Here is a 121,896-nt window from a genome sequence, read left to right as displayed (position 1 = left end):
TACTTATTTACAAGCATGTGCGTGAGGCTTTTTCACAATTATTTCAGCACTGCGCTGCTGTTATAGTTTGTTCCATCCGGCACCTCGTTCCTTCCAAAGATTTACAGAGTCCGCCTTCACTTTTTCATCTGGGACCTCAAAGTTTACAAATTGAGCACTGATGGTCAACAACACATAAATAGCAAACAGACATGAGCTCAACAGGCAACATAACCAACCTGTCCTGTCTCATAACTCATCTGGATAAAAATCCTCCCCGAAAAGGACGAGAGTTGGAATGAACATGGGTGAAGGCAGTAGTGAATCAACAACACCCTGTAGTCTCAGTTCACGAATCCTTCTCTCCAACGGTTTTCACAGCTACACTATTTTCTATTGATTACAATGTTTAGGAAAATACATTTTGCAGGAACATTGCAACAAAACAGCCTCCTTTTTTTATATCTAATTTCCTGCCGTCTTTGTATTTATCTCAATCTCGTTTTTTTTTTTTTTTGGTCTCAGGAGATCAGAGTAGATTCAAGTAATTAAGTGCTTCTGGGGACTAGTCTGGGAGGAGGTCAGAGTAGGGACGAAGCAGGTGTTGACACTGTGCTTGGAGACGTTCTCCTCTGGTCCTACTTCCCACCATACATTCTCTCGATGTCATCCTGGTACTTGCTCTTCAGCTGCTGCCGTTTTAGCTTGAAGGCGTCTGTCACCAGGCCCGTCTCGGGGGTCCAGGGGTCAGGACTCAGACGGATCTTACGGGGAATCTCAAAGCGCTCCAATTGGGCTATGTGGACAGACAGAAATAGGAAACGCATCACAACTCCAGTCAGAGACCAAAACCAAAACAACTACCAATAGTAAGTGATAAAGACTTCTACAGTCTACTAACATTTATCTACACTGATCAGCCATAACATTATGACCACTTACAGGTGAAGTGAATAACGCTGATAATCTCGTTATCCATGATATTATTAGGGAGCAAGTGAACATTCTATCCTCAAAGTAGATGTGTTAGAAGCAGGAAGAATGGGCAAGCGTAAGGATCTGAGCGACTTTGACAAGGGCCAAATTGTGATGGCTAGATGACTGGGTCTGAGCATCTCAAAAACCGCGGCCCTTGTGGGGTATTTCTGGTCTGCAGTGGTCAGTACCTATCATAAGTGGTCCAAGGAAGGAAAAGGGGTTGAACCAGCGATAGGGCTCATTGATGCACGTGGGGAGCGAAGGCTGGCCCTTGTGTTCCAATCCAACAAACAAGCTACTATAGCTCAAACCGCTGAAAAAGTTAATGCTGGTACTGATAAAAAGGTGTCAGAATACAGTGCATCACAGTTTGTTGTGTATGCGGCTGTGATGCTTTGGGCAATGTTCTGGTGGGAAACCTTGGGTCCTGTCATTCATGTGGATTTTACTTTGACACGTTCCACCTACCTAAACATTGTTGCAGACCATGTGCACCCATTTATAGCAATTGAATTCCCTGATGGCACTGGACTTTGTTTCAGCAGGATTATGAACCCTGCCACAAAGCAAAAGTGGTTGATGAATGGTTTGAGGAGCACTACAATGAGTTCAGGGTGTTAACTTGGCCTCCAAATTCCCCTGATCTCAATCAAATCGAGCATCTGTGGGATGTGCTGGACAAACAAGTCTGATCCATGGAGGCCCCACCCCGCAACTTACAGGATTTAAAGGATCTGCTGATAACGTCTTGGTGCCAGATACCACAGCACACATTCAGGGGTCTAGTGGATTCAATGCCTTGATGGGTCAGGGCTGTTTTGGCGGCAAAAGGGGGACCTACACAATATTAGGCAGGTGGTCATAATGTTATGGATGATCGGTATATGTCCGAATTCCAAATCCAACCCTAAGTCCTACACCCTAAGTCCTACACCCTAAGTCCTACACCCTAAGCCCTACACCCTAAGCCCTAAACCCTAAGTCCTACACCCTAAGCCCTACACCCTAAGCCCTACACCCTAAGCCCTACACCCTAAGCCCTACACCCTAAGTCCTACACCCTAAGCCCTACACCCTAAGCTCTACACCTGAGATCTGACAGGATGTCACCGGTGTTAGCAATATAATAAGAGCAGGTAATCACAAGGAAATATTTTCCTCTAATAGGGTAAGTGTAATATTCACCATAATACCAATACAATCCTGCCAGATATTTACACGTGCATATTGTATACCATTTGAAATTGTTCGTACTGTATAAAACCCAACACCTCTGGATAAAAGTGCTGATCTCCCACCTGACAGGGCGGCCTCTGTGATTACTTGAAGGACCACCTCCTCCATAGCGCTGTTGTTGCACAGCTCCTCCAATGAACCCCGGATGCAGTACTGCTCTGCCAGCAACAGCAGGTTCTTCTGATTGGGCACCACAAAGCCAATCACGTATGTCTCATCGCTGCAGGAGAGGGCCGGGGAGTGATTATGTTCAGGAGGTTTATTTTCAGTATACAGGTCAGAGAACAGTAGCAGGAAATAAGGAGAACCTTGTGGGTGACTAGGGGCACATTGGTGAGGAGGTTAGTGATGGTAAACACACACACAAACTCTTCTACACACAAACACACACATGCACATAAACACACAGACTCTTAAAACACACACACTCTCACAAGCTCTCACTCACGGACACACGCTTACTCACCTGTTGGCGTAGGCACAGATGTTGTCGATGAGTGGACAGTTCTTCAGCATGGACTCCACCTTCCCCAGGGACACATACTCTCCAGCCTGAAGTTTCACCAGGTCCTTCTTACGGTCTGTAGACAAACGGACACACTGTCACACGTCTGGATGTGTGTGTGTGTGTGTGTAGGACTTGGAAAACCTAGGTTTGAGTAGAAACAGCACACATTTTCCACTGCGTTTGACACTGTGTTTTTACAGACAGATGTAGTTAGATAAAAAGAAGTCTAGAAGGATTTTCTGGCAGACTAAAGTCAACACAGCTCAAGAGAATTCCCTAAAGACGGGCGGTACTGGGGAAGACGGGCGGTACCGGGGAAGACGGGCGGTACTGGGGAAGACAGGCGGTACCCGAGAAGACGGGCGGTACCGGGGTAGACGGGCGGTGCCGGGGAAGACGGGCGGTACTGGGGAAGACGGGCGGTACTGGGGAAGACGGGCGGTACCGGGGAAGACGGCGGGGCCGGGGAAGTACAGTTCTCTTGACAGCTGCAATGGCTGACTGATATATAACAATACAGGGTTGTTTAGATAATGTAGTGGTTTAGACATGATGTTGATGATAATATGGACGTTTATGTTGATATTGATGTTGTTAATCTTGATGGCGCATATCAGACTTTATACCTACCTCTCTACATGGACATGCCCAAATGAAAACATATATCTGATAAACAGATTTTAACTTGTTTGGTAACCTCTGGAACACAACTATAGGGGGATCACATTTCTCAGCCTCCCCGGGAAAGTCTATGCCAGGGTTCTGGAGAGGAGAATACGGCCGATAGTAGAACCTCGGATTCAGGAGGAACAGTGTGGTTTTCGTCCAGGCCATGGAACACTGGACCAGCTCTATACCCTCTACGGGGTGTTGGAGGGTTCATGGGAGTTTGCCCAACCAATCCACATGTGTTTTGTGGATTTGGAGAAGGCATTCGACTGTGTCCCTCACGGCATCTTGTGGAGGGTGCTTCGGGAATATGGGGTCCTGGGTCCTTTGCTAAGGGCTGTCAGGTCCCTGTACAACCGAGGCAGGAGCTTGGTCCGCATTGCCGGCAGTAAGTCAGACTTGTTCCCAGTGCATGTTGGACTCCGGCAGGGCTGCCCTTTGTCGCCGGTTCTGTTCGTAATTTTTATGGACAGAATTTCTAGGCGCAGCCAGGGGCCGGATGGTGTCAGGTTTGGGGACCACACAATTTCATCTCTGCTCTTTGCAGATGATGTTGTCGTGTTGGCCCCTTCTAACCAGGACCTTCAGCATGCACTGGGACGGTTTGCAGCCGAGTGTGAAGCGGTGGGGATGAAAATCAGCACCTCCAAATCCGAGGCCATGGTCCTCAGTCGGAAAAGGGTGGCTTGCCCACTTCAGGTTGGTGGAGAGTGCCTGCCTCAAGTGGAGGAGTTTAAGTATCTAGGGGTCTTGTTCACGAGTGAGGGAAGGATGGAACGGGAGATTGACAGAAGGATCGGTGCAGCTTCTGCAGTAATGCAGTCGATGTATCGGCCTGTCGTGGTGAAGAAAGAGCTGAGCCGCAAGGCGAAGCTCTCGATTTACCAGTCAATCTACGTTCCTACTCTCACCTATGGTCATGAGCTTTGGGTCATGACCGAAAGGACAAGATCCCGGATACAGGCGGCCGAAATGAGCTTTCTCCGCAGGGTGGCTGGGCGATCCCTTAGAGATAGGGTGAGAAGCTCGGTCACCCGGGAGGAGCTCAGAGTAGAGCCGCTGCTCCTCCACATCGAGAGGGGTCAGCTGAGGTGGCTTGGGCATCTGTTTCGGATGCCTCCGGAACGCCTTCCTGGCCTGAGAATGCCTCGGTGTCCCCCCGGAAGAGCTAGAGGAAGTGTCTGGGGAGAGGGAAGTCTGGGCATCCCTGCTTAGACTGCTGCCCCCGCGACCCGGCCCCGGATAAGCGGAAGATGATGGATGGATGGTAACCTCTGTGAACTGGAACTCTCTGGAACGTAGCCTAAGTCTCTTCATTCAGAAACGAGAATGAGACTATCAAGAGGAAGTTCACCCTGATCCTCACCAATGATCTTCAGGCATCCGTCCGGGTGCATCTCTCCTATGTCTCCAGTACAGAACCAGCGCTGGCCATTGTCGTCCACAAAGAAGTCCTGGTTCTTGGACTCATTTTTGTAGTAACCCATGGTAACATTGGGCCCTCCAATCAGGATCTCGCCTCGTGGGTTGGGCATGTCTGTGCTGCTGTAGCCCCCTGGAGGGCCGAGCAGTGAAAGAAGTATAGATAAAGATGAACATAGACAGACATGTACAGCGGCTCGTAAAACAGAGAGGATGTAATACAGCCAGTGTGTTCTATTCTGGTGGTCAAGCTAAGATAAACTAAACTAGATTAGAACACAAATGATAGATTAGCGTGTACAGAGGAAACCGTTTTGTTGTGATTTGAATTACTTCCTTATAAGGTCATGGTGACATTTGACGTATGGGAGTTATCTTTTCTCTAAAACTCTGCCCGTCGCTCCTACTGACAGGGGAACATGCAGACGTAACGTGGGATGGATTAGAAAACTAAACTACATTGTGTGTGTGGGTGTGTGTGTGTGAGAGTGTGCGCGAGTGTGTGAGTGTGCACGTGTGTGTGTGTACGCGAAGGTGGGCGCGTGTTTGTGAGTGTGCGTGCGAGTGTGTGTGTGTGGGAAAGTGTGCGTGCGTATGTAGAGTCCTCCACCTTGGCTGTTACTCACCCTCCACCCAGTCCTTGAGTTTGATTTCAGAACAAACGAGTGGTCCTCCAACTCGCCCAGTGCTGTAGTCCCACACTGAAACACACACACACACACACACACACAGTCATCACGAGCTGCAAGGACAGACCATGGCCTAATGCACAGTGGCACTGATGTACCAAACTCAGCTGGGCTCTCCATCTGTTACCATGGCAACCTGACCAACCCTTCCGCTCTCACCATGTTAACCTTGCTAGGGCCTGTCTTGGTCTCCCATCCTATACCCAGCTGGTGTTGAAAGTCTACACGCTAGATCCACTGTCTACATCATTACAAGTCAATCTAAAAAAACAAATATAAGACATCACATGATATCACAGCTGTCCAACATTTAGAATAACATTTGCCGATTTGCACATCTCACCACAATCTCCATACCCTAGCAGTGGCTGACGTGACACCAATGACTGGAGATAAATAGCCATTTCACATGACACCTGCAATAACATCTGCTGATCTGCAGATACAACAAATACCCCTTGATTTAAAGGGATGACAGCAAATACCCCTTGATTTGAAGGGATGACAACAAATACACCTCGATTTGAAGGGATGACAACAAATACACCTCGATTTGAAGGGATGACAACAAATACCCCTCGATTTGAAGGGATGACAACAAATACCCCTCGGTTTGAAGGGATGACAACAAATACCCCTCGGTTTGAAGGGATGACAACAAATACCCCTCGATTTGAAGGCATAGCAACCAATACACCTCGATTTGAAGGGATGACAAATACCCCTCGATATGAAGGGATGACAACAATTACACCTCGATTTTAATGGATGGCAACAAATACTCAGCGATTTGAAAGGATTGCAACCAATACACCTTGATTTCAAGGGATGACAGCAAATGCACCTTGAACTGAATACACCCCCTGACACAAATACACCCCCTTACTCTCGCTAATGGTGCCGGCTCCGCAGGTCTCTGTGAGGCCGTAGCCCTGGCCCACGGGACAACAGAAGCACACGTTCATGAAGCGCTGGGTGGTGGCGGAGAGGGGCGCCCCGCCCGACAGCAGCACCCGGATCTTCCCCCCCAGCAGGGACCGCACCTTCTTAAACACCAGCCTGGATGGGGGTGGGGATCAGTTCATCTTAAAGGAAACTTCATGTTTATACGCCTTGGATTAACTGTGTCTATCTTGTTTGTTTGGGTATGGGAGTTTGTGCATGTAATGGATACAATTTGTGTGTGCGTGTGTGTTGACTGTCATACTTGTCACACAGGGGTGTGCTGTGTCCTTTGGAGAGCTGCTCCAGCTTGTAGTTGTAGGCCAAAGTGAACAGAGTCCTCTGAGGGCTGCTCATTTCCTCCAGCTTGGACATCACATTCTTATAGATACGATCCATTATCTCCTGTAGCACAGAGGGGGGAGGTTTGACAAATGGTAAGTATGAAGCCACACAGAACCAGGAACAAGGTGGCCCAGTGGTCTGAGCTGTGTACTGCAGGGGTGTGGGTTTGAATCCCAACATCTGCTATTTCAGCAGAAATCCTTGCTCTGTCTTTCACCACATTCCTATCCAATGGCATAAAATGTCGGACCAAAATATCGGAAAAGGGTGGAATAGGCGAACGTTGAACCAGCGAGTTATGTCAGAAGGACGTACAGAAGAGGAGGTGAATAAAAGGACGGACAAACCCGGGGAGAGAGTGCAGAGTGTGGTGATTGGGTCAGTGAGTTCTGGAACTGTCTGCCTTTATTTGACCAAAACACACTGCTTAACACTGTCTGCCGTCCTCCTGGACAGACAGTGGAAACGTACACTTCAGTAATGGGTTAACTGGGACTGCTGGGAGATCCAAGACGCAGACAGGCAGGCAGCAGATCCCTGACACCGATCCCTACCTGATCATGTCCTGGGGATGGAAACTATACCAAGTCCTAATGGAGCTGCACTGAATGACCACATCTCACCAACCCAAAGTATTCCGTCATCAAACAACCATGGATGACAGTAAACAGTGGAATGGAGAGGCATACTGTAAATGATGCCTGTGGGCATGGAAACCAGTGACGTCATCACTCTCACTGAGATGAAAGCAGGAGAGGAGGAACCATTCAGTTGTCCTAACATCTCAGATTCCATGCAGCAACAGATAATGGCAGGGATTCTATCATGTCTTCAAGGATGGCCCTCTGTGTGAGTGTGTGTGCGCGACTAGTCTGTGTTTGTGTTTCACTGACTTTGTGACTTGGTTGGGAGAGTTTGTCCTAAAACACAGAACACATTGCTGTAGTCATCAGTGAGTTCCACAAATGATTTCCAACTTTTAATGGAGTAAAGGTCATGGCCAAGAACAACACAATAAAAAACAGCTGGCATGTGTGAGAGTCTGTTTGTCTGTATAGTATGTGTGTGTGATGTGTTTTGTGTATGACTTGGAGTAGTAGAGGAAGTTGGTCTGGGACACATGCAGTGTGATGTCACACTGGAAACTACACAGTACTGTCAGCGGTTTGTCTGTTTGTGTGTGTGTGTGTGTGTGTGTGTGTGTGTAGGTGTGTGTGTCTATGATGGGTAAAAACACACAGTGCTTTCTCACGTTCTGTTTCCAGCTGTGAATGGTTCCAGACAATGTGACCTCTGACCCCACTGGCCCTCAAGGGGGAACACAGATGAAAAGCTGCATGAGGTCTCACACACATACAGACAAAGAGAGACAGAGACAGATAGAAAGAGAGAGACAGACAGACAGAGAGGCTTTCAGCCTGGAGGATAGTCACAACTGAAGGATGCAGTGAGAAACACGATCCGCTACATGACTCACCACTACCGTATTACCGCCAAACTAGCAGTCGTGAGTCACCGCCGCAGGTGAGTGGCGGGGATCTCCTCCTGTCCTGGACTTTGTTAGTGACTGACACGGATGCGTTGGTGGCACACAACCCGCTACAACTCAAGGTCACTAATGGATTCAATGCTCTATTGTCCAACCACTCGGACACCAATCCAAATGCAATCAAAAATCACCTCAGAAGTCAATGACCGAAAGTGAATGATGTGATTGATGAGGACAATGGTGCGGTAATGCAACGTTTGTCTGAACATGGATGAATATGAAAAACAACAGGTTGAAAATGGAGTCGGGAAAAGGGTCTGCGCCCGGAACTTGTTTCAAAGCCAAAGAGAACAAAATGCAAAGAGACATCTAGGGTGTTGATATAGATATTAATGATATAAATCATTGAGACGTGTCATGCATAACATCCATAGATATTCTGTGTAGCACTGTATATGTGAGCCCAATGCAAATGTGCTGTCTGTGAGGCTGGGAGAGGGCGTTGACCAGTGGGGTTGGTTCTGAGACCGTACACAGGGGTTTCCAGAGTAATGGACCGATCTACACCAGAATAATGAATGGGCTGACATTAACTTAAGCTGCCGTGTGTCTCACCACTGTTCGTTTCCATCACCTGTCTTATTCCTTTTGTTCTGGATTGTTCCAAGAAAGGGAGGAAATACTCTAACATATTATTCACCATGTATTTGTAAATAATATGTTATTACTGATGTTCCTGGATGCCTTTAACATGGTTTTCAATGTTGTGGTTAATGGCTGTTCCCAAAATACGTGCCCCATAGCTAGGAAGGGCAGAGCTGAACCTGCCACACAGCCACAGGTAACAGTTGGATGTGCATGAAGTGAAATAAGTGTTTCTGTAAAGCCCACACGTTTCAAGTGTGATGAATAATTGCACGTGTTGAGTCCTGCCCCGCTAAAACTAAACCGATGACATTGAGAATTGTCAAGTGGAGCTCTGAATGACTCACCGCATAGCGAGAGAATACACTGAATGACTCACCACATGGTGAGAGAAAGAGAACAAGAGTGAGGGAATGAGGCACAGTGTGGTATTAAGTAGTGGACATGGCTACTGTAAGCAGCATTTGTTGCCAGTAAGCCGGAAACACAAGCAATTAGCTGTCCCTGTAATAACACCTGCTGAACTGTCAATGTATCCACTCACTGACAGTAAAAGGCTTACTTACAAACCACTTTCCAAAAAATGCCAAAGAAAATGAAATAAATTAGAAAGATAAAAGGTATTAACACATGGAATAAGTGATAGATAAAACAATAACCCCACTTCCTGTTTACAGGTTATGCATTATGTAAAAATAACTAGAGGCTGCAGCAGGCAATAAACATTAACAACAGAAGCAATAGATGTGATGAGTGTGTATAATAATCACTTGGCAGCCTTGTTTAAGGCTTATGGCCTGGAGGTAGAAGCTATACAAGTTCCTTGGGGTTATATACTTGAGGAATTGACACCTGCACGTCTTACGGTAGGGTAGAAACATTGACTATGTTAAGGGCTTTACTCTGACCTGGTGTGGAGTTGTGGATGACAGGGACCTTGGCCCCGGACAATGGCGGTGCTGTTGAAATTACTAATGGTGATGCACATACAGCTTGAAGTCCCACAACCTGAAGTCCTACACCTTTAGATCCCACAACCTGAAGTCCTACACCTTTAGATCCCACAACCTGAAGTCCTACACCTTTAGATGCCACACCCTTAGATCCCACACCCGAAGTCCTACACCCTGAAGTCCCACACCCCGAAGTCCTACAACCTTAGATCCCACACCCTGAAGTCCTACACCCTGAAGTCCCACAACCTGAAGTCCCACAACCTGAAGTCCCACAACCTGAAGTCCTACACCCTGAAGTCCCACATCCTTAGATCACACACCCTTAGATCCCACACCCTTAGATCCCACATCCTTAGATCCCACACCCTTAGATCCCACACCCTTAGATCCCACACCCTTAGATCCCACACCCTTAGATCCCACACCTTTAGATCCCACACCTTTAGATCCCACACCCTTAGATCCCACACCCTTAGATTCCACACCCTTAGATTCCACACCCTTAGATCCCACACCTTTAGATCCCACACCCTTAGATTCCACACCCTTAGATTCCACACCCTTAGATCCCACACCTTTAGATCCCACACCCTTAGATCCCACACCCTTAGATTCCACACCCTTAGATTCCACACCCTTAGATCCCACACCTTTAGATCCCACACCTTTAGATCCCACACCCTTAGATTCCACACCCTTAGATCCCACACCCTTAGATCCCACACCCTTAGATCCCACACCCTTAGACCCCACACCCTTAGATCCCACACCTTTAGATCCCACACCCTTAGATCCCACACCCTTAGATCCCACACCCTTAGATCCCACACCTTTAGATCCCACACCCTTCTTTGACTGATGCTGCATCACAACAGAGTAATGCAGGGTGAGGCTTAGTGCCGATACAACAATTTAATGTAGAATCGTGATAGTTTTTTCACAAAATTGTATTGATTGTCTGATCTCTAAAATTGATATTGTGACTGTACAGAGGAGTGCACTCACATCAGAGCATGTTGACCAATTACTGTTTCTGAACAACAATCTTGACACTCAAAAGTAATTCATATGTAGCAGTTTATTCAGTATCTAGTTAACTTGTTGTTTTAATTTCTCTAAATAATTATAATACAGAGTTTAAAGTTGATCTATGCAACAATTAAGCATAGCTGAAGTTTCAAAATTACACGCTGCTGCTCAAGTTATTTTAATTTCTCTTTTATTTATTAAAATAATCATATGAAGTTGCTTGAGGTTTCGCTAAGAACGTACTTTTCAGAACTGTACACTTCTAAAGTCTTTGTGTTGACTGGTTAAACTGTCCTGAAGGTCAATCCTTGATATTCTATTTAGAAGTTCTAAGTCATTTCAAATTGAGTGGTTCTTTTTTAATTAGTGGATGCGAATAAAATGTAAATATTTTCTATTCAAGTACAGTGGGGAGAACAAGTATTTGATACACTGCCGATTTTGCAGGTTTTCCTACTTACAAAGCATGTAGAGGTCTGTAATTTTTTATCAAAGGTACTCTTCAACTGTGAGAGACGAAATCTAAAATAAAAATCCAGAAAATCACATTATATGGTTTTTAAATAATTAGCATGTTATTGCATGACATAAGTATTTGATCACCTAACAACCAGTAAGAATTACGTCTCTCACAGACCTGTTAGTTTTTCTTTAAGAACACCTCCTGTTCTCCACTCATTACCTGTATTAACTGCACCTATTTGAACTCGTTACCTGTATAAAAGACACCTGTCCACACACTCAATCAAACAGACTCCAACCTCTCCACAATGGCCAAGACCACAGAGCTGTGTAAGGACATCAGGGATAAAATTGTAGACCTGCACAAGGCTGGGATGAGCTACAGGACAATAGGCAAGCAGCTTGGTGAGAAAGCAACAACTGTTGGTGCAAATATTAGAAAATGGAAGAGGTTCAAGATGATGGTCAATCTCCCTCGGTCTGGGGCACCATGCAAGATCTCACCTCGTGGGGCATCAATGATCATGAGGAAGATGAGGGATCAGCCCAGAACTACACGACAGGACCTGGTCAATGACCTGAAGAGAGCTGGGACCACAGTCTCAAAGAAAACCATTAGTAACACACTACGCCGTCATGGATTAAAATCCTGCAGCGCACGCAAGGTCCCCCAGCTCAAGCCAGCGCATGTCCAGGCTCATCTGAAGTTTGCTAATGACCATCTGGATGATCCAGAGGAGGAATGGGAGAAGGTCATGTGGTCTGATGAGACAAAAATATGAAAGTCCATATTGCCCAGTGACAGCCCCGAAACCTGAAGGATCTGGAGAAGGTCTGTATGGAGGAGTGGACCAAAATCCCTGCTGCAGTGTGTGCAAACCTGGTCAAGAACTACAGGAAACGTATGATCTCTGTAATGGCAAACAAAGCTTTCTGTACCAAATATTAAGTTCTGCTTTTCTGATGTATCAAATACTTATGTCATCCAATAAAATGCAAATTAATTACTTAAAAAATCATTCAATGTGATTTTCTGGATTTTTGTTTTAGATTCCGTCTCTCACAGTTGAAGAGTACCTATGATAAAAAATTATAGACTTCTACATGCTTTGTAAGTGGGAAAACCTGCAAAATCGGCAGTGTATCAAATACTTGTTCTCCCCATTGTATATAGCCTAAAATTATTTAAGGTTTTCTTCAGCACTTCAGTAAGTATCGTGATATCGAGTGATGTATCATGATGTATTTAATACTTGCCAATACCCACCCCTAGTGAGGGCGTGTGACGGACATTGTAATTCAGAGAGTGAAACAGACAGTTCCACAGACAGAGGAAGCGAGACAAAGAAATGAGATGAAAGGTGAAGAAAGGGAGAACGTGATAGAAAGAGATAATGAATGAAGAGCAGATTTAGGACTATAACCGCTAATTATCAAAATCCTGAAAAGAGCTGTTAAATGTTTATGGAAAACAGATCTCAAACCTTCCATAACAAAGCTTTCATCTACAGCGAGATAAACCTAGAGAAAAGCCTCACAAGCCAGCTGTCTTGGGGCTCAGTTGGGACCATTGGTGTTTTAAAAATGAGTCCTAAGACCAGCTGGCTTAGTGGACTCCTCTAGTCCTTTGTAGACACAAACAGTCCCCTCAGGGCCCCTGAAGAGCAACACAGTTAGATCCAACCACATCATGAGAAAACAAATTAAGAACTATTTGACACAGTGGGAGGACAAAAATCAACCAAACATAGAAAATTGAAATGCTACCATGACCTAAACAGAACACCGGACCAAAATGAAAGAAAAACGTGTGTACAGACTGACTGTGTACAGACTGACTGTGTACAGACTGACTAAGCATGGCCTTACTACAAAGAGTTTCTGCCTGCCCTATGAAGACCCTTGTCCACATTGCCCAATAAGTCTGGTAGAAGCAGATCTGCACTTCATAAGCTCCTGCCAAATGTATGACCAGACTAGAGAAACATATTTTCCCACAGATCATACAGCCCCACAAAGAATTTGAAAACATTGCAAACAGTAGCTCCCATGACTTTTTTAAATTTTAGTAACTTTGCAGACGCTCTTTTCCAGAGCAAGTCACAGTAGTGCATGGATACATTTTCACAGTGGCCCCTTTGGGCATCAAAACCACAACCCTGGCATTGCAAGCACCAGCTGTACAAACTGAGTTACAACGTGCTGGTACATCGTGATGCATACAATGCCAGGGTTGTGGTTTTGACTTCCAGTGGACACATACTACAACGCAAAGTACTACAATGTGCGATCAGGCAGGCAGCAGAAAGGTTTGTGACCTGTTGCCATAAAAAAGTATTCAACCTGTGGACCACAAACAACATTGTTAACATAACCCATATTTATTTAACATTTAACTGTTTTTCTGTTAAATGTAATTTGTAATATGCTAATAATACAGCATTTGAAATGCCTTCATTCTTATTAGACATTTGATGCCATTTAATGTTTGCTTACTTCTAATTCTTTCCTTTCACTTTATTCTTATTATTACATTTATTATTAGATATTATTATTAAATCTTTCTTATTTTCCACTTTCAACTGTTCACCTGCCGTAAGAGGCCCTCTAAATGTGAATTACATTTGGGAGAGACAGAGAAGGGAGAAAGACCAAGAGCGAGAGGGAGCACTGAACAGTCTGTACAGTAGTGAGATCCACATGCACAACATGTTCAGCATGTCTCTTACCGGAACAGCTGCCATGAGAGTAGGCTGCAAAACACTGGTGTCTCCTTTGCTGCCTCTTTTTATCTTTGTTGACTGGCGAGACAGAAAGGGGGAAAGGATACAGTTAGGAAACTGGCGCACGTTCTGCAAATTCATATTCACTGCTGTATGTGTGTCTGTGCAGTAATGTCCTGTCTCATCATGACCTGACCTGGTCCGCTAGCGTCTGCGGGGAGGAGTAGCCGATTCGGCAGCCATGAGCCACGCACACCAGCTCTGCGCTCAGCTCCAACACGTGGGCCAGGGGGAGGTACCCGATGTAGGTGTCGTTCTCGCTGCCACAACACAACATGGAAACATTACGGCGGGCAGAAAGGTGGACAGATAGACGGTCCGGATTGTGCAAATGCCTCACACTGCTGTCAGACAAGGGCTCGGCCTATCTGTTTGGACCAAGGCCCTATTACTTTCTAGCCGGCTTGTAGACTTCTCCGGCATTGTGAATGGAAATGGTGGATGGTTGCTGATAGTACTGAGGGGCAAATGCTCAATCCCAGTCTTAGACACTCGCTGTTATTTTTTTGTCTGCATATAGTGAACCTTAACCCCCGAACTTAACCATCCAGAAAAAATGCCTAAAGGTAAGTTTTGTTTTGGTTTTACTTTTGATACAGCAACAATTTGCTTTAAAAACACAAAACGCAAAGCCATCTGGTAATTCTGCTGCTGCGGTTATGACGAGAACCGTCTTAGATTTAGTGAGTCGGAAGGCTACCACTGTAAAACACCAAAGAACAAAACCTACGGAAATAAATGCCATTCTCAGGAATATTAAAATGATCTTGCCCCCTTCTAACATTTATCCCTCTCTGTCGCACCCTCCCCTTCTCCCTCCCCTCCGCTCTCTGGGGAAATGTATGAGAGGGAGGGCAGAGGGTTTGATAGGAACACTAAGTGAAACACATCTGTTGTCGTGGTAACAAACACAGTGACTGTACAGTATCAGCTTGTATCTAGAGCACAGCCTTAAAGCACATTTGTGCACACACTCAGTTGACACCAGGGCCCCAATCAGGAAGTTGTTGCCATAGATCACTTGGGAGTGTTTTCTTTAATTCTTTGTAAAAAAAAGGGACAAATTATTTATCACCGTCCTATTACACAGCTGAGAACAGTCAAAGAGCAACAACTGAAATTATGGAATATACATCTGAGATGTTGAATTAAAAAATGGCTGGGTAAACATTTAATCCATCTTCTTAAAGACGGTGTACTTTGGAAACTAGCTAGGAGCTGTGAATGTGCTTTCAGCCACTAGTGGCTTTGGTTTGATTAATGAAATGTATGACTTTCAACAAATATTGGTAGTAAATTGCAGTTTTAGGGAGGTGGCTAAAAACCCCAGGAGTTTAGAGACAGTACGATTGTCAGGAAAGCTGGGAGATTAGTGAGACTTACCCCAAGTTGGGTATCCTTTCTGCCATCCCGGTGATGCCAGCGATTATGTTGCTGTGGGAGATCATCACCCCCTTGGGAATGCCAGTAGAGCCACTGGTATACATGATGACAGCGATGTCAGAGGGGGCGGGGCGTTTCCCATCACTGGACACTGCACACACAAACAGACAAATGAGTTCATGGCATAAAAACATGTTACTATTCATACTCAGTAGGATCAGCATGTTGTTGGAAATGGAAGTTCATACGAGTCGATGAATGTCAGGGCAATGGAGGATCCATGTTAGGATGTCAAATCTAGAATGTTACGTCCCTGAGATGGTATGAAGTCAAGAATGTTAAGTTCATGTTGGGATAAACATCTAGAATGGTAAGTCTATATGAGGATATACAATCTAGAATGTAAAGTCCATGTTGGGATATAAATTCAAGGATGTTCAATCCATGTGAGGCTATAAAGTCTAGAATGTTAAGTCGGTAAGCCAAGGTCCTGGGAAGATACCTTGTCATTAAACAACTTGTGGTGGAGGGAGTGCAGTATAAAATACACAAGTAATGATGAATATCTAGTGTAGAAGAAGAATGGAAAAGTTCCTAATGGAATATAGACGGACAGGAAAATCTGTCAGGTGAAACATTAAACACTGCTACACCATTTAGTAAACGGCTGTCAGCCTCTTGGCACAATAAGTACAGAGATATGTCTGAGAGCTGATGTTACTGCCAAGAAAACTCTCACCCGCCCCTTCTCCCTCTCTGTGTTGACCTTTCCTCCATGGACCTATCCTTTCTTTCCCCACAAAGTCATTTTAATTTCAATTTAAAGGCTTTATTGGCATGGGAAACATCTGTTTACTTGGCCAAAGAAAATGGAACAAAACAATGTTTTCAGATGTGATAATAAAAACACAATCTAACAATTGAAGTAAAAATTACACACAATGCATTGTGTTCAAATAGTATTTATGTAGTGATATAACAATTTGGAAATAGTTTGAGAATTAATGATTGGGGAAAATAAATTAAGAGATTAATATTGGTTATGTTGTTTGTGCTCCACTGGCTGCCTTTTCCTTGTGGCAACTGGTCACAAATCTTGCTGCTGTGAGCTGTCTTTTGCTTAAAAGATATGGGAGTTTATCAAGATTTAATTGGGTTTAGAACTATTTGTGGGTCAGTATGATCTATAGGAAATATGTCTTTGTATTTCTGGCAAGAGGCTAGGTGCAGCTCCGATTCCATCTCATTTTGTGTGCAGTGGTACTTAGCCTGTCTTCTTCTGAGAGCCATGTCTGCCAACAACACCTCTATAGCAAGGACATTATCAAAGAGTGTGTACATAATCAAGGTTTTTCTTAATTTTGGAACAGTCAATGGGTTGAAGAATTCTGCCACTGTGCACTCTGTTTATGGCATGGTAGAATTACAGCTTGCTTAGTAAGTCTGCTGAATCTTTCCAGTGTTTCAAATAGTTTACTTCTTTGTGACTTTGTTTGGTCTGTTTTGTTCTCCTGGACTGTGTTGGGAATGTCTCTCTTGTGACTCTCTAGTGAATTTTGGCTGTGGGTTAAACTTGCTGACAGCTGTTCAGTTGCCATAAAGAATCTCCTTCCAGTGAGCTCATTACAGGCTTAAGTTATCCAAATCACCATATAAATATATATCTGTTCTAGGTTTTCCAAAAAGCCACTCAGAAGTAATATTATTTTATGCAATATGGATGGTGACAATGTAGAAAAGAGTGAGGTGATTCTAGTTTTGAAGAGATCAAATAACAGTCAGCAGTTTCCTATTAGTTCTCCTTGTGGAAAATGAAGACGTGTTTTTTAATTGTTTTGCAAAGGGTCCATGGGTGGGGGACCCAATAGAGAGGGGGAGAGGGACGTGACATGGAGTCTACCACGTGCACGAGGTGGGGCCCCTTTTGACGTTAACATGGACACAGAGATAGATGGGGGGGCTCATGTGAAGTTTACAGAAGTGTCTATAAACATGGCCCTCCCTCCTAATCCCAGTGGTACACACACACACACAAACACACACTCACACACACGCACACAAACACGCCCGCACTCGCAGTACCAACTTTACTGGTTAGGGGTCAAGCAGTGCAGCACTAGTAACCAGCTGGAGAAAAGGATGGAAGAAGGGAGAGCGCTTCCTCTCCGGCCTTAATCTGACACAGATGTGTCCACTTCCTCATTCACATGACCTAATCATCCACCCCATTGACCCCCTATTCACTGAGACAGTGGGAGTGGCCAACAGGGTCTACAGGGTAAACACAGAGCTCTTAAACAACTGAATGATACTATCAGGATCACAATCTGACACTACAGCCTTCGTAAGAAAGGCCAAAGTATACATGATGATGCGGTGCCAGATCTGTATGGGCACACGAGGACAGAGACCGACCCATTGTCATGCTCTAGTGCATCATAGGGGACAACTAACAGAGTGCTGAACTTCTGCATTAAACCGCAGGGGCATATACAGTGGGGAGAACAAGTATTTGATACACTGCCGATTTTGCAGGTTTTCCCACTTACAAAGCATGTAGAAGTCTGTCATTTTTACTCTTCAACTGTGAGTGATGGAATCTAAAACAAAAATCCAGAAAATCACATTATATGATTTTTAAGTAATTCAGTTGCATTTAATTGCATGACATAAGTATTTGATACATCAGAAAAGCAGAACTTAATATTTGTTTGCAATTACAGAGATCATTCGTTTCCTGTAGTTCTTGACCAGGTTTGCACACACTGCAGCAGGGATTTTGGCTCACTCCTCCATACAGACCTTCTCCAGATCCTTCAGGTTTCAGGGCTGTCACTGGGCAATATGGACTTTCAGCTCCCTCCAAAGATTTTCTATTGGTTTCAGGTCTGGAGACTGGCTAGGCCACTCCAGGACCTTGAGATGCTTCTTACGGAGCCACTCCTTAGTTGCCCTGGCTGTGTGTTTCGGTTCGTTGTCATGCTGGAAGACCCAGCCACAACCCATCTTCAATGATCTTACTGAGAGAAGGAGGTTGTTGGCCAAGATCTTGCAATACATGGCCCCATCCATCCTCCCCTCAATATGGTCCAGTCGTTCTGTCCCCTTTGCAGAAAAGCATCCCCAAAGAATGATGTTTCCACCTCCACGCTTCACGGTTGGGATGGTGTTCTTGGGGTTGTACTCATCCTTCTTCCACCAAACATGGAGAGTGGAGTTTAGACCAAAAAGCTCTATTTTCTTCTCATCAGACCACATGACCTTCTCCCATTCCTCCTCTGGATCATCCAGATGGTCATTGGCAAACTTCAGATGAGCCTGGACATGCGCTGGATTGAGCAGGGGGACCTTGAGTGAGCTGCAGGATTTTAATCCATGATGGCGTAGTGTGTTACTAATGATGTTCTTTGAGACTGTGGTCCCAGCTCTCTTCAGGTCATTGACCAGGTCCTGCCATGTAGTTCTGGGCTGAGCCCTCACCTTCTTCATGATCATTGATGCCCCACGAGGTGAGATCTTGCATGGAGCCCCAGACTGTGGGAGATTGACCGTCATCTTGAACCTCTTCCATTTTCTAATATTTGCGCCAACAGTTGTTGCCTTCTCACCAAGCTGCTTGCCTATTGTCCTGTAGCCCATCCCAGCCTTGTGCAGGTCTTCAATTATATCCCTGATGTCCTTACACAGCTCTGTGGTCTTGGCCATTGTGGAGAGGTTGGAGTCTGTTTGATTGAGTGTGTGGACAGGTGTCTTTTATACAGGTAATGAGTTCAAATAGGTGCAGTTAATACAGGTACTGAGTGGAGAACAGGAGGGCTTCTTAAAGAAAAACTAACAAGTCTGTGAGAGCCGGAATTCTTACTGGTTGGTAGGTGATCAAATACTTATGTCATGCAATAAAATGTAAATAAATTATTTAAAAATCATACAATGTGATTTTCTGTATTTTTGTTTTAGATTCCGTCTCTCACAGTTGAAGTGTACCTATGATAAAAATGACAGACCTCTACATGCTTTGTAAGTAGGAAAACCTGCAAAATCGGCAGTGTATCAAATACCTGTTCTCCCCAATGTATGCGTGTTGTCTGGTGGATATTTACCATTCTCCGGTTTGGTCCCCAGCTCCTGAACTGCTGCCATGTTGTGCACACTGATGCCACGTGGGTAACCAGGCCACGTCGTGGGCACGTCGTCTACCACAATGATGTGCTGCAGTCGGGGCACCTCCAGCAGGATGAACTAAACCGTGAGGAAACACCCAAACAAGAAGTGAAGTAGAACCTTCGGACAGGGCTACACCAGAAAAATGGGTAGACCACAGAAATACTTCATTACTGTGCAAAAGTCTTAGGTACCTGAAAATTTATTTATATAGCACAATTTATATATAGACGCAATTCAATGTGCTTTACAAAGAAAAAGAAAAAATATAAAAATACAATAGCATAAAAACAAATACCCAAATTAAAACATAAAAAAGAAGTAAAATAGAAGAAGAAAATAGAAGTAGAATAAAAACTGAATAAAAACATAGGAAGCTATAAAAGCTGTAAGGCTAAACAGTGTGGTTAAGTTTAAGTGCTCAGTCATAAGCGAGTGAAAGTGTTTTTAACCTGGATTTAAACATTGATACGTTTGGGGCACGTCTAAGATCTTCTGGTAGTTTATTCCAGTTGTATACAGCATAACTGCTAAACGCAGCTTCTCCATGTTTAGCTTAAGTTTAGTACTTGAACTAAAGTCAATTATTTGGATAGTAAGTGTTTATTTGTAAAATAAAATAATACAAAAATAATAATATATTATATAAATGTATTTATATATATTATATATTTTTTAATTAAAACAATTACCACCCAAATAAATGGCCTTATTTTTACTTTCAGGTGCCTAACACTTTTGCACAGTACTGTAGGATATTGAGATGGAACGGGTTAGGGTTATACAGAGATACCATGCTGAGGCAGATACAGAGAAGCCATGATGAGGTAGATACAAACGCCATGATGTGACAGATACAGGTGCCATGCTGAGGCAGACACAGAGATGCCATAATGAGGCAGATACACAGTTGACATGATGCAGCAGACACAGAGAAGCTTGATGAGGCAGATTCAGAGATGCCAGGATGAGGCAGATACAGAGATGCATGATGAGGCAGATACAAAGATGCCATGATCAGGCAGATACAAAGATGCCATGATGAGGCAGATACAGAGAGGCCATGATGAGGCAGATACAGAGATGCATGATGAGGCAGATACAGAGATGCCATGATGAGGCAGATACAGAGATGCATGATGAGGCAGATACAGAGATGCCATGATCAGGCAGATACAGAGATGCCATGATCAGGCAGATACAGAGATGCCAGGATGAGGCAGATACAGAGATGCATGATGAGGCAGATACAGAGATGCATGATGAGGCAGATACAGAGATGCATAATGAGGCAGATACAGAGATGCATAATGAGGCAGATACAGAGATGCATAATGAGGCAGACACAGAGATGCATGATGAGGCAGATACAAAGATGCCATGATGAGGCAGATACAAAGATGCCATGATGAGGCAGATACAGAGATGAATGATGAGGCAGATAAAAAAGATGCCAAATCTATCAATTCTATGGGTAAGACACTTTAGGGTTTGGCAGATTGCTTGCTCCTGGCAACAAACAGTGGTTTGATTGACTTCCTTTTCAAGTCTGTTATTTCAAAGGTGTTATATTTCCATACACTTGGATGTGCAAACTAAACACATGGACTTTGCACATCGTTTTACTTCGGCGTGTTTAGACAAGCTCTTCATGAAAGAGCCAGTGTCGTCCTCCTGTCTGTCTTCAGAAGGGAACAGGGTCTGTGTCTCTAAGCCAGTGTTTTCATCTGCCGCCTCTACTTTGTCACTGATAATACACCCCAGACACATTCACCTCTCCTTTCCTTTCTACCTGTGTCCCCCCACACCTCCCACACATACAAACACCTCTTCTAACCTCTTCTCTCCCTTCTTTACTCTCCTCACACCTAATGTTTTTTCCTTTACCTCCCATTTTATACGAGCGTAGCTCCAGGTTTGTGTGTGTGATTGAGTTTGTTCACTCACCTTCAGTCGTGTCTCCAGTAGCTCTCTGCTGGTGATGATTTTAGTGACCTCTGTCTCGTTCAGAGCGTGAGTGATGGCCGGACCACCCAGGGTCGAGTACAGGGTGACCACTGCAACACACACAGACAAACACACAGACAGAGAGACAGTGCAGTGAGTCACTCCAGTGGATCAGGGTAAATCTGTGTTGGATCTCTGCAGTGATGGCGTGAATGAATGACCTCAACAGGGCCCGACCCAGGCTACATCACATGGAAAAATCCAGTTCCCAGATGTGTGTTTATGTGTGTGGCAGTAATTGAGAACCATCCCCAGACGTCCTCACAGACATTCACTTTATCTACAACAAAAAAATTTACCAAGCCCTGTCTGTTTCTTTGGCAACATAAGTACATGATCCACGTGCCTTTCCTGATAGTCACTGGATGTTTAGTTTCCTGGAATACTCTGGGCTAGACAGGCGACGTTACATCCTATAGGGACAGTCCTGGCTGCCCTGAGAACAGTGGGGCCCAGGTCCAGGCCGGGTGTTGTGTCTGTGTGTGTGGCGGACAGTAGCTTCAGCAATGCTCACGCAGGGCTGTGAAGAGGTCACACAAGAAGCTTGCGGGGGTCAAGACTCTTGGGCCAAAATCCACACTCATGACCCCTCCTCGAGACAACAGAGAGAGGAAGGGGGTGGGGTTCACCCGACCCAGGGTAGGCTGACAGAGAACGGGCTTATGGTCTAGGGCCAGTGACTTCACTCACATGCGTCACGGCAGCTGAGACTTCCTGCTGTGTGCGTGAGCACCTCGAGCTGTGAGATCCTAACACGCTGCCACTTCCATCACACTCACACATACATATACACACGCAAACTCCCTCCCAGCTTTTCTTTGAACAGAATGGAGAGTCGCAGGTTAGGATAGAGCTACCATGTTTGTTGTTTTGGCAAAACGTCTTGGAAAACATTGGAGGAAAAGAGAGAAACTTCAGGTGTTTGATCATAACATTTTCTGAAATCATCCTCTTCGTTATTACAAACAAAATCCTATAGCACGGTCAGCCAATCAAGTGAGACTCAACTGGACAATACATCCCCAGATGGAAGAGAACGGACAGCGGAGGTGGAGGAAGGCAGAGTTTACGGTAGCAGAAGCACTGAACCAAAGGGGTCTACGTGAGCATTTGATGTTCACAGAAGTGTTGGGAGTCAGCCAAAGGCCTAGAGTGCATACAAGTACACAGTGTGTCTGTGTGTGTCTGCTTGAGTGTCTATGCAGGAATACGAGGTTGTCTGTGTGTTTTTGTTTTTTCCTAGCAAGCCAAATGAATACAAGGGGACAAGAGGGAAATGTAGAAAGAGGAAAATTGGGACATTTATATAACTAAAGCATAGTAGGAGGGACTGACCTTGTCCCTCAGCTGGGCTCCACATATTTAAGATTAATTTATCCCTTATTTACACACATGCACACACACACACACACACAATTTAAGTACATCAGTTTCATAGGAATCTGGCCGTAAAAAAAACTAAATCCACGTACAGTTAGAATTTCCATCCGGCACAGTCATTACCCTGGCTCCTGTCTTGTTTCTTCCTATGTCCCTTCATTTCAAGGGATTTTTCCAGTGTGCTTAAATATGTTATTTCTTATCTTTGGGGATATCTGCATTCTTTTTATGTTTTCAAGGCATCTTCAAGATTCTCTTTGCAATGAACAGTGCTATATAACAAATATACAGCATCTATTTATTATTATTAATAATATTATATTAAGCACTTGGTAAAAAATTCTGATCTAAAATAGCTTTTTAAAATGCATTTTCATTGATTGACATAGAAAGTAACTCCATAACCGCTGTCACAGATCAGTACATAGCTAGTTTATTTGCCTTGGTTTGAAATGGACCAGCTATCCGAAGGCCACCCACTGCCATGACAGACGCGACTCCTCAATAACAGAACTACAAGCCTGCACCGATCAAACAAAGTTCCCCTGACAGCAGGATGTCTGTGATTTTTCAAAGAAAAAAGTTCATTGTTTTTGTCAAATGGAAGGACAGTTTCTGGTCACTGAGTTGGGCAACGACACTACCTCTGGTCCATGATAACGACAGTGTCTGAAAGGATACTAGAATGTTCATTATACTCACACATGTTTTGTCTTTAGGTGGCAAAAGAGGGGTCACAGTAACACAACTGTAACTACAAAAAGCCTTGACGCATACAGACAGCGAGAGAGAGAGAGAAAGAGAGAGAGAAAGAGAGAGAGAGAGAAAGGTTGACAGAATAAGAGCACTAAGAGAGAGAATAAGAGCACTACGAGAGAGAATAAGAGCACTAAGAGAGAGAATAAGAGCACTAAGAGTTAACACCCTGAGGCAGCCAAGCTAAGTGACTGTCTGTGCATGAACAGTACACACAGGGGACACGGTACATTAAGCAGACCACTTGTTGTGTATGTGTGTAGACACTCACAGGGAAAGTTCTGCATGAAGCAGGCCTGTGCACCAATGACCCACTCTGCCCTGGTCTCACAGAAGATTGCAATGTTGTTGTGGGCCTTCTGGCCAAGCGCTGCCAGACCATTGCCAAAGCGGGCCGCCGCCCTGTGGGTCTCAGCATAGGACCACCAGCGGTACTGACCCAAGATCACCTATAGGGGGCCACAGAGAGAGTGGGGAGAGAGAGAGACAGAGAGAGAGAGACAGACAGACAGACAGACAGAGAGAGAGGGGAGAGAGACAGAGAGACAGACAGAGGGAGTGAGGGGAGAGAGAGAGAGAGACAGACAGAGAGATAGAGACAGAGCGACAGAGAGATAGAGACAGAGAGAAAAAAGAAGGGGTGGAGAATATTAGGCACATTAACACACACATTTTCAGAAGGGTCAATAAAACAGATTGAGGGTAGAGATGCTGGGTTCCCAGACTAAGGGGAACGTTTACAGGGTTGTAAAGCTGCTCAATGATATTTTCACATTTTTTCCAGAGTAAATCTAGCTTGATGGTTGTGTACATTTGCATAGTATTATTGCATTAATCAGTAAATGACCAAGACCAATGAATAGTGGTGAGACACTGCCCTCTACTGGTACAGTAATGTTACTGAATCCCCACAAAGGCCTGACACAGTAAGACGGTTCTATCACTGATAGGTATCGATGCCTACTGCTTCGGCTGGAACTAATGGGGATTCAAATAAATAAACAGACAAACCTACATTCACACAGTGACACAATGAGCACATTTACACACGTTTTCCAAAAGTGTTATTTGCTCTCACTGCACAGGAAGTCAGGAGGTTAGATAACTCACTAAACCGTTTTATTGCCCTCAAGGTGAGTTTCTTCAGCACTGTCTAAGTGGATTTCAAGGATTAGACTAGTGGGATTAGCTTGACGATCAGGTGTAATTAAAGGTGTTACAAGGCCTGGGGAACTATAAGCCCCCGCCTCTGGAATTATGTGCCAGTGAAAGAGCGGGTTCACATCCGACCCTCTGTACATACTCTTCCCATCCATACCTTTCCTTGCTGTTCTGTCTGATGAGTAAAAGGAAGACTGACACACAGGAAGCCGCGTTGAGGAAGGCAGTTAACTCCAGGAGTTCAGTGTGGTTGGCTACAACCACCATTCCGAGTCAGAGGGTTGAAGCCACCCATTCCCATGACATACTTCGTTAAATAATGCAAATATATGCATTTTGTAGTTATAATGTATGTTAGCAAGTAACATGTGAAATTTGTTGAAGTATATATATATATATACTGTATTGACTCAACTTTGTGCATTGCGTACATTGAGGAAATTGAAATATATATTTTGTTGTCCCATTTACTGGCTAATCTGGAGTGCACATAATTGGCTGGGAATTGTTATTGCCAGTGACCACAATATATAGCTACGACATTTTACTACACAATTTCACAATTGACCAGACAGACTTATTTCAAGTTACATCATGATAAATACACAGCAAGAGAACATAACACCATGTTAAGATGAGTTTCATACTTTGTGTTTCCAGAAGTGGATTGTCCCTCTCAATTCCCTTACAGAAACTAAATCGCGATTATACATTGTGTAAACTGACACATTCCACACAGCGCAAGAGTGCTTTATTTGGACACAGTTTCGATTAGCCTTTGTGTTGTGTGTTAAGAGATGTGAGGTGATGTAAGACCTTTCTGTTGGTCAATAGAGCTCAGTGTTTGGTTTAAGGGACAGTTTCTACGCAACAGAAAGACCTCACGCCACAGGAAACCGTGGCCTTTCTGGTCCTCACCTTCTTGAAGACCTTCCCATTGTCTTGTCTCTCGTCCTCCTCCTTGATCACCTCTCTGGTGCCCAGACAGTCTCTGTCAGGGAACCTTCTGGAAGCGTACTCAAACACCTTATCAAGCGTGTCCACTCCGGGGTGGAGTGACGACACCAGCCTCTTGGTGGCGCCCATTGCCCTGTAGGGCCCCTCTGGGTTACCCGTCACCGACTGGGCTTTGAGCCTCCGAGCCCGCTCCTGTTCCGAGCCCAGGCCCCCTTCAGATTGTGACACAGTGCCGAAGAAATGGGAGGGGAGGAAGGCCAGGATGGAGTACAGCCACACGGCCACCTGAAAGAGAAGCAGCAGCAGCGGGTTCAGATCCTCTCTGGTCTTCATCCTGAGTGGGCGTGTGGGGTGGAGGACGGGAAGGGCTCTGGGGTTTTTGCTCTGAGGAGAACCCAGTGGTTTGGATGGTACGACAGCACCTAATCCTGTGGCCTGCCGACGGGGCAAAGTTTTAAATTTCCTAGTCCTTCTTGTTCTCCACTAGAGCGTTCAGCTGATGTCAATGCAACAACGTCTCATTCCACCTAGACAAAAGAAAAAGAAATGCATTAAAGTATAAGAATGTCCTAAACAACTCCGTCGCTTTAGCTACAATTCCTGTGTCAGCATCCGGGCCTTTTAACTTAACTGTCAGCATACTCCAAGACAACACATTCAGTGGCCAGTTTATTAGGTACACTTGACCCATCTGGTACCCGGTCAAATCCCCTTTCCTCTAGAACATTGCGAATACTTCAGGGCGCGGATTTGAAAAGGTACTGGACAAGGGATGCAGAGCAGACAGCAGAACCATCACGCTTCGAACAGACCCTTCCATCTCACGGGTGTGGTCTTCTACAGCAATATTGGTAACAGCAATATTAAACAGCCAACCTAAAAGATGTCATCGGTTTTGTCAAGCTATTCAGACTCACTGGGAAACCGCTTCAAAGCAAAAACAATGTCCTAGGTCCTAATCTTTTTTGATTTTTAAAATTGTTTTATATCAAATGTCAGAAAGGCACCAGAGGTGAGAAAGTCTGGGAACCCTTTGCCTAGATGATATGAAACGCAGTTGGTGCTGAATGCTACTCACTGTCCCCCACGTAGACAGGCAGCATGCTGGAGATCTCAGAGATCTTGCCTTATCCCCATACAACACACCCCATAATATAGCACTCTCAATGTCTGTCACAAACCACCCACACATAGAGAAAGGCCGACAGAGAGCAGACTGACTGTGACAGCTGAGGGAGAGTAAAGTAGGACAGCATGACGAGAAAGGCAGCAAGATGGAGAAATTAAAGATGCGAGCAGCATTTCAGAGGGACAAGTGGAGCAACAAAAGTAGTAGCTCACGTCATGCTCCCACAAGGAATATTTACTCCTTTTTGCAATTGCCAGGGCTACTAGCAGTCCTGATGTCTAAATGAAGAAATCCAACCAAAACCTTGACCACAAAAGGTGTGTGGAGAGAGTGGAGAATGTGTATTTTTCCTGTGTAGCTATAGAGGAGTGTGAGGAGAGGGTGCGTATGTGTGGAGAGAAGACAGAATGCGTGAGTGGAAAGAAAAGAGAATGCGTGTCTATATGTGTGTGTGTGTATGTGTGTGTGTGTGTGTGTGTGTTCACTAGCATGGAGAAAGTGTGTTGGGAAGAGGAGAGTGCGTGTGTGGGAGCTTGTGGAGAGTGTGTGTCTGTGGAAAGGGTTTGAGTGTGCGGAAATAGAAAATGTTTGTGTGTCCAGAAAGAATGAACATATTCTGTTTAGACATGGCGCACATGAAGAGTCAAAGGCACATCCTTTACTGATCACCATTTCAGGCTATTCCCATGTCTTAGCATTCAATTCATACATTTATATGACTTTCCTGACATTGGTGAAACCATGAGGTCTATCTATGCCTAACTTGTCATTTCTGTTGCTGAAATCAGTGCTACTGGCATGGCAAGTTTCATATCTCTCTGATATTGCTTATGGTATTCATTAGATGTATTTCATTCGCTAATTGTAGCCATATTGTTTGAGATAAAGATTTTTAAAGCTAGTGGCCCATTGGTCATTCACACAACATTACATACAGTAGTAAAAAAGATTATATCATTACATACCAGTAACTGCATATGACATGGCTGCAGTATGTTGTAATAACTATTGACCTGTGTGCAAACTGTATGTTGTCAGTAGTCTCCTTATAGAAAAAGCTTTCAGGTTTCTTATACAACTGGTGTTTCTCATTACACAGAATGTGTGTGGAAAACATGGTTCCTGTATTATACATGGGCATGAATGTGGCCTAACCATTTTGAAACAGAAATCCGTGTTTCTGTATTTGCTTGTCTATGATACGACTGACACATCCACCAGTTAGAAGAGATGACAAGGACGACTTTAGGAGAACCTTCGTCACACCCACCTTAACCATTGCTTATCAATTGAATGTTTGAACACTGCAGTACAAAGGCAATCAGCTCTATATTTTTATATAATGCCTTTCGGTAACTATTTCCGTATCTGCAAGAACCATAGAAGATACACATTCCTAGTACTTCAAGCAGCACAACATGTTATCTACAATATGGTGGTCTGTCCTCAGGAGAACCCTCCATAATGGTCTTGGAGAAATGATTGCTATTAAGCCTTAATGTGGAAATTGATCATCATATGACAAGCCCGCTCACTAATGGTGTTTCAAAACAACACTATAGGCTAAGCTCAGTTACTTTATCCCCCGTGAGTAAACACTGAAACCAAGACAGGAGCCGGTCAAGGAGTCACTCCAACTCCAAAAACACAGAAACCAGGCAAACTTCTGGACACACCTCATGGGTATTTCTTTATTATTACCATTTTCCAAATTCTAAAATAATAGTCAAGCCATCAAAACAAATAACACGCATGGAATCATGTAGTAATATATTTTTTTTTTTAAACAAATCAATATGCATTTATAGTTTTGATTCTTCAAAATAGAAGCCCTTCTCCTTGATGACAGCTTCGCAGTGGCATTCTCTCAACCAGTTTCATGAGGTAGTCACCTGGAATGCTTTTCCAACAGTCTTGAAGGAGTTCCCACACATGCTGAACACCTGTTGGCTGCATTTCCTTCACTCTGCGGTCCAACTCATCCCAAACCATCCCAATTGGATTGAGGTCTGGTGATTGTGGAGGACAGGTCATTTGATGTCCGCACCATCACTCTCCTCCTTGGTCAAAGAGCTTGATACACACAGTCTCCTCTGAGCAGTTGATGTCGAGATGTCTGTTACTTGACCTCTGTGAAGCGTTTATTTGGGCTGCAATCTGAGGTGCAGTTAATAGCCAATTTCCGAGACTGCTAACTCTAATGAACTTAACCAGGGTTAACCGGGTGTTTCGTTCCTCTGGCGGTCCTCAAAAGAGACAGTTCCATCACAGTGCTTGGTGGATTTTCAGACTACACTGGAAGAAATGTTCAAAGCTCTGGAAATGTTTCAGATTGACTGACCTTCATGTCTTTAAGTAATTATGGACTGCCTTTGAACACAACACACATCTACCAAGAAGTCCACGGTTCTATAATATAGAATGAGTGTTACTAATACAGAAGAGTTTCAATAACAAAGCCAGAGACCTTCTGCTGCCCGGGGCTAGGATCCTGGATAAAAGGCTGTTCTTCCATCTATTATTAGTAAGCATAACACTGCCTCAGTGGTCGTTGTTCATAACACTGCCTCAGTGGTCGTTGTTCATAACACTGCCTCAGTGGTCGTTGTTCATAACACTGCCTCAGTGGTCGTTGTTCATAACACTGCCTCAGTGGTCGTTGTTCATAACACTGCCTCAGTGGTCGTTGTTCATAACACTGCCTCCATGGTCGTTGTTCATAACACTGCCTCAGTGGTCATTGCTCATAACACTGCCTCTGTGGTCATTGTTCATAACATTGTTCATAATGGTCTTCTTTATTCCAAACCTACATTGTCACAACACAACCGATTAGCTCAAATGCTAACAGGAAAGAAATTCTACAAATTCCCTTTTAACAAGGCACATCAGTTAATTAAAATACATTCTGGGTGACTTTCTCATGAAGCTGGTTTAGAGAACGCAAAGAATTTGCAAAGCTGTCATCATGGCAAAGGGTGGCTACTTCATGCATTATGATCTGTTTGACACTTGTTTAATTACTACATGATTCCATGTGTTATTTCATAGTTTTGGTGTGTTCACTTATCTTAAGGCCCAGTAAATTGTGGGACTTGGAATAGATTCAAATTTTCCCTACTCTCACTCTTTTTCTTAGCCATACATATTCTAATAATATCATAGGTTTATCAGTAAAAATGGGTTACAGCCAGGGTTGCACGATATTGACAGAATGTGATATTGCAATATTGATCATGAATATTACGATGTTGATATTCATTTAAATATTCTTAAACATATGTAAAAACCCAAAAGGTATGGGAAAACCCATCAAAATATATTCACAACATATGAAAACAAGTTCTTACAACACAAGGGTTTATTTCAACTGACAGTCATATTGGACTGGTACAACATGAATAAATAAAGACCATATAGAACAGGACATGTTGTACTGGCGATAAAGCAGACCTGCCAAACTTGTCCAACTTTTTAGAGTACCAGACACAGGCAGCAAATTGGGGTTCAGAACTGCCATTTGCACTTGCATTTGCCTTCATTTAATACTTAAATAAAAATGAATGTTCTGCCCTCTTCTATTTGCACTTCTGGTTAGATGCTGACTGCATTTCGTTGTACTGTACTTGACAATAAAGTTGAATCAAGAAGCTCTCACCAGAAGTATGGATGAAAACAAGTTGTCAGTATATACACCCCATATAACAAGAGATGTCACTAATGAGCTTCACATCAATACTGTTGGCAAAGGTCAGATGCTTCACCCCCCGACATGAGTACCTACTAAAACCAAGACAGTAGCCAGTCAAGGACTAACTGATAGCACATTTCTATCTTTCAGTCAAACATCAGATGTGGAAGAAAGCACAGGCGGTGAATGTTGAGACTTGGGACGGTTTCACAATTTTCTTAATCTGACACTTTTTCCTAGCCATATACACTCTAATAATCTCATAAGTATATCAATAAAACTGTGCTACAGCAACAACATGCATCCCATTCCAAAAACACCCACTCACCACTAAACTAGAGATTTTTCTGTGAATCGTATAACAATGCAGTCCAAAGGAAGCTAAGCATAAGCTAAGCATATCGATTATTGACTTGTCGTCATGCAATCATGAGGAATACTAACTCACACTCTGCAATGTCTCCTTTTTTAGGTCCAGGGCCACCAGCCAAGTGCACATTCTAGTCCCTTTACTGTTATGCAGCGTCTTCTGCCTCAACTCATGCAATAAGGATGAGAAGGACTATAACGTCCCATTGTTGGAGCCGAAAGTTAGGATTCAGATTAATTTGCCTAAAATGTACTAACACGACAAATATTAGGCTATAACGGACCCCTAGTCTAATAGCTGAAATCACCAAGCGGTATACAGCGATGGGCCCAGTGGCGTGTCTGTAGAGCATACCATCTCACGGGAATATGCATCCAAAAAAGGAATAGTTATAATTATAAGAATCCTAACAAAATATTAGGACTCCTTGAGCCCCTTCGGGGGCCAGGACCCCTAATAAAACAAACTAATACAATAGCGTTCCAGCACCATTGCTTGGCCCCCTAAATATGAATGTGTTGGTGGTGTGATGACAGAGCTCCATGTCAAAACATAAGCTGGAGATGTCTGGATCGAGAGGTAAAGGGAGACAATGGAGGGGAAAGTGTGTGTTCTGTCCAAAGTGGATATTTTCCATCATCACATCCCATGATTCAATGCCAGGTGACAGGGAGAGAAAGAGAATGGTGGGGTCATGCTAGCTAACTCAAACAGATTTTCACCCAAATCCTCAACTGGGTAAAAGGTCCTGCTGCTGAACAGAAAACCAATGTGACCCGTTCACTGGAGCTGATGACCAGTGTGTCATGTGATAAAGACGTCTGTGAAATAGTCTTTGTTGTGGAGGTGTGTGTTTATTCAAATGGAAGATGACAACCACCAACACCTTAGGTCATTCTGGCAAACACGTTTTAGTTGCTAAACCTTTTTTTTTTTTTTTTATTTAGGAACAAGCGTGTCTGCCGTTTCCCTTACAAATGATCCTGATATTATGCTCTTATGTCTTCTAGGTTTATCTGCTACAGTGCATTTTGTAGTCATTTTCCCTAACCGCTGATCCACAGCATTGGGCTATAAACCCAGCTTCACTCCGCTGCTCTTCATCCTGACTTCACTGAGGGGAAAAACACACGCTTCCCTATCTCCATCAACATTGGACACACGTGTGTCAACGTAGAAGCCAATTACTTAAACAAACGTCCAGAAATATGGAAAATCCTGCAAACATCCCGCAGTAAAAACATTAACGTGTTCACAGAATTACACCCCAGCAAGCAGTAGTAATTACTTAGTCATGACAGCAAGCACATCTTCCTCTCCAAGAGCCCAACATGCTTCCCTCATCTTCCCATCATACAAACCTACCTCTAGAACGCTCTCTACAGGCACATGAATAAACCAGTTAGATGACACAAGCTCCTAGCATCATCATCCTCCTTCCTTCCTCTGTGCCGGCATGTAGCCTACATTTAAGTTGTTCATGTAAGTCTCAGGTTTTAGAGTTTCTTCGAGTAGGCTAGTCTTTGGCACAGCATCCAACGACGTGGTTTACAGTCAGTCAAAACAAACCGTTTAGTGGCCCTAAGATTACCAGGCCTATTCAAAATTGTGATGGAAGAATAAACAGAACTCTGATAAAACGGTAACCACACTCATAGCTCTGAAACATTCTTTGTTGCCGTAATCACTCTAGCTCTAAGTTACAGTGGATTATTAAACTTCTGTTGTGGGTGACTGTTGCAGTGTTTGGACAAAAACAGACTGACTTTCAGTCAAAGCGGCAAAGTTAGCAGAAAGACAGGCTGAAATAAAACGGTCAAGGTGCATGAGGAATGACACTGTCACCCCATGAGGTTAATTGTCCAAGATATGAGTGTCTGAACAAAGCAAATGAAGGTCATATAAGGGTCAAGTATGATGGACAGACTGTAGAGACAACTGGGTGGAAGGACGCCAGAGAAAGCCGGAGCCAGCAGGGGGCATGGCGCTTTGGGAAGATCTTAATCGTTTAGACTTGCCCCTCCTCATAGTCTCAAACCCATTTGAGGATTAGATGAGCGGGGAGGAGGATCAATGTGTTCTGAAAAGGTGTTGAGGAAAAAGGAATTGAAGGCTATGCAACACAGGACTTGAACCCTGGTCATGGACAGATAGGCTGATACACTGTGCTCATAAAGCCAGAAGAGTGACCACTTGACCATGGCCCTTCTATAGTCTAAAGTCAAATCTCCTTTCCTGTACGCAGCCAATTTGTGTGTTACCAGTAGCCCTAGAGGTGACAGCTTATAGCCTAGTTCACAGCGTGGAAGATGAACCAACATTCTAACACAGACCTACTGCGTTGAGATACCATGGAAATCCGGCTCTTCTGGTTAAACCAGACAAACAAGTAAAACCTCTCCCCCGGTCTCCACCAGGTGAGGCTGCAGGTCACCACCCCTATTTTGGGATTCCGACTTGTGATTGGGTATTTCGTAATCAAATCAAGTCCCAACTGAAATCAAAATCAAGAGAGACGGGGACAAGGTGTTACGAACCCTGTGGCTCCAACAGGTTGAACGCGGACTAAACAGCAAACATCAAACAATTAACTAGACAAAACCAAACAAAACACCACAGCAATACATACTCACATGAAACGGGACAAGCGGGGGGTAAAGCAAAAGAGTCTCTCAGGGAGAACCAAGTGACTGGGTAAGCACATACAGGGGACCGGCATGCGTAACACAAGGGGACTGGTAATATAGTTGCTCAACAGCCCAGCTTGTGCAACAGTGTTGTAATACCACATTCTGATACTGGATGTGGAAAAAAAGATCCATGCCAAGAAGCAGACGGGACATCAAAGTATTATGTGTTTTCATGGATTCCTAATTAACAGCACAAAGATCCACTTCGGCTAGGTGTTTTTAAGGGGTGTGCAGTTTGAACAACCCATGAGTACCCAAGTTTAATTATTTGACAGGTGGTTAGTCATTTAAACAATGAGTCAGTTAATTGGTGTGTCACAAATTAAAATATATGTAGCCTAGATATATACTCACTCTACTCTCCAGGAGTACCAACTTAACACATCCTCCTAACTGCTCTCTGACCTGCCTGCTCCCTGGCCTGCCTGTCTGCTCCCTGGCCTGCCTGTCTGCTTCCTGGCCTGCCTGTCTGCTTCCTGGCCTGACTGTCTGCTCCCTGGCCTGACTGTCTGCTCCCTGGCCTAACTGTCTACTTGACCAGCCTTTTTCACCTGCCTGCCTGCCTGCCTGCTTGGCCTACCTTCCTGCCTACTCGGCTTGCCTCCATACACACAGCTCCAACCAAAATAACTGTTACAGGCTGTGAAGAAATCAAAGGGGCAAACTACAGTTCAATAATTGTGCTTTGTTCAATAGGTCAGGAGCATTTGGAAATGGCTTTCGTCATAACACTGTGGATTAATGGAGTCTTGCCATTCCTCCCAACCGTGGTCAGTGGGCAGGCAGGCAAGCAGAGAGTATCAACTGCTTCTTTAAGAGATTGTGAATGGGGACTTTTGTGTGACCAGGCCACTGCTCCCCTCTCCATCCTGCACACGCAGGCCTCCTGCAGGAGCTCAACGTCGCTATTGTGACGGCAGCCCAACACAACACAGTGTCACAACTACCACTGGAGGCTTGGTGTGCGTGTGTGTGTGTGTGTGTGTGTGTGTGTGTATATGTATGTGCGCGCGTGCATGTGTATGCATTCACGTGTTTGTTCACAGATGTCTCCAAATAATGGCATAGCCTAACCATGCTTAAAAAAAAGCGTCGGTATGCATGATTTCACTGAAAGTGAGAGGACAACACACAAACGACTGGATTATGTGGCTGACGCTCCAGATTTTCTATTCTATTAGGGTTTGACTGGCTGCTGCGAGGCTAACAAACAGCCATTCAGCAGCACAACTTGACTAGACCGAAGGTTTGGATTAGACAATGACAATTAGCATATGTACAACATTTACCTTCGAGCAATTCAGCAAACGCTCTTATTGGGAGACACTTACAATATGCAATTTACAATACGTCCATGTATATTTTTATTCCGTTTTTTTTCTTCATCATCCAGGCCCACTGTGTGGATCAAACCACAACCTGGACGTTGACGGCCCATTCTCTTCACCAAGCGAGCTACACAAGGTGTGGATACTGCCGTGGAAAACACATCTCCAGCCAAAAAGAGGCAAAGACTCAGGAACTTGTGAATCCAAAATAGACTTTAATGAAGATTCAAAAAAGCTGAGATGGTCTGCAGAATAACTGTCTTTCCAACCTCGGACACTCAATTTTGTACAGTACCATCATGCATAACGCCACATGGCCGTCCCACTATGCTAATTCTTTGGTCAATTCTTTGATCCGCCAACATTATTTCTTATTATTCTGAAATTTACCCCACAAACCACTGTTGTTAAATATTGGTGGCGCAGGCCTTGGAAACCCCATAAAGTAACAGAGCTGTCAGGCCCTCAAGTTTAGTACATTCAGCGGTGCTCTGATTATTTCCAATGTAGGACACACACATTGTATATTGGTGATTATGTAGGACACACATTGTATATTGGTGATTATGTAGGACACACATTTTATATTGGTGATTATACAGATTACCACACTGATTCGTTGTATGACTGTGATTAACATATTGATACATTCATTGATTACATGAGTATATATGCAAAATCTCCAATAATACACCTTACAAAGGTGAACCATAGTCTTTCCTTAATGATATAGGCCGGCAATCGACCCTTTGAAAGCCGAAGGATGCCCCCACAGAACAATCTTCCTGCAGACAGAAGTATGCCATAGGAGAGGATTGCGTAAAAAACAGTGTCTCTGTGTGCGAATACAGCATCAGACCATCCCTGGGGGGCTGACAATAGATGCCCTGTGTAAAAACAAACTCTTTCTAATAGACCACACTTATTTGATTGCAGTTGCCTTGGGCCAAGTCCCTGAATACAGCACTAGGCACAGTGGAGAAGATATTCACAACCAGATTCAGTTATCCGACAGGACAGTATTATGTGTATTATCCGACAGGACAGTATTATTATCGTTTCTTATTTGGGGTACAGATTCACACAACCAATGCTGATAATGGACGCCCATACAAGGACAATGCCAAAGATTCTGATCTGTTCAGTTCCATCGGATATATGAAGGTCGGATAGTATTCATTCAAAACAATGAATAATATATAATTATATTATATATATAATTAAAATGAACGTGATACTAATTTAAACAGCCAATGGGCTTATGGCTCGTTGAAAACTCTTTTCTATTTGAAAGAGTTCCACCTGCGCACATGCAAGCCAACACCTGCAATGTAATGATAGGGATACTGGAGAACTAGAGGGACGATAATACATGCTTGTCAGCAATGTTTTACGATCTATCGTTATAAGCCTACGTTATATATTGGCTGTAATTTTGTATTACAGCTGACAGGGACGCTCCGTCTTCTATATTCTCTGCTAGCAGCGCGGCGCGCAACGTCTGCCTGGATGAACAGCGGCACGCACATCTGGGCATCAACGGCCGAGGCCGCATATCCTGAGAAAATACTTAATGAAGACACTTACCTTGAATAAACCCCCTGGTATATCAGCAGTGAGAGTCAATGTGCTCGTTTGTTTCATGAATTCCGTTCACAATTGCACGAATTGCAGTTGAATTCCCGCATTGGGGTCTGCCTGCTGATATTGGTCGCGGCTTTCAGTCCGGAAGTGACAAGCTCGTAGTCATGGTAGTATTATTACACAGGCGGCATTCTCTGGTTTTTGATTGGACGCGTTTCAGGTGGCGCGTGCTGAGGGGCCGGCCCTGTAAGGTTACTCACGGTCAGAGCGCAGAGTGGAATTTGATGAAGAAACTAGCAGAGAAATGTTTCAGACAGTTGGCTAATGTCGTAATAAAAGCCTATAAACCTAGATAGTAAGCCTTTCCCTACGGAATAAGTTAGGCCTGTGCGTGTTGCTTTTTACGGGCACCATTACACAGCTTAATGTCGACAGTCAATAAATCCACCTTATGACCATATTAACTAGTATGCACGTGTAGGCATACAGTATCCCAAGATGCGCTCACCAAGTGAATTTCCCTAATTTAATACTGTTTCACTGAAATTGGACTTTATCTGCATTATATAAGCTTAATATATGAACTGTTGCAGGATTTCTTGCAGCAACATTAACTCTTGAAATCGCACAAAATAGGTTTTTACACAAAATAAATACCCAATGAGAACAGATAGTTCTACATACATATCAGGCATAGACTATTTTAGACTATTTACCCAGGCAAAACTTCTGTAGATACTGTAACCAGTAATTGAATGTTGTCCAGGACACAAACATTAGGTCAAAAACAAAAACAACTGAGGCTACTGAGCAATACATTTTCATCTTTCTATGTTAAATCCACATCCAAGTGCTCAATGTTCAATCCCTTGTAATGCAATACAATTCTGACCTAATTCTATTCCCATTCCACCATTCAGGCCATTAACAAAATCTCAAGCACATTGTCTGAAATCGTAACCTGTATAGAAAACCACAAATGTATCATACAGATTTAGGGCAATGGCATAGCAATGGATCTTCTCTGTTCTACCTCAACAGTTGTGGTCAAAACTTAACATCTATATGGAGTGCCGTGGTGGACACCAAGCACAACCCGACATGCCCTTTTAGTGCTATGAGTCCAATGAGGATGGCAAGAGGAAAGAGATGGTTATGGATGGGCCAAGATTTCCAAAGATTTTCAGCCAAATGTATATGCCTATGCTAGTATATATTGTGACCCAGGTCCGTATATAAGTTTAGGCATAGAGGTTAGGTTATTGAGGCTAAGGTTAGGGTAAGGTTGGTGTTATCGCCAGGGAATAGGGAACTATTTCTGGGTATGGTTCTGTCTCAGGTCCCCAAAAGATAAGAAAAAAATATATATGTGTGTGTTTGTTTGTATGTGTGTGTTTGTGTGTGATTTGCAGTACAGTGCAGCATGCCCATGTCTTGGTGATGTCTTTTGCTTTGTTTGCTTTGTGATAGTTGATTGAATCATTGTGTTTGCATGGGTGAAAAGCTGGTTAAATTAGGCATTCCTACAATGTAGTGTTATTTAAATTCAATTGGTCTGGTCAGGTGAACATGAGGTGACAGTGTTCAGGATATAGCACTGCAGCCTGTCCATGTTATCAGCGCACTTCCCTCTCTACCACTGTGGACTCTCCCAGAGAGAAAGAGAGATGGAGGGAAAGATGAATCAAGATTACAAGAAGACCAAGATTTAAATGAGAGATAAAGTAATGTTTTATTCTATAAATCACTTGGAGCTGAAACACATAGTGTGCAACATTCTTTGTACACTCATGAGGAATTGGAGAGAAAAGGAGAAGGGAGATAAAGGAGTAGAACAGGGGGCAAGATGATTGAGTACATCAAATATGAAGCCAGACGCTGAGGCTATTTGATTGGCCGCAGCCCAGTGACCTTTCACCAGATGGCTCTGGTCCAACGGGTCATGATGGCCTGGATGACCACAATTGCTGCCACGGTTACAGTGATCCAATGACACTGTCACCTATAAACCACTTCATGTTATTTTCTCTCACTTTCCCCCTTTTATCTCTTTATTTCTCATCCTCTTCACTGAGCTTAATCTGACTATTTTGGTGAGTAATATTGGCTAACTGGATACATTTATACAATGACAGCACGGTGAAAGCACATACTGCAACACTATTTTTTCTGAATGTTTTTAGCTTTTAAATGATTTCCACACAAACTGGTGGGTGATATTTTAATCTCTATTTAATTCATGACCCCTCTCTTCCTGTCCTTTTCCACCTGCATTTTCCCCAATCCTCCACCCATGGGGTTGAAGAGTAATGGATTATGCAAAAATGTAAGCAAACATTAGGAATCAAATTATTTCTGAAAAACCTGGCAATTACAGTTTGGAAGAGGTTTTTAATTCAGGGGTTTCTGAATGGAGAAGCGGTAAAGTCAGTATCTCGCTGTTAGCTGCGTCCAAGACCGGGGTTGCCTTGCTTTGTTGTGCTCTAGTGACGTCTTGTGGCAGCCTGAGCACCTTTGAACTCTGTTGAGGTGACAGGTCAGAGAACGGTTTATCCAGTGCTTGAAGATTCCAGTGTTGACTTCCTAGTTGAGCAGTGGGATAAGTACCAGAACGGCATCCCTTCTCCTTGTTGTCTCATGTGTTCTATCCACTATTGTAGCCACTTTCAATCACTCCAAATGCAAATATTTTCCCACTAAACCCTAAAACTGTTTGCCAACTTCTCCTCTTTCCTTAATCCTCCACCTCCTCCATTGTCTCTTCTCTAAGGTCAGCTATGCCATGTACTCTGAAAAGAAGGTCGATGGCATATGCACTTCATTCACTCAACCTAATCAATCCACTGGTCCCACACATAGAACTAGACTATGACTTTTCTTCACTCTCTCCACATAAAATTTTGCAACTGATGTCTGGTCACTGACAACCTGCTCCCTTGACCCAATTTCCTCCTCCCCTCTTCAGACCATCTCTGGAGACCTTCTCTCATTCCTTACTTCTCTCATCAACTTACTCCTGACATCTGTCCACATCCCCTCTGACTTTAAGAAGGCCAAAGTTGCTCCACTCTTTAAGAGCTGTAACACTCTGCCTTTGACACTGAACCATCAGTGTCCTCTCACCCTATCCGAGCTTGGCATCTCAGGTTCTAAACACTCAATTGCATCCTACTTAGCAGGCTGCACCAACCTGAGCACTTTTTTGTAAACATTACTTTTTTAAAGAGCATTTAATTCTACATAAATTCCATAGCTAACAAACCCAGCAAACAGGCAAACAAAACTGATACTAAAGTAATATTGCACCTTTTTTGCACTTTTTATTTTGTTGTTTCGTTAAGTAAAATGTACTTACTATTACTGAGTTGTGTATAGATATTTCCGACTTGACCAATAATTAAAACTGGCATTATCCTGGACATCAACAGCCGGCTTTACTGGGTCTTTCAATCGTGGAAGAAGGGTTAGCGGCTAACGGTAGCTATTTAGTAAGCGGTAGCCTTGTCGTCATGCCGACTGTCAGTGTCAAAAGGGATCTTCTATTCCATGCTTTGGGCAGAACGTACAGTAAGAAATGCTAGCGAGATACCCTTTCAGTTAATATTATATACAACCAATTTCACTGGTATACTAGTCTTTTTCTGTCTTGTATTGTCAGTGTACGTAGCGAGACTAAGCTAGCTAGCTACAGTAGCTATCAGAGACACGTTTTAATGGATGTTGTACTTGTAGCTAGCTAGCTAGGTAATCGAACGTTCCAGTGTTTTTGTCTATAAGTGTGCATGTTGTGTTTAATGACAATCATTTTGTAACAGACAGGCATATATAATCTAGTTACTCAGTTTCAACTAAACAGTGTTGTATCTGTAGATTTACTAATCATGTCAAAACTGATATTTCAGGACGATTGCATCATTTCTCTCCCTGTAAACCTAACCAGCCTAGTACTCTTGTATTCGCTACTTCTTACGCCTAGTATTTAACTAAATACTATACAAAGCAATCATGCAGCAACATTAATGTAATTAATTTCCCTGTTTTCTTTCAGGTGATGAAGAATTTGATGAGTTATGTTTTGAGTTTGGGCTGGAGCTTGATGAAATTGTGAGTAACGTTAGGGGATTGAGAATGACTTCAACCATACCCTGTATTTTGTTGCCATAAACACTTTTAACTAACTAGTGTTATCGAGCTAAGCATCCTTTCTCTAACCCTGTAATTCAGACCTCAGAGAAGGACATAATCAGTCGTGAGCAGGGGGATACCAAGGCAGAGGGGGCTTCTGATGTGATTCTCTATAAGATCGACGTCCCAGCTAACCGCTATGACCTGCTGTGTCTGGAAGGACTGGTCAGGGGCTTACAGGTCTTTAAAGAGAAGTATGTGCTCTGTGTGTGCCTGTCGTTCTGCAAATGCTTTGTAGTAACTGTATTACTGTAGTATCTTCAGCTTTGTAGTAACTTGCCCATGTCTGTCTGCTCTAGGATGGAAGCCCCTCGCTACAGACGTGTGAGTCCAACCAGTGGAGAACCTCAGAGGCTGGTTATCACTGAAGAGGTGAGTGGAAAAACACTGACAGATTCTGTTTGAGGACATGAACCACCAAATCTATGATCTTTACATAAAAAAAAAAAGACATTGGATTCATGTCTGTACATTTGTGGACATAAAGCAAAGGCGTTCAAGGTAAAGAGTTAAAGACATGAGTTTTAGAGATGAATGTGTGTAAAGCCTTAACCCACCTTTTTCTGCCTGTTGTAGACTGCTGCTGTGCGACCCCATGCTGTGGCAGCAGTTCTAAGGAACATCACCTTCACACAGGAACGCTATGACAGCTTTATCGAACTACAGGAGAAACTCCATCAGAACGTCTGCAGGTAAGTCAGACACCCAACACATTTAGCCTGAGGACCAGTCTCTTCTGCTAACGTTGTTTAGCCTGAGGACCGGTCTCTTCTGCTAACGTTGTTTAGCCTGAGGACCGGTCTCTTCTGCTAACGTTGTTTAGCCTGAGGACCGGTCTCTTCTGCTAACGTTGTTTAGCCTGAGGACTGGTCTCTTCTGCTAACGTTGTTTAGCCTGAGGACCGGTCTCTTCTGCTAACGTTGTTTAGCCTGAGGACCGGTCTCTTCTGCTAACGTTGTTTAGCCTGAGGACCGGTCTCTTCTGCTAACGTTGTTTAGCCTGAGGACCGGTCTCTTCTGCTAACGTTGTTTAGCCTGAGGACCGGTCTCTTCTGCTGACGTTGTTTAGCCTGAGGACCGGTCTCTTCTGCTGACGTTGTTTAGCCTGAGGACCGGTCTCTTCAGCTAACGTTGTTTAGCCTGAGGACCGGTCTCTTGGTATGTTTTTGTTTTTGGGAGTCACTGATGCAGTGTAGTCAGCGGGTGGTGGGATAATGTGTTCACTGTAATCTGTACTCTTTAGGAAGAGGACATTGGTTGCCATTGGCACCCATGACCTGGACACCATCTCAGGTCCCTTCACCTACACAGCAAAGCCCCCTGATGACATCCGCTTTACACCTCTCAACCAGGCCCAGGAGTACACTGCCACAGAACTCATGAACCTCTACAAAGTGAGCAGGGCGGCTGGAGATAATGTGTCTCTGTAAGATGTGTTGTGATTGACTATGGCCAGATTGATAATATTTCTGCAGTAATTCTGTATTTTTGTACTTGTCCCTTAGACAGACAGCCACTTGAGACATTATCTGCACATCATTGAAGACAAGCCTGTCTATCCTGTAATCTATGACAGTAATGGCATTGTCCTGTCTATGCCTCCAATCATCAATGGTGAGTTCAAACAAACATGTCGTATGCCTGTTAACCTTGCCAACATCAAATATTGATTAACCTGTTGTTTTCCACCATTTGTGTCAGCTCCTTTGTGTTACTTCTGAAGTCATTCATTTTAAATGAAGCAGTCTGAAACTATGTTGGGAGTTTCACATTAGACTGTGTTGCGTTTTGGGTGCCGGAATGCATTAAATATTTAAGTACTTTTTTTGTGTTATTGGGTGCAAATAGAAGTTCCTTTGAGACATAGTCTGCAAGTAGTTAGTTGAATGCAACTTGAATCGTCTTTTATCTGGTCAATAATTAAAAAACAAATGATGAAATAGCCAGCACTTAGCTTTTCAGCAAATTGGTTGGTATTTAATTGACTGGGGAAATAATCCCATACTTGCTCAAATTTCCCGGTAGCCATCGGCACCCTTTGATAGAGCAGGGCAAGGAACCCAGCTTCATGTTGCCACCCTACTCATGTGAAGCATGTGTTACAAATACGGAAAATTCCGGACTAGAAATCCAGCAAAACAAATGTACTGCAAAATGCATACACCTTTGATGTAAATCAGTTTTTAAACTGGTTGGCTGCTTACGTGTGTACGTATTCTACAGTCAAACAGTACATTCTAGCTAAGTGTTGAGTTCACTCTAACCGTTCTCCAGAAGTTGTGTAGAATCTTTCAAAAAAGGGAACATAGCAAATTAATTGCAAACCTTCCTATCTGTTTCTACTAGTAGTGATAAAATGAAGATTAAATATCCATACGTCAAAATTTATCAAAAAATGGGTGTTTTCTCTTTCTAACAGTACTGTTGATGTTGTGTTAACAAAACCTCCATTGGTTTTTCAGGGGACCATTCCAAAATCTCTTTGAATACAAAGAACGTTTTTATCGAGTGCACAGCCACAGATCTCACCAAGGCTAAAATCGTGTTAGATATGATGGTGACTATGTTCTGCGAGTATTGTGAGGAACCTTTCACGTGAGTATAGCCCATATTGAAATGAAAATAAAGAATGAACTTGCGGAATCTGTATCTTTGTTGACAAAATGAAAATACCTGGATGTCTGTCAAAGATATTCTTATCTTTGACAGACCTTGCTTGGCCACACATTGAAATCCTTTGTTCTGTTTTTTATTTATCAGAGTAGAAGAGGCTGAAGTGGTGTACCCAGACGGAAGGACTTTCCAATACCCGGTACAGTTCCTTTTCTCTCTAGGGGATAATATTCGACAACTCATTTGTCAAAAGGTTAATTCTAGGGCTCTGTCCCCATATTGTGTCCCTAACCCTCCATCCTCTAATCTTCTAATCTATGTGACCTCAGGAGCTGGCTTACAGGAAGGAGACTCTGTCAGGGGACTTCATCAACCGCAAAGTTGGCATAAGGTACTGAAGTAGCTTGGAATAATTAAAATGAGTGGTAGGCAATATTTAGAATTCAATCAAATTCATAATTTGGCATAATATTCTGAATGCTTATACTGCAGGACTCAACATTTAAATGTATTTGTTGAATGCATTTCTGTTTTGTTGTCATTTGCTTTGAGCATCCTTTACCTCAGTACTTTATGCACCTTCCCACACAACACCTCCAGGCCCTACCTCTGCTGCTCACACCAACTAACAAAGATTACTTTTCCCTCTGAGTCAGATGTCAAGTGGTTTTGACTCGAGATATATATGTGTATATATATATATATATATATATACATTTTTTTAACAATAGTTTTTTTATCTCAACGTAGGTCGTTTTGTCACCTATTAGTCCATTAGTTTAGTTTGAATCAAAGCAAAACTAATACTATTGTTTCCATTCCTATTTAGTTCTATAGGGTTTCACACTGCCCAAATTAGAACTAACCGAATTTTGTCTACGAAAACCTTGTGGTCGGTAATGTCTTTCACTCATTGAACAGATGTTTGGTGCAAAAATAGCAAGGCAGTCCTATTGTCAGAAACAAAAATCAGCTTAGTCTTGATGAATGTATATCATAACCTTGGCAATGTTTGATTGTAGGCCGCTTTGTGCCAAGCATTTTATCAAGGTCATCATACCAGACAAACATGTCTTTTCTTTTTTTTCCTTTTTTTTATCCCCAGAGCTCCAACTTTTGTCCAATGCACACTTTGATGAACGGTTGCTGTACTAATCCCGTAATACATTGTGAATTCAGTCCACAATAGACAGCGTTGTTTGGTTGCTCCCTATAGTTTTAAGCAGCCCGAGACAGCTAGTTAAGGCGGACCATGATGTGGTCACTTGGATTTGTGCGTTCTCACCCTCCTCAAACTAACTGGACTACAGTTGGAAAACGCTCCAGTGTTTAATCCAACTGGACTAAAAAGCCAAGGTGTGAAAAATACCTTCAATTGCAAAGTGAGCAACCTTACTTAAATAAGATTTATATTGAATACACAGTTTGTCGCATTCCCTTATGTTATAATGACATTAGCGCAGTATGTTCTCAACGATTGTAGTGGATAAATACAGTTGACATGCAAAAAGTGTTCCTCCAATAGACTTCTGCAATCTTGCTTGTATGCAATATCAGTAACTGTATCTAACTGTAAATGGCTCTGGGTAACAGTGTCTGCTTAATGCCCCAAATGAAAATGTCATACAGAACTGCATTTGTTGCCTGTCAATGCAGTGGATAGTCATATGAAGTTGTTTTTGCCCTAAATTTAAATGTTTCAGATTGACACTTGAATGTTTGAAGTAAGGGCAGTTTGAGCCTTTTAAGACATTCTCTTAACTAGGTTCTGCTTTTGGAGAACATGAAGGTCCTCATCCTATTGATTTGTGATAACCCTTAACCCTGTTCTGGTGTGTCCAGTGTGCTTTACGGGCGTTCCCAGTAAGATTAGAAATGTTGCCCCACTGGGTTTAACCCTTGTTCATATACTGTCTGGTTGGTAACTGGGTAATGAGGATAAAAATAAATAAAACTTATCTAAGGAATTGGCACCTTGTTCTCCTGAGTTAGAAGTATCTTATTCCTGTATGCCACTTGATTACAACATCTTAACTGGGTAGACAGGCCAGACATGAATGTGTTTATAACCTTTTAGCTATTACCTGCCCAGTGAATATCACACTTTTTTTGTAAATGAACATTTTGGGGAATTTATACTCTGTGAGGACGTGAACAGTGAATTGCACCACAATGCCTCGTTCAAACCCTATCTTCCTCTTGTACATTTGTCAAACCAGTCCCAGTTTGCCCATGCTTCAGGAGCAGAGGACCATTAGTTTATCGCATGAAATGCCAAGCTTCTGTAGGAAGAACATTTTAAAAGCTCAATATGTATATAATGAATCACCCAGAACATAATACAAATATCTCTTTTAGGCCTCATCTTCCAGGTCTAATGGGAATGCTATCAAATTGCCAGAAGAGACGCTGATGGAGTAAATGTCTTCAAGGATGTTTATTAAAAACGTACAACGGTTTGTTTCCAGTGAGTCGACCGAGCGCATTGCACAGCTGCTGACCAAGATGTGCCTGCGATCGGAAGTCATGAGTGACGGCGAACAGATCGAGGTGGAGATCCCGCCGACACGCTCTGACGTCATCCACGCCTGTGACATCATGGAGGACGCCGCCATGGCGTACGGTTTCAACAACATTATCCGCACCACGCCCCGCACCTACACTGTAGCCAATCAGGTGAGGGGGGGGGGGTTGTCAGCAGGTTATTCATGAGTGATTTTGTTTTGTCGTCGACTGGCGACGCTGGATGACTGGTTATTGTTGCTGAGGTGTCGTTTTGTACCTCCTCACAAATTTGTTGTGTGAACTTTAGCTCCCTCTGAATAAACTGACCGAGTTGCTGAGACAGGACCTGGCTGCGGCTGGGTTCACCGAGGCCCTGACCTTTGCCCTGGTAATTAACCACCACACAGTCGTACCCACTGACAAACATGTTTACATGTGCATATTTTAATGTATATCTTTTGGTCATCCTGTGCAGTGTTCTCAAGAGGACATTGCTGACAAGCTGTTGAAGAACATCTCAGATACCAGGGCATGTCACATTGCTAACCCCAAGACCGCAGAGTTTCAGGTAGGTCAACAATCTATGCACTGGATTGAGTCTGTCTAGGGCCAGGTGTTTTAATCCTGATCTTACCTGTGTAACTACTGGGTTAGCTGCTGGGAGAAAAGCCTAGGACATTCTGACCCAAGACTCTCCGGTCGGTTAATTTCAGGGTGTGTGAGAGTGGCTGGGGTAAATCAAAGATGGGATTGAAAGGAATCATTGTTGAAAATACCAAGATGTTGTAGGGAATATTTTAACAATGTTTTTCCTTACATTTGTGTAGTTTTACTATGTAGAATACTACAAAATCAAAAATATTTACATATGCCTCTCAACAGTTAACACACACAAAGAACATCGGCACAGTCCCTACAAATTGCCAACCGAGATTTTGTAGAAGCTTATGAGCTATGTATATCATTTCAGGTTCTAATATAGGCTACTTTAAATGCCAATTTTCCCCCGTTATGTTGACGTCAGCAAAAAGTTACTTATAGAAGTTGGCCGGCTAATGTCCTTGAAATTGGTCCATTAAACTGCAGAGGATGATAATCGAGAACACATTCAATCAGATGTAGTTTCAGCTGGTTGGGATTTAACAGTGTATATAGGGCTTATTGGTTAATGAGTTAAAATAATGCTGTGTTAACTCCTTTCGTCCACCAGGTGGCGCGCACCACACTGCTCCCAGGCCTGCTCAAGACTTTGGCTGCCAACCGGAAGATGCCTCTTCCTCTCAGGCTGTTCGAGATCTCCGACGTGGTGCTCAAGGATGAAACAAAAGGTGTGTTTGCGCGTGCGTGTCAATGGAAACCAGCTATTCAGAAGAGTGTAGTCATATACCTTTTTCTGTTTATTAGGACAAATCACAACGTAAATGTTTCACTTCCCTGCTCTTTCCCTCGGCCAGATGTCGGGGCCAAGAACAACCGTCGTCTGTGTGCCGTCTACTACAATAAGAGCCCAGGGTTCGAGGTGATCCACGGGCTCATGGACCGGGTCATGCAGCTGCTAGAGGTCAAACCTGGCCGGGACGAGGGCTACCACATCCAGGCTGCCCAGGGTAACAGAACCAGGAAACCGTGTCCATAGTCTGAACTGGGCTTCAGTTTCCTTTAACAACAGCTGATTTACAAAAGCTCTGGATGGGTTTTCAGTTTCCGCCCTTGTGCTGCGGTGACGAAGGGGAGTAGGCAGAAAGGCAAGCGGTGTAACGCTGTAGGAGCTCTCTGGAAGGACTGGACTGTCTCACACCATAGTTTGATTCACAGCAGGGTGCCACTTAGCTTCACACCTCTCATCAACATTTGGTATGGGACAGCCTGTGATTCCCCAGCTGAAACAGTCACTTTTAATGATGGTTGCTGTTGGTGGGTGTCCCTTTGGTTGATGCTTGGCAATGTGGGTGGATTGATTTCCTGCCTTTTGGACCCTGTCCGGGGCCTCCCTCAGGTAGGGCCACAGTGTCGCCGGACCCCCATGTCTCAGTTCCAAGGTCTTACGCTGCTGTATTATTGTGCTGGGGAGTAGGGTAAATTCTCCTTCTCCACTAAGTTCTCCTTCTCCATTATAAATCCTTGTTGAAATGAGGAATGCATTTTTGGAATTTTCCCAGTCTCCCGTTTTGAACTTAGGAGGGCTTGAGGTCCTGGCCCACATCTGCGGAGTACCAGGCTTGGGGGACCTGTTGCTGTCCCTGTCCAGAGTCCTCCTGGTTGTGTTGCAGATCGAGATGATGCCTGACGATTTCAGCTGCCACTGTGCTGACACCTCCCCCGTGTTGTCCCTTTCCTTGTCCATCAGGTCATGCTTCTGACCTGGACTAAGTTTAAATAGACTCTAGACTCCGCCCACATGTATTTAAGGCCAGGTGTTTTGTAAAAGCACTTTTTGACATCTGCTGATGTAAAAAGGGCTTTATAAATACATTTGATTGAGAATGTTTGTTTTTTTGCGGCTAGATTGAAACATAATGCAGAGAATATGCATTGATTCGTAGCAATCGTGAGGCCTTTTCGTACTGCAATGAGTTGTATGCGGTAATGTGCTTGCGTGATATGTGGGTGATATAAGGTTTTGCCCAAAGATTTGCAATCATGGAATCCTGAAGGGACAACTGAATGAATGAGTTAATGAGGCAGGGGCAAGTTTTCCCATTAGACTAGTGATGCTTCCGCTACATTGTTTTCTATCCACCCCTGAGCTGTGGTATATACAGAACTCCAGTATCTGTAATTCATCCCTCTGTCTGTTTTCCCTTTCTTCCATTCCCGTTCTCTCTGACCTTCTCAAGGTCACAGCGTTGGATGTCAGGATCAGACGCTGGAGAAATCGATGGACTCTGGTATCCTAGAGGGAATAGCAGGGAGTGAGGGTGGGGACTGGGAAATAAGGGCCTTAAACAGAGGGGGGGGGGACCCATGGAGGGGAGAGGGGGAGAGAACCCAGGGAGGGGAGACCGAAGAGGGTGATAAAGCGTGTAGCCTCCACAGTGGGAGTCAGACACCGTGTGAGTCACTGTGGTGCAGTGCGCCTGCCTGGCTTTACAGGGAGAGAATGACACCCACAGCCGTTTAGTCTGTCTGACATCCCCCGCCAAATCACACTGTCACGCTCCCACATACCAGCACGTAATTATGCAGACCAGATGCACACACATGCCCACCTCCAGACCCATACACATTAAAGATGTATGATGTGAGAACTAGAGCCAGGTAACACCATTAATCCCCGCCATGCCATATGTTAGTGTGCCTTTGACCCCTTTACAGAGTCGTGACCTCTGGAGCTCTGTACCTGTACACTACCTATGGTGTTGGTTTGGGAAGGAGCTCTAGAGGTCATTGGGTTAAGGACACGGTGACATATGGTGCAGGGCCTGCCTCCTTCCCAACCCTCTCTCTGTGTGTGTGTCTGTCTGTGTGTGTCTGTCTGTGTGTGTCTGTCTGTGTGTGTCTGTCTGTGTGTGTCTGTCTGTGTGTGTCTGTCTGTGTGTGTCTGTCTGTGTGTGTCTGTCTGTGTGTGTCTGTCTGTGTGTGTCTGTCTGTGTGTGTCTGTCTGTGTGTGTCTGTCTGTGTGTGTCTGTCTGTGTCTCTGTCTGTGTCTGTCTGTCTGTGTGTGTGTGTCTGTCTGTCTGTCTGTCTGTCTGTCTGTCTGTCTGTCTGTCTGTCTGTGTCTGTCTGTCTGTCTGTGTCTGTCTGTCTGTCTGTCTGTGTCTGTCTGTCTGTGTCTGTCTGTCTGTCTGTGTCTGTCTGTGTGTGTCTGTCTGTGTGTGTGTGTCTGTCTGTGTCTGTCTGTCTGTGTCTGTCTGTCTGTCTGTGTCTGTCTGTCTGTGTCTGTGTCTGTCTGTGTGTGTCTGTGTGTGTCTGTGTCTGTCTGTGTCTGTCTGTGTGTGTCTGTGTGTGTGTGTGTGTGTGTGTGTGTGTGTGTCTGTCTGTCTGTGTGTGTCTGTCTGTGTGTGTCTGTCTGTGTGTGTCTGTCTGTCTGTGTCTGTCTGTCTGTGTCTGTCTGTCTGTGTGTGTCTGTGTGTGTCTGTGTGTGTCTGTCTGTGTCTGTCTGTGTGTGTGTGTGTGTGTGTGTGTGTCTGTCTGTGTGTGTCTGTCTGTGTGTGTCTGTCTGTGTCTGTCTGTCTGTGTGTGTCTGTCTGTCTGTGTGTGTCTGTCTGTCTGTGTGTGTCTGTCTGTCTGTGTGTGTCTGTCTGTCTGTGTGTGTCTGTCTGTCTGTCTGTGTGTGTCTGTCTGTGTGTGTCTGTCTGTGTGTGTGTGTGTGTGTGTCTGTCTGTCTGTGTGTGTCTGTCTGTCTGTGTGTGTCTGTCTGTCTGTGTCTGTCTGTCTGTCTGTGTGTGTCTGTGTGTGTCTGTGTGTGTCTGTGTGTGTCTGTGTGTGTGTCTGTGTGTGTGTCTGTGTGTGTCTCTGTGTGTGTCTCTGTGTGTGTGTGTGTGTCTGTCTGTGTCTGTGTCTGTCTGTGTCTGTCTGTGTCTGTGTCTGTGTCTGTCTGTGTCTGTCTGTGTCTGTGTCTGTCTGTGTCTGTCTGTGTCTGTGTCTGTCTGTGTGTGTCTTTCTGTCTGTCTGTGTCTGTCTGTGTCTGTCTGTGTCTGTCTGTGTGTGTCTGTGTGTGTCTGTCTGTCTGTCTGTCTGTCTGTCTGTCTGTCTGTGTGTGTGTGTGTGTGTGGTTTGAAGGAGTCTGTTAGACAGAGGATGAGTGGTTGGGGAGCTGAAGAGCCTCTTCGGGAGCGGATACCCGTGTTTCACATAACAACTGTGTCCAATTCAGACACTTCCCGTCCACTCTCGGAGGCATGCTTTACCTTTCTGACTGTCTCCTCTGGGTTGACCTTCGCCCGGAGACCATACATTTGTGGTTTCTATTATTTATTTTTTTGGGTTGAAGGAGGGGGCTGTTATTTGCCAGAACGGCCATCTGGCTCTTAGCTACAGGTGTGCATTTTTTTTTCTAGGTTGTCATCTTGATGCACTCATTGGCCTGCTTTGGGAGACACATGCTCATTGATGGAGCTGTGTGTGGCTGGGAGCCTTCATTCATAGTTATGAGTATGCTTCTGAATGCAGCCTCGGATACGTTAGCTTTCATGACCAAAGCAGTGTGGGAAGAAGTCATGCGCCAAGGGAGCACAGCATCAGAAAACGGAACATGGCATGTCTGTGGAGTCATGGCAACCCAGAGCAAATTTCCGTCCCGCTCTGTCTGTTTTTATTAAACATTGTCAGTGAGTAGATGTGGTATCTCTGGCTATTTCTGTCTCCCCATCTTTTAATATCTTGGGCCTCTCGTCTACGTGGACATTTTGGCTTATTTGGAGCATACACGTCAAATAGGTTGTACTTAACCCAACCGCCATGAAGCCTCTACATTTCTCATGCCCCTTTTTCCTTTGCCCCTCTTTTCTTTCAGATTCCTCCTTTTTTCCTGGTCGCTGTGCTGAGATTTTTGCGCACGGGAAAAGCATTGGACGCCTTGGGGTCCTCCACCCTGATGTCATTAGCCGCTTCGAGCTCACCATGCCCTGCTCTGCCCTCGACATAGACATCGAGCCCTTCCTGTGATGTTAAAGCCACGCCCCGACCATGTCTGGACACGCCCAGCTGGTAACACCATAGAGATTATGACTTAACCCCCGTCATTATCCGGCAGTCGAGGTGCTCATGTTACGTTTACCCAACCAACCAGCATTGGAAGAAACTCACATTTTAATGCAAATCTCCTAATGACGCTCTATTGAATGCTTGAAATAAAAGTGCTGAAGTTAGGACTGTGACCTGGACGAATGATTCCATTTATATCATGCATGGTAATATGTGACGTAACCATAGAAACGGTTGGCTGGCATATACAAAGTATGTGGGTGTTCTGTTTTTTTTGTCTCCGTGGTTATTAAAACAAATGAGACGTCTGCCTATGACTCTGCTCTTTGTTTGCGAATAAATCTCTGTACCTACAGTGTCATTTAAAGATATTTCCATGGGCAGTCATTGTATTGGTTACCTAATAGGGGCAGGCCTTTGTCATCCGAGGTTGATGTTTGCATTCCATTCACAGGTTGTCCAACAGGTTCTAGTGGTTTGGTGGGTTTATGCTCCGGGGTGGGGCTTCAGCCCTGTGTGTCATGGATTACTGCAGATATGAAGGTGTTTCTGTGTAACTGTGCCGTCCTTAAGTATGTGGAAAGTTACGCAAGTCTTTTATGTATTATTTTACTGGAGTACAGAGACTACAGAAAAATTGTTTCTGTCCCAATTCCTATGAAATTTACTGTTTTAAATCTGATGTGTTTTAGTCAGATAAAGGAATCAAGGAATTCTTCAAACTTTCTTTCTCAGACTTCTACATTTTAATGGTAATGTGTGAAAAATGTCAGAGGTACAATAAAAAAATATCTACTTCTGTCAGGCATATAAACAAGGCACCTTTCACAAACCGTTAAGGATCACGTTGACCTTAAAACATAAAGGACAGTTTGGGCATGAAGAATTATCAAATGCTTTCTTTGGACAAATGGTTGACTGGTGATATAGATTAAATGCTGCCCCTCACCAAGTCCACTATACTATTCAGATTAGGTGTCTGCTCTCCACTCACCCCTCCGTTTCTATAGATATCATTCTAACTGGACTCACGGAGCTGAGCACCTTAATGTTTGTTTGTTTGAAAACATTTCATGATATGCTATGATGGTGCTTTGAACAGCTATGCAGTTTAAAGCAGTTCTTTTCACCCAAAGTTGCCCTTTGACACTTTAAGCTCACAGCAGCCCTAGTAGTATGAACAGTTTATTGACCAGGATAGAGTTGACCAGGCCCATGCATGTGTAGGTGGTGAATTTGTATGGCACCTCGATCTCCTTCCTTCTCCTGGTGTCCCTGTCTTTCATGGACGTTCCGTACCATGAACACAGCACACGCAGACTGGCCGTCTTCACCGCCTGTCGGGTCGCCACCAGCACCGCGACGCCCAGCGCAAAGCGGGCGCTGCCCATAGCCAGGCCGCCCAAGGACAGCGCAGGCAGGGGGACTGGTAGGACCCCTTGGGGCTCAAATGTCTCCCCCAGCCTCTCATTGACCCAGTAGCCCACGGAACAGCCTGCACTCACGCCCAGGATGGTGGTGGTGTCCCCCCGCGTGGTGGTGTAATGGTCTAACTCAGGGTATGTGTAGCTCAGGAAGAGGGGCAGTGCCAAGGCCACCACAGGGGAGAGAGGGGAGCTGAGCTGGAGGTGGTCGAAGGTCTCCCAGCATGGGTAGGTGAGCAGTATCAATGTGGCTGAGATCAGAGCACCGCTGAGGACGTCCTGAGAACGGCAGGAAAGGAAGAGAACGGCCAACAGGTGATCAACGGGCGTCACAAGAGCAGTGCTGCTTCTGCTGACAGAAAGACCAGGAAATATTTGGAAGGCTTATTTTGATTTGAGTTTTTTAAATTATATATATATAACTATTGCTCTGGACTCCATCTTAGGTCTCATTAAGAAAACAACTGAAATAATGATCACTACTGGCTTGAGTACTGAAGTGCAACACTTGTCCCCTTAGAGTTTCAAAAACTAAAAATAACTATCCCAGCATGCTGAGGGTTTTCAGATTCTAGTTAGCAGATACTGGAGTTACTCCTTATTCCCACTGGATTCTGGGAACCTTCAACCTGTTTTATTTATTTTAATTGTTTGGGTGTGGTGGGGTTACAGATTTTTGCCAACCTAAGAGGAGTGGCAACCAGACACACAGTATGAATTATACATCCTGCGCTGGTTTAAAATGTTTTATGCAGCACTTTGTAGGGCAGAGCAGAGGAGACTTACTAGGGCAGAGTGCATGCCTGTGTAGAGACGACTCAGACACACCAACGTCGACAGCAACACCGCCACAAACAGGCCCACTTCAAACTGGAACTGTGGATGGAGATTCACACGCACATACAGTAACAGATCATCTAGAATGCAAGAAATACCTGAATTCCCAACATTCTTCAGTAGGCCCACAGACATGTCAACCTGGGGGCCAGAGGGAAATGTAGTCTAGATTTTTCTTTGTTGTCCCTGTCCACTTCCTGATGTAGGGGTAGGTTCTAGAAGCAGGGACAGAATGGTGTCAGTCCCATCAAAATGGGACCTGTATCCATTCTACAGAGGGTAAGGGCTGTTTCTGGGCATGGCAATGCCCTAATCTTCCATCGCTTTCTCACCTCTCTTTGTCTATCCTTTTCCTCTTGTGTCTCTCTCTCTGTTGATGTTTGATCAAGTCATTTAGTCAATCCCCCTTAAGACAACTAAATCTTGTGTCATCCATCTATTCTGCCACTTTGACGTATGGTCTGTCCTAGAGTCCACTCTCCCTTTGTGTCTCCCTGCACCTCCTCTTCCTATTTCTCTGCTTTTATAGAATGTACCTAGTTGTGTTTTTGTTTCCCACCATCTTAACAGTGAGGAGGAGAGCCCATGTGTATTCATTGACCACCATCGCCCACTCCCCTCCCTCCTCTCTTTTTCCTGTGTGTAACTTCCCCTTGCAGCTGGGGGCCTTTCAGAGGAAGTTAATGAAGAGAGGACTCTGAATGGACACAAAGGATGCTGGGATGGCGGGGCCACTTTGTGATTGACGGTCATGGCCTTTCACCCCTCAGAGGAGATCGCCTCAGGCCATTCAGACCACTGCCCCAGACTGCTACACATCTATCTGTGAGTGCTCTCAGAAGCAGAAACAATGTCCCCAATGCACCAGACCTCAGCTTCCATAGCACTTTGCCTTCTCCGACTCTCCGAAAAAAGAGGGGAGTGTGCGAGAGAGACAGATACAAAGAGAGAGGGAGAGATTGACAGTTATTTACTGTCTGAAGTCTATCAGAGGACCAAACAGCATCTGTGTGGGTGTGTCTGGTCTGTGTGGGTGTGTCTGGTCTAATGGTGACTGATGATGACTGGCTACTTTGCCCCGCCCAACCCATTTTCCAGGGGGACCTCTCCCTGAGGTTGAGTGCACCAAACTGGGCAGAGGACCCAGGCAGCTTTGCACTGGCCTCACCTGGACACGTGAAGGGGCGCTGAGGAGGAGGGTGAAGAAGATGGCGGTGGCGGCCATGGCGTGGGTGGAGGGGAGACCGTACTCAGCGTCCACACGCTTCTCCAGCTTAACCACCGGGGGAGACAGGGGGCGAGGCAGCTTCAGCACGTCCTTCAGTGCCTGGCCGATATACATCACCATCTGGAGAGGAGGGATTAGGTCCACGTCGGCTTTATAACCAAATGGGAATGACTGATTGGCACACTGATCATATCTCTCCTGCATTCACCTGTCTGAAACCACACGCCTACAGTATATAAAACCGTTCAGAATATGTGCCGCTAACTTTATCGTCCGTCGCTCTATTAAGAACGGCCACACAGCATTCAATAAATAAGTCATCGTTCTGTCGGCAGGAACGCATTTCGCGAGATGCGCGTCACAGTTCTCTAAAAGGAGCAGAGTCTGCAGTCGCCCGGTAACACAATCTACTGTAAGAATCAAATATGAGCTGCTGACCCTGTGTCTTGGGATGTCGGTGGCCGACCGCCCCGGCCGGAGCTCAGAGACACGTCTGAATCGGATAGAGTGGTAGTGAACCAGTCGATCTGGTTCTGATAGAACAGAAAGAGTTTGTATAGATAAGCCCTGTAGTGTGTAGGGAGCTGAAGAGGGTCGTGAGGCCTGGTCAGACCAAACCCTGTCTTGTACACATCCTCTGGAGATGGCACTAGTGCCGCCCAGGCTAGAGTTGTATTTATAGCCCTGCCTTTTATATTTAATGACTGGCTGGCAGAGTGAGAGAGAGAAAGAAAGTGATAGCGAAGAGAGCGAGACATACAGCAAGTGAGAGAGATTTTTAAAAAGGCGCACGAGCTCGGGAATGACATGTAGGTGGTAATAACGACTCCTCCTTCATACAGGGGCAGGAGAATATCCCCACCAAGTGTCTGAGTAACCATGTGTTCATGACAAATAAAAGTGCTAATAGGCCTCTATTCACAGTTAGCGTAGCGACACACACTGCTCTCTCCCACCTAGACATGGGGAATACTAGTCACATTGATGTTAACGGACTACAGTGCAGCAGTCTACACCCCAGTGCCCCTCCAATCTCGGATGTCTTGGACTGAACACTCCCTCACTACCTCCACTGGATCCTGCAGTTGGAGCAAACGACATCACACAGTCAATAACGCCACGGGGGGCTCCAGCCATGGACGGATCTCTCTGCTACCGTCCGTCAGGCGGCTTTGCAGATCCAGGTCTCAGACCGACAGGCTCCTAGACGGCCTTCACCTCCAAGCAATAAGACTGATGAACAGCTAATCAATGGCTGCCCACCTGCTCAATCTGTTTACACTGCTGCACACTCACTGTCCTCAACACACACACACACACACAAGAAAAACATGATTTTACTTGAAAAAGAGTGACAGAAGAGGAGTGGGGGGGGGGAGTGACAACCATCTCCACAGAAATCACTGACTTCCCTGGGTTGATACTGCATACTACTGATCCTACCACCTCCACAATAAGACCACACACGCGCGCACACACACGCAAACAAACAGCACACCCTGTGAAGCCATCATAATGTATCAGTCGTAGCGATACTGTCCTCCAGTCAACCTACAGAGGCGCACACATCCTCCTCTTTGTGCGGGCTACATCAAAGCACTGGCCAGCCGGGCGCCACAAAGGGACGAGTTAGAGACGGACCATCCATGGTCAGGTCAAAGACGAAGCAGCGTGCAGACTTAACTGAATGAATGAGAGTATTGACTGAGCCCAGTGCTTCTCTGGACTTTGATCTGTGGAGATAGGGCGGGGCTGGGTTAGGGTGGGGTTAGATGTTCCAGGGGGCAAAGGGTCATCTGTCCAGCGCTCGTGGAGAACACAGAGTTGGTTTGTTAAATGATTATGTAATAAACGCTGGTCAGTCCAATCACAGCATTCTTTAAGGAGAGGACCAGAGTGGAGAGGGTCACTGTTTGTCATTTATAGTGACAGGAGTTTTAATCGCTGACAAAAGCCCTGTGTTGCCATGGCAGCTGACATTACCCTGTAAGTCAAGCACGTGTTGTGATAAAGAAAATCAGGAGGGGGCCCCTGGTTCTACAGGTCATAGCGTGTGTGCGTCTGTGTGTGTGTGTGTGTGCGCATGAACTCCAGATAGCACCAGCTCCACAATAGGGGGGGGCTTTACAAGGTTGTAGAGTAGTCTACCCTGAAGGCAGCAAGACCAAATGGTCCCATTAGAAGGAGAACCTCAAAGCAAGATGAGCTCAATAAAACAGGCTGCCCAGACCAGAAATCACCTCAGGTTGAAATCTCTAACCAGACTTCGGACCACAGGACCCACGAAATCCAAATGTATGTGGATGTGCCCTGGAGCAAGTGGACGGGTTTCCTGGTGTCCACACACAAGGCACAAACACTGTCACTAAAATCAAATTATTCTTTGTGACCTTGAGCTTCAGGGACAAAAAACTGCATGCATATTATTTTAACATCATTACTAAGTCGTTTTTAAACTGCTACTCAGTCATAACACCTTGGGTGTGTGAATCGGTTAGGGAAAATCCATCATTTTTGGGACCCTCCGAACACCCTGTGGGACCAGTCGATCTGGCCCCTGTGGTCGAGGGGAGCATGATGGAGTCAGGATCAGGTCAGAGAGGGGTAAGGAGGACAGGGATTGAAAGGTTGGGTCACAAGAGGGGATGGGGGTGAGAGGTGAGGGAGGGAGGGAGGGAGTGAAGAAGAGCTCCATTGTCTCACACACCCCTCTCACAGATACGACAGATCTTAAGGTTGTATGACATTTTCAAGCAAGGCAACTATCTGTGACCTCAAACACACAATGTGGCATACCTTCTCTGACTTACAGTGCAGTTATTTCCATCAGTTCAGCATTTATTTTATCGTAATAAACCACAGGTCTGAATTTAATAGGTAGCAGTGGAAGAGAAGGATTTATGTGTGTTAGGAGGGTTTGAAGGCTAAAGAAGACTGTGTCTCCATCCCAAATGGTTCCCTTTTCCCTACGAGCCAAAGGGCCCACCATATAGGGATAAGGGCACCAGTTGGACTGCAGTCCTCCCTGCTCTTCAAACCACATAAATCAGAATGGTCTCTCTTTTTGCCGGCACATGTGTCTCACAGCCCAGATGTTGACGAGGCGTCTGCAGAGGAAGGGGTCCAGGTTCCAGTGGAAGCAGGGAAGGAAGGTGATGTAGAAGACCTCGTGACCCAGACCAGCTGACACCCGGAACAGGAAGTAGAGCAGTCGGTTCCTCACCTCATACTGGGGCCCAGACACCTGCATATGAACAGTTAGGACCTCACTTAGAAAAAGAAAACATTCCTGATTTTGGTCCACAGCAATCATTCACTGTAAAACCATAACAGTGCATAGCAGTAAAAAAAATATATATATATATATATATATAATTGCAGGTCAAAGTCATTCCTATACTTTTCAATTGTAGCTCTGACTACATTTTAACCAAGATACAGTGGGGAGAACAAGTATTTGATACACTGTCGATTTTGTAGGTTTTCATACTTACAAAGCATGTAGAGGTCTGTAATTTTTATCATAGGTACACTTCAACTGTGAGAGACGGAATCTAAAATACAAATCCAGAAAATCACATTGTATGATTTTTTAATAATTAATTTGCATTTTATTGCATAACATAAGTATTTGATCACTTACTAACCAGTAAGAATTCTGGCTCTCACAGACTTGTTAGTTTTTCTTTAAGAAGCCCTCCTGTTCTCCACTCATTACCTGTATTAACTGCACCTGTTTGAACTTGTTACCTGAATAAAAGACACCTGTCCACACACTCAATCAAACAGACTCCAACCTCTCCACAATGGCCAAGACCAGAGAGCTGTGTAAGGACATCGGGGATAAAATTGTAGACCTGCACAAGGCTGGGATGGGCTACAGGACAATAGGCAAGCAGCTTGGTGAGAAGGCAACAACTGTTGGCGCAATTATTAGAAAATGGAAGAAGTTCAAGATGACAGTCAATCTCACCTCGTGGGGCATCAATGATCATGAGGAAGGTGAGGGCTCAGCCCAGAACTACACGGCAGGACCTGGTCAATGACCTGAAGAGAGCTGGGACCACAGTCTCAAAGAAAACCATTAATAATACACTACGCCGTCATGGATTAAAATCCTGCAGCACACGCAAAGTACCCCTGCTCATGCCAGCGCATGTCCAGGCCTGTCTGAAGTTTGCCAATGACCATCTGGATGATCCAGAGGAGGAATGGGAGAAGATCATGTGGTCTGATGAGACAAAAATAGAGCTTTTTGGTCTAAACTCCACTCGCCGTGTTTGGAGGAAGAAGAAGGATGTGTTCAACCCCAAGAACACCATCTCAACCGTGAAGCATGGAGGTGGAAACATCATTCTTTGGGGAAGCTTTTCTGCAAAGGGGACAGGATGACTGCACCGTATTGAAGGAAGGATGGATGGGGCCATGTATCGCGAGATCTTGGCCAACAACCTCCTTCCCTCAGTAAGAGCATTGAAGATGGTTTGTGGCTGGGTCTTCCAGCATGACAACGACCCGAAACACACAGCCAGGGCAACTAAGTGGCTCCGTAAGAAGCATCTCAAGGTCCTGGAGTGGCCTAGCCAGTCTCCAGACCTGAACCCAATAGAAAATCTTTGGAAGGAGCTGAAAGTCTTTATTGCCCAGCGACAGCCCCGAAACCTGAAGGATCTGGAGAAGGTCTGTATGGGCCCAAAATCTCTGCTGCAGTGTGTGCAAACCTGGTCATGAACTACAAGAAACATATGATCTCAGTAATTGCAAACAAAGGTTTCTTAACCAAATATTAAGTTCTGCTTTTCTGATGTATCAAATACTTATGTCATGCAATAAAATGCAAATTAATTACTTAAAAATCATACAATGTGATTTTCTAAATTTTTGTTTTAGATTCGGTCACTCACATTTGAAGAGAACCTATGATAAAAATGACAGACTTCTACATGCTCTGTAAGTGGGAAAACCTGCAAAATCGGCAGTGTATCAAATACTCGTTCTCCCCACTGTAACTGCCTATATCAGTTATAATAATATTAAATATTTGCATGTGCCCTCGACCTGTACAGTAACCTACAACTTGTACCTTTGGTCGGGGGAGACAGTTTATAAGCAATATTATAAACTGAATCATGAATACTGATAGTGATATGTGAGACATGGTACCACAAGTATGCTTATATTGCTTTGGTTACCAGTTTATAATATTATTGTATATTCAAAAAAAAAAAGTGCACTTTAACAGAGGTTGATTGCAACTGTGTGGGATGTGGTAAGGTAGCCTAGTGGTTAAAAATCTCTCATTCTGAGCCTGAGCAAGGCATTTTACCCCTACTGTTTCCAGATTGTTGCTGAAGATTAGAAAGTATTCTCAGTCATACTAAACCGGAAAAACGTATTGTATATAAAAAGATGGTATATGGCAACAGGACCCGGTTCTTTTCATGAACAGGTCCAAAGCCTAAACCTATTGATAGCCCATTGGTCCAAAATGGTTGCAGTAGAGAAATTGATTGAAATATAGCTACATATATATTTATTACAGTTTAGGAGATTGTGTGACTCACTGCCTTGAGAGGTATTTTGTGTTTACAGAACATATGCTACTATATAGGGGCCTGCTCAGGGAAGGGTAGGAAAAAATTTGCTTGGCTTCTGTGCTAGGGGTGTCTCCCTGTTTCTTGTACTCAACCTGTTTGGTCATGGTTGAATTGAATGCCAGACTTGTTGTATTACTGTATTCTTCATGCAATACACACAAATTACGTCTTTGTACCATGCTTGTATATTACTGTTATGTATTATGTCATATCGTTTTCATTTTGTTTTATACTGAATAGTCTACTTGTCATTTAGATATTATCAAAAATATAAAAACCGCGAGGGGGTCAAGCCAACACGAAACTGACCTTAATTGGGAACGCTAAGAGACGTTTGTCCAGTTTTGCCGCAAGGTTTCATGGGTTATACCATTTCAGTAAAGAGCTAATAAGGGTTGTAATAAAGTCTTAAATGCAAAACAATAAAGTTTCTATTGAATAACCAATATCTACTAGTCAAAAATACTTTCATCAATATCTAACTACTCCAAAATATTCTATCATGATTTGGAACTCTTGGATTCTAAATAACTAGCCAGAAATGAAATTCCTAAGACCATATTCATATAGGACTGGTTCATATTAGCCTATAATACGAAATCCAATTAGAATCATATAAGTTGGTTCAGAATCATGATAAGCCTAAAATTATTATTTTTAAAATATATACCTTCAAGGTCAGGTAGACTAACAATAGGTTTCCCAATGCAACATGGTGAACAAAATATTTAAGGTATTTTCAACCAAGTCCGACATTCTCTCCTATTTTTTCCAGTTACGCAAAACTCACAAAAAAGTGTAAACTTACACCAACACTGTAACCATTCTTCTTGTGTTTGTAATTTGAGTTGTTATCCTCTTGTTCATTTGTAATACCGTGTCCATTATCATTACCGAAATCCGCGTATCGAGTCTCCCGCGAAAGAAGTGCCCTGTTTCCGTTCTGACGCGCGGCTTCAACGGGGAATAGACCGCATGCCCTCTGGAACTTTGCCACAAGCTCCGAATCGTGCATATATTTAAGAAGTTTCAACATGGCAATTCTTCCAGAATAGCCTATGACATGTATGCAGATAGGCTGGCAGCACAGACTCGTAGTGTTTCGTCGGACGTACGAGTTAAATTAGCCAGGTAAGGCTCATCCCAGACGTGTGTTCTGTAGGCAAAGACAGGCGCTAACTTAAACTGCAACTAAAATAGCTATTAACAAGTCGTTAGTGAAACGTTACATAGGCTTAAAGAAAAGGAAAGGTAAGTACAACTAAACTAGTAGGGCGTGGCAAAAACCTGTTTCTAGTAAACAAAGGCATGTGTACACTTTTGTTGAGGTAGAAACTAGGCAGGTTGCTGTTGCCCAAGTGTGTGGAACACCCCCAATACAGGGCACCCCGACTTAAATGTTTAGACTAGGTGGATAAGATCACCCTGTCACTTTTAACCTAATGTTTGTTTATTTGCAGGATATCTTTCCTAGACAAAAAAAATACTATAGGATTTACAATTTTCCCCATTGAATACCAAATATTTTCTTCCCGATTTGACTAGGGTAGGCTATAGGCTACTTGATTCTATATACCTTTTCAGGACCAGAACTCCTCACAATTTCTTGAAATAACTTTACACAGTGAAAACTCAGGCCTTCCAAATGTAGGCTGACCTAGGTCTAGGGTTTGGGATTAAGGTAGTGCTGCCGAGCAAGGTTTGAGCATAAACGTTTTGATATTGAAGTTAACTTTAGGGTAAACGTTTGGGTTAAGATTAGGTTTTAGTGTTTCGGGAAAATACGTTTTTGAATAGTCTACTAAAAATGTGTCCAGGCTAAATGTCTTTAATTAGTAGGCTATTGTTTTATATGTGAATGTTCAGACTTAACATACACGCAAAATCAGCTTTTAATATGATGCATGGTGTTAACTGCCTATAAGCCAGTGGCCTTTTGGTAGTAAGCTAACATAGCCTAAACATGAACACTTAACATTGAATGTCAGTAACCTACAAAATATAACGTGGGACACATTTTATGACCAATAAAATGTGATCTTTATTGTTTGAACTCATGATAAGCTTTTATTTAATTATGGCGCATCCGTTTTATCTGACATGATGGCGACGGACCGTGTGATCTCAGCATCGCTTCTATTACAGACTTGCTGCGAGGGCTCAACTCGTCTCCTCTCAGACCGTTTTTTTACACCAACCGTCCGAGAGGATAACTATGTGGATTGCAGCCTCCCAGTCTCCTCTCTGCGGGGTTAGCACATATCACTCCGGCGGATTTACACCAACCCTCGCGTGGAACAGTCATCACGAGCATTACATCACCAATTCCCACACCCGAAGCCTAAAATGAGACCCTTGTTATTTTAACAGCGGATCTGAACACTGATGCTGAGCCGACGCCGGAATTTTCGTTTTTTCACGCTGGATGTCGTGTGGATTATACAGATATACCAACAATGTTCTCGTAGGCTAGATAATAAGATAAATGATTGCGCTTTTATGAACGGGGGATAGCAAAACAAGCACCGTCATCAGCATCTCTGTCTGTCGGCTTCTTTGTGTTTGGAGAGAATGTGAATAGCGAAAGATGACATGGCAGGGGTAGATTTAGAATCCAGTGGAGCGGATCCCCCGGGCGGGCTGGAGATTGCATTTCCGTACGAGGAGTATGAATGCAAAATATGTTATAATTATTTTGACCTTGACCGTCGTGCGCCCAAAATTTTAGAGTGCTTGCACACATTTTGCGAGGAGTGCCTGAACACTCTCCATCTCCGGGAAGAGCGTCCATGGCGCATCAGCTGCCCAATATGTCGCCATCGGACGCCGGTGCCAGACTATCGGATACAAAATCTTCCCAATAATACCAAGGTAACAGAAGATTTTCCCTTGTACATTGACTCTGACCCTCTGCCTCAGGATGCTTTGCCACTGTACCCACCCCCGTTACATCCCGCGTTGGTTGCCCTCAGGCGCGAGGAGGCATCCGGGGCGTCCACGAGCCAGGCTACCCCTTCCACTACCGTGTCCACCGCCACTACCCTCTCCCAGGATTCCGTACGCTATGACAGCTGTCAGAGCTGCAAGCGGGTGGCCCTGACGACAGGCTGTGTGTGCGTGATTTTCTCCTTTCTGTCCATGTTGGTCCTGCTTTTCATGGGCCTGATCTTCGTGCACAGCCACAGCAGCCCGCCCTCGCCCGCGGGACCCATCTGCTTGTCGGTCGCCAGCATCCTAGCCATGTTCTCCGTGGTCGTCACGTGGCTAATCTGCTGGCTAAAGTATAGACCCGATCACGAGACAGGCCGCTCGTCTGCCACGAATAACAGGAGGAATGCCTGATGAGGATGATGTTAATCATTTAGATAACTCATGGTGATGATATTATGTTAATCATGATAACAATGTGATGTTTTTTGCGTGATTATGTACTGTATATACCGCTGTATACTAGCCTAATGTTCCTCCTTCCCTTTACTTTTCTAGAAATAAACATTGTCCAGAACAGCCTTTTAACAGTACAGAAAACACCCTTGGCCTTCATCTGCTCATCCAGCAGCAAGCCTAAAATATCACTGATAAATTCTTACATGCATTTGGAAATCTGTCTGTTGCAGGCTCATAATGACGATAAGGGTGATTGAGATGTAGAATAAACTGCCTGTGGCTCCCAGACTAAAACCTTAATATACTGTATTAAAGCTTTTAGGGTCTATGGTGACGGTTGAGTGGTGAATGCAAAGAACTGATAATTTGGGTTTGATACAGTTTTCCTCAAAAGTAGGCTATGCATTACTCACAATGCCTCTCAACATATGATAACCTGTTGTCCCTGTCTTCCGTCTCAACGATGCACCAGTCTATGTTAATGTATTGTGCGCTATATAATTCCACAGGCGATTGTTTGAGATTTTTGTATCAAGGCCACAACTGGCCTACTGTTATTTGAGTCACGTAATATATTTAATTGAGAAACCACTAATATAAGTTGTGTAAATACATTATCTGCTAGCTATACAGAGATTTTGGGGTGATGTGAAAATAGGAGAGGTGTCATTCACAATTTATATGTTCACTGTGTTTAGGTTACCAAGATATGTTTGAAACAGGTAGCAGCTATAGGTGCAGGCCTTGTGTACATCTTCCTGGCCTATCCCCTGCCTAGTCAGATCAGATCATTTCCCTGGCCTCTGAAAGCTTGGGCCACTATGTCTAGAAGAGTGTCCTCTTCTCATCCACCTGGATGTCAGCTGGTCATCACCAGCGTTCTGACAGACAGGTGAAGGGGAACCCAAGGTGGTTGTCAATCACTTCAGACCATCGTTGAGTGTCTGGAAGAAGGGAGCTGGCATTTCCTGTTTTGTAAGGAGGCACGGATTGATGCTCTCTTCTGCCATGTTCTGGACAGAGCAAATGGCTTCCTCCTGGTCTGTTTCGTCTGTGATCATGGGGGCGGGGGGCATGAAAGAGTTAACATGGGGTTGAAACAGGCTCCTCTTAGTCTGAGGCCCAATATCATTAAAACAAAAGTAGTCAATTAAAATGTATTGGATTGGACAATATTACCCAACATGCCAGTGGTAGTAAAATCAGAACCTTACGGACTATGTTTCAACAGTGGTTCCTCTAACCCTGGACTAAAGGTTTCAGACCATGAGTGGGTCTGGCCAATCAACTACTTTATCAATCATACTACCAGAGACAGAAACAGATAACCAGCGGTACTACTGAATGAAACATGGTGTGGATTCCTAAAGCCCTGAGGCAAGTGCATTTTGTGTTTACTTTAAACTGTATGTTCTCTGTACAGAGCAGAGACACCATTGTCTCATGGCTAGGCCTTCCCCCAACAGATCGATGTCTTCTGGGATTCATGTAATAATTTGCACGTAGGAGAAGGGTGGATTGTACAGTGGTATAGTAAGGCACTCACCATCCTAAGACAATCACTTTAACTTTTGCCTCACAATCAAACATAAGCATGGATCTGGCCTTTAAGATGGCCATGCCTACTTCATCCATCCTGACTCAGTATCACCTATAGAAAATGCACTTTCGCCCTCTTATTTGAGATAAGTAAAGGGTACATATTGCTTATTATTGCATTCATTAATGATGAAATAAAAAAAAAGTTGTTTTTGAGTTTGATGAAAATGTCATTGTTGTTAAGGTACCAAAATGTATTTGCACATAATGTTACGTATGTGCTGTTTTACACAGTTAAGTAATAAAGAAAGCATTACAAATTTAACGTGTAATTCTCCTTTATTTTGACACTTGTAATTAGATATTGAGAATGGAGATTTCGTACAGAGACTACTTTTTGAAATATGACTTACAGATGCAACAAGTCAGGTATTTCTAATCTGAGGACAGGAGTAACTTTAACACTGTCCCACAGATGCCCTCTGGTGGTAGGCAGAGCATATACTACTTTTCACTTTTTGAAACTCATGAAGTAGAGATTGGTATAGATGTAATACAGAAAATCTGGATTATGTTAATCCCACTAGAAGGGTGGATTTGGGGTGGATTTAGAAAGGGTGAAAGGCACTAAAACTTCAAAATGTCAATATAAATGATAGGATAGGAAGTTAAAAAAATATTGTAATAACCAAAGGTTAATTATATTAAATTGCAGTATAAATAAGAGTTAAATTATAATATTGAAAAAACATTATATATATATATCTACTGCAGGGGTGCCCTTTCCTGGTCCTGGAGATCTACCATCCAGTAGGTTTTCTCTCCAAACCCAGTTGTGACTAACCTGACTTAACTTTTCATCCAGTTAATTATTAAAATCAGTGTGCAAAATTAGTGAAAGCTCTCCATGACCAGGATTGGGCACCCCTGATCTACTGTAATTATAAGTTAAATGCAGGCTCTATAATTTCATGTACAGCAATTGATGTATTTCTGTTTCCCTATGATCATGTAAAATAGTAAAATCTTGTCTAGTAGATGGTGTGGCATAAGCCTTAAGCACTTCAAAATTGGATTTTGAGATCTTGACATTGTATCAAAATTATCCTATCCAATTAATTTCTGGACAAAAAAAAAAGACGATCAGAGAATTTACCTCATTCTTGTACACAAAATGTTTTATTTGAAGAAAAAAAAACATTAACACTAACAAATGTAAGCAGATTGGTTTCTTCCTGTTTTAACAAACAAGAAAAAAATCAAAAAGACAGAATGAAGACATAAAATAGTGCACACAACACATTATACGAAATGATTGGCTGAAAGCCATGGTATTCACTGCATTCAGAAAGTATTCCGACCCCTTCACTTTTCCCACTTTTTGTTAAGTTACGGACTTATTCTAAAATAAAATAAATCCTCATTAACCTATAGTCTTTGCAAATTCATAACTCCCCACCAGAAATTTCACATTTCACAAGTATTCATACCTTTTGCTATGATAATTAAAATTGCGTTCAGGTGCATACTGTTTCCATTGATCATCTTTCAAATGTTTCTACAACTTGATTGGAGTCCACTTGAGGTAAATCCATTTAATTGGACATGGACGTGATTTGGAAAGGCAGACACGTGATTTGGAAAAGCAGACACCTACAGCTCTAGAAAAAATTAAGAGACCACTGCAAATGTATCAGTTTCTCTGGTTTTACTATTCATAGGTATGTGTTTGAGTAACACATACCTTATTTTATTCTATAAACTACTGACAACATTAAATGATAATCATTTTGGAATTTGGGAGTAGAGTATTTATTTGTAGAAAATAACAACTGGTCCAAATAACCAAACAAATATGCATTGTTTTCAGACCTCAAATAATGCAAAGAAAACAATTTCATCTTCATTTTTCAACAACAAAATACTAATGTTTTAACTTAGGAATTGTTCAGAAATCAATATTTGGTGGAATAACCCAGCTTTCATGCGTCTTGGCATGCTCTCCACCAGTCTGTCACATTGCTGTTGAGTGACTTTATGCCACTTCTGGCACAAACATTCAAGTAGCTCAGCTTTGTTTGATGGCTTGTGACAATCCATCTTCCTCTTGATCAAATTCCAGAGGTTTTCAATGGGGTTCAGGTCTGGAGATTGGGCTGGCCATGACATGGTCTTGATCTGGTGGTCCTCCATCCACAACTTGATTTGCCTGGGTGTGTGGCATGGAGCATTGTCCTGATGGAAAAAACAATTCTCAGAGTTGGGGAACATTGTCAGAGCAGAAGGAAGCAGGTGTTCTTCCAGGATAACCTTGTACTTGGCTTGAATCATGCATCCTTCACAAAGACAAAATCGTCCCAATTCCAGCCTTGCTGAAGCATCCCCAGATCATCACCGATCCTCCACCAAATTTCACTGTGGGCGTGAGACACTGTGGCTTGTAGACCTCTCCAGGTCTCCGTCTAACTATTAGACAACCAGCTGTTGTCAAAGCTGAAAATTTGACTCATCAGAGAAGATGACCTTAAACAATTCCACTATGGTCCAATCCTTATGGTCTTTTGCAAACTTCAGCTTTTTTTTTGGTCACTTGATGTCATCCTTAGGTTGTTGAGTGACATTCGAAAGAGTTGACGGTCATCTCAGTCAGTGGACAGTAATTTTTCGCCCTCTGCCGGTCTGTAGTTTTGTTATCCCCAATGTCTGTTGCTCACTGTATCCCTCTGCCAGTAAAGCCAGAATTGAACACTTCTTTCCTCACTCAAAGCTTTTCTTTTCAACTTGTTTGTCATGCTGAATAGTTATTTTTTTATTCAAATTACCTTTGAGGTACAACTTGCACAGTTTTTGCCATCCAGCTGGTCCTATTGCAAGAGGATAGTGATGACCACAGCAGTGGTTTTTATACTTTTCCTCATTAAATTTGATTTGGTTCAGGTAATCACCTAATTAGTACCTCATTAAGTAAAACGAGGTATTGCTGTTTTGGAATTTAACAAACGCTGGAATGGAATGGCTGCCATACATGTAGAGGTACTGCTTTAAGAAAAATTAGGAGTGGTCTCTTAATTTTTTCCAGAGCTGTATCTGTATAATGTCCCATAGCTGACAGTGCACATCAGAGCAAAAACCAAGCCGTGAGGAAGGAATTTTCTGTTGAGCTCTGAGACTGGATTGTGTCAAGGCTCAGATCTGGGGAAGGGTACCAAATAATTTCTACAGCATTGAAGGTCCCCAAGAACACAGTGGCCTCCATCATTCTTGAATGGAAGAAAATGGAAACCACCAACACTCTTCCTCAGTCAAACTGAACAATAAGGGGAGAAGGGCCTTTTTTTAGAGCGGTGACCAAGAACTTGATGGTCACTCTGACAGAGCTCCAGAGATCCTGTGTGGAGATGGAAGAACCTTCCAGAAAGACAACCACCTCTGCAGCACTCAACCAGTCAGTCCTTTATGGTAGAGTGGTGAGATGGAAAACACGCCCACTTGGAGATTTCCCAGAAGGACCTAAAGGACTCTTAGACCATGAGAAACAAGATTCTCTGGTCTAACTAAACCAAGATTAAACTCTTTGGGCTGAATGCCAAGGGTCACTTCTGAGGGAAACCAGGCACAGCTCATCACCTGACCATTACCATCCCTATGGTGAAGCATGGTTCTGACCAGTCACCCAGTCCCGTCTGCTGAGAATCATCCCCATAGTATTTGCCGCCTCCCTGACCAAGGTACTTCTTGCCAGATTACTTAGTTCGGCCGGACGGCCAGCTCTGGGAAGTCTCAGTTGTTCCAAGCTTCTTCCAATTTTAAAATGATGGAGCCCACTCTGCTCCAGGGACCGTTCATTGCTTTAGCAATTTTTTATAACCTTGTTGAGATCTATGCCTTCAATATCAGTTTCTTGAACTTAATGGCATGTTTTTGTTCTGACATGCACTGTGAAGGGTGGGACATTATTCAGTTGTGTTCAAAAGTTTGCCTACCCTTGCAGAATTGATAATATATGCAAAAAATTTTAAGAAAACCTGAGTGAGCATGTCTTTTATTTCTTATGGGATGCACATTCAACTCTAGGTCATAACAGAATGGCACAATCATAAAACAAAACATGGCAACAAAGAAAAAAATGAACTGACCTCTGTTCAAAAGTCTGCGTGCCCTTAGTTCTTAATACTGTGTATTGCCCCATTTAGCATCAATGACAGCAGCTGAAATCTTTCTTGGTCTACCTGACCTTGGCTTGGTATCAAGAGATCCCTGAGTTTTCCACTCCTTAATAAGTGATTGAACAGTACTGACTGGCATTTGCAAGGCTTTGGATATCTTTTTATATCCTTTTCCATCTTTATCAAGTTCCATTACCTTGTTACATAGTTCTTTTGACCATTCTTTTCTGCTCCCCACGGCTCAGTATCTAGCCCGCTCAGTGCATCCACATGTGAGAGCTAACAAACTCATTGGCTATTTATACACAGACACTAATTGCAATTTAAAAAGCCCTGTGTGGGAAACCTTCACCTTTAATTGCCATTTTAATTTGAGTGTGTCACCTTGTGTGTCTGTAACAAGGCCAAACATTCAAAGGTATGTAAACTTTTGATCAGGGCCATTTGGGTGATTTCTGTTATCATTATGATTTAAAAAGGAGCCAAACAACTATGTTATCATAAATGACTACATAGGATCAATATCCTTAAATAAAATATTATTTAATGCATGATCAGTCATATTTTCAAAATCTATCAATTTCACTATTTCTGCCAGGATATGCAAACTTATGAGCACAATTGTATAGACAGGTGTGTGCCTTTCTAAGTCATGTCTGATCAATTGACTTTGCCACAGATGTACTACATTGGAGTTCTAGAGACACGTCAAGGATGATCAAAGGACACAAGATGCGTCTGAACTCTATTGGGAGTGTCAAGGCAAAGGTTCTGAATACTTATGTACATTAGATATTTCAGTATTTCTTTTTCAATAAAATGGCCCAAATTTCTAAAAACGTGTTTTTGCTTTGTTATTATGGGGTATTCTGTGTAGTTTGATTCGAAAAACATGTATTTCATCAATTATAAATGCAGTCTATAACAACAAAATAAAGGTAAAGTAAAGGGGGGTAAAGAGTGATGAGAGTATCAAGTTTTCATGTATTTTGTAGTTATTTCCAGTCATTGGCTACAGAGAACTGCATGAAACCCAAGGAGGTATTGAATTTAGGAATGACCAGTCTAAGGTATCTGTAGGAGCACATATTTCTATTAGGTAGAGAGATGTTGAGGAGGGAGTTGAAGTAAAGCGATTTGCCTAATTAAGCTGGTACTAGTGAGTTCTACAACAATATGGCGAAAACCCAACACGGCCTACCACCAAAAAAAACTTTTTGTAACAGTCAAGCATGGTGGTGGAATGTCAAGATCTGGGGCTGCTTTTCCTCCTCTGGACCTGGTTGACTAGACTTCATCAAGGGAACCATGAATTCTGAGTTTAGCAGGAGATTCTTGAAGAGAACGCCAGGAGATCAGTCAAGGAGCAAAACTGGGCCGACTTTTGGAATGCTAAATTGCTAACTGAAATCATTCCCAGTTCTGAGTTCTGACTTCAGAGGTAAATGGAATGCAGAGTTTTCCAACAAGACAACGTCCCAAAGCATTCAAGCAAATCTACAAAGGAATGGCTCAGGATAAATATGATTTGCTGAGTTCTGTAAGGAGGAGTGGGAAAAAATCCCTCAAATAAGATGTCAGAAATGGATTTGTGGCTATAGGATACATTAACTCCAAGTTGTCACTGCTAATGGAGGTGCCACAAGCTATTGAATGAAGGGGTTCACATATTTTTGCATGTATGAAATTTGCTAGTGTGTGAAACCACTTTACTTAAATAAACAATACAAATATATCATATGTTTTTGTTTGTGTCCTTTATTTGGAATGTCTGAATTATGAATTGGGGTTTGGATACAGATTTTATTAGTTTACAAAAATAAGTACAATCCCTGTAGGGTTCACATACTTTCAATCAGCCTTGTAATCTATACATTTAAAATAAGGAAGGGGTTGCTAGATGTTTTTATAGACAATTTTCATAGCCCAAATTAGATAAGGGAACCCTTGTCTTCCTCCTTACAATAAGAAACATTTTAAGTTTGATGTATACAATATATAAGTTTAAGTTGGGGCATGGTCAGTCTTTCCAGAGCCTCTAAGACGTCCAAGACTATTAGTTAGGATCAGAGTTTTTATTGGAACTTCCAGGAGCTCAAAGATCCCAACATTATACAGTAGGAGCAATTTCAATCACAAATACTGGTATCTCTGATCTTCATAATGCAGTTTTTGCCAAATTTAATCTAAAAAACAGGCAAATTGTTCTGATCCGTGATAGCATAATATTGCATTACAGAATGATTTATCCCTTAGTGTTATATATATATGTTTTTACCAGATGTCGAGTGTGTGACTCAGGGTGATCGAAATATTTGTCTCGAGAGCTACATTACGATTTTGACATTCAAAGCATGGCACAATAGCCTATGTACGCTTTGTTTGTCAACATTATTTATTGGCCTGTTATTCAAATATTCACAGATTTATAATATTTTTCTAAATACTTTTAATTGAGTTTTAGATGTTTAAGGTGTGACTGAGCATTTGTATTAACCCACATCAGAAATATGGATTTGCGACGGACGAATTAAATCGGTTCGTGGGCTGGATTTGGCCTGCAAGATTTACTTCGCCCAATCCTGGACTCTAACACTTGATTGCTTACCATTCCCGAGTTTCTATTTAAACAATAACTTCCTTTGTGGTTTTGTGATTAGACTTCACTGGATGGCACGAGGTTTCCTGTATTAGCTAATTCAATAGTTCCTCGTTTATCTTCCATCTTTAAAACGTCTCTTGCGTTTAATGTTAGGGAATAAATCTGGGTTTTACAGGTTGTCTTCTGCTCAAACGCTGTATTTGCTAACCAACGAGGCGTGCCCTACCCTCCCTATAATAAGCGGACGCTACATTTACAGCACAATATACATAGCTGTGTTACGATATATTTTTGTACATTGTAATTTGGTTCTAGGCCTATACACGTCTCAAGGGGACAAGACATAATAAAGTTTCATTTTTATTCAATGTATGTGTAAAATATTATTCTATGTTTTCTATCAAAAATGTTTTGACAAATAAGTGTTTACATAAAGAGATGTGACTCTGACCCCGTGATGCAGCTAATTTACTTCTCATCAAGCTACATTTCTGACTTTGAATTTCATCCCCGGTAATGGATTCGACACGGAGATTCTGTGTCGCTTTCAAGAAGGCCAAGGTATGCATCATCACTCTCTGTTTTCATTCGTTCCCTCTGTTTTTTTAGTGTACAATATCTAGTTTCAATAAGTTCAATGACCCTCAAAGTCGCCACGTTCGCAAATATAAGATAAATCTTTTTCCAGAATTTCCAAGATGACACTATAAGCTAAAAAAATCCTGCAAGGTAATTAAAAGAACGTCCCAATCCCTTGGTAACCTTATTTATAGCAATCTTGGGTGTTGTATTGACAATATACATTTTGATGTTTTTAAACTAAACAGCCTAGCGGTTTTATATTTGGAAAACTATTGACTAATAATATGTTCGCAGCCTTCCATAAATAACGTTATTGCTGTAGGTTAATTATGACACCAGCAAGTACATATTGACACCCAACATGCATTTTGATCCAATCGAATTTAAATACGTAAAGTGGAATGTGAAAGAAATAGGCCTGCATCGAGTCGTAGGCCAATCTATTGTTGACCTCTACATTGGAAATGTGCAGTTTCATATTATATTAATCATATCTATTGACATAAGTAATATTCTCATTAGGGTTGAGATAGCACTCAATGAAGGACAATAATCTGCTCCTTAGCACGTGAAAGGACCCGGGTTTCCAAGGTGTTTTTTTCTCCCGGGAGCGGCTATTGTCCGCGCACCGTGCGTTCCAACGAAAATACACTTTTTTTATTTTATTATTGTTGCAAAAGAGTCTAATTTTAATGGTGCTTATTTTAGATCTCCCAGAGGTGTCCCCATTTCTTCTTGTGTGACCTCACTGGGTTGCAGTGGTGTACATAAAAGGCTCTAGTCATTAAGTGCGTCATTTAGTTTTCTCTTTCCAACAACATTTGTTTTAATAAAAAACAATACTCCAAATATTATGCATATTCCCAAATCCGGCCAGTGGGTGCCATACCTCCAACATCACATTGAATAGCACGGTTAGACTGCTGGTAGGAGTAGAATTATTTTGATATAATTATGCACATTTAGATTTTTCCTATAGATTTTAATTAGAAGTGTAAACCAAAAAAATCATGAATGACATAAATATTGAAATAGTTAACCTTATCTAACATAATCGAAAAACCATGACCATACAGAAGTTATCGCGCTATCCAGAAGTTATCGATGATAGCACTGTAAAGTAATGTCAAGATTTGATTTAAATGTCACTGTATACAACTTAAACAGTATGCATAATAAGTGCTATCATCTTAAACAAACGCCTGTATGTGAGTTTTTCAGTCATTGTCGAACCAGGAGAACGTCTATATCTCCCATTTAAACACCATGGTTTACATTCTTGCTGTCCTCTTTACAGCGTGTGTCGAGTGAGTTCATTTCAACACAGAGTTGTATTATTTTTTGTTGCAGGTTGATTTTTAGATTGCTTTAATATCTACATTTCCTCGGCCACATTGATTATAGATCATGTACAATAATAACTTTGTACTCATCCAATCGCTAAGGGCATTGACTAATTGCATTTATTTGAGATGGTTGTCAATTGAGATGGTATATATAGTCTTATATTGGATTCCTCACTTTAGAAGTTATTTTGAGGGGTTCCGTTTGTCAATGATATGACATCAGTTTTAATGTTGGACATCCTGCCTTTGTCTCGATTCCTATGCGTATTATTAATCACTACACAAATCAGCATAATCTAATTGTGATGTTTTGATGTTGCCCTTGAGACAGGATTTCCAGATGTCTAAGATCATTGGGCCATGAATAAAAACCTTATGATTTTAATAATGATACTATGTGGTCATAAAGAGTTTACCTAATTATTTAAACAGATTCAATTAAGCAGTCACTTGGTACAGAATTCAGGAATAAGTTATTTAATGCAACAATCATGTCTATATCATTAACAGTCATCAGTGAGTATCTCTTCAAGAGATGCTGTTAAAACACCCCCCCCCCCCCCCCGTTTGTTGTATATATACATTGGGTTGAATAAACGTGTTAAAAAGTGTTAAAGCAAATAAACAGTTTAAGGTGTTTACAGACCTACAGTTTCATTGAAGGTTAAAAGTACTTTTTAACCTTCAATTACAACTGTCAGTGCTCATATTGTGCATTGTGCCAGTGTATTGTGTAATGTGTATCAATCAAACAAAACTGGTTTTACAGTATAAAACACCTTAGTTTTATCTGAACTATTGAGCCAAACGGAAATAAACCTTACAGTAAATGTACAGCCAACCAAGCGGTTGAGCTCCTTAAGGTGGACAGTGGAGGCAAGAGATCTTTTGTCTGAAATCAAAGGTGGGGAATGAAAACTGTCAGCTCCAGTGATTGATGGGGGGGGGGGGGGGGGGGGGCAGAGCAGAGCTACTTACAGCTAAACTTTGAGAGAGAAGAGACGGTGTGTGTGTGCGTGTGTGTGAGACAGAAAGATAATGCTTCTTCCTAGAGCAATTATCCAACTAAGTAACTAGTAATATATAAATGCTCAACAACACAATAGCCTACCGTCTCCGCCAGAAGAACAGACGTTCTTTACGGCTCTCCTGGCGTCGTACCCTGCTGGTGCGCGAGTACCCGTCAGACGGCTGTGCTCTTGGTTGTGCGCATCTAGAAGCGACAATAAATTCCTCTACGTGCACTAACTTTTGTAGCATTTAGATTTCTTCGGGCCATGGTGTGAAAACAAATGGATACATGCTCTCGTAAAAATGTGTATGTTGTTGTATGTTGAGTGACTTGGTCAATACGGTCATATTTATTTTTTAAATCAACATCTGCGCATCTACTTGTGATCTAAGGGGATGTCACTGTCACATCGGTCAGTAAGATGATTGAAGACAGTTCCTCAGTCCTGATCCAAGCAACCACTCTGACAACTCAGAGGAAGAAACTTTCCAACATTAACCAATCGTTGGGCACGACCAAGAACCGGGCTGCGTGCTCAAAACCAATCACAGAGCCTGGATCGTTGATGGGAAAGAAGAGCAGCACAACTCATAAATGTTCTCTAGGTTTTGACCATCTTCCCTCAATCTGAACATGTGTCAACAACAAAAGTGACGATAACAACGTCAATGATTATCACTGACATCGCATACTGCATCGAACCCGAGTTTCTATCGTCTGATGAAACATCAACGCGTATTATAGAGACACTCTTCAGAGGTCTACCTCCAGTTTCTTGCTGGCTTGGTAACTTGGGCTCTTTTCATCTGGAAGCGGGCGTGTTTTTTTTCTCTCCCGGGGCGCTGGATTCTGTGTAGCCCAGTGGCAATATCCGTCCAAAGACGTATCTTGGTGGAATTACCGGGCGATTCTATTCTATTTGGAATTCTCTCCACCGGAGAAGCTCCCTCTTCGGCCACTCCTCGTCCTCTTCTCTGGTGGGAGGTTAGCAGAAGGCATAGGGTTGTGGAGGTATGACTGCGTTGGCTGGGGCTTTACCAAGGATGATGCGCCCCACGCTGGCTCAGAACTACCCCCGCAGTGGCTTCCCACTGGAAGGTAAAATCTAAATTCGAAACAACTTTTAGCACTGCTTCTGGGTAAATCTGGGCTTTTATGCCCAAAAATCTATGAAACAGTGCTTCGCATACACTGTGCCTTCAACTCAACGGGATAGGCCCCCACCTAAACAAACGTTGTTGTGTCCAGTTTTTCTCTTTGCAGTCGAGTGTAAAGGTACAAGCTCATGCTCTTTTTATGTTTCAATGTTCTTTCAATTTCCATTCGGATGCAATGAGAATTGAAATGCTTACCTTTTCTTGGATCTGTTTATTTTAGGGTCTGTAGTCGTGATTTACATTTTCTATTAGTTTGTCAATTTGTTCTTATTATTTTGTAGAAACAATTTATTTAACCATCTCTTAATCTCTGAAAACAAAGTATGCCGTTTGTTGACCCTTAATTAAGGAATATATCTACACTATTGCTCGATATATTAGCCTACATTACAACATATCAAGGAAACTTTTAAGGCCTTTTAAGTTTATTTTTGTATAAGCTATTATAATGTATTTTGTATTTATTTGTTTTAGTAGCCTTGCGCTATCCCTATATATTAAGTTAGGTTTTAATGGTTTTGTTGTTAGCTTAAAGATAGAATAAAAGTTATGTTATAGCCTAGCTGTAGTTTTTAATCATGAAAACATTTGGTGACCATTTTATGTTTTCTTTTACTCAGTCTCTACCCCGTTAGGTCAAGGCAGAATGAACCAGCTTGGGGGAGTATTCATAAATGGCAGACCTTTACCTAACCATATCCGCCATAAGATTGTGGAAATGGCCCACCATGGCATCAGGCCGTGCGTTATCTCACGTCAACTCCGGGTCTCTCACGGATGCGTGTCCAAAATCCTCTGCCGGTACCAGGAGACTGGCTCCATTCGACCCGGGGCCATTGGAGGGAGCAAACCCAAGGTAACGGGCATGTAGCGCTGTACGCATAGTGAACGTATTGGATTTGAAATAGGCCAAATTGATTTTATTTGTATTCAAAAACTTTTTTTTCATGATTTTCATGAGTCACGGTCACCGATTGATAAACATATGGGAGGCATAACGTGTTGCGTATAATTACAATAAATAGATGTGTACTGTTAATTGTGTAGTTACATCATTTTCTATTTACTTAGCAGGGAACTACGCCTGATGTGGAGAAGAGAATAGAGGATTACAAGCGTGACAACCCGGGTATGTTTAGCTGGGAGATTCGGGATAAATTACTGAAGGATGGGATATGTGACCGGAACACCGTTCCATCAGGTAATAGGAAACTTGATTGCCTTCTGTCAGAATTGCTGCCCATTGAAATGGCTGCAGTCTTCCCTTCTACCCTAGATTGTTCATCATCATGGTCAACATCATCATCACCATCATCATCATCGTCGTCTTAATGATTTTAATGGGCATAATATTTTATTTTCCGTGTCAATCGACGAGGGGCTTACTATTTATTCATCAGTACTCTAATTTCTTGTAACAGTGAGCTCTATCAGTCGCATCATGAGGAGTAAATTCGGAGGGAAGGGAGATGATGATGATGATGAAGATGAAATCGAGAAAAAGGAGTTAGAAGACAACGAACGGCGGGCCAAACACAGCATCGAGGGCATCTTAGGAGACCGATGTGAGTGCAATCATAATTAAATAATGATACTCTTTTAGTCTCTCGCGACTTGTGTGAGGGAGTTACTTGTTGCATAAATGCTTCCCACACGCACGTTTTAGTGTTTTTTACACCCGCGAGAAAACCCCTGCAGCATCTTTCATGCAACTTATTATTACCTTTATTACAAACTTTCAAAATATGGAAAAATGTAAGGTTGTGATCTTGTTGTTTGTAAGCATATTCATTTTCAGAAATAATTATTGCCTTACACGTTTGGTGTTATTGGACAACATTTTCACTGCGGCTGACCGTGTTCGGGTATGTTCTGACGGGTTGCCAGCCATTTTCACACTGCAGTCTGTCAGTCTCTTAAACTCTAAAAGGTTTCCGTTGTTATGAAGTTGTTTTTCTTGGATGCGGTGAAAACACATGTAGTGTGTCTTGCTTTGTCGACAGAATCATAAAGTAGGCCTACACTTCATTGTTTTAAATTCGTTATCCATCTCTTTCCCGCTAATGCTTTTCCCATGAGGACGTTTCCATAAATCAAACAGCAGGTGATAGCTTTTGTGTTAATGGGGGGATTTTGTGTGTGTTTGTGTGTGTCTGTGCATAGTCCGAGTAGGCGACCCCCTAAATGGCCTTCCCTCTTAAAATAAAAGGATGAAGTCTCACCTTACTACTCAGACTAGGTTACACCAGGTGCAGTTTTAAAAATGTGGTTGTGCATCAGCAGTTTCTCTCATTATGTCAGTCAATGACAATTACTCAGTTAGTCATGGAACGAAAATGTTTAGATTGAAAGTTAGTCTAGCCAGCTTTCTAAATATTTTAAGTCTAACTTGTAGTTATCATGGCCAAATATCAAGATGCACGCAAGATTCTAGCCCTGGGGCCCTGACCTCAAGGAGCTCCATTGATTTTTTGGTCATTCCCAATCAGAACTCATATTAACATAGCAGACGTCATGGCAAAAGGTCTAGAATTACATATGTACAGAAATGAGCTTCTCTCTTCCCCATAAAACATGAAGCATTACACTAACACATAGCTGTTAAAATCCACTCTTTTAACGTCTCCCAAAAACGTTTTAATCCGCAAATATTACTTCACAGCCCATGGCAGGCAATTAAGTCACCTAGGGCCTTCAGAAGGCCAGGGCCGGCTCTGTCTGTGAATGTGTGCGCGCGCGTGTGTGTATGTCAGAGAGGGATGACAAGTTATCTACACTCAAGGCCATCCCGTTTTATTTTAAAAATAGTTTTGTTTTTTATTGTCATCATTTTGAAATATTCCCCACAAAATATATTTATATTTTGAAGAACAGAAACGTTTCCAACCACTGTTTTTCATTAAGTACTTCAAAGACATGTCATAACATTTTTTTTTGACGTTTTCCTGCTATATTTTAAATAAAATAATTCCTAGGCCTATTTCCATCTGAATGCCATATTTGCTGTCTCTACTGTAATCTCAGGCACAGTTAAATTAATTGGAGGAAGAGACGGGGCGTTGGGAGAGACAAAACGTCCCAAATGAGTTGATCAAACATTTGTATAACTGTTCCGTCTCTCACAAAGCCAGGCCTCAAGCACACAATTGGACACTTGAGGATGAACTTGGGAGACAAAGGCGCGTGAGTCCATTGAGACTCACGCTTCGGTAACGCGCGGACAAAGCCTGGCTTCCCAGCAGCTTGGTCGCCATAAAAGAAGGCAACCTGTTTATTATTCAGTCAGAAGAGGAGAGGGAGCTTCCCAACAATGAGCAGAGAAAAGACATTATGAGCCAGCAATGATGGATGAATTATTCAGGTCCGCGAATAGCCGTTGCTCAGGCTAGGTCTAGAGACTGTTCACCATGGAGAAATGGCCGTTTTCACCTACAAAATGTTTCTTTTAGAATCCTTTTAGGTTGTATAAAGAAGCCGAGAGCTATTCAGCTAGGCTATCCCTTTCACACACACAGACACTCAGTCACTCACACACAACATAGCCTACACACATGAGGCGAGCGGCAAAAAGTGGCACAAATATTACAAGGACACATTATAGTCTAATGTGTTAAACAAAAACACCCTTGTTATAGAAACGACATAAGCTATATGCTACCTAGTTCGCAATTATTATGGATCAATCAGTGAATGTAGATCTAGGCTACTTGGTAGCCTATAAATTATACAATAAAATAACATTGAGGTTGCAATGGGAACTGGGATAGGGATGAACTAAATAAAATAAAAAATGCGGCTACTCTTTTCCAGTGGTCCCTTCCAAATCTCTGCTGTCAGAGAAATTGCCCAAAAAGATTGATCCAATAAAATCTCCTTGGTTACTTACAAAACAGTTTTCTTCTTTGGTTGTTGGACAGGTGATACTCGTTTAAAGGAAAATTCAATTTTCTTTGAACTAGACGTTAGAAGATTCCTCACCCTGACCCAGTTTTTTGTGTCAGTCATTAGCAACTTCAGCCATTGCTAGCTAAAAAATCTATGGAAATAATTATATTTTCTAATGGCCAAACCGCCTTAAGTAATAACATCAAGTTATTTTAAGTGATTTGGAGATAATTTTTTGAAACATGCTCACAGGCCATGATAAATCATGTCTATCAGTGGATAAAAAAATTAATAAACTGAATTCAGTGACTATAATGCCTCCTGGCCCAGAGACTTCTTTCAGGATGAAAGATAAAATAAAATGTCACCAGCTTTGTTCAACTAGGCCACATATCAAGTAATCCATAGACTATGCTATTAAGTTACCTTAAGCTATTAAGTGCCTTGATGTGAAACATGAAAACAACATAAAATAGCTTACATATTATGGACAACCTAGACCAAATAATGAATGGTCAAAAGTATCATATTATTCTTATCTCCTTAGGCTTAGCTGAACGTTCAATGAACTAGTAGCCATAATAGTTCACTTTGCGACTTAAAAAAAAATATTTCTATCGTTTTAGTAATAACATAGGTATTCACCATTTTACATGATCATATCACATTTTCAGACGTTTTTCACTGCACGTCAGCATTCTGAATCAGAACATATTACAACCTGGTTAAAAGTAAATTACTGTGGTGTAAACAAGGGGACTGTTTTCTGTTGCAGTATTGCTTATTATAACCTAATATGCCCTCAACAATTTAAGTCAATTACATTTAATTCTGATATATATATATATATATATATATATATATATATATATATATATATATATATATATATATATATATATATATTTGAAGACCTAACGGTTAATAGGACCACGTTTTTGTTTATTATGCGCCCTCAGTAACTGGCAGATTACTTTATATTTACAGCAATTTTAAGCGTTTTGTTGTTACTAGTTCTTAATTCAAGCAATCCTTTTCTATAACGTTAAAGCTTATTTTTTCATTTTCCAAACTCAAATGTTATGCATATACACTACAGGATGGTTTATTTAACTCGTAGGGTACCCGTACTTCTATGCATTTGTATAAAGTAGATCCAGAAGTATGGATGACAGGCCTAGATTTATCCTAACATGTCCCTCACATTAGGCCCATCTATTGTTATTTGATGCTCTATTCTTGCTCTCATATACATTAATAATGTCTTCTAAATGATTGTGATATTGTGCTATGTCACATTTAATGATCGACGGAGTGTATTAAAGACTCCTTTGGTGAATGGGGACCAATGTTCTCCCCGGAGAGGCGCGCTTGGCCTGGAGCGGCGGTCACAATGGAACTCGCCACTCGTCATGCGCACTAGTGCAAATACTCACGCATCATGCTCTCACCCCCTCGCGCTCTCAAAATCTCTTCAAGCGGATTAAATTGAGCCCTTTATTTCATTTTACTTTCATCTGGAGAGCGAATCCGCCCTCTGCCTCTGTTTCCTTCTCTTTCTCTGTATGCCTGCGGCGCACATTCATTTAATATCTACAGTTCATCTCCAGGTTTGCGACCGCTAACAAAAGAAAGTCAGTTTGTTGTAGAAAATCCCTAAATTAAGTTATCCATTAACCCATTCATAATCGAATGTATTAGGCTGTCAATGAGCTAAATGTCAAATTGTTTTTTTAATTCCAAAATGTTCGCTCTGCAAGACCTTCAGATTCCGTTAGAAAGCTTTTTAAGTATTTCGACTTTTACGCTCACTTTATATCAGTTTACTACACTATGTCCACCCATGTCAGAAAAATGTTAGGCTAATTTGAAAATTTTGAAAATGTGTTTACTTGAAACAGACACACTCAACGTTTCCACTATCAGTTGACTCCTGCTTTAGTACGGAGTGAGGCGCACACTTTCACTTTGGTTGCTGTTTGGTCCTGAGACTGGCGTGTGCATGGGTAGTGATGTCTGCAACCATTTTTTTAACCACCTCGTTTTATCTTGACCTAGGGTGTCCACTATTTTTCTGTCTGTTAATTTTATGAAATGTTTAGATTAACAGCTGAAATTAAGATCCAAAGTTATAAATTTTCACCTTTCAAACTTGTAAGATGTTTGCTGAGACAATTGTTGCGCATGGTAGCCCTTGCTGGTTCAGCATTCAAAGTTTTTTTCACATCAGAGGCTGCTGGTGTTGGGGTTATTTATCTAGGAAAAAACAAGTTAACGATGTTTAAAATATCCCAGGCTTGCTAAATGTATGGCCTCTTTCACCACCAAAGGATGCATGGATCTGAATTCCCATCAGAGAAAATACATTTCACTTCAAATCTTTTAAAATGTCAATAGTTCCCTTTGCACACTCATCAGATTTTTTTTCAGTCACATTTTCATATCTATTTAGGCTTACCAATGGCCAAGCTGCTGCATATTTTAGCTATTTTGGCACAGGTCCTGCATAACCATTTGCCAGGGTTGGACATATAACGGTTGGCGTCCAGGCCTGTTTCCCTGCCTACCAGAATCTAAAAGGCTAACATTGAGTTAATTAACCCTAAAAATTGAACTAATTATTGATAATGTACACTACACAGTGACCCCCCCCCCCCTCCTCTTCTCCCACATTTCCACATTTATTCTAAATCGTACGTTGCTAATTAAAATTAGCCTGAGCAACACTGATGATGCTACATACAGAGGAGCCTTGTTGGCCCAGAAGATTTCCATTTAAACCTAGACACACACTAAATTCTCCCTCTGAAAGACAAACAGTCAAAGGGATAACTTTATTTGTGAAAGGGAATCCTGGAAAGGGCTAATTGAATAAGCCTGGGATTTTGGAAACCCTGCCATGGTGAGCGCAGTCATCATGTCATAATTAGGTTTATTGAGGCACATTCCGCCAATCTGCTGCCATTCTACCAGCCTTATTGTGCCCAGAGCCTGGCCAATAGCAGTAGGACAAAAGAGAATCAAGAGCTGACAAAACATGAAAGGGCCAAAAGATTTTGCTGCTTTTGTCACAGAAACTGAGCAGGACTTTGTTTGTGTAAATAAATTTGAGGAACTTGGGGTACCCCGCTACTCAGGCGAAGGATGGAAGTTCTATAGAATTTAATATGTGGGCACACACTGAATTAGTGCGAGAAGAGAAGGAGGGTTAGGGGAGGAGAAGAGTGAGGGAGCAAAGATGCAGGAAATAGAGTGAGTGAGGAAGAGAGTAGGGCGAGTGAAGTGGTTGTTTGAGTATTTAGGGCCTAGGCTTGTGGATTTAGTGTACGAGTATTTGCAGAGTTATTTGCTGCATGGATTGTGATTGATTTGTGTTGTTCCACCATAGTCTCTCAGGGAAGCAGATACAATTTCACAGTCTGACTTCAAAATGTACTGTTTGCCGAGTGGGAGATAATTGTCTGTGGGTAAAGTGAACATTTATTAAGCGAAACATCAGAAGGGTTAGAAACATCTATAGGTGAAGTAAAAACACCAAAAGGTTGTGCCTAGGCCCACTGTGTAGACACTATATAGATATAAATGTATAGTCCTCTTGCATAACATGTAGATTTAATGATCAGTTCACATAATAGCTGGAGGTGGCTTTCAGGTAATAATTTTTTCTTCCAAGTTTAAATAAACTTTACAGTAGCCAGCAGCCGTTTGGACATTGCTAAGTATGGAGCCACCAGGCTCCAAGTGACTTTTTTAACTTAACTATATTATACATAATGGATCCAAACCAAACCTAGAATAAAGAAACAAGTCTATAGAATAAAGAAATAATTCACAAGCGTTTGCAATCATTTAAAGGGGTTCTTTTCTCATCTGCAAGCTACAGTACACTCATTACACCATTGCTTCAAGAAAAAAAAACACTAGTTGCTAACATCATTTCATCAAGTAAGGTTAGCATTTGGAAAATGAATGATTAGTCTACCTCTCCCATATGAATAAGATCTTAAAACATTCCTACCAAGCAGGATTCATTTTAATCATTATCATACAAGTCATTTACATGTGATATAACCAAAAGAAAGTTATGGGTGTAAATGTGGGTGAAAGTGAATATATGAAATGAAGCAGTAACGTAATTATATTTTAGCTGCAAGCAATATATTATATTATTATAGAAAACCAATCTGATCCCTTCATAGCCCATAACCCCCCCCCCCCCCCCCATCTGGACACACGTCTGATATATACGTCAGTTTGGTGTGAACAGTCTTGTGCAGGGTGGTGAGATCAGGGATCGCCATAGTGTGTGTCTGTTTTTTTAAGCTTGAAAGGCATTACAGTTGGAAACACATTCCCCATCAAACAGTAGCATAAGATCCATGATGAGATGAGTTTCCGTATCACGTTCCCATAGTGCTCCTCATCTGACGTGTTAGGGTGTAAAAGACGCTGCCTGCTGAGAATCTGTCATCTTCCTGGATATAGTTTCACTATATGTAAAGGAACATTCCAACTAACGGCTTATACACTCCTGACAATGAAGCCCTCACACAGTCATGCATTGTTTCTATATGAAAGTTTCTATATGAAAGTAAGACTTGCATTTAATCTCAGGGAGCAGATTCATTGGAATCATTCCTCTCTGTTGTTTGTATCTTTTAAACTTTTAAAATATCCCTCAGTTGATGATTCATCCAGTCAGACAGATTGTAATTAAAGAGAGTTATAGAAAATCTGACATTTTAAGTTGTGTGAGAAGCTGTAAAGAATTGCAACTTCTGGCCCACAAATGGCTCTCTAGGAACGATCAAAGGAGGGCAAGGAAGCTCTATGCAAAAAGAAAAAAATGGGAATGGTGGAAGCATGAAAATGATTAGTGCTGAGTGTATATTAATTGTGTGTTGTTTTAAAAGGCTTAGTGTGTCAGAGAGAAACGCGGTCAGAGAGAGCCAAACAGCGTTGTCCCTGAATAACATGACCATCTGATGACTGGTAATGTCAGTCTTTCTGAGGAATTTGTCACTCAAAGTTCCCCTGGGCTCCAGGGGCCACAGCGAGGGCCAAATCACTCTCACTTACCCTTGCCTCAGGCTCTCTCTGTCCCTGCTCTCCTCTCCCCTACTCCTACTTTATAATGGCGTGCATGAAGACTATCCAAGCATAAAAACATAGTTATCTGCTGATGAATGAGGGCTCTATGCTTCATTAAAGCTCCTTACTCCTTTCACACCCCTATTGTGACCCTCTGATATCAATTCAAAGGACAATTAATGAATGCAGGCCAACTTTGAAGTGTGTTGGGGGGGGGGGGGGGGTTGGGGGGGGGGGGTGGAGTCGGAGGAGGGAGGGGGGAGCTTGGGGCACCCCCTTTCGGCCCCTTCAGACCCTCTCGCTCCCCCTTCACCCCTGACGGACTTGCAACATTCAGCCAAGCACGCCAAAGGATGGTTTGAAGTGAGTGAAAGAGTGAAAAGGCCTGTGAAGGTCAAGGAGAATGGCTGCCTTAGAATAAGGCCTCTCTTTATCTGATGGAAGCATTTCAGCATGCACAACGGCTACAGACAGAGAGAGAGAGAGAGAGAGAGCAAAAGAGAGAGAGCGAGAGAGAGAGACGGGGGTGGGGGTTGTTTTTACGAGTGTGTGCATGCATGTGCAGGGGAGGGATTGGGGGTGTCAAAGTTGTGGGACACTGGGTTAAAGGCAGTTGAATGCAGTGATTGAACAAGGAAAGACAGACAGGGAGTTGTCAATCATTTGACAGAAGGAGGCTGACATTCAGCACGGAGCTTTGTTAACTAATTACCACAGAGAACCCAGCGCGACAGGGCAGGGCAGCAGCATACGACTCCGGTAAGGACAGGGCCTTAGTATATGTTGCCACTATGCTGTTACCATGTTATCACCATTTTATTACATTTCTGCATTCCATAATGTATAGTGCCACAACACCAAAGCTACCATCAATGACAGGTGAGCAGAGTGTAGCTGTTGACTTTTTTCACCTCCTTTAAATGTAAGGGACTTCATAAAAGACCATCAAATTGCACTAACACCCTACTGGGCCTTGCCTAGCTCTTACTTCCTGTCTCAGCAGGCTTAATGCGGTCAGAGGGCAAAAAGGGAACATTCTCCATCATCCCTACAGGAAACAGGTTACAATGATATTTGGGTGTAAATGACAGGCAACTACTTCCTGTTGTCACATACACTCTTGCAACTTTCCAGAGGTGTTCCCTCTAGATTGTCCTCTCTCTGAGGTGAGCTAGGCTGTCCTCTCTCTGAGGAGAGCTAGGTTGTCCTCACTTTGAGGAGAGCTAGGTTGTCCTCTCTCTGAGGAGAGCTAGGTTGCCATCTCTCTGAGGAGAGCTAGGTTGTCCTCTCTCTGAGGAGAGCTAGGTTGTCCTCTCTCTGAGGAGAGCTAGGTGGTCATCTCTCTGAGGAGAGCTAGTTTGTCCTCTCTCTGAGGAGAGCTAGGTGGTCATCTCTCTGAGGAGAGCTAGGTGGTCATCTCTCTGAGGAGAGCTAGGTGGTCATCTCTCTGAGGAGAGCTAGGTGGTCATCTCTCTGAGGAGAGCTAGGTGGGTCATCTCTCTGAGGAGAGCTAGGTGGGTCATCTCTCTGAGGAGAGCTAGGTGGTCATCTCTCTGAGGAGAGCTAGGTGGTCATCTCTCTGAGGAGAGCTAGGTTGTCATCTCTCTGAGGAGAGCTAGGTGGTCATCTCTCTGAGGAGAGCTAGGTGGTCATCTCTCTGAGGAGAGCTAGGTTGTCATCTCTCTGAGGAGAGCTAGGTTGTCATCTTTCTGAGGAGAGCTAGGTTGTCATCTTTTTGAGGAGAGCTAGGTGGTCATCTCTCTGAGGAGAGCTAGGTGGTCATCTCTCTGAGGAGAGCTAGGTGGTCATCTCTCTGAGGAGAGCTAGGTTGTCATCTCTCTGAGGAGAGCTAGGTTGTCATCTTTCTGAGGAGAGCTAGGTGGTCATCTCTCTGAGGAGAGCTAGGTGGGTCATCTCTCTGAGGAGAGCTAGGTTTTTCTCATCAGCCTGTCTCCGCTGGAAGCTTGACAATGTTATGATTTATTACTGTTAATCTTCCTCTCCGATCAAATCTTTGCTGTCTTTCTCACGCTCACGGCCATGCACGCACACACACACACACAGAGAAGCACACACCCACACATACACATGTACATGCACGCAGACAAACGCACACAGAGACAAATGTACACACACACACACACACACACACACACACACACACAAACATCCACATACACTCTAGTTGACAGTGTAGACAAACACACAGTGCTCTTCACACTCTCAATTACAGGGCAGCTGTAGAGGTCGAGGCTCCTCCTTAGCAAGTCAAGTGAGAACCCCCCGTCTCCTTTAACAAAACGCTGGAGGCGCAGATGGGCCCATAAGCTGTCAGTTAGCCATTATCCCTCCGTTCTTCAGGCATCTGCCCGGCCTTCTATGTACTGTTTAATGCATTCGGCAGTCACTTAGTCCCCTGGCCCCCAAAAAGAACCAGCGTCACTCCCCGCCCAAATAAATGGCTGATTTGCGTCCTCTGCCGATTGTTTTGTTTATGAGGGGGCACATGTCACTAGCTCAATTACCCATGTCATTTGCCAACCACCCCAAGAGATCGTCCATGACTGTACCCGCCATCCGTCCAGTAACACCCCCACCCTGCGAGAAAGTTGTAAACAGAAACACATATGGTCAGCCCCTCCTCTCCCCAAACAACCCGTAAACCCAACAGAGCCAAACTTGAGCTCCACACACTCCATGCTCCCTGTCTCCATCTCTTTGTGGACATTTTTAAACCTTTTTTGTCCTCACTCACAGTCCCCTCAAAACTACCCCGTAGGATTTCCAGGAGCATAGTCCGTTTCACTTAAATCCTCTGTTCTTTACTCTCCTCTGGAATGGCAGCAGGCATTTCTGTTCTCTTGGCTCCCTTCGGGTTGTTTTGGCTCAGGCTGTGGTGTGCTCTATGCTGCTCAGAGCTACGGTTTGGTTAAAATTAAACAGTTTTCTTTTCTCTACAACTCCCCTCACTGCGGCTTAAAGCAGCAATACTTCAGCACCCTGGCGGTCCAAGCTCAGGCCAAGCTACTTTGCAGGGTTTCTGACATTCAGATTTGACCCTTTTAAGGATTGCACTGTGTCTTTTGGGGTTTTGGCAAACTGGCAAGGTAGACCTACGGGTCCAATCCCACACATACTGTAAACCCACTCAACTCACAGCTGAGGTGAAGTGAAAAAATACATGGAAAAGTACATTTGAATGTTTAGCTAGAGTATGAATAAAACATTTTAAGGTATAGTTTGTGTAAACACATAGAGAGATATATAGGATTGACTGTATAATTGAATTGGAAAGGCTATACACCAGTGCCAAATGAAAGCTATGAGATCCATGGATATGGAGGCGCTGGGCAACAGCCTGTACTAGCGGGGCACTCAAAGACCACAGGTTTACAGAAAAGCTCTATTAGCTCCGTGCTGAGCTCGAGAAAAAAGAAGAAAAATCCACAATCATCCCAATGTGTGATTGCTTTTTGTATTTCACATGGAACTATTTTTAGCTCACAAGTAAAATAAAGCAGCATCGGGGAATGTCCAACGTGCGGAATTGTGAATGCCTATGTCGCGATTAGGATGTGCAGTGAGTGTGTGAGTGTAAGAGTGCATGGATGTACGAGTGAGTGGGTCCGGGGCCTTCGCGCGGTCCCAGCTGAGTCGCTGTAGGGCTGACGAGTCTCATCAACGTAAAAGCCGAAGGGGGGAGGTCTGTGTAATGCGGTGTCAGTCCCAATTTCCAGAGTTTACAGAAGGCAGGAGTTGTGGCAAGAGAGAGGCGAGTGTTAGCGGGTGGGTGGCAGGCGTTTCCTCTACCCTATCCCCAGGTGTCCCAGGTAACGTCAACCCAAGTCTCCAGCGTTCTTTCTCTGTGGTCGCGGATCTAAATTCTTCTGAAACTTTTTGTAATTCATGCTAAACATCCCAAGCTCTAAAAGGGCTTGTGTATTATTAAGGTTAAAGGAAAGCAGAATTAATGTCACTCATATAATAATAATGTTAGTATATTACATTAACAAAGTAAATATTTTATCATAGTATTAAGGGTTACATTAACACAAAACCAAAACTCAACAGAGCACCATTACTCAAAGTTCACAAGTAGTTAAAATGAGCTCACTAGATCAGTCACTCAAAACAACACTGTAGGCTGTCTGCTCTGTGAGATATAAATGCAAAGGCCTAGTCCCTAATTGAGATCCAGTGTATCCAGTGTCCAGCCATGTATTCTGGCTGGACAATTCAGTAAGAATACATGAGGGTGATCATTCACAATCGGCAATGAGAGGCGCGATAGGAAGAAGAGCGCGATAATGTGTGTATAAAGTAGAGCTGATGAGACACATGGCCAGAAACGTCCCATCTGGATTAAAAGAGGTCATAGAAAATGGGAATCTGCTGACGGGGCCTGTTCCCCCTCCCAACCCACACTGTCTCTCACAAACACACTGACTCACACAACGACAACGCACAACAGAACAAACAACAACAATGCAAAGGAACAGGCATGGAAGCTGGGTTGGGGTTGCCCACATTTGAACAGGAGAACAACAGTGGCCTTCCTCTATCCCTCAGGTGCTCCTATGTTCCTCGGGGCTGCGAAGGAAGGTTTTGGGGAGCCCCCCAGCTGTGCCCGCCCCCCCTCGCTCCTCCCTGGCCTTCTTTGTGCCCTGGCTCCCCTGCGGGGCAGGTGACAGGCCCCTCTGTGCGGGCCGAGGCAGCCATGACGGATTCCACAGATGGAGCGTGCAAATCGCCAGCAAAGACCTCAGCCTTAGAGCAACAAAGACAGAGAAAGGGAGAAATATGGCAGAGAGAGAGAGACAGAGTACACACACAGAGAGGGAGAGAGAGAGAGGGATTGGAAGAAGGAGACAAAGAGTCTGTGAGAAAGAGATGGGGGAGAGAGGGTGAGTGAGGAAGAGAGGGAGGGAGGCGTAGGAGGTGTTTAGTTAGAGAACGTTACTCTGAAAGGTCTTGGTCGGTGAGTTTAGTGGACAATTTCGAATTGCTCTGCCGTGTGTTTGATCTGGAAGAGGAAGAAAGACTGACTTCATTCGTGCGTTCATCTTATTATAGCTAAACTACATACGTTCTCCTTAAATATTTTTGCCACAGAGGAGCTGTTTGAAACATTTTGCTCGATAGGATGCCGAGCCTGACGGGTATTAACCGATATGTAATTCCAAAGTGATTAAGGATTTTCGCAACGACTCAGCATTCCCAGAATCTAAATCCCTGTGAAATGCTTTGGAACGCTGTTGCATGCTGGTATTTCTGGGGAAACCAAGCATTCTCTATGGGCCTCTAGGAACGATAGCTACAAAGGCTCCTCTCTGTTTTCACCGGCGGTCCTGTTTCAAATAATGCCCATAACACCAACTCCTCCACCCCCCAAAATGTCTACCGTAGAAAGTTGCAGCCACTACTGCCACCCACCTCCCAATAACACATATTTCTGTTTGTTTGGCTAGTGACGTGGCTTGAAGATGTTTACGATTTTGAAGATTTGTTCTACAGGTAGTTCACAGTGTGAAAAATGTATTAAGCGGTTAAATGTCGTAAAGCTGAATTCCATCTTAATTGACTGTAAAAGGCCTAACAGACAGCATTTTATAACTGGATTCTGTTCTGTGTGGATAGGAACAGCTGAGTTGTATGTTTGAATATGGGACGCTGTAAAGATGGATGCAGTCAAAAAGATTCTGATGCAAGTGCAAACTACAATAAGAATAATCTTCCATAGTAACCAAACCCCCTCCATTTCTCCCTCCTCCTCTTTTACTTTGTTAAATGTTAATTCACCAATTTGCTCTTAATGCATCTGAAGTCGACTCCCACTGGTGTTGAGAAGTGAAAGCTCCGAGGAGGAGTGGATCAGTTTCACATGAGGAGCGCTAAGCTATTTGGGTTTTCTTGTATTTTATTGTTGCTTCTGAGGGGGAACTAATACACTGTTGCACACAAAAAATGTCCCCTCTGCTCCAGGGAATTCATTAAGTGTAACACAAAGTCGGCACGCCAGCCTCAATAAAGTTCTGTTCTGAAGTAGCAAAAGGCCTATTTGAGCTACACAATAGTATTAAAACTGATCTAATTTTAACTTGGAAAGTGGACGTTCAAAAGCTGTCGAGTCTCATGGTCAACAGTAACTCAATCAGGCTGAGGAGAGGTTCCACTGACTGCTTCAGTGTATGACTGTGTGTTTGTGTGTTTGTGTGTGTGTGTGTGTTTACAGACTTAAGGACACTGAAGGGCAGTAAAGGTGAACATTTGACACAATAGCCAGAGGGGTCTTTCTGGCCTTGACTCTGCCTTGCTTTTGTAACCACTGGGCCGCAGCTTTGAAGAGCCGTGCCCATTCACTCCCCTGGTGAACTTGCTATAAAAGGAGCGGGATTTCTCTCTGAGCAAATGAGACCAGCATGCACCTGCAAAGTGGTGTAGATGGGGGTTATACATTTGCTTGCGTGTGTGTCCATCCCCAACTTTGGTTCTGACTATAAACAATACCGGTCCCTTGTGCGCTCCGTCCGTCGCTGACCCCCCCTACCCACTTCCCCCCGCCTCCTTCCCGTGAAAATGAACAGTCCCTGGATCCAAATTAGGCCTTTGTGTTTCGCTTAGTCCTCCCAAACCCGCCGCTGCAGCGCCTTGGGAGCCTTGTCCTGTGGGATTATTCGGAAAAGCCCAGGGAATACTGCCTCTGAATGGAAGTCTGTTGGTGCACAAGACAAGAGGGGAACATTAAGAGGAGTAGGGGGCGTTAGGAGGGGTTAGTAACCCCTCCCCTGTAGAGGTTTATGTAAACAGATAGCAGAGGGGAAAAGGGAAAACAAACAAGTTCACACTTCTTTAAGTGGGTGGGTGGATATCTCCATCTGCTCCACACCGATACACCTCATTTACTCTCCCTGTTGGTCACTTGGAATCCTAGTTGATCACTGTCAGATCACAAACATTTTGAAACTTGATTTAACCAGATGAGTCAGTTGAGAACACATTGTTAAATACGATGAGAGATTTGACCAACACAGGAACTATAGACACTATGATAGTTTAACATGACTTGTGTTTTCCATTAATTTTTTATATAATGTGAACAGGCGAAAACTGAGATTTCATGAGATAACATGGGACACTTTTACTGCAGATATCACCCATGGGTCCCTGTGTTGTGAACACATTGCGGGATGCGTCATGTATGTTTTGTAGGCATGTTAGCAGTGACATCACATAAGAGGTTAATAGATCCTTCCTGTTTAATGCTGTTTTTGACAAGTAGCTAGCTGACTGACTTGCTCTGATACAAACAGCTTAATTAACTGGTTTTATAAAGTTCTAAACATACTGACACAAAAGTATTGAATAACAATCTTCCAGCATTTTCTCATTTTAAGCAGCTGTGCACAATGAAGCAGTAGGCAGCTGCTTATTTGTCAAAATGCTATCTTGCTTGTTACCCACTCAGCAACTGTAGCTAGTTTGGCATCTTTTGCTGAAACATATTTAAAGCAATGTGAGGTGCATTAGTTAGCAGCTTCCCAATCCCCTATCATTTTGTTTAATATGGTTGACTAACTGGCTAAGCTGCATTTTTAGCTACCATGATACTTTCTATGACTGTCAAACTTAAGAAATGGTCCCATTTGTCCATCTAACTGCTCCCCCAGGTATAGAATGCTATTTTGTTTGGGTATTTTAGTGTGAAAATAAACATGTCAAATGACACTATTTGACACTGAAAGTAACTTTTCATAAAAAATAAAAATGGTTATAGAATGTTTTTTGTGTTAAATTTGGGATAGCTTGTCTTAACTTTAGCCAACATACATATAAGGTTGTTTTGGTAATCTATGTGACTCTTTATTGTGACATAGAAATCAAACTTTAGTCCATGAAAATATCTAGACAACGAAACTAAACAAGCTAGCCAGCTACCTACAGCAACCCTGTTGCCGAAATAACTGATTATATTTTGGCATGGCAAGGTGCCTGTTTCCTACCAATTGCCGAGCTTTGTCTGTTGGATACGTTCCCGTTTCAGATGAAAATAGAAAAATGTGCTACATACTATTTCACTTTAATTTGAAATGTAATAGCACTCTGAAAAATATAATAGCACGCCCAAAACCAAGGTCTGTCAAAGCCTCAGTTGCTTTCCAATAATAGGGATCTAACTTGGAGAAAGCTAACTGACATGTCCTTCGTGTGTGTTGTAGCGAGCCACTCAGATGAGGGGTCCGACGTGGAGTCTGAACCAGACTTGCCTCTGAAGAGGAAGCAGCGGCGCAGTAGAACCACCTTCACAGCTGAACAGCTGGAGGAGCTGGAAAGAGCCTTCGAACGGACCCACTACCCAGACATCTACACCAGGGAAGAGCTGGCTCAGAGGGCCAAGCTCACAGAGGCCAGAGTACAGGTAGCTTACGCACACATCACACATATGCATGCCGTTTTGACATTGTGCACTAGGATTCACACACCGACCAACTCACACGCGGACAACCACACTCAAACTGTCTCTCTTGCACGCACGCACACACCACTAATGCACACACACATTCCTAGCCTGCCCCTTCTTCCTGCATTCTTAGTGCTCCAGTCTGCAGGACCTGCTCTGATCTACGGCCCAGTAAAATCACCACAACAACTCCCATATGGAGCATTTACTGGGCCTGGAATAGGGCGATTGCATAGGGGTTCAGCATGAGAGCTGCCAGTCACTAACACTGACTATTCAGGGGCAGCATAACCCCCAGATCCTGGTCAAAGCAGAAGTGAAATCTTTAATTTATAGATGTGGATGATGTATTCATTTATATAGGATGATGTATTCATTTATATTGGATGATGTTTTCATTTATATAGGATGATGTATTCATTTATATTGGATGATGTTTTCATTTATATAGGATGATGTATTCATTTATATACGATGATGCTTTCATTTATATATGATGATGTATTCATTTATATAGGATGATGTTTTCATTTATATAGGATGATGTTTTTACTCAAATAGGATGATGTATTCCTTTGTTCACTCCGTCGGTGCATAGAAATACAAGAATGGCTGTCCAATGTGATGTGATTGTTTTCTATAACCGCAGGACCTTAAGTTTTGGATGGATTTATTTATATGGGGCAGCGACTGTGTGAGATACTGTTGTGTCTTTATGTTATGATGTTTTGCTGGTGGTAGGAGATGTGGAGATAGAGAGGGCCTTGTTGGCTTTGGACAGGAAGGAATCACATGGGATGGTCTGGAGAGGACCACATGACCAACCGCCCCCCCCACACACAGACAGATGCACACACAAAAACAGATGATGTCACAGTGTGGTCTTCACAGAGTGGAGATCACTATCTACTTTCTAACTATAGCCGCAGGCAGTGTGCAGACTCACACATACACACACAAACACACACACATACACACGCATGCACACGCACGCACGCGCACACACACACACACAGACATGTTTGTTTTCTATCTTTGTGGGGACTTGAGATCTAACCCAGACCCAGAAATCCATGTTCCCTATTTCCTTGTCTTAAACCTAACCATTTTCCTTATCCTAATCGTAACATAGCTTTAATTTCAATAACTTATCTTTTATCAACTTTCTTTTTAATCCATACACTTAACTATGCTGGTAATGCCTAAGGTTTTTCCTTCAACCAGAAATAACATTTTCACGTTTGACTATCTTTGTGGAGAGAGCAGGTTCCAACATATCCAGATCGACATGGATCACACACCTAATAGTAGGGCTAATGGATTTGCTATCTTCAATGTTTCAATTACAAATATTAAAATATAGTTGGGTTTCCTGCAAAACCCTTCCTTTCGTATTAAAGACGTTCTGTATGACTGTCAGGGTCAGTAAAGCGCGATAAGATCAGGAAATCCCTTCTGACGATTGCTTCCTGTTTCCCAAGCAACTTGTTTGACAGTTGCTTGTAGGGCTTCTCATCCTCTCACCAGCGAGTATCACAAGGCTCTAACCTAGATTGTGGTCAACTTAGTTCTGTGAAAGAATGCCTTAGGTTGCTGCGCCACCTGGAATGACCTGTATCAGACATTTTAAAAAATCAGAACAATCCCCTGTTTATCCACACAAATATGAATCTTAATATTTACACAATTTGAAATAGTCATTTTGAGAGATAAAATCAGCTATCACAACATAAGAAGTTTTTTTTTCATCAAATAAATTCATGAATTGTTGTCACTTTTTTTGTCCAACAATTGCTCTGAATTCATTATATAAACATTACATATTTTTTATTCAAATATGTAATACAAATTGACCAACTTAACTTGGATTTGTTTTATAGTACTATAAATGTACCATGGCTAATTTATTTAGATGTTTGGGATGTTATCTTGATTCTGAACATAAATCAACATTTATAAAGCCAATAATATGTCTTTTTACAGCCAATGCTTGGAATATGTTGTGATTAAAATGTATTTTTTTTCATAACAAGAATAACTATATCTATCTTTAGTGGGTGACAAGACAGATGGCTTTGACTTCCGATACTCAAAATAATTTTTTCCTGTAAAACAAAATACATTTTTTGACAATTTCTAATAAATCATAACTATTCCACAATTGATTCAGACACATTGATGGAATTAACGTAAGAAAAAATTTGATTATTTTATATTCTTCAAACAAGTTGAAAACCAAAGCCATTTTGTTTTCCTCAGTTGATTAGAACATTTTTGTTTACATTTATTTAATGTAAAACTATCTAAAGACCATGAGGTCATTGTGCTACATGAGGAAATGAAGATATCCTTCTGGTATAGCCGAACTAGTTCATTACCAAGTAATGAAGGATTTTAGACAGATTTGATAGACTATTATTGTCCTTTTCACTTTTTGAAGGTTTGAAATTGAGTTCCATTGCTTAGTACAAGAGCATTTCCAGCCATAGAGCAGGCCAAATATACAACATAATACATTCCCCCCCAATTAAAAAAATTATAATATCGTAAATGTAATCTGTAAGCTAAAATAATGGAAGAAAATATGTTTTTTTCAACTTTAATATATATATTTTTTTGTATAGAAATACACAAACCAGGAATCGGTTAATGGAACTGAATATTAAAAACAATGTGTTCTCTCATGTATCGTCCAGGTGTGGTTCAGTAACAGAAGAGCCAGGTGGAGGAAGCAGGCAGGAGCCAGTCAGCTCATGGCTTTCAATCACCTGATCCCTGGAGGGTTCCCGCCCTCTGCCATGTCCAGTCTCTCACCCTATCAGCTGGCTGACAGCCCGTATCCCCCGACGTCTATATCACAAGGTGAGACCCGCTATATAAACCAGCTTGAGGCTATACGAATGTACTGCATCCATTATGTCCAAGACATAAACCAGCTTCAGACTATAAGAATGTACTGCATCCATTATGTCCAAGACATAAACCAGCTTCAGACTATAAGAATGTACTGCATCCATTGTGTTTTAGATATAAACCAGATTCAGACTATAAGAATGTACTACATCCATTATGCTCTAGATATAAACCAGATTCAGAATATAAGCATGTACTGCATCCATTATGCTCTAGATATAAACCAGATTCAGAATATAAGAATGTACTGCATCCATTATGTTTTAGATATAAACCAGATTCAGACCATAATAATGTACTGCATTCATTATGTTTTAGATATAAACCAGATTCAGACTATAATAATGTACTGCATCCATTATTTTCTAGATATAAACCAGCTTCAGTCTATAAGAATGTACTGCATCCGTTATATTTTTAGATATGAATGCTTTGAAATCATACTGTTCATCATGATCAGCAATGTCATGTGATATTTGATGTTGACCGCTACAATGTATGAGTATTTTTGGGTTGAGACATGTTGGTTCCAATGAGCACTGTTATTATGCCAGTGCTGGTTAGAAAACCTCTGCAGTTCTGACTGTTGGATGACATGAAAATCCATCCTTGGTTATACATACCAGTTGTGGGTTAGCTTTGAAATGTACTCCATATCTACAGTTTGACATTATGGTTTATCAATGCTTCCACTCATCCTGAGGTCAATGGCATCATGACTTAATGTAATCTCGGGATATTTCAGTCAAATGCCTGGTAATCTCTGAGTTGATCACCTTGCAAGACAATAACCCCAAGCTCATGTGAACATCCACAAATAAAGAGTTATTTGCCCCCCGAATCTACATCTTGCAATGGCCACTTCCTGTTTCTGGAGATGGTTTGAATGGAATAGAGTGGTCCTTATGCGCAGGCAAAAGAAAATCAATGATCTGTAGGGATTCTGTATGAAGGAATGGTCTAAGATCACTCCCAATGTGTTCTCTGATTCATGAGACATTTTAGGAAATGCTGTTATCCTCACAAGTCAATGTTTTGAAAACAGAGGCTTCCATCATTTTGATCTCAGAGTTTTTGGGAAATGTTTTCTTGTTAAACAAAATATTTTACTCTGAGCAATTTGATTTATTTAAATTATGTATTTTATACAGTAGTTCTAATTTTTATCAGTGAAGCCAGCAGAATTTCTCGTCTGTTCGTGTAGGTATTTTTTATAATGATCTACTTTGCCAGTGCATAAGGACAAACGATGGAGTTTTTCCCAACTGGGGAATCAAACTTGGGGCCAATGTGTTGGGGCCAATGTGTTGGGGCCAATGTGTTGGGGCCAATGTAACTCACTGACTCTGACCTCACTGCTTTAGACGATTTACACCAACAATTAATGCCAGCAGTATGGAATAAATCACAGCTATATGAAAAGGCCAAACATCTACTTTAAATACACTAGTATACATTTACATAATGCATCATCAGCGCCTTGATGTGTGCTAAACAGATCCACCAAATCCACCTATAAAAAAAGTCATGTTCTAGAGGTATGTAGGGGTTTTAACTGTATCCGATGTTTCTCCACTATGTTTGTCTTTCCCTTGGCAGTGTCTGAGCAGGCTAGCACGCTACACCGTCCCCAGCCCCTGCCCCCTTCCTCAGGCCACCAGGGCTCAGTTGGGGGAGGGCAGGACGGAGGGTCGGCCTACTGTCTGGCCTCCGGAAGGCACGGCTTCTCAGGCTACTCCGACAGTTTCGTAACGTCAGGAGGCCCGCCCAACGCAATGAACCCCGCCATCAGCAATGGCCTCTCTTCCCAGGTGAGTCCAGGGGAGCAACGGATCCAACCACTCACACAAAAACATACACACATGCACGAACACACACCCACACACACATGCACACACACGCACACACGCACACACACATGCTCACACGCAGCACACCCCCCCCACACACACACACACACATATGCACACACACTGCACACACACACACACACACACATACATACAGAGTACCACTGTGAAACTATATGGGAAGGCCAGGACAGGAGGAGGTTGGTGAAAGGGGAAGTACTGGTGACTGGAAAAGGAGAGAGGAAGGACACAGAAGAAGAGAAACGAATGAGAAGATTAAAACTGAAAAGACAATTATGGCCAATTATACAGGCATGATGTACTATCGTCTCTTTATCTAAACATTAAGGGCTGTTCTAACATGCAGAAAATGAGATTTCAGCTGCTCAGAGAATATTGCACAGGGACAGCGTGCGCACTCACACCCACACATGCTTACATATGCACAAACACATGCACCCACCTACCCCCCTCCCCACACCCACCCACACACACACACACACACAGTGCTTCAGGGTCACTTTTGACTGTGGGAGAATATGGAGAGGCTGATTGACAGGAGAGCCAGCCATGGTTAAGATGAATGCTGGTTTCATGGAGAGAGATAATACGTTCATAATATGGGAATTCATCTCACCATATTAATATAACATTTCCATATTAATAAAAGGAGCCTACTAGATATCATTTATGCATATAAAGACACAACCCATAGTTAATCCTTGCTGGATTTATTTAAATTTGAAAAGTTCCTGTAATTGTCTTTCACTTGTTAAATGTGATGTATTTTGTAGTCTCTCAATTAAATTATTGTTTTAAATATATATATATTTTGTTCAGCATTGCGGTGTATCTTTTGGCAAGACCATCTACAAATGCTAGTATTACTCATGCCATTGACTGAGGCAGCCAAAGAAGTAAAGGAATATTTTTGATCTAAAAAACTCTCTGGGTGATGTTACAACACTGAAAATAACTGGAAATAAAGTACATGCAAAAAACATTCAAAAAACTATCCTTGTAAATTAGTTTGGTCTTTAATTTAATAAAATCTAATGAAGGCTGTATATTGAAAACATATTTGAAATCACCAGGTCAACTCTGCAAACTATTTGGCAACTACAACCCCGTTTCCAAAAAAGTTGGGACGCTGCATAAAATGTAGTTAAAAACAGAATGCAATGATGTGCAAATCATCTAAACCCTATATTCAATAGCAAATAGTACAAAGACAACATATCAAATATTGAAACTGAGACATCTTATTGTTTCTTGAAAAATGCATGCCCGTTTCAAATGTTATGCCAGCAACATGTTTCAAAAAAGTTGGCACAGAGGCAACAAAAGATTGGGAAAGTGGTGTAATGCTAAATAAATTAAACTTGGTGGAATATCACATAACTAATTAGGTCAATTGGCAACAGGTAACATGATTGGGTATTAAAAGATCATTCCAGGGAGGATGAGTCTGTCAGAAGTGAGGATAGGGCAGGGGTTCAACACTCTATGAAAGACTGTGTAGGGCAACAATTTAAGAATAAAATGTCTTAACATATAAAGGCAAAGAGTTTGGGGATCTCATCATCTACGGTACATAATCTCATTAAACGATTCAAAGAATCCAGAGAAATCTCTGTATGCAAGGGATAACCAATATTAGATGGCCGTGATCTTTGGGCCCTTAGGCGGCACTGCATTAAAAACAGACACGATCCTTTAGCGGAAATCACTACAAGGGCTCAGAACATTTCCAAAAACAATTGTCTGCATCCACAAATGCATCCACAAATGTAAGTTAAAACTCTACCATGCAAAGAAATAACACATTAACAAGATCCAGAACCGCTGCCGCCGCCTTCTTTGGACTTGAGCTCCTTTAAGATGGACTGAGGCAAAGAGGAAAACTGTTTTGTAGGCAGATTAATCAACATTTGAAATTATTATTGTATAAATTACTATATTATAATTAGAAATTATTTTGGGGACTAGTAGACACTGCGTCCTTGGGACTAAAGTGGAGAGGAACCATCTGGCTTCTTATTAGTTAGAATCCGTGATGGTATGGGGGTGCATTAGTACATTCTGTGAAGGCACCATTAATGCTGAACACTACAGCTCCAGAAAAAAATGAAGGGACCACTGCACCTTTTTATTTCCTTTCCAAAAAAGTTGAAAAGGAAAGTTTTGTGTGAGGAACAGAAGCGTTCAATTTGCAGTGGTCTCTTAATTTTAACCCTTCTGTTCCTCACACAAAACCTTCTTGTTTTAATTTTTTGGAAAGGATAGACAAAGGTGCAGTGGTCTCTTAATTCTTTCCAGAGCTGTATATACAGGTTTTGGAACAACTTATTTTTCAGGGAGCCCTTGCTTATATCAGCAAGACAATGCCAAACCACATTCTGCACCTATTACAACAGCATGGCTCCGTAATAAAATAGTCTGGGTGCTAAACTGACCTGCCTGCAATCCAGATCTGTCACCCATTGAAAACATTTGGTGCATTATGAAATGACAAAGGAGACCCCAAACTGTTGAGCAGCTGAAATCCTCTATCAAGCAAGAATGGGAAAACACTTCACTTTCAAAACTACAGCAAATGGTTTACTCAGTTCCCCAATGCTTACAGACTGTTGTTAAAAGCAGAGGGGATGCAACACAGTGGTAAATGGGCCCCTGTCCCAACTTTTTTGAAACGTGTCTCTGGCATTAAATTCAAAATGGGTATGTATTTTTCCGAAATCAAAAATATTTCTACATTTTATTTGTTGTGTTTGTACTATTTTCAATTAAATGTAGGGAAAAGTGATGTGGACATCATTGCGTTCTGTATTTATTTGCATTTTACACAGTGTCGGGGTTGTAGAAATAAGGTTGATCGAAGATATTTTGTTTGCATGCAATATGTGGAGAAAGTTGGCTGGATGGCACTACACACAATTGTATAAATCAAACACCCCTTACCTTCTCTCCCTCCTGCTCTCTCTCTTTCTGATAAATGGGGTGTCTGACCCCCACATGTTTTCCATTTGTAAGGAACACACCATGTCCTCTTCAAGGGTGTTTGTCAGGATTCCACTGACAGAGCTTCTGTCTGATGACCATGATATGTGTGGGTGTCTTGTGGTGCATGGGAAACAACCCATTCCGTGAATGTCTGTTGCTTCTACACCTTCCTCTCTTACACACTCCATATACAGCTGTCTTGGACAGGGAATCCCCCACCCCCAAACACACACACACACACACACACACTACGTAAAGCGTTAACCCCAAAGGCAGCGCTGTCATGACTGCATTTTTAAAATGTTTGTCTCCACATTCCTCTGTTTAAAAGTTAAATCCTCATTTATTTGTGTTCGTCTATGAGAGGAGGAATGTCCAGTATGTCTCAGACTTCCGTCATTCCAACATTCTTCCCCTGCTCTTCTGCTCCTCCTGGACACGCTGATTTGGTGCCGTTGGCCACTGGAAAGCCCAGCCAGGGGCCATGTCACACAACAAACAAAGAGAGAGAGAGAGAGAGAGAGAGAGAGTGAGATGGAGAGTGAGAGAGTGAGAGGCGGGAAAGGAAAAGAGAACATAAATATTTTTTGGAAAGACATAGTTTCTCTGAAGAAGCACTCATGCCAGCCATATGCATTTTTCTGTTTAAACAGAGTGTTCCCAATGTAGGTAATTTTTTAGAAAAATGTTTCTGGGGTCGGGAAACACAACTCCTCTCTCAAAATCAACATGGGCTCCTCGGTCCCCTGCCTGGGAAATGACTTAAGCGGGACCATCTGTGTGTGTGGATGTCGAATAATATGTCACTTATAGGGCCAGAACAGTCCAAAGTGCAGCATACCTGCTTTTCATTAGGGCACCAGCAGAGGCCAGAGTGCCTGTTTAGAGAGAATTGATGTGAGTATGAAGTGTTCATGTTGGGTTCGGACATATCTTGAGTGAGTTGATCTTGAGTAATAGCAATTATCTGTTAGTAAGACACTTTTGATGAGCTCGTTCTTATCAATTTAGGTGGAGTAGTGTCAGTTTTGTTATGGGTTGTTTTGTCTGAACCGCCTCTACAACAACACTCAAACCCCTGCGGCTCTTTTCCATCCTTTGCTCGCCAAGAAATATTCCTCCAAATTCAATTATCTGTTGGCTAATCAGCAACAGGTCAAAGCCTAGTCTGTTCCCCTGTCTGCAGCTTGTCTGCTGTGGTCTCGAGGCTTTTCTCTGTGCTTCCAGAGGTTTTGAACGTTATCTGTGTCGGTACATCTATGGCGATAAGTCTTTATCTCAGCCTATGCTTTCCAGGGAAGCAGTGAGGGAGATTTTCCAAATAAGTGTATTTGAGGTTCTGAGACAAATTGGTTAATTTTTCCTCTTTGGGCCTATCTCTGCCTGTCTGGAAAGGCCTGGTGGAAGTCTTTTGATGTCTTTAGAGGGGAGCTTCCTGTCTGAGTGAGGCAGGGTTGCAATGTGTTACTGCTTGGGGTTTGGATGGGGGTAGGGTAGAAAAACATACACAACTAAAAGCTTCACCACCATCTTAGTCACATGCATCCCATGTAATCTACAGATTTGGGACTGACCCTCTTTTCTCTCTCTCTCTCTCTTCTCTTCCCTCTCTCTCTCCAGGTGATGGGTCTTTTGAATCCAGGCGGGGTGCCTCACCAGCCCCAGAGTGACTATGCCATCTCCCCCCTGACAGGCGGCCTGGAGCCCCCCGGGGGAATGGGGGCCAGCTGCTCCCAGCGTCTGGAACACATGAAAGGTCTGGAGGGCCTGTCCGGTGTCCCCAACATCCCCAGTCTCCCGTCGCTGCCCAACACCCAGTCCTACTGCCCGTCCTCCTACAGCTCCCCGGCCTACAGCGTGGACCCCGTGAGCTCCTACCAGTATGGGCAGTACCACGGACAAAGTAAGGTCAATACCTCTCACTTCTGTTACGCACTCGAACACTTGGCGATACGGCCCTCAAATCCTATTCCGTCAAGATTTTGGCGCTCTTCAGTGTACCGCTCTGATACTTTAACACAGGGGGGAAGTACGTTAGCATCTAAAGAAAACATTGGGGATTTACTGTAAGAGTGGTATGGAGCTGTTCGATGCTATCTCCGAAATAACAATGTGTGTTTTGAATTGTGTCCGTCCTTTGGTTTACTGCTGCCGGCTCCGCTTCGCCTGTCAGCAATTGAGTTAATTCCTGTCAAGCTGTGCTGATAGTGTTAGATAGGCTCTCCTGGAAGGTTTCCTTTACGGGAGGCTTGTTGAGCAGCCAGGAGGCCTTTCGGTTGGCATTAACATTGGGTTAACTCTCACATCAAACAAACGTTCAGCGACCTCATTGAAAGCGACGTCATCCGCATGCACTCAGCCGTGATTAGAGCAGCCCGCAGTTTTCAGTTTCCCTCTGCGGGGGTAAGGGTGGGGGGGGCGACCTGCACGAGTCGCCCAATCAGGCCAGTCCGTCGACCTGGCGGCGACCTCTCATTTCAAAGTTATGGCAACCATCCGTGTAGCTTACTGCCACGGCTTTGAAAAGGAGGGCAGGTATCCAGTGAGTATCTAACTTAATATCCGAAGACAAAGAAATGCTTAATTAAATATCTTGAAGAAATGTCTAAGTGGACGGAAACACGACGTGCACGCACCCACCCACGTGCTTGCAGGCACGCACCACACGCACACATATCCAGACACACACACACACATATGCAGAGACAGACAGACACACAAACACTGTTTTTTCGAGCTTTGAGGGGACCTGAGACATGACATTGACCCAGAAATCCATGTCCCCTATTCCCTAGCCCTAACCCTACTCTAATCTTAAACTCAATAACTTAACTTTTATGCCTAAACTTAGCCATAATGCCTAACTCAAAACCTAAACCTAACTGGTAACGCCTAAACCTGAAACTAACCCCAATTCCAACACTGTCCAATTGGAGGTTTTTCAGTAACCCATTCAGTAACTCATGTTCTATCTCTGTGGGGACATCTGGTCCCCTTCGAGTACACATAAAGGTGTATCACATATACACACAGACACAAACACACACAGCCATCAGAAGGAGCACATCTTGATGTCATTAATCAGAGAGACTCTGTGTGCGGTTAGGTCTGTAGAATGGGAAAAGGTCTGTTCTTGGGGTGGAAGGATACTAACATCCACTGGCAGGGCAGCGATTAGAAACAGGTGCGTTAGCTGTGCCTGTGGAGGTCAGCTGGGGAAGCAGGATGAATCCTCGTTCTAGAGTCCCCTGTACCGGACCGTGGGTCAAGCCTAACCCTCTAACACAGCCTGGTCTGATATCTAGTCCAACTCTTTAAAGCTCTCTCGCGCACAATCACGCACGCACACATGCGCATGCATGCACGTGGTTCAAACCCTCTTTGTCTCCGTCATCGCATATATAACTCATTACATTCTCTTCTGCGTTTCCTTCCAGGTGCCCTTCATTATCTGAGACCAGAGATCACCTGAGAACCTGCTTCCCTTGAATTGACCCTTCAACTGCGACCTGGCCCAGTCCATCCCTGACCTGGGCACCTCAACTCAACAATGATCTGTTCCTGTAGACCAAGAAAGTACATTGTTAGAGAGGAATTTAAGGCCAAAAACCCCCCCACAAAAAAAACCCACACAAACGTAGAATGATGTGTGTTGACTGACCTGGGTTCCACTGGATGAAGTCTGCCCCACATTGGGCACCAGCTGTAACCAGAAGGGCCATGGAGGACTCCGCCACAGAGCAGCCTTTGAGCAGACAAGCCTGGACGCGATGGGCCGTCATCACGTCACTGTGTATTTAGACACCAGTAGCCTTAGAGCAGAGAAAAGCCTTTATACTTGTTAGCCATAGGGCCAAATGAATCCATATTCTTCCTATTCATTTCTGAACGAAAAAAGAATGTGATTTTCACTTTTGCGTACAATTCTTGCTGCGGCAGATTCTGTTCCGCTACGGAGAAGAAGGAGCACAATATTCCAGCTGTATGTGGGAAAAACAATGGTAGAAAAGAAAATTGTTAAAAAAACGATTTGTTCCATCAAGTGGAAGGATTTGAGACATCATACATAAACTGATAATGTATACACTGTAGAAAAAATATTCTGTTTCGTTAAACTTACAATTATAAGTCAACCAGTGAGAATAGGATTGTTAGTGAATCATACTGGAGCAGGTTGACTTTTGTAAGTTAAAGTGTTTTATTTCATTTAAAAAAAAAAAGTTTTACAGTGCACAGTTGTCCTGTTCCCTGGATCATGTCAAACAATGAATGTTTTAAAATATTTTTCACAACTCTCACTGTGTTTTGTTGAAGACTCAGATCTTTTGTAGCTTTAGAGGGTTTCCAAGGGGTCATGGGTGACTTTGGGGAAAGTGACAGATGAAGGAAGAGGAGGAGGAGATGGAGGAGGGGGGACTCAGTAGCTCTGAAAGGTAAAAAGGCTGATCAGTCGAGGGATAGAGAATCCCCCCCAATGGAGACCTAGTTGTTTACGAAACTCACAACCCGGAGACACTTGAGAAGTCCAGGAAAACTTCACCACAGACTAGCCCAGCTGACTAGCAGTGCAATATAATACGCAGTACAACTCTTTGACTGGTTCTGTACCTCAGTCAGCCAATGCATCGACCTATCTCGTGTCTTAAGCTAGAAACCTTTTCATTACAACTGAGTGCTTTTTTTATGACACGTGCCTTTAAGACTTCGAGGTACAAAACAAATAATAATGACAGCCACCAACGTCGATAGCAGCCACTGTGATTGCGAATCGCCTGGGAAAGATGGGACACACATTGTAAAAAAGACACCGAAGTCATTCCAGGCAAGTGTGGAGAGTATTGCTTTAAGGGAAAAAAAAAAGGAAGTCGAGATTTTTTTCTTAAATACTGCAAAGCCAAATGATTTAATTTGATTTCATTTGCTTTTGTGTTTTTTTGTTGTGTTTTGCAGCGACAAAGGTCAATAGTGCAGTGTTTTTGTCACAGCCTTATTTATTATCCGGGTAAACTGATCAGTAACATCATTCTTCAACGTTCTGCAACGTTTTAGTGCCGTTAACTGCAACACACAGGAACTTTGCGTGGTAGATGGATGCGTAAACACATCCTAGTTCAAAGGTTGCTAAAACACTCAGTGATCAATTGTACATTTGCCTGTAACATTGCTTTTTTCTTTCTTTCCGATGGTTTCTTACATTTTTATATATTTTTTGTATAATTTGACAGAATGATGATGTAATGTCTTGTGTACAAGCACATTATTATTACTATTTATAATTAAAAAAACAAAGAAAATACAGTCTAATTGTTTTCATTTTCTCTGTCATTTCGGAGTAATTGTCGTCTGAACATGGTCATTTCGTATGACATCGTTGTTGTCAGTAATTGTCCAATGACAATGACTCAGATGATTGCATGATAAATATGTATGTTTGATTTAAAGCCCTGGGTAAAAATAGAACCGCTATGAGGGGTTCCTGACACCAAATTGGACTTGAACACAACAGCCTTTCTCAGTGGTACTGGAGACATTCAAACATCTGCACGACCTATTAATACCCCCTGGCCCTGCGTACTGTTAACAAACACACTTTTGTTCCACAAATTCAAAATGAGGAGAACAACCCTCAGAGCGTTTGGACAAACAGAACCCCCCCCCACCATTGCCTCACCCTCGCTAGCCCTTACTCCCCTCTCAGACCTGGGTCACACACACAGGGCCCGTCTCTGTGTTTCTCTGTGTGTGTATACAGTGTATGTGTTTGTGTCTGTGTGTGTGGTACCCTGAGGACATTAGCCCTGATTAAAACACTTGTCTGATTAATCGAGTCTGGTCTCAGCCCTCAGAGGGGCAAACGCTGAGCAGCCTGGGCCGAACCGCACGCTTTATAAATAAAGACAGTGTCAACAGAACTGCTGGTCCACTTTGGATCAGCCCTACGAATGCCGTTTGGATCCAAATAATTAGGCCAATATCAGCACACAAACTTAAAAAAAAAACAACACTCACACACATTTATACGCACACACTCACACACATTTATACGCACACACTCACATACATTTATACGCACACACTCACACACATTTATACGCACACACTCACACACATTTATACACACACACTCACACACATTTATACGCACACACTCACACACATTTATACACGCACACACTCACACACATTTATACACACACACTCACACGCATTTATACACACACACTCACACACATTTATACACACATACTCACACGCATTTATACACACACACTCACACACATTTATACGCACACACTCACACACATTTATACGCACACACTCACACACATTTATACACACACACTCACACACATTTATACGCACACACTCACACATTACCGCAGACAATCACGTACAGTATTACCCCAAAGACTGTTTGCTTTCCTAATCAGGCACTACCATCAAATATTAAGATAAATCACGGTCGTTGGGGAAGTCCCGAGCAAAGCTACGGCCACAGAAATGAGTTTGACCAACGTAACCTCCTCCTCGTCAACTGGAAAAAGGTTTATTGCTTTAATACACCCCAGAGTCTACTTAAAACATACACGATGTTAATGCACGTTACAACTGGTAATGAAAGGCAGGGATAATGACATGTTGCTCGGTATAAAACCCCTGTTTTGTTGCACCGCGGTGTGAGTGTGGTGAATATGGCCGTGTAGATGATTACCAGGGGCCCATCGTAACCCTCCGTTCCAGACGGGTCGTGTCAACTTAGTCCGGCCAACCTGGGATCCCGGAACTCTCTTCACAGACTTCCCTGCTTTCTTAAATCTTTGGGTTTTACTGTGAGCTGACGCGACCCACAGGCCACACCTGCAGCTGTCTCTGTCACTCCCACTGCATGTGTGTGTGTGTTTTTTGTCTTTTCAGCATGCGTGTAGAACCACAATTTGAGACCTCTGCGTGGCTGGGAGTTGTGTGAGTTGTGTTTATGTACCTGTGAGTCGTGTGTATGTACCTGGGAGCACTTGCTGTTTACCTGGGAGTCGTGTGCATGTATCTGGGAGTCTTGTATTTTCCTGGGAGTTGTATTTATGTACCTGGGAGTCGTGTGTATGTATCTGGGAGTCTTGTGTATACTTGGGAGTCGTATTTATGCACCTGGGAGTCATGTGTATTTATCTGGGTCTCTTGTGCGTATCTAGGAGTCGTGTTTATGTACCTGGGAGTCATATTTATGTATCTAGGAGTCGTTGTGTCTGGGAGTCATATTTATGAATGTGGGAGTCATGTGTATTCATTTGGTAGTCATGTCTATGAATGTGGGTGTTGTGTATGAATGTAAGATGGCAGTCCTCAATTTGAGTGAGTGGATACATTTTTTCATCATGTGATTCTATTAGTTAAGCAGTGGATATGTTTCGGTGTTGTTTTTACGCCTGAGTTAAAACTCCTCTGTCCAGGCACTTAACCCCGACCTGGAAAACAGGCAGAGTCTCTCATCATGGCCTTCCACTGGACCTGACTGAAGATCTCCTCTCTTCTCCCACATGCTGAGGACAACTTAACCCCACAACCCCAAGGATGTTAGGGCCCAAAAAAGCAATCAGAGGTTTGTGGGAAAGCTGAAAGAGAGAGAGAGGAGAGGAAAGAGTGTGCAAAGAGAGAAAAAAGAGAGAAAGAAAGAGAGACCGAGTTTGGTTTGAAGGCAGAAACAAACAGATGCTCAAAACCTAAGAGGGAGACACTCTTCTCTGTTCTACGCTCAAATACTGTTTGCATGAGATATCTCTTTTATTGATTATTCAAAATAAAGGGGCTGTGTCCCACTGGAATTTTTTTATGCGGGGTTTGCTCACAGCTCTCTGTGCAACTTTGAAAGAGAAAGAGTCATTAGAGTAAATCTTAGCTGTTATGCCATTTCATATAGTAAATATATTTTTTCTTCCTCCTAGGACTGATTTTGCTAATAGCTACTTCATTAAGTAAATAGAGGTTAATATTACAGGGTTTTGTCGGTGATCCCATCTTGCTGTATTATGATGATTGCACTGTGAGTCGCTCTGGATAAAAGCGTCTACCAAATTATTTAAATGTGAAACTTTAGTTATTTCATCCTATGAAAAGTTGGGCTTCAGAGGTTTTGGGAAAATGCTCAGGTACTCAGAGGTCTTAGCTTCATGGTTAAGTCAGTTCCACTATTAGTGTTCCAAGACAGAGGAGAGTTTTGACTGAGCTAGGGGAAAGATGCCCTCCCCTTGGGGTTGAGACCGCAAAGAGACCTCAGGTGGCAGAACATAGAGCTCAGGAAAAAATGCGGTGTTTCAGCACATTCTGAAGGTGGGAAGAGGCTCTTCCACTTGCTGCTTTGTAGGCAAGCACCACAGTCTCAGTTAATGCAAGCTTCAACTGGAATGTGTGGAATCTATAGATTTTTAACTGGAATGTGTGCTAATCTGTAGATACCTAAACTGTATCTCATTAGATTAACACAAATTCCATTAGCTCATATTCTCACTAGTCCAAAATGTTATGTATACTTCATGTTATGTATACTTCACTCACCTAAAGGATTATTAGGAACACCTGTTCAATTTCTCATTAATGCAATTATCTAATGAACCAATCACATGGCAGTTACTTCAATGCATTTAGGGGTGTGGTCCTGGTCAAGACAATCTCCTGAACTCCAAACTGAAAGTCAGAATGGGAAAGAAAGGTGATTTAAGAAATTTTGAGCGTGGCATGGTTGTTGGTGCCAGACGGGCCGGTCTGAGTATTTCACAATCTGCTCAGTTATTGGGATTTTCACGCACAACCATTTCTAGGATTTACAAAGAATGGTGTGAAAAGGGAAAAACATCCAGTATATGGCAGTCCTGTGGGCGAAAATGCCTTTTGATGCTAGAGGTCAGAGGAGAATGGGCCGACTGATTCAAGCTGATAGAAGAGCAACTTTGACTGAAATAACCACTCGTTACAACCGAGGTATGCAGCAAAGCATTTGTGAAGCCACAACACGCACAACCTTGAGGCGGATGGGCTACAACAGCAGAAGACCCCACCGGGTACCACTCATCTCCACTACAAATAGGAAAAAGAGGCTACAATTTGCACAAGCTCACCAAAATTGGACAGTTGAATACTGGAAGAATGTTGTCTGGTCTGATGAGTCTCGATTTCTGTTGAGACATAAAGATGGTAGAGTCAGAATTTGGCATAAACAGAATGAGAACATGGATCCATCATGCCTTGTTACCACTGTGCAGGCTGGTGGTGGTGGTGTAATGGTGTGGGGGATGTTTTCTCGGCACACTTTAGGCACCTTAGTTTGGGCATCGTTTAAATGCCACGGCCTCCTGAGCATTGTTTCTGACCATGTCCATCCCTTTATGACCACCATGTACCCATCCTCTGATGGCTACTTCCAGCAGGATAATGCACCATGTCACAAAGCTCGAATCATTTCAAATTGGTTTCTTGAACATGACAATGAGTTCACTGTACTGAAATGGCCCCCACAGTCACCAGATCTCAACCCAATAGAGCATCTTTGGGATGTGGTGGAATGGGAGCTTCGTGCCCTGGATGTGCATCCCACAAATCCCCATCAACTGCAAGATGCTATCCTATCAATATGGGCCAACATTTCTAAAGAATGCTTTCAGCACCTTGTTGAATCAATGCCACGTAGAATTAAGGCAGTTCTGAAGGCGAAAGGGGGTTAAACACAGTATTAGTATTGTGTTCCTAATAATCCTTTAGGTGAGTGTATATTTTGTGTATGATGTCTCTATAGGGTGCCGAACATAATCATTGCCAATAAAACATGTCTAATGGAACCGAGTGGCAGAAGATTGAGGGCAGGGGTGTCAGTTTGTGTTGAAAAGTGGTGGGGACAAAAGACCAGATGAAAAAAACATTACAGCAGGATGGGAAAAATATTGAATAACGGCGCCACGCATCAAAAATGGGCATAGCGTTGGCCAGTCAACAACACGAAAATACTCAGCATGAGAAATGACTGTTATGGTCGCATGTATGGGATTTTTACTTCTGTGCCCCTGAGAGTACAGTCCCACATTGTATTTAGAATGTTCAGTGACGTCGCTTAACTGCCAGATTCAAACTGTGCTTTCCCACAATATCACAGTTCACCAGCCACTTTCTTGTATGTATTTCGGGAGAAACTAATGAATTATGTGCTCAAAATCCGACTGACAGGACAACATTGTGGCACCCAAAAGAAACAGTGTCAAGAATTTGTTCAAGTTACTGATCGGCGCATGCATGTTTTTGGGTCATTTTAGAATCAGTAATAGTTTATTTTGTTTAAGTTACTTTTTTTGGACAATGTACATTGTTTCTTTCTGTATCTAAACTGCATTGCATGTTTTATTTTGTGCAAATAAACCTTTAACATTTATTGGTTCGCTTGATTTTTCAGAACATTTTCACCAAATACTTTCAAAAAGTTGTGGGGACAAAATTAGCCATTTCAAGAAGTGGTGGGGACAAAATCAGCCATTTCAAGAAGTGGTGGGGACAAAATCAGCCATTTCAAAAAGTGGTCCCCAGCGTCCCCCAGTGTGAATGACACCTATGATTGAGGGTAACTTGGGCAGCGTACAAAACCTCAGTGACACAGAGGAGAGTGGTCTCGGCTTCAAATGGTTAGCTGATATAATAAAAACAGATATTCAGCTTACCATAATTACAAATAAAAGAGCATTTCAGATGAAAATATCACTGATAGAAACAAGCTTTACACAAAGAAAAAACTGTTCTACCTAGCCCACAAAAGGGTTGTAGCTTTAGCAGAACCAGCTGTTGGTGCTGTACAGATTTTTTTTTTTTATGAACTTTATGAAAGGCACTGTACAGGTTCCCTGTAGAAACATATGAGCATGGTTCATTAATTAAACAATTAGAAAAGGGTTAGATGTATCTTCGAAAAGGCTGCTACAGTGAAAAGCCAAAAGACCCCATTCTATAGTGTGTATATATTATGGGATCCATAGATCTGTTGTAGTGGATGGGAGTTATCTGATCCAGGCTGTTACTGCAGGCTAATGGGATGGACAGCAGGCTGCTTTGATGAGGCAGTGCATTGGTTCTCCATAGGCAGACAGGCAGAGATGTTTTGACAGTCCTGGAGCCAGGGAAAATAGAAATACCCCGGGGGGGGGGGGGGGGGGGGGGGGGGGGGGGCTTGGTTCATTCCTTCCCTCATACACTGTACACCCCTCACATGATCGGGACATCATGCGTGTGTGTTTGTGGAATGGAGTGACGCAAATGAAGGGGAGGGGGAGACTTTGTACAGATACAAAGACGAGAGTAACATGACTACAAGAAACCATGAGTCCCCCCTAAAGGCAGGAGGATATTGTTTTGTTCCGTTTTCATCAGTGCTCTTGTGGTGTGAGGCATCGGTTTTCTTTCATATTGCAGCAGGCAACTGAGCAAAACAAGGCTTGTGAAAACGTGTGGTCTAAGTGAGAGCTGACCAACTGCAACTAAAATATACAGTCCACTCACACCGAACAAGTGAAAATGAATGCTGCGTTTCTTACTCCATGGTCTTAACTTGTGGGTAGCTTTAAATGTTCAACACTGTGTCATATTACGGTGTATGTCTTACAATCACATCATATCATAACCCAGTGACATTACAATCCGAGGAACTATACAATGTCTGTGCACCTTAGAGGTAAGCCTATCACCACGACGATGCCGAACATTCAGATGTAAGATCTTTACTGTACCACTAGCATGGATGACCAGAAGACATCAGCTGTTAATGTTTTAAGATCTTTACTGTACCACTAGCATGGATGACCAGAAGACATCAGCTGTTAATGTTTTAAGATCTTTACTGTACCACTAGCATGGATGAACAGAAGATCAGTTATTAATGTTTTAAGTTAATGTTTTTCTTAAATATTGTTCAGAGTGTCTGAGATATTCTGTATTTAAACTTTCTAGCCGGTCCGTCTACTAGTTTGCACTGACACGTATACTCGCATTAGATACCCCTCCGTAAACTACTCAGGACGAGCTGCTACTATTCAGGTCTCATTTGGTAAGTATAGAGGATGTGACAAGTCATGTTATCATTTAAATTCAGTCTTATAATCGTAAAAAGCAGTATTAAATACTGTGATCCTTAAAAAAATGGCTGATAATACAACATTTAAAATAATGGATTTGTCATCAACCCCAACACTGTAATTGATGATCACTGCGATCTTAAAAAGCATTTACTAATTGTCAATTCAGTCTTTAGTGTGTTCGAACCCTTTGGACTAGATTTGCACAACATTTTTAAAAGCTGGCCAAGACGTAAGCACCAATTTTAACATTATGTGATACCAAAAAGAGCACAAAATTACCCGAAAATAATACAGACACAAATAATGTTTTATCATTTAATTTCCTTTGTCAATTTTGTCATATTCAATGGTATAAATAGCCTTATTGCTATCCAACAACTCTCAATGGATTCAGGAGTGAATAAAATGTTTAAGCATTCAAGTATCGCCATTCAGTTTTTTGATGAGTGTGAAGGTCACTTTGTTCAACAAGTGTCCAAGTTGCTAGAGTGCCATCACATCAGGAAATCCCTGCTGACAACACCTCCCCATACCACAGGCGATTCTGGCCAGGTTGCATCACCAATATGGAATCCCAGCAACTTGTCAGCTAACAGGCCAGTAAAGTCTAAAATTTTGTGGTCAGCAAGATATAAAATGACGAATGTTTAAGTAAACCAGACTTTCTCGTTGCATCATTCTTTAAAACAACTGAAAAACAGATTTCTAGAGCATAATCACTTTTATTTTCATCCTGTGTGTGCTACAAGACCATCAACTTGTCTTTGGAGTTGGAAATGGTAATTGTGTATTTGCTTTTATCAAATCTTTGGCCAGTGTCAGGGGATAGAAAATCTGTTGCCTATAGAAATCTGAATGCCAGCGTGTTTGCGACACAATGTACAGTACCAGTGCAGTCAAAGCAGACATGGCAATAAAGGACAAGGTCAAGGCATACAAGGGATTTGGAGGACTGTGTTTTGGCTCTAGGCTATTTCAATGCTACAGTGAGAAAGCGACAAAGGGGGGATTCAGTGACATAAATAAACCTCTTTAGGCGTTGGATCTATGTAGCACACATGAAATAACTGAGAGGATTACATCTTTTCAGTTTCAAATGACCACTGGAGACAAAAATACTGCTGGCTGTATAACTGTCTTTAACTTTCACCTTGTTCACAATAACAGAACATGTAAAGATTCTAGGAAATTATGTGAAGGGTGGAGTGGTTTTGAGTAGGCCTATATTAGAGTTGTCACTAGCTTCTGTAGTCATGAACTGATATTTTATAGCCACACAGCCAGATTCCACAGTCTAAATTCGAAAGTAACATTTTCTTTTTTGCCTTAATATAAGATTAGGGTAACGTGGTTACAATGTGGTTAAGGTAAACATCCAAACATGCAACATGACTTACCAATTGCATTGTGGGATCATTGACGTGCTGTATGCTTCCTGCTGTTACCCATAGACATAATAAAGAGGTAAAGCTCTTTATTATGTCTATGGCTGTTACCTACCTGCCAAACTTTTTTCGAATTTACTCTATATAAACTAATTGGTCAAATTCTACTTTAAGAGTTTACCAACGCCATATGTTTCATCTGTTGACCTCTTACCCAACTTTACTACACAAATGTCAGGCAAGGATTATGTTAGTGTAAAAATTAGAAAAACTGCATCTGTGCCACCAGGTAGAAACAATAGTCTTGTTAGCCCCGCCTGCACAGCTCCTGCAGCCGGGCAAGAACTTTCTCTTGCCACTGGGAAGAAATGCAGTTGACCAGTTAAACCTGAGTTGTTGCTAAATCCACTTTCAACAGGTTTTCCCCACTGGAGTCGGAGTCAAGGCCCGAGCCATCTTCGGAGGGGAATGATCGACAGGCATGTTCTACCGGTGGCCTTGAAAAACTAAAAACTTTAGTCATCTGCGATTCCATTACCCGCAGTATTAGACTAAAGAAACACTGTTAACCGGGGGGCAGAGCCACCGACGTAGCCGCAAATCTGGGCCTGGTGCTAGCGAAAGTCTAAAACTGGCAAGCATAGAGAGCACAGAGATATTCTTATTCACGTTGGCTCCAACGACATTAGGATGAAACAGTCAGAGGTTACAAAGCAGAACATAGCATCAGCGTGTAAACTAGCTAGAAAGATGTATCGCCATAGACTCTGTGCACCAGCGTAGTGAGGAACTTCCGCTTTTGTCTAGAAGTCTGCATTGCAGTTTCCGGTTTGCTTACTAATACTCATCCGCATTAGTAAACAGGTAATCTCACAACAAGATGAGTGATGCTGTTGTACGGAAAAAAAAGAAATATAATGTACGTGACTCATTTAAATTTCAAGGTACAAGTGGGGCATCATTTTAATCAGGAGAATGTCCTCTTTTTAATAAAATATGGCTTGCGCCATTCAATGACTTCAAACGCTAGACTAGATATAGTCAGAAAAGACGATTTTTTATATACTTCCACGTAATGCAGGTTTAAGCGCAATTAATACCATATAGGACCAGATGTTTACTTCCTATGCCAGTTGTTATTTTTCATTTTCGTTGTGAAATGAGGTTACCTGATTGAGGTGAACAAAAACAATCAAAAATGTATCTTCGATACAGTTGCAAAGTTAACAAAAAAGCAAAGCTCCACAAGTGAAGTGGGTCTTCACATTAGTTGTAATGAATACATGAACTACTTTGATGAAAAGATCATCACCATTAGAACATTTTTTACTGACTCCTCCTTAAATACAGTAGTTATGGTCCTTAAAATCTGTTGTCCTAAAAATGTCCTGAACCTCCCTGAGCAGGGGTCAATGGGGACACTTGAAATTTTTTGATACCGTATCGATCGACACATTCACTAAATTTGTAATGAGTTCTAAACCCACAAACTGTCAGCTAGACCCGATTCCAACAAAATTACTTAAGGAGCTATTTCCTGTGCTAGGTCAGCCAATGTTGAACATAATTGCACCCTTTCCTCCGGATGTGTACCAAACTCATTAAAATAGGGGAAATTATGCCTCTTCAAAACAAATCTGATCTGGATACCGACAAATTAAATAATTATAGGCCAATATTGAACCTCCCATTCCTCTCAAAAATCTTAGAAAATTTTTTCCTAACAACTGAATGCCTTCCAGAAGACAAATAACATTTATGAAATGCTCCTGTCCGGTTTCAGACCCCATCATAGCACTGAGACTGCACTCGTGAAGGTAGCAAATGACCTTCTAATGGCCTCAGACAAAGATTCCGCATCCGTCCTGTTGCTTCTTGATCTTAGTGCTGCTTTTGACACTATTGATCACTCCCTTCTCTTAGAGAGACTGGAAACCCATATTGGGCTACGTGGACATATTCTAGCCTGGTTTAAGTCTTATTTATCTGAAAGATATAAGTTTGATAATGTGGATGGCATATCCTCTGACAAGTCAAAGGTATGCTTTGGTGTTCCTCAAGGCTTGGTTCTGGGCCCATTATTGTTCTCACTATATAATAATAATAATAATACATTTTATTTATAATGCACTTTATATCAATTAAATGACCTCAAAGTGCTACAATGCACTAGCCTAAAAGCATAGAACAGCGACATTAAAATAACACAATTAAACAAAAAAGGCTTTTCTAAAAAGATGGGTTTTCAGGCCCATTTTAAAAGAGTCCACAGTCTGTGGGGCCCTTAGATGAACAGGGAGAGCATTCCACAAAGCTGGTGCAACTGAGCAGAAGGCACGGTCACCCATTGTTCGCTGCCTCTTGGCGATGTAATCCGAAATCACAATGTACATTTTCACTGTTATGCTGAGGAAACACAGTTATATATTTCAATGAAGCATGGAAACATGCGTTTCAGATATTAGGAAGTGGATGACAGAGAACTTCTTGCTCTTAAACTCAAGAAAAACAGAAATGCTTGTTTTAGGACCCAAGAAACAAAGAGCCTTGTTAGCAGATCTCACTGTGAACCTCGACGGCTGCATGGTCGTATCCCAAAAAACTGTAAGAAACCTCTGTGTTACCCTTGACCCTGACCTCTCCTTTGAAGAACATATAAAATATGTTCAAGAGTCTCAATAGTTGCTTATTTTCATCTTCGAAACATGGCAAAAATCTGAAACTTTCTATCAAAAACTGATGCAGAAAAATGAATCCATGCTTTCGACTTGATTCTAGACTTGATTACTGCAATGCTCTTCTCTCTGGTTACCCTGACAAATCAATAAATAAACTTCAATTAGTGCTGAACACATTACTCCTGTACTAGCATCCTTACACTGGCTGCCTGTTAGGGTTAGGGCTGATTTTAAGGTTTTACTGTTAACCTATAAATCAATACATGGACTTGCTCCTACTTACCTTGCTGAAATGATCCAGCCATACATACCTACACGTAACCTACAATCGGAAGATGCAGGCCTTTTAATTGTACCTCCAATTTCTAAACAAACAGCCGGAGGCAGGGCCTTTTCTCATAGAGCTCCACTACTGGGGGCTGGGGGTTAGGGACTAGGGGTTAGGAATTAGGGGCTAGGCGTTAAGATTAGGGTTTGGGGGCTAGGGGTTAGGGTTAGGGATTGGGGCTAGGGATAAAGGTTAGGATTAGGGGTTAGGACTAGGGCTAGGGTTAAGATTTGATGTATGGGACATCTGTCCCAGGGCGACCTATATCTAAGACTTGTAAATGACACACTAAAGAGAACCAGGTTGCCCTAGGGTTAAGGTATAGGCCGATAAATAAATGAATACTATATACAACAGAAGTACTACTAATAAAAAATAAATAATCAACACGCCACACTAAAACATAAAATATAAGTGCCATCAACTCAAGGTAAGTGCTATGAAGACACAAACAATAAATAAGACAAATGTACACATCACACTAAAAGATGAATAGTAAGTGCCATCAGAAGGTTAGAATCCCAGGATGAAGGTTGGAATCCCATTTAAAATCGCCATTTCAGAACACAACTTGTAGAACTTGGCAGGGTTTATCAGACAACCTCATGTTAGGAGGCACAGCATCTTCACCATGGCAAAGGTGCACCCTTTAGAGTGATGTGATCTGAAATGCACAAGACAGCATTACATAGCATTAAATGACAGTGAGCCTTTGCCTAATGACTGATCTACAAATCGCTCGCCATCATAACTAACAACTTAGTATTATTTTATAATGTATCCATAATACATGGCAGTTTTGATCCACTCAAAAAAGGCCATTATGTTTTCCATTTCCTTCAGTTTTGGATGTGAGGGGTCCACTTGAGGCTAGACATTTCATATCAGTATAAACAAGATATCTGGAGTTTGTCTTCAGTATTTAACTGGCACAAAAGACAATCAATGAGGCATCCTCTGTCTCTGTGAGACTGTTATATCAGAAAGTACCTCTTTCTCAAAAACTTCATACATGTTACATCATTTGGAATATTGAACATCTCTCTGTATATGGGTTGTGGACTCAAAGTTGTGTAGAAGCGGCAGAAAAATGCCATATTATTATTTTTTTACCCTAACTCTAACCCTATCTTCTTGTCTGCTGAAGCTAAAACATCACGCAGACTCAAAAAATGATAAGTAAATGAGTTGTAAGGGTCCCTGTTACTAAGAAACTATAGTATCAGAAGTCTGGATGTGAATATTTATCAAGTAGTTTGTCAACCATTTAATAATTCACTATAAAGTGTTGTTGTATCTCATTGTGTCATTATATAGCGCCCACACAGTATATATGAAATATGCAGCGAAAGGGACAGGTGCACCCTTCACCACGAAATCCTTCCTCTCTCCCCACCAGACAAAATAATGAAGAATAAGCACGACGGCAACGAAGCAGCGAACACAGTAGAACAGCGAGGCGATGCTCTCACACTACTGATGTCAAAAAACAGCAAACACGGGAATCCGTAGCAGGGAAGGGAGGGGTAAAAGTCAACCATGCCTTTTGACGGGCTATCTAATAGTGGCTTTAAGGTAGAAGCTGTCATGGGTCAGGCTGGTTCCGGACTTGATGCCCTGCCACAGGTTGTAACGGAAGCAGAGAGAACGGATGAATGCTTGGATGGCTGGAGGCCTTCCTCTGAGAGCGCCTGGCGTGGACGCATTGGATGAAAGGGAGCCCTGTGATCCACCGGGCCGACACCGACGCCCACTGTCCTGCCTTGTGATCGGAGTCGTCACAGCTGCTTTAGCGGTGATGGAGCGGTCAGCATGCAGTCATCGGCGCAGCTGTAGGCCTCTCTGAGGTTATGGGTCCCGTATCGCTACAGCCCCCTGGAGGGGGAAGATGCTCTGTGTGTCTGCGGATGATGCTCGTTTCTCAGTGGTCAATAACGCCCCCAGTGCTCTCGACACGCTCCAGCCTCCTCGATGTAAAGGCCATGATCAGCCCCGTTCTCTTTGTGAAGAGGGACTGTCAGTGCTGGGGGGGCAGGGGGGGGGGCAAAGGCAGTAGGAGTCGGTGGAAGTAAATACATTGGTGAGAGTAGAGGTGAGAGAGAGATTTTGGGAGGTATGTGAAGTAAAATGGCTGAAGTGGAATACCAGCTGAGGGATAGCAGGCCCATGAATCAGGCTGAAGGACCGTGAAGCAGGAGCCATCATACGAGCCAGATGTGCCCCCAGATGAGACCCCAGTGAAGGAACACACACACACAGACTAGTAGGGAAGTGCAAGAATGGACATTTTATGGAATGACAAAATGGATTTGCATTGCAAATACTATTCCCTGACCTTGTCCTAACCCTAATATTTATTCCAGAATCCCTACCCTAAACTCAACTCACACACCTAACCTTTGACCAGAATTCTAATCCTACCCTTTTTTACTACGGTATGAAAAAGAAATTGAACATTTAGCATCCTTTAGCAAATGGAACTGTGGTAGTACCCCTAATGGTCCTTTGAGGAGAAATGTCTCAAACGAATTAGAAATTAAGTCATTTTAATGGTACCTTATAGAGCCATATGAAGAAACTACTGCCTCAAAAAGTTATTTGAGGAATCATCAAATTGGAGTTAATTGAAAAACTCTATCAAAAGGGTTCTTCAAAGAACTTATAGGTCTCATTTTGAAGAACCTCCAAATATATGTTTTTTAGGTTTACATGAAGTAGTATGAGGCTTTGTTATTTTATAATTAATATTAAGTAATGAAGAAATACAGTATTCAATATAAGAAACATATGAAATAGCAAATAAAAAAAAAAAGCAGAAAGATTTGTCTGCATTTCATCTTTCATTACTTTAGCATCATTACTGTTTAATCTGGCTTTGAAATGAGAGCTGTCTGGTGAAGAGTTCCCTGAGCCTCCATTCAGACTGGTGCTCAATATACTGAGTCCCATTCATCCTAGTTTACGACCCTAATAAAATGATTATAGTACAGTATTATACAGTAAAAACATTTTGTGTAGTTGGATAATTCCAAAAATCCAGCAACTGATTGGTTTATTGACACGAATAATTGATGAAAAGAAGTCTAAATTCTTTACAGTTTTTAAATCTTTTCCATCTCAATATATGTTTTCAAAACTGGTGTTTCTTTTTTTTTAGGACTGCATGCAAAATGTTATTGAAATATTCTTCAACTTGGATAAATATGAACTAAGTTGTTTCGGTCAATTATCAATCTATAAATACTATATATATATATATATATATATATATATATATATTCTATCATATTTTCTTAGCCTATAGAAACAGGTTATTTAACAATGGCTTTGGCAAAAATATTACAAAGTTACCTTGAAAGATTTACATAAAATGGATGAGATTTAAAGACCAGACACAGATGGGGAGTTATTTAGATCAGACACAGATTGGACAAATACAATGTGCATGGTCTAATTTGCATCATTTTATACAGCTGTTCACTGCGGAATGATTTTTAAATATTGAACAAACAGCATCAAATCATAGAAGTAATTGAAGTTTCTCACATGGTCTCCATAATCTTTCAGGAAAAAATACAAAAAACCGCCTTTTCAAATTAGTTAACCCCGCCTGTACACACACAATGTATGACCCAATATATTCATATGGA

General features: G+C 42.6%; 4 protein-coding genes across 17 annotated transcripts; 2 read left to right on the top strand and 2 right to left on the bottom strand.

Moving 5' to 3' along the window:
* Positions 1-470: 470 nt before the first annotated feature.
* Positions 471-36,869, bottom strand: acsl3a (acyl-CoA synthetase long chain family member 3a). Its single transcript, XM_013136507.3, has 15 exons — positions 36,733-36,869; positions 25,899-26,464; positions 24,091-24,268; positions 21,624-21,733; positions 19,616-19,754; positions 15,516-15,666; positions 14,269-14,392; positions 14,079-14,150; positions 6,689-6,828; positions 6,368-6,540; positions 5,419-5,493; positions 4,737-4,925; positions 2,660-2,774; positions 2,256-2,413; positions 471-775 (listed from the first exon to the last, which is right to left on the bottom strand). The coding sequence occupies exons 2-15, from the start codon at positions 26,268-26,270 to the stop codon at positions 618-620; spliced, it is 2,154 nt and encodes a 717-aa protein (XP_012991961.1). The 5' UTR covers positions 26,271-26,464; positions 36,733-36,869; the 3' UTR covers positions 471-617.
* A 3,296-nt stretch (positions 36,870-40,165) lies between these two features.
* On the top strand, positions 40,166-51,987 carry farsb (phenylalanyl-tRNA synthetase subunit beta). Its single transcript, XM_010882099.3, has 16 exons — positions 40,166-40,296; positions 40,778-40,833; positions 40,954-41,108; positions 41,214-41,286; positions 41,491-41,606; positions 42,157-42,307; positions 42,419-42,527; positions 43,376-43,508; positions 43,674-43,725; positions 43,856-43,917; positions 45,995-46,202; positions 46,339-46,419; positions 46,507-46,599; positions 47,242-47,359; positions 47,486-47,638; positions 51,487-51,987. Exons 1-16 carry the CDS (start codon positions 40,239-40,241, stop codon positions 51,636-51,638), a joined length of 1,770 nt encoding a protein of 589 aa, XP_010880401.1. The 5' UTR covers positions 40,166-40,238; the 3' UTR covers positions 51,639-51,987.
* Positions 51,988-52,470: 483 nt separating this feature from the next.
* On the bottom strand, positions 52,471-61,970 carry sgpp2 (sphingosine-1-phosphate phosphatase 2). Of its 4 annotated transcripts, none has more exons than XM_010882222.3 (5): positions 61,572-61,970; positions 58,252-58,410; positions 55,107-55,286; positions 53,888-53,977; positions 52,471-53,380 (listed from the first exon to the last, which is right to left on the bottom strand). In XM_010882222.3, the coding sequence occupies exons 1-5, from the start codon at positions 61,797-61,799 to the stop codon at positions 52,835-52,837; spliced, it is 1,203 nt and encodes a 400-aa protein (XP_010880524.1). In that variant the 5' UTR covers positions 61,800-61,970; the 3' UTR covers positions 52,471-52,834. The 4 variants fall into 4 exon arrangements, with proteins under 4 accessions (XP_010880524.1, XP_034148884.1, XP_019905517.1 ...); XM_034292993.1 differs by lacking the exon at positions 61,572-61,970 and adding an exon at positions 58,661-58,678; XM_020049958.2 differs by lacking the exon at positions 61,572-61,970 and adding an exon at positions 56,234-56,461 and having other exon boundaries at positions 58,252-58,313.
* A 14,006-nt stretch (positions 61,971-75,976) lies between these two features.
* pax3b (paired box 3b) lies at positions 75,977-107,004 on the top strand. Of its 11 annotated transcripts, none has more exons than XM_020048384.3 (9): positions 75,977-76,495; positions 77,175-77,410; positions 77,629-77,755; positions 77,976-78,119; positions 93,747-93,946; positions 96,685-96,850; positions 98,501-98,712; positions 103,375-103,657; positions 105,192-107,004. In XM_020048384.3, exons 1-9 carry the CDS (start codon positions 76,411-76,413, stop codon positions 105,224-105,226), a joined length of 1,488 nt encoding a protein of 495 aa, XP_019903943.1. In that variant the 5' UTR covers positions 75,977-76,410; the 3' UTR covers positions 105,227-107,004. The 11 variants fall into 11 exon arrangements, with proteins under 11 accessions (XP_019903943.1, XP_010880822.1, XP_010880906.1 ...); XM_010882520.4 differs by having other exon boundaries at positions 77,626-77,683; XM_010882604.4 differs by having other exon boundaries at positions 77,626-77,683; positions 103,375-103,662.
* The last annotated feature ends 14,892 nt before the right edge of the window (positions 107,005-121,896 follow it).

This window comes from Esox lucius, chromosome 1 (assembly GCF_011004845.1).
Source record: "Esox lucius isolate fEsoLuc1 chromosome 1, fEsoLuc1.pri, whole genome shotgun sequence".
NCBI classification, from domain to species: Eukaryota; Metazoa; Chordata; class Actinopteri; order Esociformes; family Esocidae; genus Esox; species Esox lucius.
This window is presented reverse-complemented; position numbering and strand designations above follow the sequence as displayed.

Bases quoted from the DNA above. Each gene is read 5' to 3' on its own strand.
- acsl3a (XM_013136507.3), bottom strand. From the start codon at position 26,270: ATGAAGACCAGAGAGGATCTGAACCCGCTGCTGCTGCTTCTCTTTCAG. The intron at 24,269-25,898 runs GTGAGGACCAGA...GGCCCCCTATAG, and splicing joins ATGGGAAGGTCTTCAAGAAG to GTGATCTTGGGTCAGTACCG. The intron at 15,667-19,615 runs GTAAATATCCAC...TTGTGTGTGCAG, and splicing joins GGGGACCAAACCGGAGAATG to TGTCCAGTGATGGGAAACGC.
- farsb (XM_010882099.3), top strand. From the start codon at position 40,239: ATGCCGACTGTCAGTGTCAAAAGGGATCTTCTATTCCATGCTTTGGGC. The intron at 41,607-42,156 runs GTAAGTCAGACA...TGTACTCTTTAG, and splicing joins CTCCATCAGAACGTCTGCAG to GAAGAGGACATTGGTTGCCA. The intron at 46,203-46,338 runs GTGAGGGGGGGG...TGTGAACTTTAG, and splicing joins CCTACACTGTAGCCAATCAG to CTCCCTCTGAATAAACTGAC.
- sgpp2 (XM_010882222.3), bottom strand. From the start codon at position 61,799: ATGTTGAAACTTCTTAAATATATGCACGATTCGGAGCTTGTGGCAAAG. The intron at 55,287-58,251 runs GTGAGACACATG...CCTCCTCTCCAG, and splicing joins GCCTCGTCAACATCTGGGCT to ATGGTGATGTATATCGGCCA. The intron at 53,978-55,106 runs GTGAGGCCAGTG...CTCCATCCACAG, and splicing joins GCGCCCCTTCACGTGTCCAG to TTCCAGTTTGAAGTGGGCCT.
- pax3b (XM_020048248.3), top strand. From the start codon at position 76,567: ATGAAACAGTGCTTCGCATACACTGTGCCTTCAACTCAACGGGATAGG. The intron at 93,947-96,684 runs GTAGCTTACGCA...TGTATCGTCCAG, and splicing joins TCACAGAGGCCAGAGTACAG to GTGTGGTTCAGTAACAGAAG. The intron at 103,658-105,191 runs GTAAGGTCAATA...GTTTCCTTCCAG, and splicing joins TGGGCAGTACCACGGACAAA to GTGCCCTTCATTATCTGAGA.